The sequence below is a fragment of the Thalassophryne amazonica genome, chromosome 6 (assembly GCF_902500255.1).
Source record: "Thalassophryne amazonica chromosome 6, fThaAma1.1, whole genome shotgun sequence".
Taxonomy (NCBI): Eukaryota; Metazoa; Chordata; class Actinopteri; order Batrachoidiformes; family Batrachoididae; genus Thalassophryne; species Thalassophryne amazonica.
The window spans coordinates 125,483,883-125,609,951 of NC_047108.1; the positions used below are offsets into that span (position 1 = coordinate 125,483,883).

Consider the following 126,069-nt stretch of genomic DNA (forward strand, 5'->3'; position numbering starts at 1 on the left):
GGATGAGGTCATGTATTGTGAGATTTTGGCAAACAACCTCCTTCCCTCAGTAAGAGCATTGAAGATGGGTCATGGCTGGGTCTTCCAGCATGACAATGACCCCAAACACACAGCCAGGGCAACTAAGGAGGGGCTCCGTAAGAAGCATTTCAAGGTCCTGGAGTGGCGTGGCCAGTCTCCAGACCTGAACTCAATAGAAAATCTTTGGAAAGAGCTGAAACTCTAAATCTGAAAGATCTAGAGACAATCTGTATGGAGGACTGGACCAAAATCCCTGCTGCAGTGTGTGCAAACCTGGTGAAAAACTACAGGAAACACTTGACCTCTGTAATTGCAAACAAAGGCTACTCTACCAAATATTAACACTGATTTTCATAGGTGTTCAAATACTTATTTGCAGCAGTAACATACAAATAAATTATTAAAAAAAATCATACATTGTGATTTCCGGATTTTTTTTTTTTTTTTTAGATTATGTCTCTCACACTAACACACCCCCATACCATCACAGATGTGTAAGTTGTCCATGCCATGGGCACTAACACACCCCCATACCATCACAGATGCTGGCTTTTGAACTTTGCGCTGGTAACAATCTGGATGGTCTTTTTCCTCTTTTGTCCAGAGGACACGACATCCATGATTTCCAAAAAACAATTTGAAATGTGGACTCATCAGACCACAGCACACTTTTCCACTTTGCCTCTGTCCATTTCAAATGACCTCGGGCCCAGAGAAGGTGGCGGTGTTTCTGGATGTTGTTGATGTTTGGCTTTCACTTTGCATGGTAGAGTTTTAACTTGCACTTGTAGATGTAGTGACGAACTGTGTTAACTGACAATGGTTTTCTGAAGTGTTCCTGAGTCTTTTGGGATGCTCCTTTTATACCAATCATGAGTGTCCTAAGTTCCCAAACGCTTATTGAGTGTTGTTAGAAGGAAAGCTGATGCAACACAGTGGCAAACATAGACTGTCCCAGCTTTTTTGAAACGTGTTACAGGCATCTATTTCATATTTGTACAAAAACAATAAAGTTTATCAGTTTGAAAATGAAATATCTTGTCTTTGTGGTGTATTCAATTGAATATAGGTTGAAGAGGATTTGCAGATCATTGTATCCTGTTTTTATTTACATTTTACACAATGCCCCAACTTCATTGGAAGTGGGGTTGTACAGCTCACTTATTAATCTAACCTGCATGCCTTTGGAAGTGGGATGAAGCCAGAGCACCCAGAGGGAAACCGCAGGAATAATATGGAGAACATGGAATATATATATATATGTGTGTGTGTGTGTGTGTGTGTGTTTGTGTGTGTGTGTGTAACAACAGCATCATGATCAGCAATGGCATAATTCAATAATTCAATAATTTTGAGGACCACACTGGAAATAAGTGTTTATGTTTTTTTGTGTTATCCTTGGCAATTTTTTTTTATCTTGTATGTATGTATTTTATGTAGCTGTCTTGTATTTTATTGCCAAATAAATCACATTAAAAAAATGTGCAACCTCACCACTAGGTGACACTACATCCTACACACTATAGCGTTAAATACTACAAGTGTTTGCCCCTGTACTCTCCACTGGAGATAGTAATCACTGTAAGCAATCATACCTTCACTGATTTACATTAAACCTGACGTGTGGCGCAACAACAATCTCTTTCTGAGCGACCTTTGTGCTTGTTATGACAAACCCAGTGAGGACGGCTTCTCCCTCACCCTCAGGGTACGTTGTGAACTCTGGCCCTGGCAAACAGCAAATGACACGGCTGGTCTGCAGCTATCATATGTCCATGTGCCACTAAAAATCTGGGCTCAGAGGGGTGGGACTCGGGGTACTTTTAGAAGAGGGGTCTAGTTTCTTAAAAAAACAGCATCAGTTCTGCAGCTACCAGATACATGAGACTGATTGTTGATGGTCTGAAGCTGGATTCTTCATTGGATGTTGCACAGAATGGACCTCACCCAGGAACACTCGAGGTGTCACAGACGTGACAGTGCAGGTGAGTTCACTCTGCAGGGAGGAGCAAAAAAACAAAACAAAAAACATCGCATTCCTACTAGTATGTGACACATGCTGTACTCAGTTCTACTCAGTGCCACCCAGACGTGAAGGAGTTAATTTCGACTCCATGTGTTGCGTAATGCAGCGCTTCACGCAGCCAAACTAATGTCACGCTTCAGTTTCTGGATGTCTGCTTTTGCTTTTCTGTCCATTTCAGTTTCTCGGTTTATCGTTTATAAATGTGTGATGCATGTTAATGAATAAACCGACTCCAGTTCAGTCTTGCAACTTGCTTCACACAAAAAGTTTGCACATATTTTACTTAATCATCTGCAAAGTCAGAAGCCAACCTGTAAAAGCTGTGGCCTCTGCAAGAATCTCACTCCGTAATTAGTTCTTTCTTCTTGATGTTGTTTCGAAAACTGCAGGGAAATCTCAATCTCAATCTCAATTTATTTATAAAGCACTTAAAATGCACCAACAACCAAAGCGCTGTACACAACAAAAACAGGCAAGTTAAAATAATTTAATAAATAAAAAGTTACAGTTAAAAGCAAACACACACACACACACACACACACACACACACACACACACACACACACACACACACACACACACACACACACACACACACACAAAACAGTGTCAAGCTGCGTTAAAAGCCAAAGAGAAAAAATGTGCTTTAAGAGAAGATTTAAAAGCAGAGAGAGTATCAGCCTGCCTAATGTGCAAAGGAAGATCATTCCACAGTCTCGGGGCAACGACTGAAAAAGCTCGGTCACCTCTACGCTTCCTCTTTGACCTTGGGATAACCAACATATTTCATATTTGCATGTGAAAGACAGGAAATAATGCTACAAATAAAGAGAGAGAGCGAGAGCAGGGGAAGAGCCTTCTGTCCAAATGTCATGAACCATCTCTATGACCTTTTCCCAAATGGTCAGCGTAGTGTTTCCCCAGATGAGAAATTGCCACTGTGCAAACATTGCTTTAAATATCTTGGGCCTAATTTATCATGTGCATGCACTGGTATTCTGTGCAGAGGGTTGCCAGTCTGAGTGCCAGCTGGAACTGGCACCCAATGCCCACCCAGCAGCAGCAGAGCCCCCTGTCTAATAATGAATGAATGAATTCTTTAATGTCATTGTACAAAATACAATGAAATTGGATAGCAATCCTCTTGGTGCTCTAAAATAAATAATAATAATAATAATAATAATAATAATAATAATAATAATAATAATAATAATAAAGTACTAAAATAATATGACAATGCAAAGAAAAACCTACACATCTCCCCTCACTGCCCTCCTCTATCCCCAGAAACCCCACATAAATACAAGTACACATAACATTCTCCATACTCAATTAGAATAGCAGATTAGGTCGACTGGAAAAAGTGCATAAGTGCATAAAGTACATGCAGTCCAACCCTCAGAAGGGCTCAGTCTCTCAGATCTAGATGGACCATGTGTGAAAATGATTGGAAATGTTCAGTGTCCATATTGCAGTGGGGTAGAAACTGTTTTTGAATCTATTTGTGCATGATTTGATGGACCTAAAACATTTGCCAGAGGGCAGCAGTGCAAACAAATGACGACCAGGGTGTGAGGGGTCCTTCAGAGATGAAGATGTCCTGCAAGGAGGGCAGCGCATATGATTTTTTGGGTGATGTTAATAATGCGTTGTACAGCCTTCTTGTCTGTTGCTGAGCAGCAGGTATACCAGGTGGAAATGCAGTAGGCCAACACACTCTCAATGGAGCAGCGGTAGAAGGACACCAGCAGTTTCTCATCCAGGTCACTGCTGGGCCTTCTTGACCATGTGATTGGTGTTGACAGACCAAGAGAGGTCCTCTGTGATGTGTATGCCCAGGAACTTGAAAGCAGGAACTCTCTCCACACATTCCCCATTAATGTAAAGGGGCTCCATTTCTGACTATTTTCTGCAAAAATCCATGATTATTTCTTTTGTTTTGGAAGTATTAAGGATAAGATTGCAGTCCTTGCACCACCCCACCAGTCTGCGGACTTCCTCTCAGTAGGTGCCTCGTCTCCCCCTGAGATGAGACCGATGATAGTTGTATCGTCCGCATACTTGATAGAATAGAATAGACTTCTAGAATAGAATTTAAAATTCTTCTTCTTACTTATAAGGTTTTGAATAATCAGGTCCCATCTTATCTTAGGGACCTCATAGTACCATATCACCCCAACAGAGCGCTTCGCTCTCAGACTGCAGGCTTACTTGTAGTTCCTAGGGTTTGTAAGAGTAGAATGGGAGGCAGAGCCTTCAGCTTTCAGGCTCCTCTCCTGTGGAACCAGCTCCCAATTCAGATCAGGGAGACAGACGCCCCCTCTACTTTTAAGATTAGGCTTAAAACTTTCCTTTTTGCTAAAGCTTATAGTTAGGGCTGGATCAGGTGACCCTGAACCATCCCTTAGTTATGCTGCTATAGACTTAGACTGCTGGGGGGTTCCCATGATGCACTGAGTGTTTCTTTCTCTTTTTGCTCTGTATGCACCACTCTGCATTTAATCATTAGTGATTGATCTCTGCTCCCCTCCACAGCATGTCTTTTTTCCTGGTTCTCTCCCTCAGCCCCAACCAGTCCCAGCAGCAGACTGCCCCTCCCTGAGCCTGGTTCTGCTGGAGGTTTCTTCCTGTTAAAAGGGAGTTTTTCCTTCCCACTGTTGCCAAGTGCTTGCTCACAGGGGGTCGTTTTGACCGTTGGGGTTTTTCCGTAATTATTGTATGGCTTTGCCTTACAATATAAAGCGCCTTGGGGCAACTGTTTGTTGTGATTTGGCGCTATATAAATAACATTGATTGATTGATTGATGATGGTGTTTGTAGGGTGGGTGGGGGTACAATCATAAGTGTACAGAGAAAACAACAGAGGACTCAGTACACAGCCCTGGGAGGAGCTGGTACGGAGCATAAGTTGGGATGAGATGTGTTTGCCTATTTTCACAGATTGAGGTCCGTTGGTGAGGAAGTCCATAATCCATTGGCAGATGGATGGGGATAACCCCAGGTTAGTGAGTTTGGTGATAAGTCGCCCCAGTATGATGGTGTTAAAAGCCGAGATGAAGTCTACAAAGAGCATCCTCACATAGCTCTCCTGGTGTTCAAGGTGGGACAGTGCACTGCGGAGAGCAGTGATGATGGCATATTCTGTAGACCTTCTTGCTCTGTATGCAAACTGATGTGAATCAAAGATGGATGGGAGACTAGCTAGGATGTGCTGCTGAATCAACCGCTCAAAGCACTTGGTGATCACTGGTGTGAGTGCCACTGGGCGGTAGTCATTTAAGCTAGTGACGGAAGGTGTTTTTAGGCAGGGGAATTATTATAGCAGATTTGAGGCATGGTGGAACAGTGGCTTTGGACAATGACAGGTTAAAGAGTCTTGTGAAAATGGCTGAAAGCTGTGACGCATAGACTTGTAGCACACTTCCTGTGATGCCGTCTGGGCCAGCAGCTTTCCTAGGATTTACTCTACTGAGCATCCGCCTCAACTCATGCTGCTGTACAGTGAGCATATAGCTGTTGTTGCAAACAGGAGAGGGTGTGATAATGTCCTGGCAGTTGGTAGTGCTCACCTCAAAGCAGGTGAAGAAGCAGTTGAGTTGTTCCGCCAGTGAAGTGTCACCTTCTCCTACGGTGCACCTGCTGCCTCTATAGTTGGTAATCTGCTGGATGCCCTGCCACACCCTGCGTGGGTTGTTGTTGTTGAAGTGGTTCTTTATCCTCCTCTTATGAGCTGTTTTGGCAACTCTGATGCCTCTCTTCAGTCTGGCTCTTGCAGTGCTGTAACGTTCACTGTCACCGGACCTGAAGGCGGCGTTGCCTTCTTTAAGGAGAGTGTGGACCTCTCCTGTACACCTGGGCTTTTGATTGCATAATTTGTTACCACCCTTGAAAAAATGTCAGCTACCTATTTTAGAAACACTACCCAATCTAGAGCCCGTGGATCCCCACAGGCAACACGCTAGTTAATATTATTTCTTGATGTATTTGTTTGGTTGATTATCGGTGCTATATGTTGTCACACGTTGATAACCTCTGTTATTTTTCCTGTTTGTGACTTGTCTTTTGTTGTGATTAAAAAAAAACAACAAAAAAACACCACCAAAGTAAACATTTTCTTTTCTCTAACTCTCCAATCGATGTCTCACTTTCCTATTTGATGGAGTTGTGGCTCTTCTGTGTTTTGATTCTTCATTTTTGTGTTCTCTGTGAGGAAACAGACAGGTATTATATCCAAATGATATTTTGAGGGTGTCTACATCCATTAAGGGCCAAAGATGGGCGTCAACAGCAGGATGTATAACTCTGGCAAAAAGAATGCAAATGCACAATTCTGCCTTTGTTCATGCACAGTTTTAGTTGTGATTTGAAGCAGAGTTTTATAAACGAGGCCTCCTGACTACAGTGGTTGTAGTGCGGTGCAGTGATCGGTGGTGTGAGCTCGCAGAAAAAAAACGTTCTAACTTATAGAAGATGGATTAAGTGGGTGGCTGATTAATTAACATGATTAAATGCATTTTGGATCATCAGCCTTGGCTGAAGTTTGTGCTCATGAGGCCAGTTTTTAAAGCTGACTCCTGACACGTGATCTTGTCTGTGTTTATGTGGAAAGATGTTTGTGTCCTTTTTCATGCAACAGTAAAACTGGGTGTTTTGATATTTGGAGCGTTATCAGACGGAAAACAGTAAGACTTGATCAGTCTGGTGATCTGCAGACAGTAGCCACGGGACATAAATGTTCATTTACGTGTTGTGTTGAATTTATTACATCCGCCAAGGACGTAATAAAATTATCTGTGTTTATTGATTTGTCTGTTTGTCTGTCTGTTAGCAGGATTACTTCAAAACTACTTCAGAGATTCTCACCAAATTTGCACCACAGCTAGATATTAGGTCATGGAAGAGTTCATTCAATTTTGGAGGTGATCTGGATCCGGATCTGGATTCTGGATCAAGTTTCACTTTATACACGCTTTGAAGGATTACGTCAAAATTACTTCACAAATTCTCACCAAATTTGCACCACAGCTAGATATTAGGCCATGGAAGACTCCACTGAATTTTGGACATGATCTGGATCCAGATCCGGATTCTAGAGCAAGATTTCCTTTTATATAGGCTTTGAAGAATTTCTTCAAAACTACTGCAGGAATTCTCACCAAGTCTGCACCACAGATAGATATTAGGGGATGGAAGACCCCACTGAATTTTGGAGGTGATCCAGATCCGGATTGGTGGACATCAGAAATCTCTGATTGCTCTTGTTATCCAATTGTTATATTGTATCACCTGCAAATGGAAAAAAAAGCAGTAGTCACTGAAAAACCCACATTGGTCAACCACTCGTTCAAACCCATTTGTAGTCTTCATGTGTGGAGTTTGTGTGTTTTTCTGAGTATGCATGAGGGAGTTGTGATTGGGCGTGCCGGTGTCCTCCCACAGTCTACAACCATGCACACATTGGTGATGCTGAATTGACTTTCTCCAGGTCAAACGTTGAAGTAAACCTAAAGGCACACTGGCTGTTTGTGTACAGTATAATGTCTAACAGGACCTTCTCGGTACCTCTGAGACACCGCCATCCGTGTGGATTTTGGGCAGCTGTTCAGTCTAATATGCCTCTTTGCAGCCTGCCATTGTGTCATCATGTCCTCCACATCAGTGCGTCCTTGGTGTGACATTCATATGTTAATAGATCCAGAAAACATGGGATCAGGGACTTTGTGCTGAAGAACCAGCATGTTTTTCTTAACTGCTACTTCCTTCAATAATCCAGACATAAGAGTAAGGGTTCACTGCCATCTGGTGGCCATACATGGATGCACCAGTGGTCACAAGCTTGCTCCTGACAGTCATCTCCTCTGCCTGTTTCCCTGCTTACCAACTCTGCTCAGATATAATTAAGACACCAGGAATGTTCAACCAATCAAGAGCTGTCAGATGTCAGACGTAACTAATCAGGGGAGGTAGAGCAGGAACACGTAGGATGGTTGATCTGTAGGGGCAGGTTGGTGACCGCTACAGTGCACAACGCAGGACCCAGTTTGTTTGAACACCTGCTAACTGGAAACAGATGTACAGCAAGGATTTGGACCAGATCCCTGCTCTCTGACATCACCACAAAGATTTACGCAGCTCTCCTCAGACCTTTAAAACCACAAGATATATACAGAAGGATGTGGGTGGCGTGGTCCATACCCCTCCCTGCACTCCTTAAGCACTTCTCCTTGGCAACAGTCAGGTGACCTACAGCAGTTAGAGCTCAGGGAAGCACAGACAGGCTCCATGTCTCACTCCCCCGTCTACCACCCAGACATCATGACCCTTAGACTTAACGCCTCCACAGAGGAGATGCAACTCACCCAGACTCCTCTGCACAAGCTCTGGGTGCCATGGATGGACTGCAGTTTGAACCACAGGAGGGCATGTAAGTGGCAAAGTGGCAGCTGACTTTAGTACGTTACTACAGATTCTTGCTTCCTGTTTCAGAAAGTGAACTTATGGTTTGTATCAGATAATTAGCAGTGGGGAGAGCTTCAGCACAAATCTGTCTCCTCATCTCGATTCAGGGCTGAGCTGAGTCCTGCTGGGGGACGCAGGTATCAGGCCAACAACCAGGCCGGACCAGAGGGGACTGGGTCCAGGCTCAGAGGGTTTGCTGATGCAGCGTGCTCCATTCATAACCGAACAGCCCTCCAGGCTGACGCTCTCTCTCACTGTGTGGATGCAGAGATGGTTTTTGGGTTTGGGATTTCTTCCTGGCAGCACAGACAGATAAGCAGCCAAAAAACTGGGTCAGGGCTAAGTATAAAACATGCAGATGCTCTGAAATTCTGTCCAGAAGTGTCCATAGGTCGGGCCGTGGTTGTCTTCAAATTGCAGGTTTGCTGCACTTTCTGCTGATGTTTACTTTCTCCAATGTACAAGAGTTTTTGGATAAAAGTAACTATCAAGTGAATTGATGCAATTATATGTTATTGTTAATGTGCCACAGCCGTGGTCCTCTGAGCAGATCTGATCCAGTCACTTTTCAGACGTGAAGCAGACAAGGTCCTGATTAGTACTTGGCTGGGAGATTGACCAGGAGCTGTGTGCAGGTTTCTCCACTTAAAACAGTCCCTGTGCGCCCTATACACCATCATATATATGTACAAGTAAATATACATCTGTAATGAAGTATGTGTGGCTTCCTTTCATACCAATCAATCACAAATCCTTTGCTGATCAATATCTGCTTTGGACCATCCATCTTGGCTTCTTGGTTTTTGAGACATTCACAAAAAAAGGTGTTTTCAAGGTGTTTGTTATTCAAACCATGTTTTTCTTTACCTTTGAACAAACTACTCCAAAATCTAATCACTTCTAGTATCTATCCAAGAAATATTTCCACCAAGTTTGATCCATCTAGGCTTTCTGGTTCAGTTCAATTTCAATTTATTTTCATTTATATAGTGCCAAATCACAACAGAGTTGCCTCAAGGCACTTCACACAGGTAAGGTCTAACCTTTCCAACCCCCAGAGTAACAGTGGTAAGGAAAAACTCCCTCTGAGGAAGAAACCTCAAGCAGACCACACTCAAAGGGGTGACCCTCTGCTTGATCCATGCTACAGACATAAATTACAGAACAATTCACAAAACAAATATACAGGAAATGCTGTTGGTGCACAGGACAGGAAGGTCTCCAGCACAAATACCACACCCATCTCTGGATGGAGCTGCACCTTAAACAGAGAGAAAACAGAATCAGGCATCAGAAAGACAAGAAATACAGTATAATTTGTCAGCAATAATCAACAAGAAAAACAGAAGAAATACTAAGGTGATCGCCGGCCACTAGCCCTAAACTTCACTAAAAGACCCGGAACTTCAATTACTAATAACATGAATTAAAAGAGTAAAAAGCGTAAAACAAAACTGTACCAGTATGCTAGCCATACGAAAGGGAAAATAAGTGCATCTTAAGTCTGGACTTGAAAGTCTCCACAGAATCTGACTGTTTTATTGACACAGGGAGATCATTCCACAGAACATGGGCACGATAAGAAAAAGCTTTGTGACCCACAGACTTCTTATTCACCTTAGGGACACAAAGTAGTCCTGCATCCTGAGAACGCACAGCCCGGGCCGGTACGTAGGGTTTAATTAGGTCAGCTAGGTAGGGAGGTGCCAGTCTGTGAACAATTTTATAGACTAGTAGCAGAACCTTAAAATCTGATCTCACTGGGACAGGAAACCAGTGAAGAGACGCCAAAATGGGTGTAATGTGGCCGAACTTTCTGCTTCGTGTCAAAAGTCTGGCTGCAGCATTTTTGTTGTGTGGGCCGCCCGAAGAGGAGGTACTGCTGGCCAACACCAGAGGGCGTTCTGCCTGTAGACGGGCTTCAGGCACCAGAGGGCGCAGTTCGCCGCCAGGGACCCTGATAGCTGTCCTTCATCATCTCATCTAGCCATCCATAAAAGCCTGGAGAAGACACCACACCCCTGCCGAGAAATCTTCTGAGGTACTCAGGTAAACTCTCAGCCGTCTTTGTCTGTTTCAGCTAAGCTTATTGTTGCAACGTACTTTGCTGCTAAGCTCAAAAAGCTGTACTTTATATTCTAAGTTTGCAGACGTTTCAGTACACTTGCAGCTGGTCAGGAGGAGTTGACGTTTCCACTCCTCAGCTGTTAAGTGAAATCAGGATCTGCACGACTGTGATATTGTGAGAAGTGGGAGGTGGTGTTTTTCTCCCTTCATTATCAGAACTCTGCTGACTGTTTGCTGGGTGTGTGCACACACCCACCCTTGACTGTTTCTGCTTCCTGCCAGCAGTACCCGATCTGACAGCTGGAGACGGTGGCCACCTGGTGACTCGGGACTTGGCGGCTCCGGTGTGTTCCAGATCCGTTGCCGGTGGAAATCGTGTGGGTCCCGACTCTTATCTGGACAGGCGTCTCCTATCCTCGAGCCTGCCCACACGACACCAACTATACAAAATGACTGTAGTATTGAATTGTATCTGTATCCGTTGTGCACATTTCACAACATTAAAAGTGTTACTCTTTATTTCCATTGACCGTTCATTTACGCCCCCTGTTGTGGGCCCGTGTCACTACACTTTCACACAACAATTTTGAACCAATTGGAGAGCCCTAATGCTGGACTGCAGTAAACCAGAAAATAGAACATTGCAGTAGTCCAATCTAGAAGAGATAAATGCATGGATCAGGGTCTCAGCATCAGCCACAGACAGGATGGGACGAATCTTCACTATATTTTGCAGGTGGAAGAAAGCAGTCCTCGTAATATTTCTAATGTGGAGGTCAAAGGACAACGAAAGATCAAAAATTACCCCAAGGTTCCTCACTTTGTCAGTGTGATGTATGACACACAAGCCTAGGCTGAGTGTTAACTGGTCAAATTGATGCCAATGTCTCACTGGACCAAGAACCATCATTTCAATCTTATCAGAGTTTAAAAGTAGGAAGTTTCTAGACATCCAACTTCTCAATGATGCAAGGCAATCTTCTAAGGATTTTATGTGAATGGGATTACCAGCAGTTATCGGCATGTACAACTGAGTATCATCAGCATAGCAGCCATAGCAATGCTGCAGCCAGACATTTGACACAAAGCAAAACGTTCGGCCACATTACACCCATTTTGGCATCCCTTCACTGGGTTCCTGTCTCAGTGAGATCAGATTTTAAGGTTCTGTTACTAGTCTATAAAATTGTTCACGGACTGGCACCTCCCTACCTAGCTGACCTAATTAAACCTTGCATACCGGCCCGCAATTTTTTCATGTTCTCCACGGTTCTCTGATCCACTGTAACAAATGCAGCACTGAGATCTAACAGCACCAGAACCGTAGTGGTGTCCAAATCCATTGTAGGCAGAAGATCATTCACCACTTCAGTGAGAGCCGTCTCTATGGAATAATATTTTCTAAAAGCAGACTGCAGTGGCTCAAAGAGATTATTCTCAGTAAGATACTCCACGAGTTGCCGTGACACCACTTTTTCAAGAATTTTAGACCAAAATGATAGATTTGATATCGGCCAATAGTTTGTCAATACACTAGGGTCAAGATTAGGTTTCTTAAGTAATGGTTTAATCACTGCAGATTTGAAACATTTAGGAACAGATCCAGAAGTTAATGAAAGATTAATAATTTCCAGCACAGTCGGCCCAAGAGTGGACCACAGCTCCTTAAACAGTTTTGTTGGTATAGGATCAAATAAACAGGTTGTGGTTTTTGTAGATGTTACGAGTTTTGTCAGCATGCCTAGTGAGATACTGTCAAATTCTGTAAATCTAGGTAATACCTCAGTAGTGGCGCCCACATCAACAGCAGGGTGTAGTGGCTGGGTTAAGGCATGCTGGGATATGTTTAACCTGATGTCTTCTATTTTCTTCTCAAAGTAATCCAGGAAATCTTGTGCTGTAAAATGAGAGCGGACTAGTTTTATAAGTTTTATATAACTAGTGAAGTAAAAAAAAACAGCATAAACAAACAGCGAATGGCTTTTAAAAACAAGGACAGAATACCAGCAGCTGTAGCCCAAAAGGAACTAAATGTTGTGCTTAAAAATGCAAGAGAAAAGGAGTGTGAACGCTTGGAAAGGAGTCTAAGCTCAATGGACAACAAAAAACTTTGGGACTCAATGAAGAGGATTACACGCATGAACACAAACAGCGCTTGATAACTATGAATGATGAGGAATTTGGAATTTTTTCTGAGGTTTGATGTTGGAAATTACATGAACTTTGCTTTTAGTTTTGATTTAATGGTGGACACTGATATTAAAAGTTATGACATTGACTTACAGGAGACTCAAGCTATTTTTAGCAACGTCTCAGTAAAAAAGCTGCTGGTCCAGATGACCTGTCAGCCTTCCTTATTAAAAACTGTGCAGAGCAGCTAGCTAAAGCCTTTTGCCATATTTTTCAGTTGTCTGCCACAAGCTGTGTAGTTCCAAAGTTCTGGAAAAAGTTAATTATTATACCTATACCAAAGATTTCTTGTACAGCCACAAACAAAGATTATAGACCTGTGGCCTTGCAAGTATTGTCATGAAATGCTTCGAGAAAATTATAGTGAACAGGTTGAAATCAGAAGTGTCTCCTCATCTGGATCATCTGCAATTTGCATATAAAGAGGGCATTGGCACTACTGATGCCATTGTTAGCGTGTCTCATATGATCAATCAATCAATCAATTTTTTTATATAGCGCCAAATCACAACAAACAGTTGCCCCAAGGCGCTTTATATTGTAAGGCAAGGCCATACAATAATTATGTAAAACCCCAACGGTCAAAACGACCCCCTGTGAGCAAGCACTTGGCTACAGTGGGAAGGAAAAACTCCCTCTTAACAGGAAGAAACCTCCAGCAGAACCAGGCCCAGGGAGGGGCAGTCCTCTGCTGGGACTGGTTGGGGCTGAGGGAGAGAACCAGGAAAAAAACATGCTGTGGAGGGGAGCAGAGATCGATCACTAATGATTAAATGCAGAGTGGTGCATACAGAGCAAAAAGAGAAAGAAACAGTGCATCATGGGAACCCCCCAGCAGTCTACGTCTATAGCAGCATAACTAAGGGATGGTTCAGGGTCACCTGATCCAGCCCTAACTATAAGCTTTAGCAAAAAGGAAAGTTTTAAGCCTAATCTTAAAAGTAGAGAGGGTGTCTGTCTCCCTGATCTGAATTGGGAGCTGGTTCCACAGGAGAGGAGCCTGAAAGCTGAAGGCTCTGCCTCCCATTCTACTCTTACAAACCCTAGGAACTACAAGTAAGCCTGCAGTCTGAGAGCGAAGCGCTCTATTGGGGTGATATGGTACTACGAGGTCCCTAAGATAAGATGGGACCTGATTATTCAAAACCTTATAAGTAAGAAGAAGAATTTTAAATTCTATTCTAGAATTAACAGGAAGCCAATGAAGAGAGGCCAATATGGGTGAGATATGCTCTCTCCTTCTAGTCCCCGTCAGTACTCTAGCTGCAGCATTTTGAATTAACTGAAGGCTTTTTAGGGAACTTTTAGGACAACCTGATAATAATGAATTACAATAGTCCAGCCTAGAGGAAATAAATGCATGAATTAGTTTTTCAGCATCACTCTGAGACAAGACCTTTCTGATTTTAGAGATATTGCGTAAATGCAAAAAAGCAGTCCTACATATTTGTTTAATATGCGCTTTGAATGACATATCCTGATCAAAAATGACTCCAAGATTTCTCACAGTATTACTAGAGGTCAGGGTAATGCCATCCAGAGTAAGGATCTGGTTAGACACCATGTTTCTAAGATTTGTGGGGCCAAGTACAATAACTTCAGTTTTATCTGAGTTTAAAAGCAGGAAATTAGAGGTCATCCATGTCTTTATGTCTGTAAGACAATCCTGCAGTTTAGCTAATTGGTGTGTGTCCTCTGGCTTCATGGATAGATAAAGCTGGGTATCATCTGCGTAACAATGAAAATTTAAGCAATACCGTCTAATAATACTGCCTAAGGGAAGCATGTATAAAGTGAATAAAATTGGTCCTAGCACAGAACCTTGTGGAACTCCATAATTAACTTTAGACTGTGAAGAAGATTCCCCATTTACATGAACAAATTGTAATCTATTAGACAAATATGATTCAAACCACTGCAGCGCAGTGCCTTTAATACCTATGGCATGCTCTAATCTCTGTAATAAAATTTTATGGTCAACAGTATCAAAAGCAGCACTGAGGTCTAACAGAACAAGCACAGAGATGAGTCCACTGTCCGAGGCCATAAGAAGATCATTTGTAACCTTCACTAATGCTGTTTCTGTACTATGATGAATTCTAAAACCTGACTGAAACTCTTCAAATAGACCATTCCTCTGCAGATGATCAGTTAGCTGTTTTACAACTACCCTTTCAAGAATTTTTGAGAGAAAAGGAAGGTTGGAGATTGGCCTATAATTAGCTAAGATAGCTGGGTCAAGTGATGGCTTTTTAAGTAATGGTTTAATTACTGCCACCTTAAAAGCCTGTGGTACATAGCCAACTAACAAAGATAGATTGATCATATTTAAGATCGAAGCATTAAATAATGGTAGGGCTTCCTTGAGCAGCCTGGTAGGAATGGGGTCTAATAAACATGTTGATGGTTTGGATGAAGTAACTAATGAAAATAACTCAGACAGAACAATCTGAGAGAAAGAGTCTAACCAAATACCGGCATCACTGAAAGCAGCCAAAGATAACGATACGTCTTTGGGATGGTTATGAGTAATTTTTTCTCTAATAGTTAAAATTTTGTTAGCAAAGAAAGTCATGAAGTCATTACTAGTTAAAGTTAATGGAATACTCAGCTCAATAGAGCTCTGACTCTTTGTCAGCCTGGCTACAGTGCTGAAAAGAAACCTGGGGTTGTTCTTATTTTCTTTAATTAGTGATGAGTAGAAAGATGTCCTAGCTTTACGGAGGGCTTTTTTATAGAGCAACAGACTCTTTTTCCAGGCTAAGTGAAGATCTTCTAAATTAGTGAGACGCCATTTCCTCTCCAACTTACGGGTTATCTGCTTTAAGCTATGAGTTTGCGAGTTATACCACGGAGTCAGACACTTCTGATTTAAAGCTCTCTTTTTCAGAGGAGCTACAGCATCCATAGTTGTCTTCAATGAGGATGTAAAACTATTGACGAGATACTCTATGTCCCTTACAGAGTTTAGGTAGCTACTCTGCACTGTGTTGGTATATGGCATTCGAGAACATAAAGAAGGAATCATATCCTTAAACCTAGTTACAGCGCTTTCTGAAAGACTTCTAGTGTAATGAAACTTATTCCCTACTGCTGGGTAGTCCATCAGAGTAAATGTAAATGTTATTAAGAAATGATCAGACAGAAGGGAGTTTTCAGGGAATACTGTTAAGTCTTCTATTTCCATACCGTAAGTCAGAACAAGATCTAAGATATGATTAAAGTGGTGGGTGGACTCATTTACATTTTGAGCAAAGCCAATAGAGTCTAATAATAGATTAAATGCAGTGTTGAGGCTGTCATTCTCAGCATCTGTGTGGATGTTAAAATCGCCCACTATAATTATCTTATCTGAGCTAAGCACTAAGTCAGACAAAAGGTCTGAAAATTCACAGAGAAACTCACAGTAACGACCAGGTGGACGATAGATAATAACAAATAAAACTGGTTTTTGGGACTTCCAATTTGGATGGACAAGACTAAGAGACAAGCTTTCAAATGAATTAAAGCTCTGTCTGGGTTTTTGATTAATTAATAAGCTGGAATGGAAGATTGCTGCTAATCCTCCGCCCCTGTATCTGTAAACATAGTTGGATAGTACCTACAGATGCATTACTGGACATCGAGGGGCCTCACTGAAGATTATCTAATTTTAACTGACTGTTTCCTGTGTTCTTGTATATTATGTGGTTGTTGTATGATTGTATGTGTTTTTACTTTTCTAATCACAGCATTGCAAGCCCAAGACAAATTTCCCTTGGGACAATAAAGTAAACCTTGACCTTGACCTTCACTACAGATGGTTGTACATGAACAAGTGTTGCCACCGTGTTGAACAAGAACTTTGAGTTATGCTTGTTTTTATTGATCAAATCAGAGTAATAGGTCCACTTTGTAGCCAATAATGCATGCTTATAGTCTAAGATAGCATCACACCACACAAGGTGGAATACTTCTAATTTTAAACGCCATTTCCGTTCTAGACCTCTTGCCTTATGCTTGAGGTCACGCAGGTAATCATTGAACCAAGGTGACTGTGATTTGGGGGAGCGCGGTTTGAACACAGGTGGTGCAATCATGTCGAGTGTAGTTTTGAGCACTGAGTTTAAACTGTCCACAAGACTGTCTACTGATTGGATATTTGTCAAATGTGAAGCTAAGATATCGGGCAGTCGAGCTTCGAGTTCAGTCTTAGTTGAGGAGTTGATGCATCGCCGTAGTGATATATAAGGTTGTTGTTCCACTAAACACGGCAGAGAAACTGTAAACTTAATAAGCGAGTGATCAGAGACCACTGATGTAAGAGGCATGATGTCAATATTCGTCACAGCAATACTCCCTGGTTGTTGCAATATATGTGAAAAGATGTTTTCTGGGTGGAGTTTTCCTTGACCTTTGACCAAACTATTCCAAAAAACTAATGACCTCTAGATATCTATCCAAGTAAATTTTCCACCAAGTTTGAAGGAAATCCTTCTCGCTGTTTTTGAATTTTCTTGTCTACACACACTCCAGTGAAAACAATACCCTGCTATCTCTGCTTCGTGACACACACGGTAAATATATGTTATTGATCAAGGAGCAAAGCATCCAGTGTGCAGTGAAACTGTTAGTGCCAGAATAGCAGCTTTGATGTAGTCCGAGTTCAGAGTGAATGTTTAATTTGTTTATTTGTCAAAACTTGTATTTGCAACACATTTAAGACTTATTTCACTGATTTTAATTTATTTATGTAAGTATTTACTTTCAATCATGGTCATATCATTCTGTTTCCCAGTATGTGTTGGACAGAAAATTCACTTATCACACATAAAGACTCGTTTCTCTCACCAGTACCGTTCACAAGCTGCAGTTTCACGTGGTTGTGTGCTTGTTTTCGTTCTCAGCCGCCGTCCCTCAGTTCTGTAACTGTCCGACCATGATCGTGATGGTGGGACTACCTGCCAGAGGGAAGACCTATATCTCCAAGAAGCTGGCTCGATACCTGAACTGGATCGGGGTTCCTACGAAAGGTTAGCTTCCAAAGTGACTCCTTTGGATCTTAAAAGATAACAAATTGATGCAAATTGTAAAATGCAACATGTGATAAATGTTTATCACTGAACCTCTTCACTGTCTTAACATGATTACACAAAAACACTACCATATCCCACAGCATGTCATGATTCAGCAGCATGAAATACACATTTATCTATTGGTTTGTGATATTGCCACGAAAAGTTAAACATTTTCGTAAGGGGAGCACAAATTTATTCTAATACATTCCACAACGGCTGCACATTAAAAGTGATGCAGGGGAGTCTGGAGTGGTTATGGTTAGGGGTAATAGGAAGTTAAAAAAAAAATGCCCCCTCATAAAAATTTGATTGATTTCGTGACGGGAGCACGAAAAAATACTTGTGAGACTGGGTTGCAAAAACAACATTCTATACATCTACACAATCAAAGGATTTATAAGGAGGAGAAACAGACTCAAATTGGCTGAACTTTGACCCACCAAATCAGTCCTTGTTTATGCAATATCTCGTGAACCTGTCTGCCACCTGCTGGGTGGTTGGTGGATGCTGCAAGGATGATAGAAAAATTAGGAGCAGGTGTGATTGAAATTACATGTTTCTTGTCTGCCACCTGGTGGACCTGGTCAAACCTGCACACAACTCTGCAGAAAGGAACGTGTGCATTTAGTGTAAAAAGAAAAGAGAGCAAAGGAGGAGGAGGTCAGTTACAGTAAGCAGGTTTCTAGTACCCTCCAAATTCTGCAAGTTGAAGCAGCAAATATATGCTTCATGGAAACCCTTGTATTTTGAAAAACCAAACTCTCAAATCACAATGTTTGAAACTGTTAATTTAACAAATGATTTTTTATATCCTTTTTGTTCCTACTTCTAAAGCCCTCTATTTCCTACTAGTGTTTAATGTGGGCCAGTACCGAAGGGAGGCGGTCAAGTTCTATAAGAACTTTGAGTTTTTCAATCCTGAAAATGAGGAGGCCATGAGGATCCGCAAGTAAGAAGGACGGCACATCAGCTGCACCGTGAGCTGCACCGTTTCATATGTCATCTGCTGCGTTGGATCATTATTGATGGTGCACTTGTGTTTTGCAGTTTTGTCTATATGAGTGTAACTTCTCTCTCAGGGCCTGTGCAGCAGCTGCTCTCAAAGATGTAGCTGCTTACTTCACAAAGGACCAGGGCCAAGTAGCAGTGAGTAAGAGGACAACTGCAACTGTTCCTCTGTTCACAATAAAAACACACCGACATCTTACTGACACAACAAAAAAAAGGAAACTTGTCAGATCATACATAGATAATCTTTATGACTCACACAGGTGCATCGAGTATCTGCAATGGTTTATATGTGTTACATAACACTATGGTCCAGAGGTCATATTGTGCAACGTTTATTGCTTACAGTTAAGTAAAACACACTTCTAGGTGTGTACATGAAGAAACTCCCCTGTTATAAACAAAATTATGATATGAAGTAGCTTCACACCATGGAGTCATGTTCATATGTATTTGGACAGCGACAGAAAAAAATTAATTTTGCCTCTGTGCATCACCACTCAGAGATTTCTGATGCCCACCAATCCAGATCCAGATCAACTCCAGAATTCAGTGGTCTTCCATGCCCTAATATCTATCTGTGGTGACAATTTCATCAAAATCTGTGGAGAAGTTTTTGGCGTCTCTTCACTGACTTCCTGTCCCAGTGAGATCAGATTTTAAGGTTCTGCTACTAGTCTATAAAACTGTTCACAGACTGGCACATCCCTACCTAGCTGACCTAATTAAACCTTACGTACCGGCCCGGGCTTTATGTTCTCAGGGTGCAGGACTATTTTGTGTCCCTAAGATAAATAAGAAGTCTGTGGGTCACAGAGCTTTCTCTTATCGTGCCCCTGTTTTGTGGAATGATCTCCCCGCGTCAATAAAACAGTCAGATTCTGTGGAGACTTTCAAGTCCAGACTTAAGACGCACTTATTTTCCCTTTTGTATGACTAGCATACTGGTACAGTTTTGTTTTACGCTTTTTACTCTTTTAATTCATTTTATTAGTAATTGGAGCGGGCTGCGGCCTCAACTTTACCTAAATTCTGGGTGTTTTAGTGAAGCTCAGGGCTAGTGGCCGGCGATCACCTTAGTATTTCTTCTGTTTTTCTTGTTGTTTAATGCTGACAAATTACACTGTATTTTTTGTCTTTCTGATGCTTGATTCTGTCTTTTCTCTTTGTTTGACGTGCGGCTCCATCCAGAGATGGGTGTGGTATCTGTTCCAGAAACTGTCCTGTGGACCGGCAACATTTCCTGTATATTCATTTTGTGAATTGTTCTGTAATTTGTGTCTGTATCATGGCCCAAGCAGAGGGTCACCCCTTTGAGTCCGGTCTGCTTGAGGTTTCTTCCTCAGAGGGAGTTTTTCCTTACCACTGTTACTCTGGGGGTTAGTAAGGTTAGACCTTATTTGTGTGAAGCGCCTTGAGGCAACTCTGTTGTAATTTGGTGCTATATAAATGAAAATAAATTGAAATTGAAATAGTTTTGACATAATCCTGCTAACAGACAGACAAATAAATAAATAAACTGATGATTGTATTACGTACTTAGCAAACATAACAATGAAGATGTGCCTCAAGTGGAGACTTTTAACTTTCATTCAAGGGGCTTAACAAAAAGATTTTTGTTGTTGATGTTGTTGTTGTCTCTATTTTCAAAGGTCATTAGTCATTGGACAAGTTAGACATCTCATGGGCTTTCCAAGTCACAGTCTTGTACATCACTTACATGATTAAGTAATACAAACAATATAATAATAATAATAATAATAATAATAATAATAATAATAATAATAATAATAACAATACATATTTATATAGTACTTTAAGGAGAAAAATTAAAGTAAATGGTAAATGGACAGCATTTATATAGCGCTTTTCCATCTGCATCAGATGCTCAAAGCGCTTTACAATTATGCCTCACATTCACCCCGATGTCAGGGTGCTGCCATACATGGCGCTCACTACACACCGGGAGCAATAGGGGATTAAATACCTTGCCCAAGGGCCCTTAGTGATTTTCCAGTCAGGCGGGGATTTGAACCCAGGATCTTCTGGTCTCAAGCCCAACACCTTAACCACTAGACCATCACCTCCACCTGTGCTAATAGAAAAGTGCTAATAAAACACAATAAAAACTGTTCATATAAAATGTCAAGTACAAATAAAAATTGCGAACAGCAGATAGTAAGTCAGACTAAATAAAACTAATGATAAATGGAAGAAAATGAATAGGTTTTAAGATTTGCCTTAAAAAACACAACTGAACTGGATTTTCTAATGTCAACAGGTAAACTGTCTGGCAGAGACAGTCCTCAAAAACTGAGTGAGTGTGCAAGAAAGAGACCAGTGAGGGAAGCCACTAAGACACCCAGACAACTCTGATGGAGTTATAGTTCATTGCTAAAGCAATTTTTTAATCCCTTGAAAAGTCTACACTACCACCACATCTTGATTGATTCATTTCAACTCTCAGAGGCACAATTGCAAACAGCTCTAGGCTTCCATTTCAGCTCCACTATAACACAACTGTTTGTAAATCAGGCTGGGAACAGACCTACGGACTACCTCACACTATGCTATATTTTGTTGTACATTTCAGATGCTCCATTGTAAAAAGTCATGAGTGAATCTTTGCCGTTATTATGTGGCAGCGTTGTTGCTCAGCCCTTTGGTGTCGTCCCTTTAAGGTTTTTGATGCTACTAACACCACCAGGGAGAGGAGGGCGATCATTCTAAACTTTGCCAAGGAGAGAGGGTACAAGGCAAGTACACACCTGTGGATGTACTACTGTGATATCTGAGGATGAGATTAACAAAACATCACTTAACTCTGACAAATTTTAAATCAGGGGTTTTGCCTGAACACAGGTGTTCTTTGTGGAGTCAATTTGTGACGACCCTGAAATCATCACAGAGAATATTAAGGTAAGAAAATCCCTTTACGACATATTTTAATGCATGTTATAGGTTATGGACGCTTGAGTGCAGCTTAATGGTGGCTGAGGCTACATTTTTGAGCTTTTGCCTAATCGGGTTGTCAATTCATCAGTCTTAAAATGACAGAGTGATATAAATACTTTATATGCTGCTAGAATCAGAGTTTTGTCATTGTTTAGTTTTTTTCACTGAGACCATTTGAGGCCATTTTGAAACTTCCTTTTCAGCAAGTGAAATTCGGGAGCCCAGATTACGTGGATCGCGATATAGATGAAGCCATGCAGGACTTCACCAAGCGGATTGACTGTTACAGGTCAAGCTACGTGCCAATAGATGATGAAGCAGACAGGTAACGGATCCATCATGTTTTTCTTCATGTGAAATCAAAAAGGCAACAAGAAGAATACAAAACATTTTCACACATTTGCCATTAATGCTTTTCTTCAATGTTAAATTTAAATCAGGAATCTCTCCTATATCAAGATCTTCAATGTGGGCATGAGATATTTGGTGAATTTGATCCAAGACCATATTCAGAGCAGGATAGTCTACTACCTTATGAACATCCACGTAACTCCACGATCCATCTACCTGAGCCGCCACGGAGAGAGCAAACTCAATCTACTGGGCCGCATTGGTGGAGATTCTGGCCTGTCCCCCAGGGGTCATATGGTAAGAGGTCCATGTCAAAGAACCAGGGTGTCAGGAGGACAGAGAGCTGGACCAAAATGTTCAAACAAACATTGTGGAGAACAAGTACATAATTTTCAAAGTAGACAGAGTTAATAGTTTACAAAAGTGCAGGCTGTCTGTGGCGAGTCCTACACAGGTCCCAATGCCCACCGGGCTGGTGCTTAGCTCTGACCGCCACAGCATGAAGGGAATAAGAGTCTGTGACTCCACTTGGATGGGACAAACACAGGCCAGTACCCATTTACAGCACAGGTCATTCTCACAAAAAATTGTAGTAAAACATATGAAAAGTAATGCAGCAAAATTTGAACATATTCCACCTATTTGCCAGCTGACAAGCAGTGATGACATCACCCTAAGCAAAACTTATCTTATGCAAAATATTATTCTTATTCCAAAGCTAACCCTAAGATGGGAACTGTGTGTTGTGCATGCAGGTGGATATTTGTAGGAATGTGCTTGAAATATCACAATTTAGTTTCATGTGATATCATAAAAAGATGTCATGAGAGGTTGTTGTATAGCTGGGTGGACTGGGATAATGCAGATGATAAGTCAAACCCAGGTCTACATACTGGCAGTCCCACTCTGATCAGATTTTAAGGATTTGTTGTTGAGTTATAAGGCTTTGAATGGTTGTGCACCCACCTGTCTTGAAGAACTTGTTAAGCCTTATGTTCCTTCCTGTGCACTGTGTTCTCAGAATGCAGGCTTACTTTGGATGCTTTTAAAGTCATCTGAAAACATATTAATTTTCTGTTGCTTATAAATTAGTTATGTTTTTGTCTCAAATGAACTATATGTGTTTGTTGTATGGCTGGGGGGCCTGGCTGCCTTTTTGTTTCTGTCTTTTGTTTTTCCTTCCAGGTGGCTTGCATTTGGGACTGAGTGGCTGTGTAGCTGAGTTTATCAGGACCTCACCCTGATCACCTGAGGCTGATCACCTGCAGCTCATCAGGACTCACAGCTGTGGTGCATCTACATGGATTGGAACATGGTGGCATTTAAGACTGGAGTACACAGTGTGTATTTGCCAGAGACTCGACCTTGTGACCAGACGGGTGAGATTGTCGTCTCGGGAGCCATCTCATCATCAGTGGATGCAGAGAACGTCCAGGTTTGATGCATGGTCTGTGAAAGAGGAGGGGGTGAGGTCTCACGCTCGTCAGCACACTTCCTGAGGTACGTTAGATTTTGTGACTAACATTTATACAGTCAGTAAATGTGGTGTCCCTCACACCTTATTATATTGAGATGTATGTTGGTTGTTTAAATCAGCTTCCGCTGCAGTGAGTTTGTGAACTGGATGTTCCATGCCTGCAGGGTGGGAAGCTGATTAGTAATTAAGCCAGGAAGTGTTTGCTGTTTGTACACCTTTGAGCGTTCTCTCTGTGTGTAGAGTGTGGACTCACATAATGATTCCTTCTTTCACAGACTCGGTTTGTCGCGGCCACCTGGGGGGTGTCGGTGGGGTCCTTGAGTCCGAACCAGTTCTGGCTCCGGACCGTTAGCGCTGCTGGGAGCGCACCGCAATCCACCACGCCAGACCGCGCACTTCTATATTTTTCACAGCACTGTTATGTTCATTAAACTCTGTTATCCTTTGTACCGTGCTCTGCTTATTTTATACTGGGTCCTTCAAACGCTGGTCGGTTCTCCGGGCTGCGTCCGACACATAACAGTGTTGGTGTGTGTATATGTTTGAAATTGGTGGTGGATTTTGATTTGTTCTGGTTTATGTTTTAAAAGAGGTTCATAAAATATCGAAGTGTAGGATAGGTCAGAATAAAGCCAGGTCAGAATAATGATACGAGGAGTGGGTAGATAGTAAGTCCAGTGTGCATGTGTTCGTGCTACAAAGATAATCTAAAATTCAAAATTTGGTGCAAGGCAGCTTTGTCCTGCAGGTTTTTCTCCCTGACATCTTCTCACCTCTGATCTTTTGAGTCATTTCATGCAAAATGTCCAAAAAAAAAAAATCACAACCACATTTCTTTTCCTCCAGTATGCCGTAGCTTTGGCGGCTTTTCTCAACAGTCAGAAAATCAAGGACCTGAAGGTTTGGACGAGCCACATGAAGAGGACGATACAGACTGCAGAGCCTCTGGGAGTCATGTACGAACAGTGGAAGGCCCTCAATGAGATAGATGCTGTGAGTTCATTGTTTGAGGGTTTTATAAATAATTCTGTTCCAGCATCTTCAAGGGGAGATAATTGGAAATTTGTTGTTGTTTTTCCACCCTAGCACAGTAAGCATTGGGTTAATGGAGTCAGTCAGTCAGTCATTGATTGGGTATCATAGCTGGGTACAAACATTTTCAACCAGTAGCTGAAGATGAACTTACCGTTGTTTTGGGGGAGGGTTTTTTAGACAACAAGATGGGTTTTTTTTTTTTTTCAAAATAGAGTTCCAAACAAATTGATGTGTAGTGTGCATTTAACAGTTTTTAAATGCTGCTATCTAGTGGTCTCAGAAAAAACAGCATATCCTTTGTGAAGCCTCATTTGGCCATCACTGCTGGTCGCCACTAAGGCTAATGTTCCTTATACGTCATCATATCTGTCAGTGACATGTATAAACCGTCCTGTTTGTTTCTACACTTCACAGGTTAACTATTTGAAGAATTAAAGTATTGCACCCAAAAAAACTAAACATTTTTTATGGTGTTAACATTTCCTCATTCAGGGTGTTTGTGAGGAGCTAACATATGAGGAGATTCAAGAGAACCTCCCAGAAGAGTTTGCACTAAGAGACCAGGACAAGTATCGTTATCGTTACCCAAAGGGTGAAGTAAGTGCTCCATCATACTGTGGTATTTTAAGTACATATAAGTCTTTGGTTGAGCCGTTTTTGGTGAATTCTTTACTAATCTGTCGTTCAGTCCTACGAGGACCTTGTCCATCGTTTGGAGCCCGTCATCATGGAGCTGGAACGGCAGGAAAACGTTCTGGTAATCTGTCACCAGGCTGTGATGCGCTGCCTGCTGGCCTACTTTCTAGACAAATCTGCAGGTAGAGAACTTGCACAGGCCAGTTTCCTCTATTTTTGTCTTGCTATAATACACTGACAGACGTGTAATGTCCAAATATTACTGAATCATGTTTAGACGAGCTGCCTTACCTACGATGCCCCCTTCATACGGTGCTCAAGCTCACACCGATAGCCTACGGTAGGTATTTCGACCTTATAATGTGAAATGTTGGAATCCTGTGTGGAAACTTTTCCCTGATGCTGCGACTTTCTCTGCAACTGAAGGATGTAAAGTTGAGTCGTTTTTCCTCAATATTGACGCAGTCAACACCCACAGAGAACGACCTCTGGTGAGTCACCCAAATGTGCACATGTCAGGACTGATACTTCTGAGCACATTACAAACCCGATCTCATCTCAGCATCTTCAAATAATGGTGATTGATCAGGTTTATTTCTCTGATTCACGCCAGGGAGGCGTCACTGCCACACCCCTTGAATATCTCTCCTGTCACCTCTAAAACTGTTCCCCATCTTTGACATTCTGAGAAAGCAACATTTCTCAAAAATGTGTGAAGTTTTGACTCACTGGGTGCAACGCTGAGAAATTTGCATATGTGCATATTTTTGCATAGAACTGATTCTTACATACAGGATCAGCTGATGTTTTCTTGCACCACCAAAGGCACAACATTGTTAACCAAAGATTACAAAGACACATCAGACTTCAGCTACAGCATGGACAGTTGTCAACGCCAGAGTACAAACGCCTGGGTGTTCACCTTAACAACAAACTGGACTGGATGCACAACACCGATGTCCTGCATAAGAAGGGCCAAAGTCATCTCCACCTGCTGAGGAGACTGAGGTCCTTTGCTGTGTGCAGGACACTGCTGAAAACCTTTTATGACTCTGAGGTGGCATCAGCCATACTTTACACTGTGGTCTGCTGGGGCTGTGGAAGTTCTGAGAGGGACAGGAAGAGACTCAACAGATTAGTCAGAAGGACTCTGTCCTGCACTGTAATCTGGACCTCATAGAGGTGGTGGATGAGAGAACGATATTAGCTAAGCTGACATCAATTATAGACAACCTCTCTCACCCCCTACATGAGACAGTGGGAGCCTTAAATAGCTCCATCAGTAATAGATTGCTGCACCCTTGGTGCAAAACAATGCGCCTCCACAGGTCATTTATTCCAACTGCAGTCAGACTGTATAACGCCTCAAAATGTTTTTAGCACTAACCACATCTACCACCACTCTCTTTTGTGCTTTATCCCATGCACATCTGTGCAATAATGTCTGTGCAATAATTTTACTTTATCTATACATACTTATACTCACTTATACTCTATTTTCATGGATTCTGTTTCACACCAGCATTTTTGCATTCACCAGCAAACATGGCAATGTACTTTACCGTATAACATTTTCAGTGACTTGTAAATGAAAAAGTAATCATTTTCTTGTGTTGTACTTACAGGTATCCATATCTATCTTATGCACGCTATTGCTTTGACTTTTATATTTTTATTACCTCCACCAATGAAGTTGGAAGATGTTGTGTTTTTGCCCCATTTGTCTGTTTGTGAACAGCCTGGAGCCCACAATTTTGGAGCCCACAATTTTTCATATATCATTATGGAATTTTTACTGAAGATTCATATCGTGATAGGCAACGATTGATTACATTTTCAAGGTAATAGGGCAAAGTCAGGAAAAATCTTGGAAAATTGGAAAAATCCCTATCTTTAACATTGAATGAATTTTCAAAAATTCATAACTCTGTCAAACAAGATCAAAGTTCTTTCATATTTGAGAGCATTATGTAAGATGGTACCCTTTATGGACTGACATAGTTTGATCCAGATCTGATCCAAATTACAGATTTGTGGCCATTTAAATTTAACATTGAAAACCACATTTAATGTATATTTTACATCATTTCTTAATCAATTGTGCCACAATCACTCTGATATTTGAAAATGAAATGCAGACTGGATTGTGGATTCTATGGACATTTGAACTTAATATTGAAAAGCCCTTTTGATGTACATTTTGTATTATATCTCAATCAAAAGTGCCTCAATCGCTCTCATTTATGACAATGAGGTGCAAACTGGCACTCTGAATGAATAGACTATGGTTGATCCGCATCTGATCCGTATTGCAGATTTAGTGGATCTATATTTTGTATTATATTTTAGCTTATGAAAAGCCACTTCGAAGAGGACGTTGACCCTGAAATTTGTTACCAAAGTAAAAATTTGTGAATCTGGAAACTAGTGTTGGCAGAGGTTTGCGCTCTATGAGCGCGGTGCTCTGGTTTATTTTGTTAATTTGATGTCAAGGCAAAATTTACACATGTAAAAGGTCATGGGTTCACAGACTATTTGGCATCACTGTAACCACTTAATGTGTATTTAATGGATCTTCTTTGTTCATGTTGCTGTAATTGCAGAATGTTGACATCGCTAGAAAACCAGAAGAAGCCCTGCAAACAGTCCCGGATCACAAATAAATACTGTTCAGGGAGACCTGGATTATGTGAACTAAGCTCTTGGCTTCATTATGTAGCAGTGTTGGAAATCAAAACTTAGGATGTCCTGGAGGCAGAAGAGGAAGGAGAGAAAAAAATCACAAAGGAAACAAGCGTCTGCTTATAAAAGCATAGATGGACTCGTCCTGCAGTGACTGAAGCTTGACTGTTCTTGCTGTTTTCAGCATTTCTGTGCAGTGTTTTACAGTATCACTTGACTGTAATTTCTCAGCATTTTAAAGTGTAATGTTTTAAAATTATGGTGAAGTTGTCATTATATGAACTTGGTCTTTAAATGCTCTTGCAACTGCTGTATTGATACAATAACAAAGGCCGGTGGTCATGTGCACATTACCAATTGAAATGACCTAAATGTGATTTTTTTTTCTTTCATTCTTTTTTATCCCTCCAGTATGAAATATGGGGGGATACAGTAATCAGCATGTCCATCCGTTTTCACTTGGTAGTGCGATGTCTCAAGAGCCAGTTGACCAATTTCAATCATATTTACCATAATGCCGTACTTAGGTGAACTCAGTGCCAGTCGATTATGATGACCTTGGGGTCAATTTCAAGGTCACAGTGAGATAATTAAGATATCGTCATTGTCACTTTTTTTAGCATGATATCTCAAAAACCAGGCGAGTTCTTGAGATATCTGGTGGGACAAATTTAAAATGAAAGTATGTGCACACTGCTTATATAAAACACATTTATATCACAGGCATTAAAAAAATCTGATTCATGCCATTTCAGCTAGTAATGTGAACATTGCTTTTCTATATCTTTTATCTAATTACAGATCAGCACCATGGACAGCACCATGACAGTCAGCACAATATAAAAGTTAAATATGACCTGCCTTTGCTCAGTACACTAATGCACTTTTATTTCCAGCCAATAAGGGCTCTTTGTGGAAGTAATTTAAGTGGCGGGCTACACCTCTGACTGGACAAACCTTGTGGAACTCCTCAACTGCAGACTAAAAGGAAGCAGTGTTTTTTTGGTGGTGTTTTCCCCAAATATTTCTGTGTAGGCTCTCAGTTGTCCAGGTGGTTTCCATAGTAGAGAAGCTTGAATCTTCGACTGGACTGGGTTGCTTGACGCGAGGACGTTTCACTTCAATTTCGCTGCGATATGAAGCGAAACGTCCTCGCGTCAAGCAACCCAGTCCAGTCGAAGATTCAAGCTTCTTTACTATTTTCCCCAAATAATGACTCTGGGGTTAAAAATTTGTCTGGGGTGAAACTGGGGAACTGCTTACAGAGTGCAACTTTGTGCCTGAAACTTTTGTCAACTGATGAATGTTGTGAAGTCTTATCAGAATGCTATGTTTGTTTGTATTGCTGCAGTGGAAATATTTAAATGAAGAGAGAAGGACTGCCCCTTGTTCAGGAAAAAAAAAGTGTAAAATGTGAGGCGTGCACCCTGTCCTGCCAAAAAAGCTGTTTCAGTCCTGCAGAGCGTGAGAAACACAGAGCACTTCACTGGATTTTGGAGCCTAAAACTTTCCTCATTATGGACACGATGATCTTCAAAATCCAGTGCATTCTATTTCTTTTTACTTTTTCTGCACAACAGGGATTATCAGAGGATTATAAAACACAGCGTGGAGTAATTGTTTCACAGGTGAGGATGTTTTTCAGCATTCTGTCAAATCTCACTGGTGTATAGAAGTGCAAATATGACAGTTAAGAATAATAATTTAAAAAATATCTTATTCAGTAGATGTTTTTACAAGATAATAAGACAATTATAACAGACTTATAATTTAAGATAATGTATTTAGAACATAGATTCATATATTTATGATACTCCTGTAACTGACTTCCATTTCATTTATGTGTACTATTTTATAATAATGATGTAGTATCACATAGTATTACTTAGATTCTCATTAATTAGCCTCCTATCTATGAAGTATAACTTGGCATCTCATGATTATGAGTTACTATGATGTATTCATGACACAGTAATTCATTTATCACACTCACAATTATGACATAGCATCTCAGTTATGTATACTATTTTGTAATTATGATATAGTATCCCACAATGACTTACTATTATGTATTTATGACTTACTGATTCAGCTTAATGACACTTGCAATTATAACAGCATCTCACAATAATTACTGACTTTAAAGTATTTTTGACATAGTAACTCATTTATGGCTTTTGTCATAACATGGCATCTCATAATTGCTATTTGCTATTAAGTATTAATGATTTTTAACTTGTATTTATGACCCTTACAATAATAATTTAGCATCTCATGATTCAATCAATCAATCAATCAATTTTTTTTATATAGCGCCAAATCACAACAAACAGTTGCCCCAAGGCGCTTTATATTGTAAGGCAAGGCCATACAATAATTATGTAAAACCCCAACGGTCAAAACGACCCCCTGTGAGCAAGCACTTGGCTACAGTGGGAAGGAAAAACTCCCTTTTAACAGGAAGAAACCTCCAGCAGAACCAGGCTCAGGGAGGGGCAGTCTTCTGCTGGGACTGGTTGGGGCTGAGGGAGAGAACCAGGAAAAAGACATGCTGTGGAGGGGAGCAGAGATCAATCACTAATGATTAAATGCAGAGTGGTGCATACAGAGCAAAAAGAGAAAGAAACAGTGCATCATGGGAACCCCCCAGCAGTCTACGTCTATAGCAGCATAACTAAGGGATGGTTCAGGGTCACCTGATCCAGCCCTAACTATAAGCTTTAGCAAAAAGGAAAGTTTTAAGCCTAATCTTAAAAGTAGAGAGGGTGTCTGTCTCCCTGATCTGAATTGGGAGCTGGTTCCACAGGAGAGGAGCCTGAAAGCTGAAGGCTCTGCCTCCCATTCTACTCTTACAAACCCTAGGAACTACAAGTAAGCCTGCAGTCTGAGAGCGAAGCGCTCTATTGGGGTGATATGGTACTACGAGGTCCCTAAGATAAGATGGGACCTGATTATTCAAAACCTTATAAGTAAGAAGAAGAATTTTAAATTCTATTCTAGAATTAACAGGAAGCCAATGAAGAGAGGCCATTATGGGTGAGATATGCTCTCTCCTTCTAGTCCCTGTCAGTACTCTAGCTGCAGCATTTTGAATTAACTGAAGGCTTTTTAGGGAACTTTTAGGACAACCTGATAATAATGAATTACAATAGTCCAGCCTAGAGGAAATAAATGCATGAATTAGTTTTTCAGCATCACTCTGAGACAAGACCTTTCTGATTTTAGAGATATTGCGTAAATGCAAAAAAGCAGTCCTACATATTTGTTTAATATGCGCTTTGAATGACATATCCTGATCAAAAATGACTCCAAGATTTCTCACAGTATTACTAGAGGTCAGGGTAATGCCATCAAGAGTAAGGATCTGGTTAGACACCATGTTTCTAAGATTTGTGGGGCCAAGTACAATAACTTCAGTTTTATCTGAGTTTAAAAGCAGGAAATTAGAGGTCATCCATGTCTTTATGTCTGTAAGACAATCCTGCAGTTTAGCTAATTGGTGTGTGTCCTCTGGCTTCATGGATAGATAAAGCTGGGTATCATCTGCGTAACAATGAAAATTTAAGCAATACCGTCTAATAATACTGCCTAAGGGAAGCATGTATAAAGTGAATAAAATTGGTCCTAGCACAGAACCTTGTGGAACTCCATAATTAACTTTAGTCTGTGAAGAAGATTCCCCATTTACATGAACAAATTGTAATCTATTAGACAAATATGATTCAAACCACCGCAGCGCAGTGCCTTTAATACCTATGGCATGCTCTAATCTCTGTAATAAAATTTTATGGTCAACAGTATCAAAAGCAGCACTGAGGTCTAACAGAACAAGCACAGAGATGAGTCCACTGTCTGAGGCCATAAGAAGATCATTTGTAACCTTCACTAATGCTGTTTCTGTACTATGATGAATTCTAAAACCTGACTGAAACTCTTCAAATAGACCATTCCTCTGCAGATGATCAGTTAGCTGTTTTACAACTACCCTTTCAAGAATTTTTGAGAGAAAAGGAAGGTTGGAGATTGGCCTATAATTAGCTAAGATAGCTGGGTCAAGTGATGGCTTTTTAAGTAATGGTTTAATTACTGCCACCTTAAAAGCCTGTGGTACATAGCCAACTAACAAAGATAGATTGATCATATTTAAGATCGAAGCATTAAATAATGGTAGGGCTTCCTTGAGCAGCCTGGTAGGAATGGGGTCTACTAAACATGTTGATGGTTTGGATGAAGTAACTAATGAAAATAACTCAGACAGAACAATCGGAGAGAAAGAGTCTAACCAAATACCGGCATCACTGAAAGCAGCCAAAGATAACGATACGTCTTTGGGATGGTTATGAGTAATTTTTTCTCTAATAGTTAAAATTTTGCTAGCAAAGAAAGTCATGAAGTCATTACTAGTTAAAGTTAATGGAATACTCAGCTCAATAGAGCTCTGACTCTTTGTCAGCCTGGCTACAGTGCTGAAAAGAAACCTGGGGTTGTTCTTATTTTCTTCAATTAGTGATGAGTAGAAAGATGTCCTAGCTTTACGGAGGGCTTTTTTATAGAGCAACAGACTCTTTTTCCAGGCTAAGTGAAGATCTTCTAAATTAGTGAGACGCCATTTCCTCTCCAACTTACGGGTTATCTGCTTTAAGCTACGAGTTTGTGAGTTATACCACGGAGTCAGGCACTTCTGATTTAAAGCTCTCTTTTTTAGAGGAGCTACAGCATCCAAAGTTGTCTTCAATGAGGATGTAAAACTATTGACGAGATACTCTATCTCACTTACAGAGTTTAGGTAGCTACTCTGCACTGTGTTGGTATATGGCATTAGAGAACATAAAGAAGGAATCATATCCTTAAACCTAGTTACAGCGCTTTCTGAAAGACTTCTAGTGTAATGAAACTTATTCCCCACTGCTGGGTAGTCCATCAGAGTAAATGTAAATGTTATTAAGAAATGATCAGACAGAAGGGAGTTTTCAGGGAATACTGTTAAGTCTTCTATTTCCATACCATAAGTCAGAACAAGATCTAAGATATGATTAAAGTGGTGGGTGGACTCATTTACTTTTTGAGCAAAGCCAATAGAGTCTAATAATAGATTAAATGCAGTGTTGAGGCTGTCATTCTCAGCATCTGTGTGGATGTTAAAATCGCCCACTATAATTATCTGAGCTAAGCACTAAGTCAGACAAAAGGTCTGAAAATTCACAGAGAAACTCACAGTAACGACCAGGTGGACGATAGATAATAACAAATAAAACTGGTTTTTGGGACTTCCAATTTGGATGGACAAGACTAAGAGTCAAGCTTTCAAATGAATTAAAGCTCTGTCTGGGTTTTTGATTAATTAATAAGCTGGAATGGAAGATTGCTGCTAATCCTCCGCCCCGGCCCGTGCTACGAGCATTCTGACAGTTAGTGTGACTCGGGGGTGTTGACTCATTTAAACTAACATATTCATCCTGCTGTAACCAGGTTTCTGTAAGGCAGAATAAATCAATATGTTGATCAATTATTATATCATTTACCAACAGGGACTTAGAAGAGAGAGACCTAATGTTTAATAGACCACATTTAACTGTTTTAGTCTGTGGTGCAGTTGAAGGTGCTATATTATTTTTTCTTTTTGAATTTTTATGCTTAAATAGATTTTTGCTGGTTATTGGTAGTCTGGGAGCAGGCACCGTCTCTACGGGGATGGGGTAATGAGGGGATGGCAGGGGGAGACAAGCTGCAGAGAGGTGTGTAAGACTACAACTCTGCTTCCTGGTCCCAACCCTGGATAGTCACGGTTTGGAGGATTTAAGAAAATTGGCCAGATTTCTAGAAATGAGAGCTGCTCCATCCAAAGTGGGATGGATGCCGTCTCTCCTAACAAGACCAGGTTTTCCCCAGAAGCTTTGCCAATTATCTATGAAGCCCACCTCATTTTTTGGACACCACTCAGACAGCCAGCAATTCAAGGAGAACATGCGGCTAAACATGTCACTCCCGGTCCGATTGGGGAGGGGCCTAGAGAAAACTACAGAGTCTGACATTGTTTTTGCAAAGTTACACACCGATTTAATGTTAATTTTAGTGACCTCCTATTGGCGTAACCGGGTGTCATTACTGCCGACGTGAATTACAATCTTACCAAATTTACGCTTAGCCTTAGCCAGCAGTTTCAAATTTCCTTCAATGTCGCCTGCTCTGGCCCCCGGAAGACAATTGACTATGGTTGCTGGTGTCGCTAACTTCACATTTCGCAAAACAGAGTCGCCAATAACCAGAGTTTGATCCTCGGCGGGTGTGTCGCCGAGTGGGGAAAAACGGTTAGAAATGTGAACGGGTTGGTGGTGTACACGGGGCTTCTGTTTAGGGCTACGCTTCCTCCTCACAGTCACCCAGTCGGCCTGCTTTCCCGGCTGCTCGGGATCTGCCAGGGGGGAACTAACGGCGGCTAAGCTACCTTGGTCCGCACCGACTACAGGGGCCTGGCTAGCTGTAGAATTTTCCACGGTGCGGAGCTGAGTCTCCAATTCGCCCAGCCTGGCCTCCAAAGCTACGAATAAGCTACACTTATTACAAGTACCATTACTGCTAAAGGAGGCCGAGGAATAACTAAACATTTCATACCCAGAGCAGAAAAGTGCGGGAGAGACAGGAGAAGCCGCCATGCTAAATCGGCTAAGAGCTAGTAGCTACGCTAAGCTAGCGGATTCCTAAAAACACGCAAAGTGAATAATGTGTAAATAATTTAGAGGTGATTCAGCAGAAGGAGTGCTTTAGTTAAGGCACGTAAAGATTACACTGGGAAACAAATCGTAATCTAGATAACTAGATCAATCTAACTGCGCAGATTAAACAGCTAACAGATACAGAAAAACACCGCAGTGCTCCGGAACAGGAAGTGATACAATACCGCAGTGAGAGCCAACCACCAGTAGAGGTAGAGTATGAGTTACAAGCCGGTAGTACTTTTACTTGGTCTTGCATCTCTTATCATGAATAATACCTCATTTATGGCACTTGTAATTACAACATCATTCATAATTATGGAATTGTAACTCATTTATAACCATTGTAATTATAACTTTGCATCTCATAATTATGACTTATGTACTTATGACATTAAGTGTTTAAGGAAAAGTGTTTAAGTGCGCTTGTTTCCGGTGCAGAAGGTTCCCAGTACAAGGCCTGGGTCTGTTGTGATGAGCCCAAGGGAAACAAGGGAGAAGTCAAAGGAACTTACTTTTATATTTATGGAATTAACCAATTTATGGCACAGCATCTAATAATTATGACATTGTAACGCCTTTACAATTGTTTTAATTATAACTTTGCATCTCATAATTATGACATGTATTTATGACATTAACCCATTTATGACATTTGTAATGAACCCATTTATGACATTTGTAATTATAACTTAGATTCTCATAATTATGACATTTTAACTCATTTATAGGTAAGTCCCTTCGGCTGCTCCCTTGTTTGCACTCGGGGTTACCACAGCAGATTCAAGATCTGCATGTTGAACTGGCGCAATTTTTACGCCGGATGCCCTTCCTGACACAACTTCACATTGCCTGGAGAAATGTGGCAGGGGTGGGATTTGAACCAGGAACCTTCCGCACTGAAACCAAGTGCACTAACCACTTGGCCACCACCCCTGCCATATTTTAACTCATTTATAAAAAATGTAATTATAATGTAGCATCTCATAATTATGACTTACGTATTTATGACATTAACCCATTTATGACACCTGCAATTACAACTTAGCATCTCATAATTATGACATTGCAACTCTTATCATGGTTGCAATTAGAACTAAACATCTCATAATTATGACTTATGTATTTATAACATTAACCCATTATGACACTTGAAATTACAACTTAGCATCTATTCAATATGACATTGCAACTCTTATCACAGTTGCAATCATAATTTCGCATCTCAAAATTGGGACTCAGAATCTCACAGTTACAACTAGCATTTTAATAAATACGAGTCAATTCTGATTCAGCATTGCATAATTATAAGAAAGCACAATTAGGGTCAAAGAGGAAGGTGTAGCATCAATTTATTTTAAACTTTGTGTTGCGAACCATGCACATATTATCAAGAACAGCTAATACATTGTGTATCATAAAAATGTTTTAAGTGACTATACATATACTGAACAGTTTAAATGGCCACAGACTTCTGCAGTACTGACTGAGTCATAGAGGTGCATATAGCATTCTTTGTTACAGAAATGATGTGACTTTATGTCAACCTGTAGTGTTTCCATTCTTGAAGTTATTTATGTTAAATTCCCAGCAATGCCCAGGATATGTGGTAATGTATTGACACAGCAATGACTTGTGTGCAAAATTAACATGTGAAACCAAACCGTGCACCCTCACTAGCCCGGTGTACAGTGAAGGCATTTATTTCCCGTTCCACTTCCCCTCCTTTCATGAATGACTTTGATTCAGACTATTTTGACACAAAATCTTGACCCAACCCCAACTTGCAGATTGTGGAGATTACTTCCACAAGGGGGAACGTTCAACAAACTATGGTGTTGGAAAATAGCACTGTTTCTCTTTTCTTTATTTCAATGCACCAGTGGGCTTCTTTTGCAAAAGTATTAAAATAGAAAGCATTAATTAACTTGCCGCATGTTTCCTTTCCAGAGAGCAAAACATCAAAGCAAACCATCAAAAGCAGTGGTAAGTTTAATGTAGACATGCTGTAAAATGAAAATGTTAACTGTTTGGTTACAGATGAGGGGCAAATTAAAGGAAAAACCTGAAGAAATTAATAGAGAACTAATTAATGACCCCATCCTTAGCCACAGCAGAGAAAGTAGCTCAGTGGCACTGGAGTTGGGCTACCAATATATAGACCTGGGTTTGATTCCTGGTCACGCAACCAGTCTGGCTTTCATTTAAATTGTCTCAGCCCACCCACCTATAAATGGGTTCTGGTGGGTTTGCTGGGGAAGTAACCTGCAATGGACCTGTGTCCCATCTACAGAGAGCTGTAAACTCTGTGGAGTCATGGCATAAACTCTGTGGAGTCATGGCATAAGCACAGGAACCAATAGACCAATATAGGACTTTTTCCTCCATCCATAGGGAATTAGGGGTCACTGAATGGTTTTGACTACTAAAATTACGTGGAAAAATTTGCTATAGACTTTGCAGTCAACAGATTTCAACCAAACTGAACCAGCGCTCACTCTCACCATCATATCTTTTAGAAAAATGCAGTTCCATCGCTGCAGTAGAGTTCCATAGATGTGTAGAATTGATGTCTTGTGGCACACTAGTGATGACAGTGCGTGGTGTCCCATTGCCTTACTGAAACTCCATACTTTGGTTTTTTGTTTAGTTTGCCACCTGTTTCATGGCACAAAAGCATAAGCTTATGCTGATTTTTGAGATTTTAACCATAGAGTGCCATGTCAAGTAACAAGATGTTTATGAAGATTCTTAGTCATCCAGGTTGTAGTATTGAAGTAGGTTGAGTCAGGTCACTTGGACTTGCTTAGTTCCTTGAAGACCTTTTTGCCTGAAGATGTCCTTGAAGATGCAGTTGAAGACATTTCATCAAGGTCATAGTATCGAAGTAGGTTAAGTTAGGTCGCCTGGACTTGCTTAGTTCCTTGAAGATGTTTTTGCTTAAAGACATCCTTGAAGGAACTAAGTAAGTCCATGCAACTATGACTCCACCTACTTCAATACTGTGACCTTGATGAAACATCTTCAAGGACATTTTCAAGCATCTTAAAGCAAAAACATCTTTGAGAAACTAAGAAAATCCATGCGACCTGACTCAACCTACTTGGATACTCGTCAAGCAACCATAATATGTAACACGCACAGGATGCAGAGATGCTGAAGATCGACAAACCACAGCTTTGAAACACCACTGAGCTGGGGGCTTGAAATGGTTCTTTCGCTCCTGTTGGCTGTCTGATGTTGCAGCTATGTGGCCAGTTCAAACCAGCTTGGTCTCAGCAGGCACCGGCATTAGCAGAGTAAACAGGAGGGGGGCCGAGACGTTCTGCCAGCAAAAGCTTTGCCTTGTTTTGTTAACCTTTAAAGGGTGATGCCGCACAAACCATGAAGAAAAAAAAACACCTACAAGTGACATCTGTATCGTGATTGTTGCATTTTTGCCAAATGAGACATGGAATCACTAGCTGCCATGTTTTTCAGTCATGTGACTTTCTTCGCCTATCTCAGGTTGTAAAGCCAGTGTTTGGCAATAAGGTGGTGCAGCACATATTCAGAAACATAATTCGGCCGATCATGTGCTGTAGAAAATTTGCTTCCTATTATTTTGAAATGCCTAAAACTGGACCCGACATACCTTAGATGTGTTGCTTTATAAATTTGAATGATTGCAAAATGGTTATTGGGTCAAAAGAGAGCAAAATATTATTTGGCATAAATTTAAACAAAAATGTTGCAGGCTTTCCGCTCACCTACATACATGTGAATTTGACTCAGGTGGAATTTCTCATAATTCTTGAACGTATTCAACCTTTGAGGTACTGAAATGTAAAGAGTCATAAGTTACCATGCAGATTTGTTCATTTTAGTGTTATATTTTATATATTTGAAAAGTTTTTTTTTTTTATGTTTACTTTCATATGACTGGTTGCACAGGAGGTGGATGACTTGCTTATGTTGTGATTTGGTTCCCATTTTTCTTATAATATGATAAATTATGCCAACAATAAGGTGATTAAAAAATGAAGTATTTACTTATTTATTTACAATTATGGTTGTAAATCGTTTATACATTTATACAAGATTTATACACCTAGCTGACCTGAAATGAACCATTGTACATTAAATTGAATTTATTGACAAGTCTGCCCCCTTTGAAAAGTGACCAAATTACATGCATTTGTGATGAGTCTTTCAGAAAGCGCTGTAACTAGGTTTAAGGATATGATTCCTTCTTTATGTTCTCTAATGCCATATACCAACACAGTGCAGAGTAGCTACCTATGCTCTGTGAGTGAGATAGAGTATCTAGTCAGTAGTTTTACATCCTCATTGAAGACAACTTTGGATGCTGTAGCTCCTCTGAAAAAGAGAGCCTTAAATCAGAAGTGCCTGACTCCGTGGTATAACTCACAAACTCGCAGCTTAAAGCAGATAACCCGTAAATTGGAGAGGAAATGGCATCTCACTAATTTAGAAGATCTTCACTTAGCCTGGAAAAAGAGTCTGTTGCTCTATATAAAAGCCCTCCGTAAAGCTAGGACATCTTACTACTCATCACTAATTGAAGAAAATAAGAACAACCCCAGGTTTCTTTTCAACACTGTAGCCAGGCTGACAAAGAGTCAGAGCTCTATTGAGCCGAGTATTTCTTTAACTTTAACTAGTAATGACTTCATGACTTTCTTTGCTAATAAAATTTTAACTATTAGAGACAAAATTACTCATAACCATCCCAAAGACGTATCGTTATCTTTGGCTGCTTTCAGTGATGCCGGTATTTGGTTAGACTCTTTCTCTCCGATTGTTCTGTCTGAGTTATTTTCATTAGTTACTTCCTCCAAACCATCAACATCTCTATTAGACCCCATTCCTACCAGGCTGCTTAAGGAAGCCCTACCATTAATTAATGCTTCGATCTTAAATATGATCAATCTATCTTTATTAGTTTTCTGTGTACCACAGGCTTTTAAGGTGGCAGTAATTAAACCATTACTTAAAAAGCCATCACTTGACCCAGCTATCTTAGCTAATTATAGGCCAATCTCCAACCTTCCTTTTCTCTCAAAAATTCTTGAAAGATACCCAGCTTTATCTATCCATGAAGCCAGAGGACACACACCAATTAGCTAAATTGCAGGATTGTCTTACAGACATAAAGACATGGATGACCTCTAATTTCCTGCTTTTAAACTCAGATAAAACCGAAGTTATTGTACTTGGCCCCACAAATCTTGGTGTCTAACCAGATCCTTACTCTGGATGGCATTACCCTGACCTCTAGTAATACTGTGAGAAATCTTGGAGTCATTTTTGATCAGGATATGTCATTCAATGTGCATATTAAACAAATATGTAGGACTGCTTTTTTGCATTTGCGCAATATCTCTAAAATTAGAAAGGTCTTGTCTCAGAGTGATGCTGAAAAACTAATTCATGCATTTATTTCCTCTAGGCTGGACTATTGTAATTCATTATTATCAGGTTGTCGTAAAAGTTCCCTGAAAAGCCTTCAGTTAATTCAAAATGCTGCAGCTAGAGTACTGACGGGGACTAGAAGGAGAGAGCATATCTCACCCATATTGGCCTCTCTTCATTGGCTTCCTGTTAATTCTAGAATAGAATTTAAAATTCTTCTTCTTACTTATAAGGTTTTGAATAATCAGGTCCCATCTTATCTTAGGGACCTCATAGTACCATATCACCCCAATAGAGCGCTTCGCTCTCAGACTGCAGGCTTACTTGTAGTTCCTAGGGTTTGTAAGAGTAGAATGGGAGGCAGAGCCTTCAGCTTTCAGGCTCCTCTCCTCTGGAACCAGCTCCCAATTCAGATCAGGGAGACAGACACCCTCTCTACTTTTAAGATTAGACTTAAAACTTTCCTTTTTGCTAAAGCTTATAGTTAGGGCTGGATCAGGTGACCCTGAACCATCCCTTAGTTATGCTGCTATAGACTTAGACTGCTGGGGGGATCCCATGATGCACTGAGTGTTTCTTTCTCTTTTTGCTCTGTATGCACCACTCTGCATTTAATCATTAGTGATTGATCTCTACTCCCCTCCACAGCATGTCTTTTTCCTGGTTCTCTCCCTCAGCCCCAACCAGTCCCAGCAGAAGACTGCCCCTCCCTGAGCCTGGTTCTGCTGGAGGTTTCTTCCTGTTAAAAGGGAGTTTTTCCTTCCCATTGTTGCCAAGTGCTTGCTCACAGGGGGTCGTTTTGACCGTTGGGGTTTTTTCGTAATTATTGTATGGCCTTGCCTTACAATATAAAGCGCCTTGGGGCAACTGTTTGTTGTGATTTGGCGCTATATAAATAAAATTGATTGATGAGTTTGGCGATGTTTTCACCGAGAAAACCCGCCCCTAGAGGTTAAATGCCCACATGGTCGACCTTGAGAATTATTGGTATATAGTCTCAACAACAGTTGTACTCAGAGTAACTCACGTTGGCTAGATATCAATACCTGCTAGTTACTGCTAACATACTAAAAATGTTCAATTTACTCACCAACAATACTGGAGCACAGAAATTAACAACATGGTAGTGCCCAGGTCAAATTCAAGGATTCTGATTGCAGACAGCTAGCAGCTGGTCACTTAGACAGTACACACCCACAATGAGCTGGTTCTCAAATCAATCACATTGCTAAATATGCACAACTTAATGGCTTGACATAACATAAACAGAACAGTTACATAACTGAAACTGATTTTTGTGGCAGGCTGTAAACATGTTTATTTTGGCTATAATGTTAGACATTTTAATATGGGTGCCCATGGGGACTGACTCATTTTTAGAGCCAGCCTCAAGTGGTCATTTGAGGAAATGCAAGATTTAGCACTTCCACATTGGCTTCATTTTATAGAAATGGACGATGTTGCTCAGCAAAAACTGAAGTTTTCAGTTCTCAAAGTCAGACCATCTCACCTGCAGTGGATTTGTATCATCTGTCTTGTTCTTCACTTTGTAACGATGCTATTCCCAAATAATAACATCAGTAATAACTTTGGAAGTCACGTTTATTGTCACACATTTGTTGTGTTTGAAGCTAAAGGTGACAGAATACCACGTGACGTGTTCTGTGGTGTCCCGCTATGCTGTCACCACAGTCCAGAGCTCAGTCTGGAACCAGCTCTCCATCACCAAAGAGGCTGCATTTGAAGTCGACCTGCCGTCCTCAGCATTCATCTCCAACTTTACCATGTGAGTGAGTCTGTCATCATCAGCTCTGCTCCCACCAGGAGCCGCTGAAGCCGTGTTGAACGCTGCTGATTACCAACTCTGACATCATTTAACCACAGGTGGCCTCACTCCTCGCTCCATTAAGCTGCACAGGACTGAGGTCGCAATGAGAGCCTGTTGTGTTTTGTGTGATTTTTAGAAAAAGAAACCACAAGTTCTTAACTTTCTGGAGTGCAGTTGCAGCAATATTGCAGACAATTGTTGGCCATGTTTTTCTGTCTAAGTGTGAAAAATAAACCATGTTTAATTGCCAGTCTTCCTGTGAAAACCCAGTAATACATCCCTTCTCTACAAGGAATAACGCATCTTAGAAGAAATGTTTATTGGCCCTTGAAGGATCCTGGGGCAGGCAGGGGTTTGCGATTTATCTGTTCTTGCATGTACAATTGCTTCATTAAATTCAGTAATAGCCTGTGGTCACACATGCGACGGTACAGGAAGACTGGAAGCACCAGGCCTCTAAAGAATTAGATCTTTGTTCTCCTGCAAAGGTATCAGCATTCCTAATCCCTCTCTGTCCAGCAACATCATGACTCCGTGGGGTCATCTTAGGCATCTCTTGAGCTCAAAAGCCAAGGTCCAAAGACATGAAGTGAGTCATTCAAGTTTGATACTTCTGTCAGAAATGGATACACCTGTAATGGCTGAGTCTAGAAGCTAACGAATGCCCAGATCTGTCTTGGTCCAGGACAACTGCAATCCAAAACACCCACAAATATCACAGCTTCATCTGTGAAGTTCACGTCACCAACTGTTTCTCACCAACAAAGTCAACCAAGATGCTGGACTCCATGACTCTCTCCAACATCCAGTGGGAGCAATGAACAGAGTAGGAGCCAGAACAGATCCCTGACAAACACCAGAAATTATTGGGAAGACGTGGGTGGCACTGTGTGGATACCACAATTTCTTGTGATTGCTATCAGTGTATCTTATCTCATATTAGTCAAGGGAACAATGTTGGGAAGGTGTCGTAGCACGGACCCACAACAGGGGGCGCAAATGAACGGACAATGAGTAAGCCAAAAGGTAACAATTTAATGTTGTGATAATACACAACGAAACGTGTCGTAATTTTCACAGTCAATAAACACCAGGTGACGTGTGGGCAGGCTCGAAGATAGAAGACGCCCGACGAGAGAGAAGCCGCGTCCCACACGGCTTCCACCACCAACGGTCTGAAGAACACCGGAGCCGCCAAGTCCCGAGTCCCCAGGTGGCCTCTGTCTTCGGCTGTCGACCCTGGTACTGCTGGCAGAAAGCAGAAATATGATGTGTGAGTGTGAGTCCGCACACTCAGTAATTTACAGTCCAGACACCGTTAGGAGGGAGCACCTCCACCTCCAAATCACACACACTCGTGCAGCTCCTGTTTGTCCCTCTTCTGGGTCTTCACAGGAATGCGACTGCACACAGAACAATGTTAGACAACGTATTAGTCAGCAGAGAAATTACCTTGGTACTGGTAGTCGATTTCTCGGCGGGGAGGTGGAGTTGCAATCCGGCTTTTATGGTGGTGATGATAAACGAGTGACAGCTGGTGCAGAGGATGAGTGACAGCTGTCACTTCCTCTGGGTCTGGCGCCCTCTCGTGCTTGGAGCCCGCACTCCAAGCAGGGCGCCCTCTGGTGGTGGTGGGCCAGCAGTACCTCCTCTTCAGCGGCCCACACAACAAACAAACCGCTTTGTGAAGATGAGCTCAGACTGCAGAGAAGCACAGGCGAGTCACACCTGCTGAATAAGTACAGGAAGAGCCAGAATGCTGTGGTTCACTTCTTCAGCATGACACCAGACTGCTCTATTTGTGAAAGCTAAAGTAGGTGGGACTGAATCCTGTTAAAGGGTCCCTGCCACACCATGATGTTTTTACATATTCTTGAAGAATAAAAAAATCATTTTCCACATGTTGTTTTTGGTTTTTTTTTTTTACCATAAAATTACACTGAACAAGGATTTAGATGTTTCGTTACCCATCTGAGAATTTGAATTTACCGCCTCCGAGTTGACCTACTTTATCGCTGCGATGGATGTGACGTCATGCAAGTAAATGTGTCGAAGTGCAGCTCTGTTTACCAATATGGCAGACAAGGACAGTGAAGGCATTGTGAGTGATTATAGCGAAGATTTAAGTGACATATTGATTGTTTTTGAAGAAGATGAGGAAGTTTCTGATGAATGAAGCCACAGTGAAAATAATGAGGGGCTCCAACTGTATATTTTCGAGCTGAACGTGACAGAAGACGAGGATGAAGCGCAGCTGTCAGGGGATGACAACAACAATGCTGTGGATGAGGATATAAGCTGCTTACAAAACACAGAATGGTTTGTTCACTCACCACCTTTTCTTATAAATGATCATTTATTCCTGGCACGGTGTGTTTGTGTATGAAAAAAATATTTCAGCAGCACAGCGTGCTTAATTCAGGAGTTTGCTCTAAAATCACTGAAAATAAAGTTTCAGTACATTCTGTGTATATGTAATCATTTATAAGTCAGTTTTGTGTAATTGGTAATTCTTCACATTTTATTCAAAGCAAATGATTGCTAATCTTTATCTGAAAAGCTGTAGACCCACATGGGATGGGAAAAAAGATTTCTAAATAAAAGAAAATTTTACTTCTATATTTGTTGTCAAATTTTATCAGGCATAATATTGTAGAAAAATGTTTATGCTAAATGGAGACTTTCCTGTCTAAAATACATATACAGAACAACTGTAATCATAAATTGTATCACATCTAATCTACTTTGAATGAACAGATATCTGAACAAAAACAGGCTGTTCAGTTTACATGCATATGTATATTTGGAAAACACAAAAATGTCAATGTTCTGGGGTTTTTTTTCAGGTGCTCATGTGAACACAGTCAGCTGATGCCACTCGTGATCGAGTCTCACTGTTGCATGGAAATTTCTGCAGTCTTGGCAGAGATGCAACGTGGTGGTGAAAGTACTCAATGTGTCACACAGCTGGCTAGTTTCTCGAGTGTGTGTTTGGATGCAGATGTCCTCAGAGTGGCACACTATGCCTACATGATGCTCCACAGTACGAGTCAGCACATGAAATAGAAAGTTTCATTTACATGGTTTATAGAAAAAAGTAAAAAATATTCAAATACAAAAAGAATAAACTGTTGTTTTGAACATAAATTTATGCAATTGCTGTTGCAGAAAGTATCATCATATCGCATATCGACAATTTGTGCGGTTGTGCAGGGGACACTTGGGAAGGCACAGAAGGCTGCCACTACCAGCTTGTGTTGTATCCAAAATAAGGAGGACTTTTCCATCACCATCATCCGACTACACTGGCTTCCAGTTTCCTCCTCTGGAGTGAGGGGTCGGGCTCATCGGTGGTACCTGGTCCGCTTGGCAGCATCAGCCTCAGCTTTGTCCGTTCACGCTGGCTGCTCAGTGGAGGAGGATCATTGGTGGAGATTTCTGGTCGGTTTGGTGTTTTGCAGATCTGAAGAACCTCTTTTGCTGTCTATGTGAGCATAGACTGAATAAAATGTTTTTTAACAAATTGTAAAACACTTATTTGAATGAAACAATGTGAAACTTATGTGAAATTGTATTTTTATTCATTTTATCATGCTATATAAAATATACAAATAACAATCTGCTTTTTGTTTTTTCATTTTCATGTTGGATATGTGGCTAACTTTCTCACTGTGAATCCTCCTCTTTTCCACTAAGGAAAGTATATTATGAACCTTGGTCTCTCTTGGTTTGTCTGCTTTTGTTGCCTCCCTGCATTTTCATTCAAATGAAGGGTTGCCACCAAAGTCCTAAAACAGAAGTTAAAACAAAATTAATAAAAAAAATAGCTTATATACATAACAAAATGCTGTTTGAAAGTTAGGCTGTTATTGAGATAACATAGACAACTTGCCTGCCAAGCTGATCCTGATATGAGAAGGAGACTCGATCACGAGTGGCATCGGCTGACTGTGTTCACATGAGCACCTGAAAAAAACAGAACATTGACATTTTTGTGTTTTCCAAATATACATATGCATGTAAACTGAACAGCCTGTTTTTTGTTCAGATGCCTGTTCATTCAAAGTAGATTAGATGTGATAACAGTTTATGATTACAGATGTTCTGTATATGTATTTTAGACAGAAAAGGCTCCATTTAGCATAAACATTTTTCTACAATATTATGCCTGATAAAATTTGACAACAGATATAGAAGTAAAATGTTCTTTTATTTAGAAATCTTTTTCCCCATCCCATTTGGGTCTCAATCAATCAATCAAGTTTTATTTCTATAGCACTTTACAACAGTTTTCACTGAACCAAAGTGCTTTCCAATAGCACCAGCTAGAGATAAAATAAAAAGAAAAGTACGAAAAACACAATAAGAGCATCCAAAATAGAATAAAAATAGACAAAAAAGTGTCAAAGCAATTATGTGCAAAAAGCTGCCCTGAACAAGTATGTTTTTAACTTAGCTTTAAACAGAAGCAAGCTATTAATGAACCTCAGTTCAGGAGGTAATGCATTCCACAACTTAGGACCTGCTACTGCAAAAGAACGGTCACCCCATTGTTTGGACCTGGACCTGGGAATCTCAAGAAAGGTCTACAGCTTTTCAGATAAAGATTTGCAATCATTTGCTTTGAATAAAATGTGAAGAATTAGCAATGACAAGAAACTGACTTATAAATGATTAAATATATACAGAATGTACAGAAACTTTATTTTCCGTGATTTTAGAACAAACTCCTGAATTTAAGCATGCTGTGCTGCTGAAATGATTTTTTTCATACACAAACACACCGCAGTTCAGGTCCAAAGTGATCAAAATGCAGGTGTCTATTACCCAGGAATAAATGATTATTTATAAGAAAAGGTGGTGAGTGAACAAACCATTCTGTGTTTTGTAAGCAGCTTATATCCTCCTTGACAGCATTGTTGTTGTCATCCCGACAGCTGCGCTTCATCCTCATCTTCTGTCGCGTTCGGCTGGAACATACACAGTTGGAGCCCCTCATTATTTTTACTGTCGCTTCGTTCATCAGAAACTTCCTCATCTTCTTCAAAAACAATCGATATGTCACTTAAATCTTCGCTATAATCGTCCACTATGCCTTCGTTGTCCGTGTCTGCCGTGTTGGTAAACAGAACACATGACATCACATAGCCAAGTGCTTGCTCACAGGGGGTCGTTTTGACCGTTGGGGTTTTACATAATTATTGTATGGCCTTGCCTTACAATATAAAGCGCCTTGGGGCAACTGTTTGTTGTGATTTGGCGCTATATAAAAAAATTGATTGATTGATTGATGTGTACATCCAGACATGTCTGTGAACAAGACAACTGAAAACCGGCTACAAACCTGGTGGTAATATTACTTGGATAGATATCTAGAGGTTGTTAGATTTTGGAGTAGTTTGGTCAATAGTCAAGATCAACATTGTTTAAAAAATACCCTTTTTGTACATCTCAACAAGAAAGAAGCGTGAATGGATCATCTAACGCATATATCCAACAAAATATTTGTGATTGGTATGAATCAATAATGAAGTCACACAGAAGTTATGATGACGTCATACATAATCACAAACACCAGTACAGTACATGTGTATTCACTTGTACATTTATACAGTTGTATGTAAAAGTTTGTTCACCCCTGATGATTTCCATCTTTTTCCTTTATAAATCATTGGTTGTTTGGATCAGCAATTTCAGTTAAATATATCATATAGCAGACAAACACAGTGATATTTGAGAAGTGAAATGAAGTTTATAGGATTTACAGAAAGTGTGCAATAATTCTTTAAACAAAATTAGGCAGGTGCATAAATCTGGGCTCCCCAGCAGAAAAAAATACATCAATATTTAGTAGATCAGATGCAGAAATAACAGCCTCTAAACGCTTCCAATTAGAGTCTGGATTCTGGTTGAAGGTATTTTGGACCATTCTTCTTTACAAAGCATCTCAGGTTTGTTGGTTTCCGAGCATGGACAGCCCGCTTAAAATCACATCACAGATTTTCAATAATATTCAGGTCTGTGGATTGAGATGGCCATTCCAGAACATTGTACTTGTTCATGAATGCCTTAGTAGATTTTGAGCAGTGTTTAGTGTCGTTGTCTTGTTGAAAGATCCAGCCCCGGAGCAACCTACCTTTGTCACTGATTCATGAACATTGTTCTCAAGAATCTGCTGATATTGACTGGAATCCATGTGACCCTCAACTTTAACAAGATTCCCAGTACCTGCACTGGCCACACAGCCCCACAGCATGATGGAAACACCTCCAAATTTTACTGTAGGTAGCAAATGTTTTTCTTAGAATGCTGTGTTCTTTTTCAGCCATGCATACCACCCCTTGTTATGTCAAAATAACTCAATTTTAGTTTCATCAGTCCACAGCACCTTATTCCAAAATGAAACTGGCTTGTCCAAATGTGCTTTAGCATACCTCAAGCAGCTCTGTTTGTGGCATGTACACAGAAAAGGCTTCCTCTGCATTACAGCATCTCTTTGTGCTGTAATGTCCTTGTCTCTTAGTTGAACGATGCACAGAGACACTATCTGCAGCAAGATCATGTTGTAGGTCTTTGGAGCAGGTCTGTGGGTTGACTGTGACTGTTCTCACCATCCTCCACTTCAGCTTATCTGAGATTTTTCTTGGCCTGCCCCTTCGGGCCTTAACTAGTACTGTGCCTGCGGTCTTCCATTTCCTGACTATGTTCCTCACAGTGGAAACTGACAGCTGAAATCTCTGATAGCTTTTTGTATCCTTCCCCTAAACCATGATGTTAAACAATCTTTGTTTTCAGGTCATTTGAGAGTTGTTTAGAGGCTTCCATGTTGCCACTCATTAGACAAGATGCAAAGAGGGGAAACATTTGCAAATGGCCACCTTAAAAACCCTTTCTCATGATTGGATTCACCTGTGCAAGGAGGTCAAGGGTCAATGAGCTTACAAACCAATTTTGTGTTCCCATAATTAGTGCTAAATGTATTCAAATCAATAAAATGACAAGGGTGCCCAAATTTTGCACCTGCCTAATTTTGTTTAATTATTGCACACTTTGTGTAAATACTATAAACTTCATTTCACTTCTCAAATATCAGTGTGTTCATCTGCTATATATTTAACTGGCATTTCTGATCCAGACAACCAATGATTTATAAAGGAAAATCCTGAAAATTGTCAAGGGTGACCAAACTTTTGCATACAGCTGTATTGTGATGTGTAGTATGCAGGGTGTGCATAAGCCCCGCCTTTCATTAATAATACTATATTGTTGTGTCTCTATATATCTGTGCTACAATAGAATTTGTTTTTTTGTTTGTTTGTTTTTTTTGACAAATAAAGGCAATGTCCTCTGTTATGGACAAAATCCAGGAATAAAACTTCAGAGGAACTACAACCCCAATTCCAATAAAGTTGGGACATTGTGTAAAATGTAAATAAAAACAGAATACAATGATTTTCAAATCCTCTTCAACCTATATTCAATTGAATACACCACAAAGACAAGATATTTAATGTTCAAACTGATAAACTTTATTGTTTTTGTGCAAATATTTGCTCATTTTGAAATGGACGTGTTGTGTGGGCCGCTGAAGAGGAGGTACTGCTGGCCCACCATTACCAGATGGCACCCTGCTTGGAGTGCGGGCTTCAAGCACGAGAGGGCGCCGGAGCCACTGGGAGTGACAGCTGTCACTCTTCATCAGCACCAGCTGTCACTCAGCCAACTCATCACCATCTCCATAAAGGCCGGACTGCGACTCCACCTCCTCGCCGAGAAATCAACTACCAATCAGGTAATTTTCTCTGCTGACTCAAAACATTGAGTATTAATCTGAACTGCTTTGCAGCCGTTTTCCTGTGGTGTGTCCTTATCTGTGGGATTGGCGTTTGGTGTGATCAGCGACGGCTTCGCTTCACACCCCATCCAGATAAGTGGTTAGACAGGAGCTGCACGAGTGTGTGATTGGAGGTGGAGGTGCTCCCTCCTTACTGAATACAGACTGTGGGATTACTGAGTGTGCGACCTCACACTCATCAGGACTGTCTCTGTTCTCTGCCAGCAGTACCGGGTCTGACTGCTGAAGACAGCGGCCACCTGGGGCGCAGGGCTTGGTGGCTCCGGTGTTCTTCAGCTCCGTTGGCGGTGGAAGCTGTGTGGATCTGGCTCTTCTCTCGCCAGGCATCTTCTATCGTCGAGCCTGCCCACACGTCACCTGGTGTATGATTGACAGTCACTATATTGTTGTTGTCTGTACGTTGTTGTGTGATTCACAACATTAAATTGTTACTTTTGGCTTATCCATTGTCCGTTCATTAACGCCCCCTGTTGTGGGTCCGTGTCACGACACTTTCACAACAGGACGCCTCCAACACGTTTCAAAAAAGCTGGGACAGTGGTATGTTTCCCACTGTGTTACATTACCTTTCCTTCTAACAACACTCAATAAGCATTTGGGAACTGAGGACACTAATTGTTGAAGCTTTGTAGGTGGAATTCTTTCCCATTCTTGCTTGATGTATGACTTCAGTTGTTCAACAGTCCGGGGTCTCCATTGTCGTATTTTGTGCTTCATAATGCGCCACACATTTTCAATGGGTGACAGGTCTGGACTGCAGGCAGGCCAGTCTAGTACCCGCACTCTTTTACTACGAAGCCACACTGTTGTTACACGTGCAGAATGTGGCTTGGCATTGTCTTGCAGGGACGTCCCTGAAAAAGACGTTGCTTGGATGGCAGCATGTGTTGCTCCAAAACCTGGATGTACCTTTCAGCATTGATGGTGCCATCACAGATGTGTAAGTTGTCCATGCCATGGGCACTAGCACACCCCCATACCATCACAGATGCTGGCTTTTGAACTTTGTGCTGGTAACAATCTGGATGGTCTTTTTCCTCTTTTGTCCAGAGGACACGACGTCCATGATTTCCAAAAACAATTTGAAATGTGCACTCATCAGACCACAGCACACTTTTCCACTTTGCGTCTGTCCATTTCAAATGAGCTCGGGCCCAGAGAAGGCGGCGGCGTTTCTGGATGTTGTTGATGTTTGGTTTTCACTTTGCATGGTAGAGTTTTAACTTGCACTTGTAGATGTAGCGACAAACTGTGTTAACTGACAATGGTTTTCTGAAGTGTTCCTGAGCCCACGCGGTAAGATCCTTTACACAATGATGTCAGTTTTTAATGCAGTGCCACCTGAGGGATCGAAGGTCACGGGCATTCAATGTTGCTTTTCGGCCTTGCCACTTACATGTAGAAAGTTCTCCAGATTCTCTGAATCTTCTGATTATATTATGGACTGTAGATGATGGAATCCCTAAATTCCTTGCAATTGAACGTTGAGAAACATTGTTCTTAAACTGTTGGACTTTGTTTTTCATGCAGTTGTTCATAAAGTGGTGATCCTTGCCCCATCTTTGCTTGTGAACGGCTGAGCCTTTTGGGGATGCTCCTTTTATACCCAATCATGACACTCACAGTTAGTGTCCTCAGTTCCCAAACACTTACTGAGTGTTGTTAGAAGGAAAGGTGATGTAACACAGTGGTAAACATACAGTAGTGTTCAGATTAATAGTAGTGCTTTGTGACTAAAAAGATTAATCCAGGTTTTGAGTATATTTCTTATTGTTACATGGGAAACAAGGTACCAGTAGATTCTCACAAATCCAACAAGACCAAGCATTCATGATATGCACACTCTTAAGGCTATGAAATTGGGCTATTAGTAAAAAAAAAAAGTAGAAAAGGGGGTGTTCACAATAATAGTAGTGTGGCATTCAGTCAGTGAGTTCGTCAATTTTGTGGAACAAACAGGTGTGAATCAGGTGTCCCCTATTTAAGGATGAAGCCAGCACCTGTTGAACATGCTTTTCTCTTTGAAAGCCTGAGGAAAATGGGACATTCAAGACACTGTTCAGAAGAACAATGTAGTTTGATTAAAAAGTTGATTGGAGAGGGGAAAACTTATACACAGGTGCAAAGAATTATAGGCTGTTCATCTACTATGATCTCCAATGCTTTAAAATGGACAAAAAAAAAAAAAAAAACAGAGACGTGTGGAAGAAAACAGAAAACAACCATCAAAATGGATAGAAGAATAACCAGAATGGCAAAGGCTCACCCATTGATCAGCTCCAGGATGATCAAAGACAGTCTGGAGTTACCTTTAAGTGCTGTGACAGTTAGAAGACGCCTGTATGAATCTAATTTGTTTGCAAGAATCCCCCACAAAGTCCCTCTGTTAAATAAAAGACATGTGCAGAAGAGGTTACAATTTGCCAAAGAACACATCAACTGGCCTAAAGAGAAATGGAGGAATATTTTGTGGAGTGAGGAGAGTAAAACTGTTCTTTTTGGGTCCAAGGGCCACAGACAGTTTGTGAGACGACCCCCAAACTCTGAATTCAAGCCACAGTTCACAGTGAAGACAGTGAAGCATGGTGGTGCAAGCATCATGACAGGGCATGTTTCTCCTACTATGGTGTTGGGCCTATATATCACATACCAGGTATCATGGATCAGTTTGGATATGTCAAAATACTTGAAGAGGTCATGTTGCCTTATGCTGAAGAGGACATGCCCTTGAAATGGGTGTTTCATCAAGACAGTGACCCCAAGCACACTAGTAAACGAGAAAAATCCTGGTTCCAAACCAACAAAATTAATGCCTCGCAGATGTGAAGAAATTATGAAAACTGTGGTTATACAACTAAATACTAGTTTAGTGATTCACAGGATTGCTAAAAAAGCAGTTTGAACATAATAGTTTTGAGTTTGTAGCATCAACAGCAGATGCTATTATTGTGAACACCCCCTTTTCTACTTTTGTTTTTTTACTAATAGCCCAATGTCATAGCCTTAAGAGTGTGCATATCATGAATGCTTGGTCTTGTTGGATTTGTGAGAATCTACTGAATCTACTGGTACCTTGTTTCCCATGTAACAATAAGAAATATACTCAAAACTTGGATTAATCTTTTTAGTCACATAGCACTACTATTATTCTGAACACTACTGTACCACTGTCCCAAGTTTTTTGAAATGTGTTGCAGGCATCCATTTCCAAATGAGCAGATATTTGCACAAAAACAATAAAGTTTATCAGTTTGAACATTAAATATCTTGTCTTTGTGGTGTATTCAATTGAATATATAGGTTGAGAGGATTTTCAAATCATTGTATTCTGTTTGTATTTACATTTTATACAATGTCCCAACTTCATTGGAATTGGGGTTGTATGTAAGGAAGTAGAATTCTGTTGGAGAGGAGGTCCATAATTTGACTGCAGAAAGAGTTACAGACTCTTCACCTTTAAAAATGCTAAACAGAAGTAAATATGTTGAGATTGTAGGTCAAACTGCAAGCCTGAAGATGGTTTTTGGGAACGGAAGCGGGTTAGGTGGGGGGACCCGAGGCCAGATGAATACCGGGCTTTGTAAACAGCACTCAAAGTACACAGAGAAAATGACAGGAGTTTGCCTAGTTCCCCTTTTTTCCTCTCCTGCAGTTTGCCGAGGCGCCATGTTTGGCTACGCCACATACACACACACGACTGCGCGCATATAGGCACTCTCTGTGCAGAATTACTTTTAGAAGTGCGTGTTAGTCCGGCTCTCGTGCAGGGTTTTATACAAACAATGTCTTTCAGACTTACACACAGATATTTTCACATGCACACTCAGATCCTGCATGTCTGCGTGCACATCCCCAAATTCCCAGCAGTGAAAAACAGTGGGAAAAGTATTGCGTTAATTTCAGTGACTGGAACTAAGAACTCTGTGTTCAAGGTGTTGGTTTAACCATTCCTTGAACCTCTCAGTCAACCACACTAAAAATATAAACGGCTCCATTTTCCACTCTGTTCTGTGTCTCAAACAAGAGCCGCTTCAAGTGTGTCGGTTTATTTTCGTTAAGGCTCCGTATTTTTCTCTGTGAACATATTTGTTCACAGGACTTGACCTCAGTTTAACACTGTCATGTGACATCACCACCAACTGAAATCCAGGAAGGCCACTGTGTGTACTCTGGGTTGTGGTCAGGATTTTGCGAGATGTTGCACATAGCAGCGCTCCCTTGTCATCATTGAGATCTTTTTGAAAAGAAAATGACTCCTTTAACCACTATAACTCACCTATTCATCCTGGCTCTTCTTCCTGTATGAGCTCCACCTGATAATAATCATGATGTTTGTGCTCAAGCCTGGATCCCCATTCTGTAGAAATACAGTAGTCATATTTAACAGATCAATGCCAGCCAGGTGTGTTTATGACTAATAAACAACCCCAAAATCAGAGAAAGTTCAGGCTATATTAAAAATTGGGACCAAAAAAAAAAAATTTAAAAAAAAAATACAGTGATCCTCACATTTACACTGAGTGGGGAAAAAAAGGAATTGGGCAACGTTTGTCTGTTGCGTTCCCATTCAGTTTCATGGTGGAATAGAGTAGAGAGGGACTGTAAAACAAGAAAACAGATCAGACCTAGGCTTACATTTCCCATGTGCCTTCTGGAAAACTGCAAGTGGAACTTAGAAAATCCTCCTCTATACGAATTCCTGATGAAGCTGTAGAATTGGTGATGCAGTAGACAAAAGTTGTTCTATGCAGTTTCTCCAACCACAGAAGCCTAGAACTTTGTCAGAGTTGTCTGGGTGTCTTTGGTGGCTTCCCTCACCACTCTCATTCCAGCATGGTCACTCAGTTTTTGAGAACTGCCTACTTGTCAGATTTGCCGTACAGTACCATACAGTTTATTTCTTAACGATTGATGTAAATGAGGTCCAAGGTATTCAGTAGCTTGGAAATGTTCATGTATCCATCACCTGACTTGTCACAAGAAAACTGGCTATAAAAGTGGTGATTTAATTTTTATATATAGAAAAAAAAGCCCTGTCTCACCTTTTTTTGGAATGCCTTGAAGACCTTAATTACAGAAATGGATGTATATTAACAAATTAAATGAAGATGACCACAAAAAACATGAAATATTTTGGGTTGATACTTTCTGCAGTGAGACAGAAGACAAAGAAAATGTAAAGATCACTGTTATACCAACTTTTCCTGATTTAGGATTGTAATTTTCTTCCTTTTGTTCCACCAGCACCACTGATAGCAAGGTGTATGTGGCCCAGGTGAAGGGAAGAGCTGCCGCCAGGAAAATTTATGACGCTGCTAAAAAGCAAGGAAAAACAGCCGGACTCGTCGCTACCAAGTACATCCTGGGCGAAATTAGATTTTGTCAACTTTTAGCTTCCAACGTATTTGAATTTCAATTTCCTAAAGAACCTGTGTAAGTTTTCTCCTTTTCCTCTGCAATGTTCCAGAGAGAGGGAGATCGAGAAATTCCGCGTGGCAGTGAGCGTGCCGTCCGGAACTCGGGTGTCCTTCTGTCTCTCCTACGAGGAGCTCTTACCTCGTCGTCTTGGTCGCTATGAGCTCACTTTGGGTCTGAGGCCAGGTCAGCCTGTCCAGAACCTCACACTAGATGTGAGTATAGCAGAGAAGACAGGCATCAGCTTCCTCAAGATCCTTCCGCTGAAGACAAACCGACTGCTCACCAATACAGCCCAAGGCAAGAAATGCGATGTGCTGTGAGGATGTTCTGGAGATGTGTAAATCACAAAAAAAAGAAGCTACATGGGAAGGTCATACACCACAAATAAAGTGATTGTCATGTACTGCTTCCCTGCAGGTGATTCCAGTGGTGTGCCCCCGTCCACGCACATGGACCAAAGCCCCGGCTGTGCTCGGGTTAGCTATACTCCCACTCTGCAGCAGCAGAATAGCATCTCCACCAAGGGCCTCAATGCTGATTTCATCATTCAGTATGACGTGGACCTCACAGACCTCATCGGCGATGTTCAGGTCTCTAACAGTTTTCCCAGTTATGGCTCAATCACTTTGTGCTCTTTGTAACAGTACGTACCATCTTCTACCCTTACTCTTTTTTTGGTTTAACCCCCCCCAGGTGTATGATGGGTATTTTGTGCATTACTTTGCACCTAGAGGGCTTCCTGTGGTTCCTAAGGATGTTATATTTGTCATTGATGTCAGCGGCTCGATGATTGGCACTAAGATAAAACAGGTAAAGCGGGCAGACGGTAATCAACCGTACATATTTGATAACTGCAGCTTGACAACATGTAGCTATTTGTGTAATAGACCAAACAAGCTATGAACACCATCCTTGGGGACCTCAGAGAGGGAGACCACTTCAATATCATTACTTTCTCAGACCAAGTTCACACATGGAAGAAGGGACGAACAGTGCGGGCAACTCGACAGAATGTACGAGACGCCAAAGACTTTGTGAAGAGGATCGTTGCAGAGGGATGTGAGTCTAAGTGTGTCTGATCAGTGATGGTGTCACTGTAATGTTTCTTATTTTTGTTTTCCTGTCTCTTTTGCTCCCTTCTAAGGGACCAATATCAATGCAGCTCTCCTGTCGGCCGGGCAGCTCGTCAACCCTCCATTCTCTAGTTCGTACCCCCACGTCTCTTCTCACCGTGTCCCTCTGGTCATCTTCCTCACTGATGGCGAAGCAACCATCGGCGTAACAGCTGGTGACACCATCCTCAATAATGCCAAGAAGGCTTTGGGCTCGGCCTCTCTTTTTGGCCTTGCCTTCGGGGACGATGCGGACTTCCTTCTTCTGAAGCGCCTGGCTCTGGAGAACCGAGGAGTAGCTAGGATGGTGTACGAGGAGGCGGATGCAGCCTTGCAGCTGAAAGGTTTTTATGACGAGGTAGCCAGCCCTTTGCTCTCAGACATCCAGCTGTCCTACCTGGATGACCAGGCATTTGATGTCACCCGATCACTCTTCCCCAACTACTTCCAAGGCTCTGAGCTGGTGGTGACTGGTCGAGTTAAACCCAGAGTTAACAATTTTAAAGTGTCAGTGAGTGCCAGTGATGCCAAGCAGCAGCTGAAGGTGGAGAACGATGTGTCGATTTCCCATTCAGAGACAAATGGGGATTTACTAGGCTGTTTAGCGGGGACGGATGGAATCTCCAGTTTTGTGCGGCGTCTCTGGGCGTATTTCACCATCAAAGAGTTGTTACTGGCCAAACTGAACACGACTGATAGTGCAGCTCAGAGATTACTGACAGAGAAGGCCACAAACCTCTCCCTCAAATACAACTTTGTAACACCTGTTACTTCTTTAGTGGTGGTTAAACCAGATGCAGAAAAAGCACCTCAAACTCCAACTACTACACAAGCCTCAGTCACGGCACAACGTACCACAGCGGCCGCTAGAGCCACAACAGCGACCACGACTGCTACGACCAAAGCATCAGCTGCAGTTTCCACAAAGAAGCCGATCTTACCATCAAGCGCCAGGCCAAGCAAGGCAAAACCTGATCCCCCTCAACCAAACACCCTACAGCCCAGAAAACCTTTCTCACTACCTTCCACACCAAAAAATGCGGTTATGTCTTCCAAGAAACCAACTACAACATCAAGTCCCAGTCCCATTAAAACTGTCCCAGCACCTTTCTCTGGGAAAAAGCTAACTCCTTCCCAAAATGACTCTAAAACATCCTCTGCTCCACCTGCTGGAAAGATATCCACCTCTCTTCTCAATTCCCTAAAGCCTGCTTCTCCCCTGGGACCGGGACAGGTCTTGACCCCACAGCCCAGTGCCGCCAGAACAATCTTTCCCTCCACAACACCATTTTCAGCAACATTATTATCATTAAGCACCACACCTCCACTCATTGCAGTCAGAACTGATTTTGAACCCCATCCTGGAAGACCCCAAACCCCAAAGCCAAGTATAGTGAGGGCAGCGACCTTACCCGAGTCAAAGAACAATACCATATCTGCTACAGGTATCCATGAACTCGGAATCCCCACCATGCCACCCAATCCGTTACCACCACTCACCTCTCCACCTCAAGCTTCGGACAACAAAAACTTGAGCAATATCATGGACCCAAGCGCCGCCACTCTGGTGTCGGCTACGTTCGCGCCAATGCCCGGTGAAATTGAGGAATCAAAACTGTGGGAGGCAACGGGGCTTCTGGGTAAGTATGCACTCTTCACTTCAGTTTAGTGACTGAATTCAATCCCTAACTGGATATACCTTTTCTGCCCACTAGATGTCTCTACATCCATTCAGGTTCAGAGAAAAGGTGCCACTCAATTCTGTATTTCACAACTTTCAGTATCATTTAAGACCATAAATGTGAGAAACGTGTACAAATTCATGTAAACCTGGATGAATATTAAAATATTTCTTTTCTATGAAATACGAGATATTGACCTTGTGAAAGGTGAGTATGCTTCCTTGCCTTTGGTTTATTATAAATGACTGATTTCATAAAAAGCATGATGTATCCCGATCTCAATTTGTCATGTTCATTTCTTAGACTATGACGCCACCTATGACTATGACATTGACTATGATGGCTGTAAGTTTTAAATGCTCAACAAATCTGCAGTGTAATTGCTTATTAAGGCTTGCGTTTAAAAAAAAAAAACTGCCATCTGTTAAGATTTGTTTCTTGCACTTTCAGGGGATGATGTGGACATGGATTCATTTGGTAAGTTTTTAAATCAAGGTAATTGTCTTTGATAAATCAATGATGTTGGATGTTGTGTGCAAATGCTTGTCTTGGTAGTCCAGTTATTGGTTTCAGCACATAGCAGTGTGGACCTTCCTTTAATTGAATGTCTTGTACTCTCAGATCCTCCACCACGATTGAGAACCGTCCGGGTCTTCTCTTCTTCAGGTTAAGTGTTTCATTTGGTTTTTAATGATGCCCTTGTGGTCCTTAGAAGACTGCTTGAATATATTTCTACCCAATATTGTGCTGTAGTTGATGGCGATCCTCATTTTGTGGTCCAGTTGCCAAAGCTGCATCAGAACCTTTGCTTCACAGTAGACGGCAGAACCAGCGATGTTCTCAGACTCTTGGAGGACCCCAAGAGAGGTCAGAAATAAGGTTGAGTCTCAGACGCAGGCCGTTATGAACCTAGGTTTACATTCTGGGTTAAACCTAACTCAATTTTTTCCTACTGTAGATATTCCATTTTACTAAATAAACTGTGTTAAGAATGTATACTTTAGTTCCACAGTTTACAAAATAATTTACAAGATACTTGTTTTTATTCACTTGGTCAGATCTTGGGCTTTACATAGACCAAGATGAATGGCTCTGAAAAACCATATAGATTAGAAAATTTGAATCGTTAATTGGGGGGAAAAAGAGCCATCAGACCCTCAGGATCCTAACTGAGGAAGTGACAAATGAGTTGCAGCCGTCAGATAGAAATGTGAAACCATAAGATGAACTGGCTCTAGTACTGGGGAAATCGGCGGTGCCAAACAAGCCCCAAGACAAACTGCATTTCTGTAATGGAACATACACTCAACAAAAATATAAACGCAACACTTTTGGTTTTGCTCCCATTTTGTATGAGATGAACTCAAAGATCTAAAACTTTTTCCACATACACAATATCACCATTTCCCTCAAATATTGTTCACAAACCAGTCTAAATCTGTGATAGTGAGCACTTCTCCTTTGCTGAGATAATCCATCCCACCTCACAGGTGTGCCATACCAAGATGCTGATTAGACACCATGATTAGTGCACAGGTGTGCCTTAGACTGCCCACAATAAAAGGCCACTCTGAAAGGTGCAGTTTTGTTTTATTGGGGGGGGGGGATACCAGTCAGTATCTGGTGTGACCACCATTTGCCTCATGCAGTGCAACAATCTCCTTCGCATAGAGTTGATCAGGTTGTCAATTGTGGCCTGTGGAATGTTGGTCCACTCCTCTTCAATGGCTGTGCGAAGTTGCTGGATATTGGCAGGAACTGGTACACGTTGTCGTATACGCTGGTCCAGAGCATCCCAAACATGCTCAATGGGTGACATGTCCGGTGAGTATGCCGGCCATGCAAGAACTGGGACATTTTCAGCTTCCAAGAATTGTGTACAGATCCTTGCAACATGGGGCAGTGCATTATCCTGCTGCAACATGGGGTGATGTTCTTGGATGTATGGCACAACAATGGGCCTCAGGATCTCGTCACGGTATCTCTGTGCATTCAAAATGACATCAATAAAATGCACCTGTGTTCTTCGTCCATAACAGACGCCTGCCCATACCATAACCCCACCGCCACCATGGGCCACTCGATCCACATTGACATCAGAAAACCGCTCACCCACACGACGCCACACACGCTGTCTGCCATCTGCCCTGAACAGTGTGAACCGGGATTCATCCGTGAAGAGAACACCTCTCCAACGTGCCAAACGGCAGTGAATGTGAGCAGTTGCCCACTCAAGTCGGTTACGACGACGAACTGGAGTCAGGTCGAGACCCCGATGAGGACGACGAGCATGCAGATGAGCTTCCCTGAGACGGTTTCTGACAGTTTGTGCAGAAATTCTTTGGTTATGCAAACCGATTGTTTCAGCAGCTGTCCGAGTGGCTGGTCTCAGACGATCTTGGAGGTGAACATGCTGGATGTGGAGGTCCTGGGCTGGTGTGGTTACACGTGGTCTGCAGTTGTGAGGCTGGTTGGATGTACTGCCAAATTCTCTGAAACGCCTTTGGAGACGGCTTATGGTAGAGAAATGAACATTCAATACACGAGCAACAGCTCTGGTTGACATTCCTGCTGTCAGCATGCCAATTGCACGCTCCCTCAAATCTTGCGACATCTGTGTCATTGTGCTGTGTGATAAAACTGCACCTTTCAGAGTGGCCTTTTATTGTGGGCAGTCTAAGGCACACCTGTGCACTAATCATGGTGTCTAATCAGCATCTTGATATGGCACACCTGTGAGGTGGGATGGATTATCTCAGCAAAGGAGAAGTGCTCACTATCACAGATTTAGACTGGTTTGTGAACAATATTTGAGGGAAATGGTGATATTGTGTATGTGGAAAAAGTTTTAGATCTTTGAGTTCATCTCATACAAAATGGGAGCAAAATCAAAAGTGTTGCGTTTATTTTTTTGTTGAGTGTAATACTTTAAACAGTGTACAGCCTTTGTGTCAGAGAAATTTAGTATCTCATCTTAACATTTTTCCTTCATCTTAGAGTAAATAAATTACATACAGCACCTTTGAATAGGAAAAGCTATTTTTTTGAGTTGGTACATCAATGTCAACCATATTTAAATTGATCTATCTATATTTCTTTGAGTCTGAAGCTATATTTGTACCCCTCAAGGTATCATCGTTGATGGACACCTAGTAGGGGCGCCTTCTAAGCACAACATGGAACTCCGTTCCAGAACCTACTTCGACCAACTCACCATTTCCTCAACCACCAGCAGCTCCGATATTATGATCACGATCTCACTGGATGCTGTAGTGGTGGAAGGCGAAGGCTTGGACACCCTTCCTGTCAATCAACAAGGATCACTGATGAGGCAGGGTGTAAAAGTCACCATGGACAAACTTCGGAACTGCTGGATTAATCTGAGTGAGAATATGCGTTTCCTGATTCTGTTCCACCAATATAGACACCCCAACTATCAGCAGATGGCTCATCTGGGTTTCTACATCGTAGATGGTCAGGGGCTTTCTGCTTCCACCCAAGGCCTTCTGGGTAAGTACAGAGGAAAAACCCTCTGTAACTGAAAGAATACACCACACTTACTGTTGTCCGTCTGCCTACAGGTCAGTTTCAGCATGCTGACATGAGTGTGACACTTGTGAAGGATCACCCTGGTGGACAAGCGCACCAGGCCAAGCAAGGAGTTCTAGCCAGTGGGGTCTTAAGGTGGGGGCCAAAGCACATGGCAGTCACCTTACAAGAGAAAACACTGAAAGACACTGCGAATGAAAGGCATTTGGACAGATGCTGGGTGGTGCCAAAGGCAGAGGTGGAGCGACTACTGGGTCACCCATACGAGAGCTATGTGGTGGATCACGTGTAATTCTAGCAGTCAGCTTGGGTCACAATTTGGCACAGTTACTGAACAAGTTTGCACAAGAACTGGGACTTCACTGTGCTAAAGAGACACTGGGGAGGAAGGGGGGGGGATCCACAGGGGCTGACTTTCTAGTGTGGTCAATGAAAGTCAATAGTAAAAGAATAAAACTGTAAAAAAAAAAATTAATCATGAGGACATACGGTGCATTAGTGGATGATGACAGTGTGCAGTCAGAATTGCTGATTTTGAAATGGTTTCAACTCATCTGTATCTCACAACAGCCACACAACGTTCTGTTCAAATGTCTCTTATGAGCACAAAAGATTGTGTACATTAATTACAGTCAGTTAAAGACATTCTACTGATTTTATTCATATATCCCACAAATGTTAATTATACTGAGGCACGTAAAGTTGTAATTTTAGTACAAATGTATATAAAACATGCATGTTATGGACTTCTTGTATTTGTGATTCTTGGAGGCAGAGGGAGTAAAAAGTCATTTTTAACAGTATCAGGTTTGCCATGTGCTTTTTTAATTTTTTTCTAGCATTTCATTCATAGTTTAATTCATTGTATTGTTACACAAGACATTAGGCATTGTTCACATACTAGTGATCAAACAGAGACAGTAAATTTTCTAACACTCAGCTCGATCTATTTCTTTAATCAATTTGAAGGGATACCGTCAATAGCTTTATTTTGTTTTTTTAAAGGCCGAACTGGACAGAAATAGAAATGATACAACCACATGAGGCTTTTTTTAAAACAAAGAAAACCATAACCTGATGCAGAGGAAGCTTCAAATATTTTCAGAGTAAACAGCTTTCCAGTTTTTCCTTCTTTAAACCAGATCACATGATTAGGATGAAGAATGAACACACACGAAGGATGTGCAGTGAGAAGCTTGTGAATAGACATCTGTATACAGACTTGAATTCCAGCTCTGTATCTGACTGTTGCTGTCATCCTTGTGTCAGTACACGTCTCATAAGAGCGCAGACAATCATCTTTAACCATAAGCAAATGCTGGAATGATTTACTTAACAGCAAAAAAAAAAAAAAAACCCACACACAAACAAAAAACCTGTGTGCATCAATCAGAGTATTTTCAGCCTTGAAATTAGTATAACAATAACATCCACACGCCAAATGCGTACCAACGTTGTGAGCAGATACAGATTCTCCGACAACGTTGAGTATTAATTCACGTCATGAGTCAGTGTGGCTGTAAACGGTGCTGCAGAGATGCAGCAGTGAACTGACGGGGTTACAGATTACAGAAAGCAGGATTCCTTCCTGCACTCTTCAGTCAGAAAAACATCAGCATGAAGAGGATCTCATGGAGCAAATCACTGCAACATTACTGCCATCAAACCAACACCGTTTGTGGGAAAGGCTGCAACCAAACAAAAGCAAAAGTTTCTGTTCCTTCAATTTGAGGCTTGTTTGTTTGCTACAAAATTCAAGTTGTACAGTAGAGCCTCTATCCTTAAACTATAACTTCTCATAGGGTTCTTTCCCCCCACAAAGGAATGACACAGATGAGTTGAAACAACCAAGACACCAGCTGGTACGTTCACAGTGAGCTGAAATTTCAGTCTTTGCCCTCTTCACTCAAAAGTGAAACTTTCCAAATGCAAAATCCAAAACATTGCTTTCTTCGCCGTGCACTTCCTCACATCTGAACGCGAGTAACTCAATAGCTTGCTTTCATCTCTTTCCAAATCTTCCACAATGTCTCAATCAAGCCTATCGTTTGCTGGCATCCTTCCCTTTTTTTTTTTTTAACGTTTAAGCTGACCTTAAGACCAGTTTCAACCTGCTACTCTCAATGTCATAACTTCAGTGAGTGAACTCTGCACCAAATACATAGAAATAAAACTCTTCAATAATTTATAAATGGCTGAACGTAAACTATTCCAATTGAAAGCAACAAAAGAAAAATGTTTTGGGCTTGACAATTAATAGCCACTGCTTAGCGTACCTGCTAGCACAGGGAACACAATGGCATTGCAAAGAAAGCACGATCAGTTGACAGAACAGCCCATTTATGTCACGTTTCATCACTTTTTTTTTTTTTGCCAAAAGGAGCAGCGTCTACTGAACACAGGTAAAAGACCAAGTAAGAGAAGACGTTAAAGCAGGGTTGATAGGACAGATGCGTGGAATGTTACAGCCTTCATACTGCAGTATCGTTTGAGTCTATGTACATTACTAATGTGTAAAAGATGCATGCATGCCAACTGGAGGCGGTGAAGCTTCCAGAAGATTCTACGCTAAACCACAACGAATCCATCACATCCGCGCTCGCTAATCGCAATTCTGTACGCTGACGGTCACACTCCGGCCACCAAACACTGATATGAGGAGCGTAGAGATGTTACACAGAGAATAAAGAGCGTTTAGAATCGCTGACGAGAAGTAAGAAATTCACTTCTAATGATAATAGTTAAGACATGGTTATAGCATCTATAATGAAATGACCGTGTCAACCCTGCTTTACAGTGACTGAGTTAATGTGGGTGTTTGAACAGTGTGTTTGTGAACATTTTGTGTTCAAATGAGTGTCGAGAAAGAGAGAGAGGACATAAGATCGAGGAGGCAAACTGTTTCAGGCAGACAAAACCAACAAGAACACCATCGAGTATGCTCACTTAGCCATGACATTCACACCTACGTGTGTTTAAAGCCCCCCCCACCCCCCAACCACACACACCTGCTGTCTGTTTGCCTTTTCCACCCCCGCCTTCTCTCCCAGCCCCGCCCTCTCTCCGAAGCCCATCTACTCCTGTTGCTGCTGATCCTCCCCAAACACGTCATTCTGTTTGCGTTTCATGTTCTCAAAGTCAAAGTCGCTCCCAGTCATACGTTTGTAGATGTCCTTGATGTCGTGGCAGGTGGTCTCGAAGTGAGTGGTGGCATCATAGGATCTTGAGGCAAAGATCTGTTGAGAGTTAACAACAACAGATGCAGATTAACTTAGGTTCTCGTTCTGGATGAAGATGTGCAAATCGGCCAACGAGGCCTAAACTGTCCGTTTCACAATGTTTAAAACAGACTAAAATTTCTGGCTGTGCTCTTTTATTCAGATCAGTTACAAGATTTTATGGCTTCAATTTCACATCAGAGTCAACTTTATCCACTACACTTGGTGAACAAACAACTCTCTGCCCAACAGTCTTTGCTTGTTCAGCCAGAAGAAACTTAAATGACAATCACGTACATAAATTGTTGGCCAATGACAAAAAAAAAAAGTTTTTTGTTGTAATTTTTCCGCACTGTACCCTAGAGTCAATGTGCTTATAGTATAGACACACTTTAATTCAAAAAGCTTAACAAAATTTATCAAATTAAGCATTTAGGAATTACAGCTATTTCTTTTTATATACAGTCGTTTAGAGGTTTTAAGTAATAAAACTAAGGAGGTGGTTACTGCCACAGTACTGTGCCGATAGGAGCTCCATTTATCTACTGACACAGAGTCAATCATATTCCACATTACATTGAGTGTCCACTGTAACTAATACCAAACTGGTTACTCCGCTACCTCAGTACTGTGTCAATAAGGAGCGGGTACCACAGTTCGTCCAATCCGAAAATGGATTTATGAATGAATGTAAAAAAAAAAAAAAAAAAAGACCTCCTGTTCTCCGTTCTCAACCTTTACATGGGTAAGAAGGCACTAACAGACAGATCAGGCAGAACTATTTTTGTAACACAGCCACTCACTGGCACAGAAGCAATGGCGACATCTGTTTGGTGCTGTGTCATTAGACAGATTATGTTTGTGATAAAGTACTGCAGCAGTAGCCACTTCCTAAAACTAAATATAAGTAATAATTTACAGTTTTCTTAACTGATATATGAACATTTCCAAATGACTGAATTAGTTTTTTCGTTCCACGTATCTTTAAGCAATAAAGATTGTATGGTCCTGTATGGTAAATCGGTCAGGAGAAGAAGACAGTGTTCAAAATGTGAGTGACTGTGCAAGGATGCCAGAGAGGGAAGCCAACAGAACACCAACAGAGTAATGGGTTCCTGTGGGTGTGATTACAGAAGCTGCATACTACAACTTGTCTGTTGCATTGCCAATTGCACCGTTTCATGGTGGAGTTACAAGAAAATGACTCAAATCCAGGCTTGAGTCTCCTGTGCGCAAACTGACAAAATGTTACAATTTTTTTTGTTTCTTCCAAGAAAGTCATCGTGGAGTTCAGTCATCGTGGATGTCTTGGTGGTTTCCTCAGTCGTCTCCTTGCTGTTTTTGAGAACCGGCTCCACCAGATAAACAAAACTGTCTATAAAAGTGATGGTTTATAGAAACAATACATACAGTTAGTGCAATTACATATGGCCAATGAAAATTGAAGAACTGTGTATTAAAACCGCTGTAATACCTAGACGGTTAATGCGTTATTTTTGTGAAACCGCATTGATTAAAGTCTACACTATAAGAGCAGATCACTTGATTTCAACTGTGGTGCTGCACATAGGCAAAAATACAACCGATGTACAAGGTGTCCAAATACAAATGGATCAGACTGTACACATCATTTCAGAATGATAATACGTTCATATTTTTACTTGATATATTGTTTCCAAATTTAACTGCATCCACCCAGGATGAAATGGAACTTTGTTTAAAAAAAAAAAAAAGTTTGAAAACCTTCTTCTGTTGAACTCCAGACTTAAAATAAATCTGTAAGCTTTGCCCCTTTAAAATCAAACCAAATGTTATGTAGTAATTTCTGTTCAACAGACACTGCATTTTCATCAACAGTTCATATAACGGTGACAACAAATGTTACCTCTGGGGCTGAGGTAAAGCACAAAATAAAATGAAAATCATATTGATTTAAGATAAATAAAATCCCTCACCTGGCTCTCAGTGCCGTCATCTGTTGCCTCATAAAGGTCACTAATAGCCACAAACCTGTCCAACAACAATAAGACATATTTGTCCACGTACAGCTCCGAAGTGTTCTAGTTTGTAATTCCAACACCAATAAGTCATGCATTTTAGCCATGGTAGAGACTGGTAGAGAAGCTTGAATCTTCGACTGGACTGGGTTGCTTGATGCGAGGATGTTTCGCTTCAAATTGCAGAAGCTTCCTCAGTTAAAATTCTTGCTCTGGTAGTCTGACTTCTGTCTTGACTCTTGTAGAGAAGAATAAACGATATGATACAGTACTATCAGATGTCAGGAAAACTGTAATGAACACTACATAGGTGAGACTAAGCAACCTTTACACAAAAGGCTATACCAGCACCGCAGAGAGGGTGCCAGTGGACCTCAGTCTGCAGTTCATCTCCACCTGAAAGACACTAACCACACGTTTGAGGACAAGGAAATTAAAATCTTAGCCAGAGAGAAGAAATGGTTTGAGAGAGGGGTCAAGGAGGCATTCTATGTGAAACAGCGGAAACCCAGCCTTAACCTGTGGAGGTCTGAGACACGCTTTGTCCCCTGTTTACAATGGGGTACTCAGGTCAAAGCAGTTTCAGTCTTTTGTTTATGGTAATGAGTCATTCACATCATCAGGAGAGTCGTCAAGGGAGCCATCAGGAGAGGGTCCGTCCCATCATTAGGAGAGACAGCCGCCCTGTCATTAGGAGGGTGCTAACTAGAGCACAATAGGTGCTAATTAGAGCTATTGTTTAGTCACTAGCCCACAGCAGTCTGCCTCTCCTTAGGAGGGGTCTGGTTAGGTTTAAAACTCCAGCTTTTGTGGCTTTTGTTTATTCTTCTCTACAAGAGTCAAGACAGAAGTCAGACTACCAGAGCAAGAATTTTAGCTGAGGAAGCTTCTGCAATTTGAAGCCAAACGTCCTTGCGTCAAGCAACCCAGTCCAGTCGAAGATTCAAGCTTCTCTACTATGGAAACCACCTGGACAACTGAGAGCCTACACAGAAACATGGCAGAGACTGACTTTTGCTCGATGGGCTCCAGCAGCTCGAGGGCCGGCTCGATCTCGGCCTCTGGGTTAGCCGTTTCCACTGTGGTGCTGACTATGGCAATGTATTTCCCCTGGGCTGCCACATTGTGAGCGAATGAGATCATGCACACGTAGATGTCTGAAGAATTGTAAAAACAGGACAGAGGAAAGCTAGAATGTTACACCAGTAATTTTGAGCCAAAAAAAAAAGAAAAAAAAAAAAGTTCAGCCTGGTTTGTACCACTGTGTAAGACAAGGTGGGGTCCCACAAATGACATGCTGACCTACAGGGGGCGATATATGTACACGGAACAAAAATATAAATGCAACACTTTTGTTTTTGATCCCATTTTTCATGAGCTGAACTCAAAGATCTAAAGCATTTTCTATATACACAAAATACCTATTTCTCTGAAATACTGTTCACAAATCTGTCTAAATCTGTGTTAAGCTGGGCAGACACGACGATATTTTCAATCGTTGTACTCGGCTCCAGCTCAAACTGTATGACAAAACCGCAGGGTGTAAAAGTTCAGAGTGCACGATTTATGTTCTCACACTGTACGGCCCGATGCTCTGATGCGATCTGACTGCTCACATTGTACGTTCAAAAACCACACAGACTCGTGTTTCTGAAGCAAAATGTAAACAGAAGCTTTTTTTTTTTTCAAACTTTATTTACATTTCTTATTTTTAGAAAAAGTTGTGGGGAGACATAAAAAAAAAAAACAAAAAAAAACACAACAACAATACAAAACGTTGCATGAGTTGAAGAATAAGGGGGGCAAAAAAACAAACAAACAAACTGTTCTCCCAAAGAGATGATCACTGTTTATGCTTTCTCTCCAATTCTGCATCGGTGTTTGCACATGCGCAGTCTGAGAGGTTGGGGTAAATCGGCTCCAAGACGCTTGTAGTGCTGCTTCAACAGCGCGATACCCTCACGAGGGCCAACCAGAAAATTGAACAGGTTTGATTTTCATCCGACCGTATGATTGCCGATAGGGAGGTGGTTGTGAGAGGTTAAGCGCAGCTTGTTACTCCATGTATACTACATGAGTGTGAGTGACGTGTTTAGCCGCATGTTCTCCTTGAATTGCTGGCTGTCTGAGCGGTGTCCAAAAAATGAGGTGGGCTTCATAGATAATTGGCAGAGCTTCTGGGGAAAACCTGGTCTTGTTAGGAGAGACGGCATCCATCCCACTTTGGATGGAGCAGCTCTCATTTCTAGAAATCTGGCCAATTTTCTTAAATCCTCCAAACCGTGACTATCCAGGGTTGGGACCAGGAAGCAGAGTTGTAGTCTTACACACCTCTCTGCAGCTTCTCTCCCCCTGCCATCCCCTCATTACCCCATCCACGTAGAGACGGTGCCTGCTCCCAGACCACCAATAACCAGTAAAAATCTATTTAAGCATAAAAATTCAAAAAGAAAAAATAATATAGCACCTTCAACTGCACCACAGACTAAAACAGTTAAATGTGGTCTATTAAACATTAGGTCTCTCTCTTCTACGTCCCTGTTAGTAAATGATATAATAATTGATCAACATATTGATTTATTCTGCCTTACAGAAACCTGGTTACAGCAGGATGAATATGTTAGTTTAAATGAGTCAACACCCCCGAGTCACACTAACTGCCAGAACGCTCGTAGCACGGGCCGAGGCGGAGGATTAGCAGCAATCTTCCATTCCAGCTTATTAATTAATCAAAAAACCCAGACAGAGCTTTAATTCATTTGAAAGCTTGACTCTTAGTCTTGTCCATCCAAATTGGAAGTCCCAAAAACCAGTTTTATTTGTTGTTATCCATCGTCCTCCTGGTCGTTACTGTGAGTTTCTCTGTGAATTTTCAGAACTTTTGTCTGACTTAGTGCTTAGCTCAGATAAGATAATTATAGTGGGCGATTTTAACATCCATACAGATGCTGAAAATGACAGCCTCAACACTGCATTTAATCTATTATTAGACTCAATTGGCTTTGCTCAAAATGTAAATGAGTCCACCCACCACTTTAATCATATCTTAGATCTTGTTCTGACTTATGGTATGGAAATTGAAGACTTAACAGTATTCCCTGAAAACTCCCTTCTGTCTGATCATTTCTTAATAACATTTACATTTACTCTGATAGACTACCCAGCAGTGGGGAATAAGTTTCATTACACTAGAAGTCTTTCAGAAAGCGCTGTAACTAGGTTTAAGGATATGATTCCTTCTTTATGTTCTCTAATGCCATATAGCAACACAGTGCAGAGTAGCTACCTAAACTCTGTAAGTGAGATAGAGTATCTCGTCAATAGTTTTACATCCTCATTGAAGACAACTTTAGATGCTGTAGCTCCTCTGAAAAAGAGAGCTTTAAATCAGAAGTGCCTGACTCCGTGGTATAACTCACAAACTCGCAGCTTAAAGCAGATAACCCGTAAGTTGGAGAGGAAATGGCGTCTCACTAATTTAGAAGATCTTCACTTAGCCTGGAAAAAGAGTCTGTTGCTCTATAAAAAAGCCCTCCGTAAAGCTAGGACATCTTACTACTCATCACTAATTGAAGAAAATAAGGACAACCCCAGGTTTCTTTTCAGCACTGTAGCCAGGCTGACAAAGAGTCAGAGCTCTACTGAGCCGAGTATTCCTTTAACTTTAACTAGTAATGACTTCATGACTTTCTTTGCTAATAAAATTTTAACTATTAGAGAAAAAATTATTCATAACCATCCCAAAGACGTATCGTTATCTTTGGCTGCTTTCAGTGATGCCGGTATTTGGTTAGACTCTCTCTCTCAGATTGTTCTGTCTGAGTTATTTTCATTAGTTACTTCATCCAAACCATCAACATGTCTATTAGACCCCATTCCTACCAGGCTGCTCAAGGAAGCCCTACCATTATTTAATGCTTCGATCTTAAATGTGATCAATCTATCTTTATTAGTTGGCTATGTACCACAGGCTTTTAAGGTGGCAGTAATTAAACCATTACTTAAAAAGCCATCACTTGACCCAGCTATCTTAGCTAATTATAGGCTAACCTCCAACCTTCCTTTTCTCTCAAAAATTCTTGAAAGGGTAGTTGTAAAACAGCTAACTGATCATCTGCAGAGGAATGGTCTATTTGAAGAGTTTCAGTCAGGTTTTAGAATTCATCACAGTACAGAAACAGCATTAGTGAAGGTTACAAATGATCTTCTTATGGCCTCGGACAGTGGACTCATCTCTGTGCTTGTTATGTTAGACCTCAGTGCTGCTTTTGATACTGTTGACCATAAAATTTTATTACAGAGATTAGAGCATGCCATAGGTATTAAAGGCACTGCGCTGCTGTGGTTTGAATCATATTTATCTAATAGATTACAATTTGTTCATGTAAATGGGGAATCTTCTTCACAGACTAAGGTTAATTATGGAGTTCCACAAGGTTCTGTGCTAGGACCAATTTTATTCACTTTATACATGCTTCCCTTAGGCAGTATTATTAGACGGCATTGCTTAAATTTTCATTGTTACGCAGATGATACCCAGCTTTATCTATCCATGAAGGCAGAGGACACACACCAATTAGCTAAACTGCAGGATTGTCTTACAGACATAAAGACATGGATGACCTCTAATTTCCTGCTTTTAAACTCAGATAAAACTGAAGTTATTGTACTTGGCCCCACAAATCTTAGAAACATGGTGTCTAACCAGATCCTTACCCTGACCTCTAGTAATACTGTGAGAAATCTTGGAGTCATTTTTGATCAGGATATGTCATTCAAAGCGCATATTAAACAAATATGTAGGACTGCTTTTTTGCATTTACGCAATATCTCTAAAATTAGAAAGGTCTTGTCTCAGAGTGATGCTGAAAAACTAATTCATGCATTTATTTCCTCTAGGTTGGACTATTGTAATTCATTATTATCAGGTTGTCCTAAAAGTTCCCTGAAAAGCCTTCAGTTAATTCAAAATGCTGCAGCTAGAGTACTAACGGGGACTAGAAGGAGAGAGCATATCTCACCCATATTGGCCTCTCTTCATTGGCTTCCTGTTAATTCTAGAATAGAATTTAAAATTCTTCTTCTTATAAGGTTTTGAATAATCAGGTCCCATCTTATTTTAGGGACCTCACAGTACCATATCACCCCAATAGAGCGCTTCGCTCTCAGACTGCAGGCTTACTTGTAGTTCCTAGGGTTTGTAAGAGTAGAATGGGAGGCAGAGCCTTCAGCTTTCAGGCTCCTCTCCTGTGGAACCAGCTCCCAATTCGGATCAGGGAGACAGACACCCTCTCTACTTTTAAGATTAGGCTTAAAACTTTCCTTTTTGCTAAAGCTTATAGTTAGGGCTGGATCAGGTGACCCTGAACCATCCCTTAGTTATGCTGCTATAGACTTAGACTGCTGGGGGGTTCCCATGATGCACTGAGTGTTTCTTTCTCTTTTTGCTCTGTATGCACCACTCTGCATTTAATCATTAGTGATTGATCTCTGCTCCCCTCCACAGCATGTCTTTTTCCTGGTTCTCTCCCTCAGCCCCAACCAGTCCCAGCAGAAGACTGCCCCTCCCTGAGCCTGGTTCTGCTGGAGGTTTCTTCCTGTTAAAAGGGAGTTTTTCCTTCCCACTGTCGCCAAGTGCTTGCTCACAGGGGCTCGTTTTGACCGTTGGGGTTTTTACGTAATTATTGTATTGCCTTGCCTTACAATATAAAGTGCCTTGGGGCAACTGTTTGTTGTGATTTGGCGCTATATAAATAAAATTGATTGACTACATGATGCAGGACACGTGATTAAGGTGAAACTCGGCGCAATCCAATAAATTCTCACACAAGTGAAAAATCGGCCCAAAAAGGGCCAAAACCTGCAGTGTGTAAGCCCAGCTTTAGTGAGCACTCCTACTTTGCTGAGATAATCCATCCCACCTCACAGGTGTGGCATATGAAGATGCTGATTAGACAGCATGATTATTGCACAGGTGTGTCTTAGGCTGGCCACAATAAAATGCTAACGAGTATGTGCAAAAATGTTCTACAGCAGCAGAAACTGATGGTCAAGGAGAAGAAAAATAATGCCTGGTTCACACAGCAGGATTTTAAAATTATCTGTAGCTTTTCAAAACTGGAGAAACCACACAGGTGGAGATAAAAAAATCATAATTTTAACAGGTTTGGTGGTACAGTGTGTGGTGTTCAGCCACACGGTGCAGTCAACACACCACACACACGAACATTCCCAGGTCAGACAGGACATCTCGCAAAATCTCCCAAGATTAAACGTGACTTCAGAGTAAACAGACAGAGATAGTTTGTGGACTATTTACAAAAATGATACAAAAAGAAAAGGCGTTCTTTAAAGGAGTGAAGACAGCACGACCACCGGACTTTCTGGTAAGTCAGAACAGCTGTTTTGATTTTATTTTCCGCTCTGTGTGTCCGTCACCTCATTTTCTGATTGGCTGCACGTCATGTTCAGCAGGCTGCGTGTTCGTTTGTGGTCGGACGACACAACACACACTGCGATATCGGACCAAGACAATCCAACATGTTGAATGTCCCCAACGTGCAATTGGAGCGCTCCTGACGTCCTTCTGAGCAGATCAGAGCGCTCTGAACACACCACAGGAATATCTGATCAGATTATCTTTAGCATCATCACGATTGTCGGTCCGTCCTTAAGATTGTTGGATGGGGAAGATCAGGTCCAATATCGGCCTAATTATCTTGCCGTGTGAACCAGGCTTAAGTGAATTCATGATTAATGACAGGCTTCACTGCACAAAAAGCAATGAAATGTCTGAAAACTTAAAACACACACACTGCCACCATATACGATTTTGTGTTCAGCACAACACGGTCATTTCAGTCATGGTCTGACAACAGTCAGGCACAGACAAGTGAACATTTCCTTTGCGTTTTGCTCACGGAAGCACACTGAGCGTAGCTTTTGTTTTTTTTTTATACACACAATTCAGGCAAAACAGCAGAAATTACATCTGGAAACAGCAGTTTGTTCACCAAACTGCTGGACTCATCTGCACACAGGTGGGACAGAGCAGCAGAAATTGCATGGAATAAAATAAAACAGCACAATATTTTATAGCATGCGAGGCATAGCACATGCTTGTTTATTTATATTATATACACACACACACACACGTTCGCCCCTAAATGCCAATTAGGGTTATTTTTGGGACCTGGTTGTCTGATAGATGACAATCACTGACACTGAAGAACATGAGCGTGGCTGCACAATAGTATAGGACCTAGCTGAGACATGCATGCACATAATTTAGGATAACGCTACTGTTCTTTACTAATATTTATCCCAATTAACAACTTGGGGTATGTGCCAAAATCTCTATCCGGGACGAACGGCCCGAAAATGACTTTAAAATACAGCTGTGTTTTCTAAACTGCAATGATACAGATTCAGAATGACCAGTACTTGTTTGGGAGGGTCATAGAAGACTGTTAAATTTCTATTTTGGTACTTTAACAGAAAACGGCTAAAGTAAGTGGGTCAACTTATTACCATACATTGAAAGAAAATGAACATTTGCCAAATACAACAAAATTTTATTTTCCGTCATACTGTTATCAATGGAATATTGATTTAAAGTGAAAAATACAAAACAAAACCTGTTTCTTTAGAAGACAGTAGTATCTAGAAATCTTAAATGTTTTAAAGATTATCAGGGAAATTTCCAATAGCCTTTAGCCCAGAAAGGCTAAGTTACTAATTATGTGGTGATTCTGGACTGTATGTAGGTCATTTGACCTCACGTTTTCTATTGGTTTTCACTTAACTTATCAAAATAGAAGTTTAACACTCTTCTATGACCCTCCCAAACATGTACTGGTCATTTTGAACATATTGAGTACCTTGGAAAATCTGTAGCTGCTGCACTTTAGAAAATACAGCTGTATTTGAAGTAACATTCAGCCCGAAAATGACCACACCTTCATCCCGTTGGTCCCGGATAGAGATTTTGCACATCACAACGACATTCCAAGTTGTTCATTGGGGTTATATACCAGGGATGAGCATGGGCAAAAAAAACTACTCTGAAAATCGGCGGGGAACCAGTTGCCACTGTAGGCCCCCTGCAGGGTCCAGGGGCAGTACGCCCAGTGGGGGCCCACAGGTTTTAAGCAATTTAGAGGCCACAGAGACCTAATTTCATGAATTTCCTTTTTATTTTTTGTATGTTGGGGTATGTGGAAACCTGACTGTAATAAAATAATCTGTCTCTGTAGACCTTCTTTCAGTGATGCCTGCCTCATGCTATAGCACATGTACTTACTATAAATGCCGTAGCATTGGACAGATATCACTGAACGTGTCAAAACTGTTCTTTAAATGTCATTCCTTAACCTGCACTGAAATATACTGGAACATCATGCAAGTATGTGTAAATCATTTAAAGAGATTAAAACATTTGTGGTATAAAACAGTGACTTTATTAATATTTACATGTAAAAATGTATGCTTACGAATTACTGTCCCATAATAAATTTCTAAATCACACCATGCGAGTTTGTACCCTGACTACTTATGTCAGTCAGCAGGAAAACCCCACAGGCACATACAGCATAGTATTATTAAAAACCACCGCAGTCATTGAATTCACCACAATAAAAAAAAATTAAATTGATGCAGGATGATTTCAGCATGCAGGCAAAATATATCTTATTTTTGAATGGTTTATCAAAGAGTAAAAACTGAAGGAAATCAATTGTAAGTCCTGAAAGAAGTTTGGTTGCAAGTATTTTAGCCATAAGGTCAAGTGAGAGGGGGAGTGTTGGCTTTTTAAATACTGATGGAGCAGGTGGCAGCAATGCAACAATAAGGAGGCCAGTTGCCATTACACACCACAAAAGAAGAAGGGTTCATTTGTTTTGTTTTTCTCCACAGTCACGTTTTCAGAAAAAGCACTTTTTTCCAAGATAAAGCCATAACACACACACACACACACACACACACATCACTTCAGTAGATGCACAGTTTAAATAACTGAACCACTTAAAAATTTTGGTGACTGTAAACACATTTCAATTGCATGAACAGAATTTTTGGCCATGCATCTGAGCACCAGATGTCGCTGACCGTACAAGTGCTGTGGGCTTTGGGGCTCACTGTAGTATCTCTTCTGCGCTCTGGGCCCGGGCAGATTAGTCCATTTAATATTAATTTGATGACGTTTCTTCATCTTGCAGTGTTCGTTCAAGGTTTTGTTGATGAAATCTGAACATAGCATGCAGAGGGCTTTACCCGGGAGCTCAACCCTGAAGAAAAATTGAGTCTTGCTTTTGTCCCGTTAACGTCCACCTCCCGCTCCAAACATGTCCACTTAAACCTTTTTTTTCCCCCACTACTTGTCTTTACCGCGGTCTTCATCCTCTCTCTGTAATTTTGCCCATGTTACAGACGCAGCTCAACAGACCAAACTTGCACAAACTCAAAATGTCCACATCCGGGTACTTTCAATGACTTAGATATTACAGAAATTCTGATTTGATAAAAGTTCGCTGTTGTAGGAAAAGCAACCAATGACATCACGCATTGTAGCTTGCAGTTTCAGCAATGCAGTTCCCGTGCATGAGGAAAGGTTTAACAAGCACTGCTGGCCCTGCTGCACCCCCTCTCAATTTTTCTCAATAGATTCATGCTGATCTCAGAAATGGCCCCAAAATCCAGAAAAAAGTCAGAAATCTGCAGATAATTCTTATTCCTGGAATACAGATTCAAATTTATGACCAGCAAATTTTGGCTGCATTTCTTTTGCAACACATCAGAAGTGTTGACAAGCCTTCTGATTTGGATTGATGTCTAAATGCAGAACAAGAAACATCTGAGGACATACTGTAGTCCACAAGCCCAAAACTCTAACAACTGTAACTGTAGCTGCATTTTCTGTCCATCTGACTTTTCTGCAGCTGTCCCCCCCCCCAAGAAGTTAAAATAAAGTAATTCCTCACCAGACTGGCGGTTAACTTGCTTCTGAGGGATAATGATCTGGCATGAGTTTGCATCAGACGTGCTTTTGATGGGGTGGTTTAGGATGCAGATCACACGGATCACCTGACCCACCTTACGCACGCGGTCCTGGATATAACTGGGGTCACAGATGAGCTGCTTACAACGAGCCACCTGCAGCAGGAAAACAACAGTAATGCAGGTGAGCAACATTCTTATATTCTATGAATGTGGAAACTGACTTTGAGCTTATCCTCATCACATTTGTGGACTTGATACTGAAATAAAGAGCCCTGGCTGCGCTGAAATGTTTTAGAATTATGTAAATATCAGCTGGGCCATACCTCGCCCTCAGACTTGACTCCAACCACACGCCCACCTTCCACCACAATTTCATCAACTGGTTTGTTTAGCATGTAGGTCCCGCCGTAGATGGCACTCAACCTAAGAGATGTTAGACCAAGATGGAACGTGTTCAGTTTTTACTGATAAATACAAGCTGTAATCAATTCTGAAAGGAAAACACCAGAGATGTGTTTATGTTTAAAATCAATAAATGAATGAATACAACACCTGGCAAATCCCTGTGGTAGCTCTCCCAGCCCGTACAACGGGTAGAGGTATGGACTCTTTCCATACCGTGCCAAAGATTCACTATACAATTTGATACGATTGATCGTCTCCAAACACGGAACATCAAGGTAGCTAAATGAGAAAACAAAAACTTAACATTTATAGTTACTTAATTTACAGAAAAGATGTAGGCTGTATCATGCTTTAAAATAAATAAACTCACTAAGTGAAACCACACTGTACATACACTGGGGTTGGGGGGTGCAGCTTGACCACAAAACCAAATGATCTCAAACTATCAAACCACTTGACAGTGTGACTGAACCACTATTTCTATTTCTTACTCATCTGTCCTGTAAAGGGCCAGAGCATGGCCAGTGAAGTCAATGATATCTTGGCCGAGGTCGAATTTCTTATAAACGTCTCTCATTGTTGTGACTTTGGGGTCCACACCTTCCCAGGTCTTGGGGTCATTTTCATCAAAGTTGGTAACAAAGACTAAAAACTTCCGAAACCGTCGCTTTTCAAACATTCCCATCAAATCTGAAAACAAAAGGCTCATGGTTATACAATTTTAATATTCTGTTCCTGTACTTTTATACTGTGAGAAGTTCAAGGGTCTTACTTGAGGCTAATGCCTCCGTCTCAGTTGATGGCACTTTGAAGATCTTTCCTCCTTTGTAGACATAACTTCCCTCCACTACTTTAAAGTCCAGATATCGTGTCACTTCTGTGTAGAGCAGCATCTTCACAAGCTGACCTGAAATCAGTCACAAGTACCACTGGTTAGTTAAGTCCTTATTGGCCAGGGTTTTGACCAAGTACGCGACTTGTACTTAAGTACACTTTTCTGCACACTTGACTTTAAAGATTAAGTACTGATACTTGCACTTCAGCAAAGAGTACTTAGAAAATCAAGTGCTTTTCAGTGGTACCTCAGGTACAGTCTCTCTGTAATAAACCCCTGTAGTTGACCACTTAGATGTGCATGTGGTCAAATATGTTGGATCAAATCATCACGATAGGGAATTCATTGACTGAATTTAGCATGTGATCATCCCACAGGGGACACGCCCACTACAACACATACACAAAAAAGGTCCTCCCTTGATTTACTGTATGAAGTTTCCAGAATGAATCACAGATGGTGTGAATCCAGTAGAACGGTGTGAATTCACACAATAACACTTCTGGGTAGTTGGTCTGAGCATTGGTGCTTTTGGACAGTATGACTGGATTGGTCGCCAAGAGTATGGACAGTACTTGCTGTTTTACACACAGTTTAACCATGCAGGATGCAGTTGGGGAAAGCAACGGCAGGGGGAGTGATGTTGAGAGGACTCACAGTCACAGTGGGAGCTGATGGACAGTGGAATTTGGTTAAGAAGAGATAAAGTGGTTGACCAGGATGTGACCTGAAGAACATAAATCTAAGAATGAGACGAGGCTGATGAGAAAGGAATTAAAAGGTGTTAGAACGCAAGACGCACCTTACACCTGCACAATCAGCCTGACCAGGAATTTCAAAAAGTAAAAGGCTTGGACTTTGATATTCAGAAGGAGAGAATGAAACACCACCAGCCTTCCTGCAAATGCTGCCTCTAGTTTTAGACTGCAGTGAAGTTGGAAAACACAGACTTTGTATCTATGGAGATCAACAGCTCAGTGGAGGTTAGGAGTAGGACTGAAAACAGTTTAAAAAAATAAAATAAATATTTTCTACAAATTTCATGAATGGTGAGTTTAACTGTGTCGTTATGTAAATTTGTGGCATTCTGAAATCAAATTCTGGCTACAAATGCAAATTTAGAAGTGTGGTTTTCAGAGTCAAACATGTCAAAGACGTGAAGGAAGCCCTTTATTTTATTTTAGTCTGGTTGAGTTTTGAAGCCCAAGAATTAACCACTAGAGCATCACCTCCCTGAATGGGCTTGCCATTTCCTAGTGTCAATGTTATGTATTTATAGAAGAATCGATCACCGAGGGGAAGGCTGTATACTAGGATTAACAGTAAAATAAATAAAATCTGCATTTTCGCAAGGGGGCAGGACTCCCTACTTCCAGGTGTAGAAAAACCCCTGGCTTCCATAATAAGTCCTTTTTGGCTTCTCCCTTGTTTTACTTTGAGTCGACACAGCAGATCTGAGATGAAACCGCATGTTGATTTGGCATATGCTTTAAGCAGGATGCCCTTCCTGACCAAAGACTGCATATGAAGCCTGCATGATGTTACAGATGGGTTTTCTATAGAGACCTGGAACAGTCTATATGAAGCCCATGTCTGGGTGTCTCCATGTTAACTGATTCACGATGAACTCACTAACACGGGTGGAGCACGTGTGGCTCGGTGTGTGAAGAAAGAAGCCTGAACACACTCCCCTCTTTGAGTCTGAACCAGCTAAGCTAACAGGCTAACCAGGGTTCCAGCGTTTATTAAAATCATACTTTTGGGGACTGCACCATGGTTCTAATGATTTGCTTTGGTGTGGACATTAAAAGCTATGAGCCGCTTATTTTCTCATTAATCGGGACCTAACAGATGAAACTACCAACAAGTGCCAAAAGTGCTAACGCTGTTAGCATACAACATTAAATCTGACAAGTTTCATTCAGTGTGAATATTGTAGCAGAGAAGTCTTAGATGAGCAGTTGAGACGCTATACCACACAAGCCATACTATTCTAGGTGAGGTACGGTCACACGGTCAACTTTATGGCTTAAAATGTATTAAATTAAGAAGTCAGGGAAAAAATGTAATTATTTAATTCAACCCTTGTAAAGTTGTCATGGAGGAGGAAACCATCTATACAGACCAAAACCTTTTTTTGGTACCAGGCTGTAAAAATGTTTATTTCTGCTCTGAAGTTGGACAACATGGAGACCTGTGGGAATGTGCTCTGTTTTGGAGCCAGCCTCAAGCGACCAGTCAAAGAACTACAATTATTTGTACTTTTGGAAGGGCTTCATCCGACACCGTCGAAATTTACCACTTATTCCTGACCCAACTCCACATTACATGGAGAATGGGCAGCTTTGGCCTTGAACCAGGAACCTTCTGCACTGGAAACAAGCACACTAACCACTTGGCCACCAACGCTGCAATGATTTGCTTCCATGCCCAACTGGAATTATCACCCCAAACCACAACACTACCCTCAATTAGTCCACCTTCAAAGTCTGAATGATTATTTCGACCCTTCTGATTAAAAATTTCCACATTCAACGTTCATGTTGACTGTTCAGTGAGATCCTCAGTGCAAGATACAAGAAGTGATTTCTTCAAGATCATTAACATCTTAACATACATAATGTGAGACTGACCATTGGCCATGAGAAACTTGGGGATGAGGTCAACGTTCCAGTCTCTTCCTCTGCCCATTGATTGTGGTGGCTCACCTGGGAGTTCAAAGCGCTTGTACAGCTGAGAAAGAGGAGAAATTTCAACAACATTCTGTGTTGTAGGGATGTATGTAAAATAGCTGAGGCATAATGTAACTGTACATACCATAATATGAAATGTACAATAAATGATTTATAGCTTCCAGAAGTCTTTTACCTCTTCCAGAGGTGTAATGGAAGCACTTTCTCCACCATAGTAGGAATTCCTGTCCATGTGAAGAACCTTTTTTCCATTCACAGACATGATCCCTGACAGAATGCATTCCTGCAACAAGTACAAGCATCAAGAAAAGCACATGTAAAAACAGACTTACCATCTGTCAAATTTTCATTGATTAGTTTTTCCACAACTTTATTGCACAAAACTACACATACTTAATTGTTTTACCATCTTTAAGTAGCAAGTGTTTCCTTGCTCTTAGCATAAAAATGTTCCAAATGAATATTCTCCACACGATGCTAAAAAGGTAAAAGGTGCATCTCATACTGAGTGATGTGCTAGATTTGAGTAGCACATCACTGGGCCATGTCATGGTAAGGAAGGGTAGCCAATTTATTTCCTCACCGCTGTATACCTTCCCCAACTATTAGTTAGTCTTTTACTGCTGTGTGGGTACAGAAGGCCAATGCACTAACCACTAAGCCACCCGCCCCATATGGTACTACAGTCACAAGCATCTTATACTTTTGTACAACGGATGAGTGGCAATCTTTTGCTTAATTCTTTAACATTTCTTCACTTAAGTACTTAATTACAGGTGAAGATGCGACAATTAACCCCTAATTTGGGAAAAAAAAAAATCATCCAGCAGCGTTTAAGACTAATTCCATCATTTTCTACAGTCTTTCATGCTGTTTAAAGAGGCATTCATTCACCCTGAAGTGAGCAAGAAGTCTCTGAAGTGTTGTTCACGTTTCAGACTTTTCTGAAACTTCATTAAAGTCTTTTTGTACATTTCTACAAAATTAAGCCTAACATTAAATACATGAAGAATGTAATTTTCAAGATTGCAAAGCTACTGCCTGACATCATCTTTGATATTTGTTCTGATCCCAGAAGTGACAACTACTGGAGTTTCAGAAGCACAAAAACCTTCTGATATTGTGCTTCTTAAATAAAGTGGGATGTGTAAAGACAAGTTTGTCATGTGTTCTGTCTACAAATCGCATGGTTAGACTGAACCACTTCAGGCATGAGAATTAATCGCAGCTACACAAGTATGCGCAAACTGGGTGCTCAACTGCAACTATGGTGATTGATAACAGGAGACATGTAGCATATTCTGTTGCTGGATATAGCACATTTATAAATGGTGCAATCTTATTGGCTGCCAGAGTCAAGCCAACTATCTACCATCGTATCATCTCAAATGACCAAGTTGAGATGTCACTGCAGCAGACAACTGCCTTAAACTTAACTACAGTTGACAAAAACTAAATAGAAGTGCCATATCCAGCACCAGAATATGTTACATGGGGTCTTTGTATGAACTGCCATAAAACAATAGGACCCATATCTAAGACAAACATTTGTGGATCAGCACGGAATTCCAATAATTGTAACATTCCCACCCCTTACAAAATTACTAATTCTACGGTAACAGAATGACAAGCCCAGTAAATTTTTAGTGGGAAGCTAAAATATGGCTTGATTTTTGCTGTCACTGTCATTCAGTTACCACAGAACTGCCCAAATATATATGGCTATTGCTACTGATATGTTAGCATACACAAATCGCAAATTGATATTAATCATTATAGATGGATGGATGAGATTTATTGTCATTACAAGTGCAACAACAACAAGATTACGTCCACACTCACATTTCCACAGACGAACAGCAATTAATCCACTTTATTACTTGTTTACCATAATAATGGCACACATCAGAATTAAGACAACACATATACATTTGACATTGTTTATGTACACTAAACTTGAAACAGTCCGTTATCCAAATTGAGGCGATGTGAGTGTGTGGTAGCCACTGCAACTGGAGTCGTGCCACTGCCAGCCTGGGGGGAACAGGGACCTGTCGCAGCTAAAACCATGCAGCCCCCAGAGGGGAAAGGGGTGGTGTGAACGGTGGCCGGGATGGGGTGTATGATGGGGGACAGGAGGTGAGGTAAAAGGGAAAAATGGAGCATGCTTCAGTCTTGTGCAGTTTATTGTCTTTGTGGGTTGAGATAAGAAAGGAGCCGAATAATCTCACCAAGGCCTGAAGACATTCCTCTGGAGGAAAACAGTCGGACAATTTGTCCTTCAGGCTTGATAAGCCTGGCATGTTGTGATTTGAGCAGTGAAAAACACTTTTAACAGCTTCACTAGAACATCTATTGTTAATTAAACTACTACTACCCAACATCTATTGTTAATTAAACTACCCACATGCACAAATCTATCTTTGAGCTAGATGCCACAATGTCCCACTTTATCTCGTGATAACCTTGGCAGTTTCTCATTGGATGCCATATGAATAGTGTGAAAAAGGAATACTGTATGAATAATCACTTCAAATCTATACAAAACAATCCTTGTAAAATCTTGAAATTTTGGACTAACAATAAGCATGGTTTGTTTGTGAAATTAAATAAAGTGGGTAGCAGTAGGTAGCCATATACAATGTATCTGGAAAGTATTCAAGTATTCTGCCCAAGACAAGTTTCTCCCTAGGGAGACTAATAAAGACACTTTGACCCAGATGGCGCTTGAGAGGTGCTGCAAAGAAGAATGGGCAAAACTGCCCAAAAATAGGTGCGCCAAGCTTGTGGCATCATATTCAAGAAGACTTGAGGCTGTAATTGCTGCCAAAGGTGCATCAACAAAGTATTTAGCAAAGGCTGTGAATATTTATGTACATGTGATTTCTTAGTTTTTTAATAAATTTGCAAAAATTAAAAATAATGATGTCTTCATTATTGGGTGTTGTGAGTAGAAGTTTGAGAGAAAAAAAAATTAACTGTTCATAACAAAATGTGGAAAAAGTGAAGCGATGTGAATACTTTCTGGATGCACTGTAAATAATACAATATTCTGGGTGTCAAAATCCAACCCCTCGTCCACATTGTGACACCTGAATAACAGATCAAGTAGTGGATTGCCTGTTGGGGTGAAATACAGTGGGGACCATGTGTGTCTTGAGGATGCTATGGTAACCATGAAGGCCCAACAGGAACCTAAATGCAAGATGGCTAACGGGGCTCTGGTGAAACATAAGTCCTCAACTGCAGATCAGGCAGAGGAGGCGATGGCTTGTAACCCAACGGCTGTGAAGGCAGATGGAGGATGCAGCAGGTTCTCAGACCCCAATCGTCTGGTATTTTCCAGGCATCATCAAGCTAAGGATCTGGCAAGGACTGTGTGATTGTTGGAGTGCAACGACCTTCCCACGTGCACAGGCGTTTGTGGATCGACCATGGATACAACCAAGTCTGGGAATTGCTCAGGAGACAATCTTCCTTGCCACGATGACAACGAACACAAAATTCTATCCGTACGTAGCAGGGTTATGAGTTATGTGTAGGGTTGGGGTTACGTTTGCAGGGGTGCCCAAGTTCAGTCCTCGAGAGCTACCTTCCTGACAGTCTTAGTTGTCTCCTTGTTCCAACACACCTGAATCCAATGAAAGACTCAATAAAAGCCTGCTAACGAGTATTTCATTGGATTCAGGTGTGTTGGAACAGGGAGACAACTAAGTGTCAGGAAGGTAGCTCTTGAGGACTGAACGTGGGCACTGCTCCATTTAAGAGTGTAGCTTCTTAAGCATGGTTTACACATAGACGGTTTTGTCGGCGGGTAGTACGTAGACCGAAGTTCGCGGTAGTTCTGGTTGTTTTCGTGGTGGAAAGGGGCGGAGCATTTGGCCAGCGTTTTGACCACCGTACTAGCCGCAAACACACGGATAAAACATCGCTAAATCCGCCGAATAAAGCGGCGTTTTGACGCCGTAGCATCCGGCACACGTCAGGCAACGGGGGTTAATACCCAGTTCTATCCTTTACAATCGCAAGTTAAGACGCACGTGAGAACGGCAGTGTTCTGCTGCCGCCGATAATACTCTGTGTGTCGCTGGATTTATCCAGGCAAATCCTGCGTTACTCCAGGAACTTTTGCATATAGGCACCGCCCCCAGAGTATAATAGGCTGAAGCAGCAGGAATACATGCCTGTCACTCCAGAGGGAGGGAGATCATACTCAGCCTTTTCTTCTCCTTATCCTTTTCCTCTCCTCAACGTGTTGCTCCATCTCCACCACAGGGCTACCCTCTGCTTCTGAACCAGACCTCTTGGTAAGTCCTTGCCGCTGCCAATTTTCTTTTAGGAGGCATACTGGAGCTTCTCTGCAAAAATTTCTGGAGCTGGCCGCGAGTGAGAGGCCTGCATGCAGCGCGCTTGCGTTTTTATACTGACTGCCGCCTATCGGCCGTTTGGAACACCATTACCGGGAGGTGGCGTTTCGAACGGCGTACTGTCCGCTAGCGCCGCCGTTTTGTCTGCCTCTGCCGCCGGTTAAAACGCCCTTGAGGACGCCGATGTGGGCTCTATCTCCATTTTACACGCCGTTGGTTAGGGATACAATGCCGGCCGCCAATTACAGTGGTGTAAACTGCGGCACTACAGGAAGGGGCAGGATGAAACGGCGATTAAAAAGTATCAAACGCCGTTGTTCGCGTTGTCTCCGTCGTCATGCGAATTCTCCGGGAGCGCTCCCGGAATTATTCGACATGTTGAATAATTTTTTCGACGATTCTCGGTAAAGCCGGAACTAAGCCACGCCCCCTAGTGCTGGCGTTAACAACGGCGTGTGATCCTTAAGACGGCCAAAAACTCTTCCGGGACGCTTCCTGGAGCTCTTACCGTCTATGTGCCGAGTATTGCTTTAACTAGTAATGACTTCATGACTTTCTTTGCTAATAAAATTTTAACTATTAGAGAAAAAATTACTCATAACCATCCCAAAGACGTATCGTTATCTTTGGCTGCTTTCAGTGATGCCGGTATTTGGTTAGACTCTTTCTCTCCGATTGTTCTGTCTGAGTTATTTTCATTAGTTACTTCATCCAAACCATCAACATGTCTATTAGACCCCATTCCTACCAGGCTGCTCAAGGAAGCCCTACCATTATTTAATGCTTCGATCTTAAATATGATCAATCTATCTTTATTAGTTGGCTATGTACCACAGGCTTTTAAGGTGGCAGTAATTAAACCATTACTTAAAAAGCCATCACTTGACCCAGCTATCTTAGCTAATTATAGGCCAATCTCCAACCTTCCTTTTCTCTCAAAAATTCTTGAAAGGGTAGTTGTAAAACAGCTAACTGATCATCTGCAGAGGAATGGTCTATTTGAAGAGTTTCAGTCAGATTTTAGAATTCATCATAGTACAGAAACAGCATTAGTGAAGGTTACAAATGATCTTCTTATGGCCTCAGACAGTGGACTCATCTCTGTGCTTGTTCTGTTAGACCTCAGTGCTGCTTTTGATACTGTTGACCATAAAATTTTATTAGAGATTAGAGCATGCCATAGGTATTAAAGGCACTGTGCTGCGGTGGGTTGAATCATATTTATCTAATAGATTACAATTTGTTCATGTAAATGGGGAATCTTCTTCACAGACTAAGGTTAATTATGGAGTTCCACAAGGTTCTGTGCTAGGACCAATTTTATTCACTTTATACATGCTTCCCTTAGGCAGTATTATTAGACGGCATTGCTTAAATTTTCATTGTTACGCAGATGATACCCAGCTTTATCTATCCATGAAGCCAGAGGACACACACCAATTAGCTAAACTGCAGGATTGTCTTACAGACATAAAGACATGGATGACCTCTAATTTCCTGCTTTTAAACTCAGATAAAACTGAAGTTATTGTACTTGGCCCCACAAATCTTAGAAACATGGTGTCTAACCAGATCCTTACTCTGGATGGCATTACCCTGACCTCTAGTAATACTGTGAGAAATCTTGGAGTCATTTTTGATCAGGATATGTCATTCAAAGCGAATATTAAACAAATATGTAGGACTGCTTTTTTGCATTTATGCAATATCTCTAAAATTAGAAAGGTCTTGTCTCAGAGTGATGCTGAAAAACTAATTCATGCATTTATTTCCTCTAGGCTAGACTATTGTAATTCATTATTATCAGGTTGTCCTAAAAGTTCCCTGAAAAGCCTTCAGTTAATTCAAAATGCTGCAGCTAGAGTACTAACGGGGACTAGAAGGAGAGAGCATATCTCACCCATATTGGCCTCTCTTCATTGGCTTCCTGTTAATTCTAGAATAGAATTTAAAATTCTTCTTCTTACTTATAAGGTTTTGAATAATCAGGTCCCATCTTATCTTAGGGACCTCATAGTACCATATCACCCCAATAGAGCGCTTTGCTCTCAGACTGCAGGCTTACTTGTAGTTCCTAGGGTTTGTAAGAGTAGAATGGGAGGCAGAGCCTTCAGCTTTCAGGCTCCTCTCCTGTGGAACCAGCTCCCAATTCGGATCAGGGAGACAGACACCCTCTCTACTTTTAAGATTAGGCTTAAAACTTTCCTTTTTGCTAAAGCTTGTAGTTAGGGCTGGATCAGGTGACCCTGAACCATCCCTTAGTTATGCTGCTATAGACTTAGACTGCTGGGGGGTTCCCATGATACACTGAGTGTTTCTTTCTCTTTTTGCTCTGTATGCACCACTCTGCATTTAATCATTAGTGATTGATCTCTACTCCCCTCCACAGCATGTCTTTTTCCTGGTTCTCTCCCTCAGCCCCAACCAGTCCCAGCAGAAGACTGCCCCTCCCTGAGCCTGGTTCTGCTGGAGGTTTCTTCCTGTTAAAAGGGAGTTTTTCCTTCCCACTGTAGCCAAGTGCTTGCTCACAGGGGGTCGTTTCGACCGTTGGTTTTTTTTTGATGTGTAAACGGGGCTTTAGTCAGAGACTTTGGGTTCAAATCTCAATCATGTTAAAGACTTTCTTTTGTCTACTTCAGCTACAAAATGCATATACTACAATCATCAAGATCATAGATAAATACTTTGAAACCAGTTAAAGTGTGTAAGATCGACACTTCAAATAACTGTGCTCCCCCACCCCACATTTTGCCGTGTTAAAGCTTTAACAACGAGTTAGAAACAAATCTATTGATGATAAGGATGTGTACGGTAGGTCTGGAGTAGGGTCGGTGCAAGGACAGTGTCAACAAAATGCGCATGCGCGAATCAAGGTTTCACCTGCCGTCATGATTGAATAACAACGGTGTTAGATGACGTTGAAAAAAATATATGACGGCGCATTCACGAAAAGATTTGCGCTAAAGGTTTTTTTTAAATTTGATGATGGGTTATTTCGAGGTCTGTAGCAATGAGGAAGAAGCCGCGATCAGGCCTGCAGGATGGAGGCCTGTGTGCGTGAAGGGAGCCGCGGGGGTCACGCCTAAAAAGATGCTCCTGCGTGAAATCACCTCGTGAGAAACACAAGTAACTGGAGTAGCGGCTTTAGTATTTTGACGTACGTGCAGGCCGTGCGGTGTGTTTTAGGTCGGCGACACGAGCTCCTTTGGTGAACGGTGAGTCGACATTATTCTAGAATCAACCGCTTTGAAGACCAGCTCACGCATTTCTGTGTCCGAATGAAACACTTACCGTGAGTCCGGTGCCCAAAACGATCACATCATATTCCTCGTCCATGTTGGATCAGAGCCTCTCCCGTCTCGCCCTCTTTTTTTTCCTGCCTGGATAAATGAAGGCTGTCGAAGGAAAATAAAGCCAGTGAGTCCACAAGAAAAAAAAATGCGTGGCTCCTTTTATAGACCGCCGGCGTTTCAAAGGCTATGTTTAAAGTCAAGTCTTATTTATTAGTCTTTAAGCATACAAACGACCAGCAGAATATTTCTGCCACACCGGCGATGACGACCAAAGATGGCCCTGAATGTGAAGTACTCTACAACACTTATTCCGCGTCGGAAAATAGTGCGCATCCGCTCCCTCTCTTTCCCTTTACCGCACAATGGACTCCGTCTGAGGGGGACTTAAAGTACGAAATCCCCCTCTCACCTGGCTTTATGAAGCGATCGTACACGTCCTCACTTTAATTTTGCACTTTATGGAGTGTATATTTGTATATTTAGATCTCGTTGTCCAAATCTGTGGGTTGTAGATTTTTTCTCTTCCCCTTCCTTTCCAGTTGTAGGCGCAGCATCGCGTGGATTCGGGCAGTGGTATCCCTCCGCCTGCCACCACAGCTGTGTGTCGGTGCTTGAAGGGAGTTGGTTTCACTGACCGCAGACCTTTTCGGCACCACAAGACTATTTGCTTTTACTTTGTACTTGCTACAGTTTCACGGTGTTTATTTTGGCATCACGGAGCAGTGATGTGTCATAATGACATAAGTGGTGAGTGCCAAAAAAATGAGAACTGTAATGGATCATCAGCACCTTGAACAGTTCCCAGGTGTAGCTGCATTCATAGGCAGTGGAAGCAGGTGGGCTCGGTGGCTTCAGCCCCCCTCCCTAAGGTTTGGCCAGAATCCTCTGCGCACTGGGGAGGGAGGCTTGATAATGGCTCAGCTTAATGCTAAGTTGGTTCCACTCCTCCAACCAATGCAAAGGAGTCCGTATCGGGTTATTTGGTCACGTGACTTTTAGTCAGGATTCTGATATTTTGCTGATTGGCTGAGACACACTGCTCTCTGATTGGCTGCAGCCTTTGTTTACAACGTTTCAAACCTCCACATGTTTTTGGTTTCCGTGCGAATTCCAGACACACAAAGCAAATATCTGGTTTCCATTTTGGTTTGACAGGGGTAAGATAAACTCCCACCCCCGACATTTGCGACATTTTGCAACTAGTTTGTCTCACTTTTCATGTCTTTCGGTTTGTTTTTCACATTTTCGGTGGTTACGCCACAGCCAATCACAGCGTGGTGTGATAGCCAATAGCGGCTGACATATCAGATGGACCAATCACAGCCATGTTTTCAAAAACACACTACCAGTCTCTTTGTATAAGAGACTGTGGTACCAGTGCTAAGCTTAATGCTAACTTTAACATGGAAAATGCCATAGACATGCTAATGCTTTAGCATTGGTCCCATTTTAAGTTATAAAATATATCTATCAACTGTTTCAGAAGACCATAACAGGTTGGTTTAACATAAAAAAAAGGTAAATATTACTCAGACATATGCTCTTTAGGGTTTTAGGGGGGAAAAATTAAGATAAAGTGAAATAAAACAAAGAACCAATGAAGCGGCAGATTGAAGATCGAAGCACTGCTTCATTGGTTCATGGTTCAAAGCAAAGCTGCGCTGCAGAAATGGTTGATTATACAGACCCGCTGCAGCGTCTGTAATCAATGTAGAGAAATGATCATTTTCTTGACAAACACCCCCCAAAACAACGGCCACTCTGAAGAACCGATAAGGGAATCGTTAAGCAAAAAGGCTACTGATGTTGATGGATTGAATCATTTCTTAAGGATACCTGAAAAGAACCGGTTCAAGACACACAACCCTAACAAAAGCTTTTTTTTTCCACACTAAAGACTCACGATTATTTTAGTTAAACACCTAAATACATATTTTGGTTGAAATCACCTCCATAACGACTCAATGTTGCAAACAAGTTGCCACAAATGCTTATTTACACTGACAATGAAATCTCTGCCTCCCCAGTGAGAACGTGATTACGCGTGAGAATTGACACCGTAAAGGTGTCTATGGGGAGCTGCACTAGTTTTAAAGTACTCACAAGACACCCACAAAAAGACAACCAAGATACGGGAATATATTACACACAGTAATTCTTTTGCGTTGTAAAAGTTTTTTTCATTGTACAGGACAATCACTACTCTACTGCATTTTTCTGACAGAGCAATAAGCCAGTTTTGAGTTTATCAGTGCGCATGCGGGCAGAGCTAGCTAACACTTCCAGTTCACAGGTCAATGCATACAAACGAACTGCTGACGCTGGTAAGAATATGCCGTTTTTGAAGCAACACAGCGGCGTAAAATCAGTTACACTCTGGACAAAAACTGTATGTAAACAGTTCAAAAGTCAGTATTTTTATTTATTTATTTTTTGTGCATTTGTTTTGTGTTTGGGAACACAATACCGGTAATCTGTTAGTTGTATTCATTTTTTATAAATATAATACAGCGATAAACTGTGATTATTCATTCTGTTGTTCAAGATGATGACCGTGTTTGGGATTTTATTTCTTATTTAGTTTCTGGACGTTCGTTTTGGTTTGTGTATTGACAACGCGGCTGAGCCGTTCCTGTGAGTTTCTAAATAAAACACAGAGATAAACCGTGACTATTAATATTTACTGCTTTTGATAAAGATGATGACCGTGATTGGGATTTTATTTTATGTGGGGTTTTTTTTGTGCATTTGCTTTGTTTTTGTGATCCTGGGAATGCGTGGTTTGTATGACTTGACCTTTGAACTTACCCAGCAGCCCCCTGTGGCGCTTTCATACCTTTAGTGAGGTTAAATAACAGATTATCGTCGATGAATGTAAATCATTGCCCGTTTTTTGGTCTCTTATTTTTTAAAAGGCGCACAATGGTACAAAGTTCAGAAAAATTCTGATGGGCATATTTCAAATTTTATCAACAAAATGGTATTTTACACATACAGCTTTCCAAAATTTATTTGAATTATTTCATTTTGAACTCGAAAGTACCTGCAAAAAATGTATTTCACTGAGACATCTCTGAGAGAAGAGCATTTTGTGAAATACAAAGGGATAAAATGAAGAAAGATTTAAAATACTTTGATTCAGATCTGCCTTGACGTGGATCCAAAGACCATCTCTCCACAAAATTTCCCTGAATCCTTTCGATTGCATTGTTTTTGTTGTGTTGTTTTTTTGTTGTTTTTTTTCACGCTTTTTGCCTTCAGACATGTGTAAAATTGCTCAACCTCCACCTTCCTCTGTTGTTGGTGGAAGCAATTAGAGATAATGAGACTTCTGCAGTTCATTAAACAGAATATGCCTTATTCTTCCTGTGTAATTACTTCAGGATACTTTGGGACAATTTCAAGCTCCCTCAGCACAACTTTTGGAAATCATCTACAATATATTCTTTAATGCTTTTCTTTGTTTTGAGACAGAATATCATTGTGAAAAATTCTAAATTTATTTTAGTTAGGAAATATAATATTAATTTTAATAATGATCGGAAACCTTTAAGTATTTTTTTTCCCAGCCTCTTCCTGTCACCACAACAGAACCCATATGGGGCTAACTGAATGCGCTTTGCCACATTACCACCATTAACCAGTCTTTTTGTGTACTCCTTGGTGGAGTTGGTCATTATCCTGTGATAGTAAGTCCCTTCGGCTGCTCCTTTGTTTTCACTCAGGAGATCCGCAGGTGGATCTGCATATTGAATTGGCACAAGTTTTATGCCGAATGTCTTTCCTGATGCAACTCCACATTACATGGAGGAATGTGGCAGGGGTGGTGTTTGAACTGGGAACCTTCTGCACTGAAACCAAGCACACCAACTTGGCCACCACCTCACTGCAAAAAAACCTCTATAGCAGACTTATAGCAGCAGTATATTGGTAAAATATCACATTTTAAATATGTATATTCTAACTGAAAAGTGTTTCCCAAAATGCTTAAAAACAACTCCAAAGTCTAATGAATAGAAGAATATATGTATTATTATTAATGTGACATATAATAATAATATAATATATATACATATATATTACCTCCATGACCAGTGAAAGATCAAGGACCGAGACGTCGCCCGGTATGGCGGAGCCGGGGTCCCACCCTGGAGCCAGGCCTGGGGTTGGGGCTCGCACGCGAGCGCCTGGTGGTCGGGCCAAGCCCATGGGGCCCGGCCGGGCTCAGCCCGAAGGAGCGACGTGGGCCCGCCCTCCTGTGGCTTCACCACCTGCAGAGGGGGCCATGGGGGTTGGGTGCAGAGAGGATTGGGTGGCACTTGAGGGCGGGTGGCCCGGTCCATGCTCACAGCCCCTGGCTGTTGGGACGTGGAATGTCACCTCGCTGGGGGGCAAGGAGCCTGAGCTTGTGCGGGAGGTTGAGAGATACCGACTAGAGATAGTCGGGCTCACCTCCACGCACAGCATGGGCTCTAGTACCCAACTCCTGGAGAGGGGCTGGACGCTTCATTTTTCTGGCGTTGCCCACGGGGAGAGGCGGAGAGCTGGGGTTGCATTGCTTATTGCTCCCCAGCTCAGTCGCCATGTGTTGGAGTTCACTCCGGTGAACGAGAGGGTCGTGTCCCTACGCCTTCGGGTCGGGGACAGGTCTCTCACTGTTGTCTCGGCCTATTGGCCGAGCGGCTGTGCAGAGTACCCGACCTTCCTGGAGTCCCTGGGAGGGGTACTAGATAGCGCTCTGACTGGGGACTCCATTGTTCTCCTGGGGGATTTCAACGCCCACGTGGGCGGCAACAGTGAGACCTGGAGGGGGGTGATCGGGAAGCACGGCCTCCCCGATCTGAACCCGAGTGGTGTTCAGTTGTTGGACTTCTGTGCTAGTCACAGTTTGTCCATCACGAACACCATGTTCGAGCACAAGGGTGTCCATAAGTGCACGTGGCACCAGGACACCCTGAGCCGGAGGTCGATGATCGACTTTGTAGTCGTATCATCTGACCTTCGGCCACGTGTCTCGGACACTCGAGTAAAGAGAGGGGCAGAGCTGTCGACCGATCACCACCTGGTGGTGAGTTGGATACGCCGGGAGGGAAGGAAGCCGGTCAGACCTGGCAGGCCCAAACGTATTGTGAGGGTCTGCTGGGAACAACTGACGGAACCCTCTCTCAGGGAGGTCTTCAACTCCCACCCCCGGGAGAGCTTCTCCCAGATCCCGGGAGAGGTTGGAGACATGGAGTCCGAGTGGACCATGTTCTCCACCTCCATTGTTGATGCGGCCGCTCGTAGCTGTGGTCGCAAGGTCTCTGGTGCCTGTCGTGGCGGCAATCCCCGAACCTGGTAGTGGACACCGGAAGTAAGGGATGCCGTCAAGCTGAAGAAGGAGTCCTACTTATCTTTGTTGGTAGGTGGGACCCCAGAGGCAGCTGACAGGTACCGGCAGGCCAAGCGAGCTGCAGCCCGTGCGGTTGCAGAGGCAAAAACTCGGGTCTGGGAGGAGTTCGGGGAGGCTATGGAGGAGGACTATCGGTCGGCCTCGAAGAGATTCTGATGAACAATCCGACGCCTCAGGAGGCGGAAGCAGCTCTCCACCGGCACTGTTTACGGTGCGGGTGGGGAGCTGTTGACCCTGACTGGGGATGTTGTTGGGCGGTGGAAGGAGTACTTCGAGGATCTCCTCAATCCCATCGTCACGTCTTCCGAAGAGGAGACTGGGGACCCAGAGGCGGACTCATCCATTACCCAGGCAGAAGTCACCGAGGTGGTTAGAAAGCTCCTCTGTGGCAAGGCTCCTGGGGTGGATGAAGTCCGTCTTGAGTACCTTAAGTCTCTGAATGTTGTGGGACTGTCTTGGCTGACACGCCTCTGCAACATCGCGTGGCGATCGGGGACAGTGCCTCTGGATTGGCAGACCGGGGTGGTGGTCCCTCTGTTTAAGAAGGGGGACCGGAGGGTGTGTTCCAACTATAGGGGGATCACACTCCTCAGCCTCCCCGGTAAGGTCTATTCCAGAGTACTGGAGAGGAGAATTCGACCGATGGTCAAACCTCAGATTCAGGAGGAGCAGTATGGTTTTCGTCCTGGTCGCAGCACACTGGACCAGCTCTACACGCTCCATCGGGTGCTCGAGGGTTCATGGGAGTTCGCCCAACCAGTCCACATGTGTTTTGTGGATCTGGAGAAGGCGTTTGACCGTGTCCCTCGGGGCACCCTGTGGGGAGTGCTCCGGCAGTACGGGGTCCGGGGTCCTTTGCTAAGGGCTATCCGGTCCCTGTACGACCGCAGCAGGAGCTTGGTTCACATTGCCGGTAGTAAGTCAAACCTGTTTCCAGTGCACGTTGGCCTCCACCACGGCTGCCCTTTGTCACCAGTTCTGTTCATTATTTGTATGGACAGAATTTCTAGGCGCAGCCAGGGTGTAGAGGGGGTCTGGTTTGGGAACCACAGAATCTCGTCTCTGCTGTTTGCGGACGATGTGGTTCTGTTGGCTTCGTCAAATCAGGACCTTCAGCGTGCACTGGGGCGTTTTGCAGCCGAGTGTGAGGCGTCCGGGATGAAAATCAGCACCTCCAAATCCGAGGCCATGGTTCTCAACCGGAAAAAGGTGCTTTGCCCTTTTCAGGTAGGTGAAGTGTCCTTGCCTCAAGTGGAGGAGTTTAAGTATCTCGGGGTCTTGTTCACGAGTGAGGGAAGGATGGAGCGTAAGATCGATAGACGGATCAGTGCAGCGTCTGCAGTGATGCGGTCGCTGTGTCGGGCCGTCGTGGTGAAGAGAGAGCTGAGTAGGGGGGCAAAGCTCTCGATTTACCGATCGATCTACGTTCCGATCCTCACCTACGGTCATGAGATTTGGCTCATGACCGAAAGAACGAGATCGCGGGTACAAGCGGCCGAGATGAGTTTCCTCCGCAGGGTGGCTGGGCGCTCTCTTAGAGATAGGGTGAGGAGCTCGGTCACTCGGGAGGAGCTTGGAGTCGAGCCGCTGCTCCTCCACGTTGAAAGGAGTCAGTTGAGGTGGCTCGGGCATCTTTTCCGGATGCCCCCTGGACGCCTCGCTGGAGAGGTGTTCCGGGCACGTCCCATTGGGAGGAGGCCCCAGGGAAGACCCAAGACACGCTGGAAGGATTATTTCTCTCGGCTGGCTTGGGAACGCCTTGGGGTTCCCCTGGACGAGCTGGGGGAGGTGTGTGTGGATCGGGAAGTCTGGGCGGCTTTGCTTGAGCTGCTGCCCCCGCGACCCGACTCCGGATAAAGCGGAAGAAAATGGATGGATGGATGTATTATTATCATTATTAACTCAATTCATATAGTAAAAGTAAGTCCCTTCAGCAGCTCCCTTGTTTTGCCCTCGTGGGGTCACCACAGCAAATCCAAGGTGGATCTGCATGTTGAATTGGCACGAGTTTTACGCCGGATGCCCTTCCTGACGCAACTCCACATTACATGGAGAAATGTGGCAGGGGTGGGATTTGAACCTGGAACCTTCTGAACTGAAACCAAGCGCATTAACAACTTGGTCACTCTGGGAGTTAGGTGGTCAGGATTTTTATTTATTTATTTATTTTATAATGGTTAAGTAATCCTTAGAAAAAGTTTGAGAAACATTGCATTATATTCATAGATCCATGTCAGAGAGGTGTGCACCTTCTAATTCTTATCATCAGTTTAAACAGTTGGAAATTCATTTTAATGTTAATGTCTGCAAATATACACATTTTCCACAATATATACATATATATAAAAAAGCTGCATTAATAATTGCACGTTGTACAGCACTGTAACCTAACAGATGCATATTATAAGAGCATCACGTGTCTTTTTACTACAGTATTTTGCAGTAACACCTCAACACACCAGCAGCTGTCATTTTTAACCAGACTGGCAGAAGAAGACAAACCTTTCTCCAGTTCTGTCGCGTTGAGCACAGATCGACGGTGCGTCGAGTCAGAAACAGGAAGTGCAGAAAGAAGAGCACATGACTGTCAGCTGGTTCGCGTCACGTGACTGCGCTGTACAAGATGGCAGGATCCGGATATTCAAGTCAACAGCTATTTATGGCTTTTATTGCGGTTTTATTTGTTTTTTTCGCTACGGGGAGCGCCACTTCTCAAGTGCCATTTCTAATATGGTCTACCGGCAGGTAATATGGCGTTTTTATTGTTTATTTCTAAGCGCATAAATTACTGCATCGATCGACATTAGCCAGCTGCTAAAACTTTAGCTAAGTAGCTTTTATAAGCTGCTGTTATTCAAAAAATAATGTCACGGATATTGTGCTCATGACTTGAACCTCACGATTGTGCTTGTAAATAATTATTGTTCTTACTCGTTTGTTAATGTGACTAGTTTTCCTTTGAATAATCTTTGGGTTGTAAAATGAGGAAGAAAGTCCATCAGAGTTTCCCTGAACTCAGTCAGACGTTGCCAGATGTTGTGTTTGTCTTCAAAACTGTCCAAAAGACAAACATTTAATTTGCAGTGACATAAATACAGTAAATGGACTCCAGCTCTTATTTGTGGGCAGCATGATGGCAGCTCGGGATGAGAAGTGAGATTTTATTGATATTGATGCATCAGTATGACTTGTTATTGATGAGTTTTCTGTAGATATAAAATCTATACAAATCTTCAGCATCAAATGTGCCATTTTCATTGTTGCGAGATGCAGAGTTGGCATCGTGAGTTTTTGCAACTACGAGTTGTCTGAAAAAATGGCAGCATTGATAAGAGGAATTAAAAAATGTGTGGGACCTACAGCTTTAATGAATTGAAAACTGTGGAACCAGTTCTCGATTTGCATCCATCCATAAGGATGGCTAATAGTCTGATGTAAATGTGAGAGAAGCACATTATGTTGTTAGTGTGCAGTAATCTTAGATATATCACTCACTCACTCATGTTCAACCGCTTAGCCCAGTTAAAGGTCGGGGGTGAAGGGGGGGCTGGAGCCTATCCCAGCAGTCATAGAGCACAAGGTGCGGTAAACCCTGGACAAGCCGCCAGTCTGTATCTGTGGGTTTATTTTCTATTTTGCTTAGGTATCAAGTATTTACTCTACTTAAATGATCGTACTTGTTATGAGTTATCGTTGTCTGCTTAAACGTGCATGTAAACTGGTTGTAGCTAGTTTAAAGCCAAGCACACACAGAGAGAGACAGGTTTCACTAATTGCTGTCTACGCACAGGCTTTAGGCATGGGGCAGTACTTCCCCCTCTGCCAACAGAAAGCCAATAAGTTAGGAGCTGCCTTTGTACCACCTACTGGTGCCTTTTATAAAAAAAAAAAAAAAAGCTGTTTACTTCCTTTGTTCATGGTCCTCACTGGGCGAAACTCCTGCATGAGCTTTGTGAGAAATCAGGCCTGTAACCTCACCGTAACGAATAATTTAATCTGAGAAATAGTTTGTTTCCAGACCTTGATTGGGACTAATATAAAGGACAGAATGAAGCTAACATAAGGCAGTGGATATTCTTCCGTAACCGGAAGAGGACTTACTTTGGCTATTTGTCTGAAACACGCTGTGATTGGTCGAGCACCATGACATCATCACGTGACCCAACTTTAGCGGGTCACTGGGTTGTTAATATTTTAGTGACACTTGGTGTCACACACATCACACTTGGTGACAAGTTGACCTCCTACCTCACTTCTGCCTTTGGCTCAGGCTCCTACACTGTGCTGCTGTTTCTGCAGGATAAGGTCAGTCCCTGACACCTCTGAAAAATGACTCTGCTGTAACAAACATGCAAATGGTTGTTTGAACAGAGGGAAGTAAATTACACAGAATATGATAGGTGGGGGTGTTTTTTGTTTGTTTTTTTGTTTGTTTGTTTTTGTTTTTTAAAAAGACCCTGACATACTTTGTTCAGCTGATGCAACCAAGGTTTCAGCTGAATCTTCCAGAGACTTTTACATGAAAGATAACACTTGGATACTGGATACACTTGGAGTTTTTCCATACCACTGTTGCTCTGGGGGTTGGTAAGGTTCAACCTTACCTGTGTGAAGTGCCTTGAGGCAACTCCATTGTGATTTGGCGCTATATAAATGAAAATAAATTGAAAATTGAAACTATTTTTTTATTTTGGCGTTTCTAGCTCTAACCCCTCAGACTGCCCTGCATCACTCTCTCATGCTCCCGTCACAGCATGTTCCGGACAAATGGTAAATGGACTGCATTTATATAGCGTTTTTCCATCTCCATCAGACACTCAAAGCGCTTTACAGTAATGCCTCACATTCACCCCGATGTCAGGGCTGCCATACAAGGCGCTCACTACACACCGGGAGCAAGAGGGGATTAAAGGCCTTGCCCAAGGGCCCTTAGTGATTTTCCAGTCAGGCGGGGATTTGAACCCGTGACCCCGGACAAATAGCCAAAGTAAGTAATCTTCCAATCATGGAAGAATATCCACTTTTATATTATAACAACTCACATGCATGTGAGCAAGGTTCTTAAAGCTGTACAGCCTTTCAAAAAAAAAAAAAAACTATTAAAATTTAGTTTCTACTAATATCCAAACATTGTCTGTTTATTTTTGTAACATGTTGCAAAATTACAGCTAATTTTTTGAAGAGCTCATATTTACCTGGGGGGAATTCTATAACATATATTTTAATTTTTAATGCCTTCTACAGGCGGAAGTACATGTAAGCATGTTTTGAAATTGGCTGAAATAACCTTTGACCTTACACAATTCACGTACAAGGGATTGCATGCTAACATCCGTAAGATGTCTTGTAAATCACTTCAGAGGTGACATCTGGTTTCAAAAGCAGCGTTTTTAGATTTAGAAGTCTTTATTTCTCGCTAACATTAGCAAAATATATGAGAAACATATTAGAGTTATAGTGAAATAAGCTGTTTCGGCATGTTTTCCACCATCTTGGTTTGTTTTGTTATAGGGAGGAGCCAGTTCACATCATCATGCCTCTCTGCTCTGATTGGCTGCCACCTTGTGTGTCCCAGCATTCCTTGCGCAAATCAGGGGAAGCCTCCACGTGATCTATGACTTTGCTATGGTCGCTCAATATCACAGACTGTACATGTCACGAACAAATGTAGTTCAAGACTGTCTGTTCGTTTGAATTTTCTCACTTCAGGGAACTATTTATTCATTTTTTCAGGACAACGTTAATTTTGCTCTGATTGGCAATGTCAATATGAATCCCCTATTTAAAGGCTAATAAATTATATTAGTACCAAAGAAAATTCTTTTTATGACCTAAATCTTGAAAAACTCAGAGGCTGTACACCTTTAATGGGTCTGTCATATCGTCCCCACTACCCAACTCACCCGCCTGTAAAACAGTCACCACTCTCAACTACCAGGGTGCTCCATGTAATGACCAAGTTGCCCCAATGAATAGCTCAAGATTGATAATGATGTAAAAATATTTTTTTAAGGGGGGGAGGGGTCACATAATAACTCATGGGGTTGTTTGGGCCATGAACCATACAACTGTTGTAGCCTTTGTTTTTGGAGGAAAGAAGGCTGCATTAGTCAGCTGGATTCCAACTGAGACAGCTGAGGATGCTTAAAGGATGGAGCCCCTGAATTGGGACACACAGCCTCTGTCTCCCACTGAGCATGTGGGCATGTTGCACAGAACATCGGGTGGCTCAGTAGGTGTGTCTCAAACAAAGAGTAGCTGTATGGAAATTTGCTAATATATAGAATGAAATACTTTTATTATCATTACACAAACTACAATAAAATTTAGCAGTTGTCCTGTTCAGGCCATTCACAAATATTTACAATGAAGTAAAAAACAGCCAAGAAAGGTATCCTTTAAATACTGAAAAACGTTTGAGCTTAATGTGCTGCAAGAAAAGTGAGGTAGTTATTTCACTTATTTTGCGTGAGCGTTATAAACATGATAAATTAAATATACAGGTGCAGTGTCAGCATTTGTGAGTTCCATTCACGTATGGTTGTGAGCTTGAGCCATTTCCAGCTGAAATTTTGCTACTTGCAGGGGAGTATCTGTGTAGAGATGCAGAATATAATAGATAAATCATATTCTGCACAGTGTGACATGCTTATTAATGTGAACTATGAACATCTCCAGATGTGGAGTCTGTGAGTATGAACATTAGTTTTGCCCTAAAGCTTCAGTAGATGTGCTTTTTGACAGTTTTTTTTAAATCTCAGACCAGCTCCATTCAAAGATATGCTGTTTTATTTATGGATTTATTTATTCCATTCATAGCTTACCACCGCTGGCCTCACCTGCAGCTGGTCACATCACATCTGGTGACAAGTTGACCTCCTACCTCACTTCTGCCTTCGGCTCAGGCTCCCACACTGTGCTGCTGTTTCTGCAGGATAAGGTCAGTCCCTGAGACCTCTGAAAAGTGACTGTGCTGTAACAAACATGCAAATGGTTGTTTGAACAGAGGGAAGTAAATTGCACAGAAATATGAAAGGTGGATTTTTTTTTTTTTAAGAAGACCTTGACATACTTTTTGCAGCTGATGCACTTGTGCTTTTTGCATTTAAAAATAAAATAAAATTCAGTTAGTACTAGTTTAATGTGAACCTGGTGTGGTTGAGTAAATGGATAAGTAGTAATGAGTTGCAGGGTGGTCTCGTGATGCTGTGATACTCTCGTTCTGGTGTGGCTCCGCAGTTCCTTCCCGTTTTTGTAGTTCTGTAATCCATCCACTGTTCCCTGTTGAAACTTTATGGCCCTGGCTGTGACATCATATGTAACTATTTGTTAAACTGATAACTGAGTGATTTTTTATTTTTTTTTGCATTGCACTTTGCATGGATTCAGTCATCTCTGTGATTTCTGTGGGTTTAATGATTTGGCTGGATTTTTTTTTATGAAGTACTTATTTTTTGTGTTGTGGTTTCAGCTCAGCAAAGATGACTTCACAGTCTTTGGTGGAGTGTTCGGAGATAAGACAGATAGTGCCTTTCAAAACGTTGAGGTATGGATGACTGTAATGTGAGGCTGTAACATCTACGTTCTTAAACGATGAGTTTTTCAGAACAGTAAGACTGATGTGCATTCCAGGCTGCACTGGAAGCTTCTTCCTCGTCGGTGATTCTTCCTGCGGTGGAGTGGTCAAGCCCCGCTGCTGTCTCCACGTGGCTGCAGGAAAAGCTCGCTGTCTCTCCTCTGCTTGTAGATACAGATGCTCCATCACATCTCAGCATCAGTTCATCTGGCAACAACCTCCTGCTCGTAAAACTTCCATACTGCACAAAGTGAGACTTTTTTCTTCTCTTATGCAGATATATACATGTTAATTATGTTAATTAACATGTATGTGTTAATTAACATATACATGTTAATATAATTAAGCCTGTTTTCACCTGCAAAATAGCTGGTAAGAAAGGATGAAAAATAAACACAGTAAGTTGAGTAATATTTATTTATTAAATCCATTTTAAAATCACAAATGTTCACAAAGTGCTGTGCAAGTTTTGAATAAAAACAAATGAAATTTCCATTATATGAAATCTAAAACAGAAAGAGGGCCAAAACACTAAAAGCTACTAAAAAATAAATTTGTAACAAACTTAATAACAAGAATGCCAATTATGGTCAAAAATGCACTTGTCATCCACAAAAGGTCAGTCTGTGAGTTTCAGCAGTATGTTACAGTCGCGACAATGGCAGGTACACAAATACACTGGCTACTAAGTATTGGGTTCTATCAAATCATAGAGGAAAAGCTCAGTGGGATAAGGGGTTGGGCTATCAAAATGTAGACGTGAGTTCAATTCCCACACTATCTGTCTGTGTCCTTGAATAAACACTTCATCTGCATCACCGTGAAAACCCAGAATATCTGATAACTGACTCAGAAAAATCAAAGAAAATGCCATCAGAAGTTGCATTTCCTACTGTGTTATTTGGGATCCATATTTGATGCCACGATTTGATTAAATTATTATTTTTTATAAGATTATTCAAAGAAAATGTGCTGTTCCTATAACATGTTGTTTTATTCAGTGCATTGCTTCTAAAACAAGAAAATCTTTTGCTTTTCTTAATCACTGTTCTATTTTTTTTCCAGGTAAGTGAGCTACATGAAAATTCAGTAAGGTATATCTTCTATTATACATTCCAACTCTAAGGTGGAACTCTACTAGTGTATACTAAGGTACTCCTAAATATTTAGAGAGAGAGAGAGAGAGAGAACACCACTTGAGAACCAGGCGTGGTAGGTTTAAAAGCTTTTTTTTTTAATCCCATGGGAACTCTCCCTACTACATGTCTGTTGACAATTATTTGTTGTTTCTGGAAAAGCAACAAAGCAAACCTGGAGATGGCTACATAGCTGAGCTGAGTATTAGAAATCCAAAAATCTTAGCATTTCATAATTCCCAGTAATGCCACTTATTGTAGGATCTTTCTTTTAAACATAATCAGCTATTTTGTTTTGGGTTTGAAAATGAAAAATCAGTCATTGATGAATGTACTCAGTTTTTGTTTTAGAAATGATGAAAACTTTGCTTTTTAAATTTCTCTAAAGCTTGCACAAGTCATGCAAAGCAACCCTGCAAAACAATGGTAAGTTTACACTTTCAACAGATTTATCCTATGAAATTCACAATTTGAATGTACAAATATAAACTGCAAATTTTTCACATTTGCACATATTAATAGAAATGTATTTGCTTTTCAACAGATAAGATTATTGGTGAAGTTCTGAGTGCTGTGAAAGCCAAAAATGCCCCCTACACGGCCATATACACTGGACGCCAGCCATCACGAGTAAGATATACTGACTGGCAAACATAAAAACAGACCCGTAAATGGACTGCATTTATATTGTGCTTTTCCATCTGCATCAGATGCTCAAAGCGTTTTACAATTATGCCTCACATTCACCCCGATGTCAGGGTGCTGCCATACAAGGTGCTCACTACACACCAGGAGCAATAGGGGATTAAAGGCCTTGCCCAAGGGCCCTTTGTGATTTTCCAGTCAGGCGGGGATTTGAACCCATGATCTTCTGGACTCAAGCCCAACATCTTAACCACTAGACCATCACCTCCCCTATCCCATCTTGCTTTATTTTTATAAATTGTTTTGAACTGTAATTTTACATCATCCAAAGTTTAAACATATAATCAAGAGGGAAGAAAGAACTTAACACCCACTGTGATTCCTTGTTTTTGCAGATGATCTCAGAGGCATTGGTTTCTAATCACGGCGTGGGTCGGTCCTTGCTCCAGACAGTTGGAGCAAATGTTAAATCACCCATCATGTATAACAGTACAGGAAGTCCTTGCATAATGCTTTGGGCTGAGAATCTCTATGTCAGCCTTCATCAGACTACAAACTGGACTGACGTTGCCACACAAGTACCTTCTTTGTCAGGATCCCAGTGTAACGGCAGTCATTCTCAGTGAGTTGGTTTATTTTCCTTTAAAATGCCCAGCACATGTTCATGATGTTATACTTGTTGCCAAGCGAGCGCTATTATTAAAACTTTAAAGATCATTTTAAATGTATTCTTTTCTTTTGTAGTCTTGTCCTCGCTTATCCATCAGGGATTACTCTAAGGTAAGTCCCTAAATACAGGATATGTTTGTGGTTTGAAATGTTATCTTAGTTCCAATAGAACTACAATCTTTATTCTCTAGCAGTATTCCCCTGGAGAACAACTTTCCACAGAGCATTAGTTGGTTCTGTTCAGTACAATTTGAAATATAAAAGGACTAGATTTAATTTGTAAAGAAGATAGGATAGAGTTGACAATTCATTTTAGACTTTCCTATTGATTAGTCCTGTTATAGTTGGAACTCTAAGAATTGTCAGTAAATGAAGTCGAAATAAATCTAAGAATCACTGCTCCCTCGACCCCATACAGCCCAACATTTTATGATTTTGGGTTGTACTATTGTTCATACAATACAGTACAGTAGTTTAAATTACCCTGTGCCATTGTGCCAGCCCAAGGTAATAGGATGAGTTCAGGTAAACTCAGTACAGACCCACTTTCAGACCATGATTGCGAAATCTGGCACAAATAACAGCCTAAACAATATTCCAGATTATATCTCAGTATACACCCATGGTTAAAATGGGCTAGCCTGTTTTATACCCTGGGTATACTCGGTAGTACTATTAAGGCTGGTCTAGTTCCATTTCCTTCCCCAGAATATACACAAACATATAAACCAGTTTCAGCTATTTTTATACCCCAGGATATATTTTGTGGCATGGCTTAACCTGATAATGTTTGATTTGTATTTTTATTGTTTGTCCAGACTTTATCCTAACACTTTGTAGCTTTGGGACTAGTTAAAAACACACTAGTGCTTTCTGAGTTTACCTTGTTCTGAGTAAGCCAATATTCATTGGTGGGCATAGCTAACCAAAAAGTTATCTTCGAAATCCGCTAACTGAAAAGTTAACTTTTTTAATGATAAACTAATCGAAAATCTAGCAGAAGCTACAGCTAACCAATAACCACTATCTTTTAGTATTGATTTCGGTACACTGTCAGCTACTGACAAGCCAGTTTTGACATCAAGCACCGCCAATGCTTCTGAGTAGAATCAAAGGTGATCACAAACAATGAGTCAGACTTCTGTCTTTGTGCGTCCTGCCTACTGCTGTAAGGAAGAGTCATTTACATTCACAGCATACAGTCCACCAGATGTGGGCAAAAGGCAAAAACAGAAAAGCAGGTTTGACTTGTGCTTTGATTTAAAAACCAAACTAATTACGGACGGTTTATTGATATTAATGTTAACTCTGTCTTTTAGTTTTAAAGTAATGCACTAATTCTGAAAGTTAAGTTTGAACATTAAAACTTGATGCCAAAAGGCATTATGGGAAATTGAGCCTCCTCATCACTGGTTGATTGGTTGTTAAAAAAACAACACACAAGTTACTCTAACTTCCTGTACATTGTGTTGTGACTCTTCCATCGGTGGTTATTTGTGCATTTTCATTGATCCATTGAAATACACATTACCATTGTTACAAGATTAAATAAGAGTATCAAGAACAGAAATAGTCAGTTATGGCTTTTATTATTAAACACTAGAACTCTTAGCGAAACTCTGTTGTATTGCATTACTGGTAAATGTCAACCAGATGGAGATATTGCTCCATTTCAAGAACTTGAGTTTCATCTGTTATAGGACACCGCCAGTGATGACCATCCCGTTGCTTATATTAGTAGAGAGATGTGCAGTTCTTTTAAAAACTTCAGTTAATGTTGTTTTCTTGACTCCAGTTTCAGCATGAGTGTGCAGTTCTATCCAGTGTCTGCACGAAACTGGTTCACTCTGGACTCTGTGGAGTTGGAGTTTAATGGGGAAGTTGCATCATTCATTGGGTCACGGGGCATCTACGCACCTTCAGAGTATTCTTTCCACTGCCAGTCTGTCACCAGCTTTGAGGATGCTCTTCTAGTGCCAAACACCACCACTGGAAACTCATCCATGTGGAAGCTCAATTTTGTCGACTTCCAGGTACTGTCACGTACAGTGCATTCAGTTACTGCCTCAGCGGGTGGAGTAGAGTATTTACTAAGGGGATGGTGTCCATTTGACTTATTTTCCATTTAATTAGTTATGTTTTCTTGTCATTTTCTATTCTCCTGATCCAGATTCAGGGCTTCGGTTTGGCAAATGGAACTGATTTCTCGTATGCCAGTGACTGTGCAGGGTTCTTCACACCAGCCATTTGGATGGGCCTGGTGACCGTACTGCTCATGCTGTTAATTTTTGCATATGGGATGCATATGCTCATGCACCTGAACACAATGGACCGATTTGATGACCCCAAAGGGCCGTCAATTTCAGTGCCTCAGTCAGAGTGAAACACACACACACACACACACACACACACTCTTCAGTCCTTTAGTGCCTCCTGGGAGAACTTCCTTGTCAGCAATGTTTTGAGTGTTTGTCTTGAGGATATTTATGAGCAAGATTGACCTTTCATTTGTTTTTGTCTGTTCTTTTCTTTTCTGAATCATCCTGCTTGTGCCTTTTTTTTTATATTGTTGAACTGCAATATGGATTCCATTTAGTCTCACCTCACTTGCCAATGCCAGAATTCATGAAACTTTGTATATTTGAATACATTGAGTGAATGTGCTAAAATGTTGTTGCCAACTAAAGTAGTTTTTTATTAAATTGCACTCACCAGAGATTGCCTTCTTTGTAAACATGGATGTATTTCACATCTCATTTCTTCCGTGGTAATGCTGTAATTTAAAGACCAATGATTTTGTTTTTGCACATCATGTTTGTTTTGAAGGAATGCTATTTTGGAATTTGGTAAGGCAATGTCACCTGAAGCAGACTCCCCCCCACCACCACCCTGGATGGGTCATCATTGTGACTCCTCAAAGCAATCACATTAGTTGCAAATCAGAACTAAATTACATCTCTTATCACATGTGGAAGTTCTCCCAAATCAAATGCAAAACATATGGCATTTTCACGTAATTTTGGAAAAATCTGAGGATCTGGCGGTTGGAACGTCTGGGCAGACAGGAAAATCACGAAGCTGCCCTTGAGCAAGGTTCATGTTGCTCCCAGTGTGCAGTTGAGTGCTTTGCACGTTAATATGAAACATCATGTAATGCACTTTGAGCACTTGGATCAGATGGGAAACGTGCAACAGAAATGCGGTCCATTTACCACTGATCTGTCTTTAATGCCCGTTCTCACTGCAGTCACAATACGTAGAACCATATCAACAGCTGGCACAAATCTGACATGGGAAAGGCAAAAAAAAAAAAAGTTACACTACTAAAAACAACCCGTTCAGTGTGGTATGCATGCAAAAACAAAAGTGTGTCATTCAGGTCACTTCAGGTGGCAATGTGAACATAACCTTACTAGAAGGTTGTTTTTGTTGTTTGTCTGTTCATTCTTCAGTCTGTGCCAATCCACTAATTTTGTCTCTTCATTTTCTTTTTTGCATAAATTTGAGAAATCGTTTCACTCTAACAGTTTTTCCTTCAGGTTCACCAACAGATCTCATTTGATTTTTTTATTTTTTTTTTTTTCCACCAGACACTGCACCTATTGAAGATATGTAATTTGTAAATAAAAATAATAAAAATGACGACGTGTCCTGTTTAATTGTGAAAGCAGCAGTAGTTTGCATAATTTACGCAGTTATTTGATTGCCATGGTTCCAGCGAAACTACGCTTGTCAGGAATGTAACTGAACGATGCTTTCTGACGCGTTTCCACGGAGGAAACTGTAAAAGAGCGAACAGAAGTGACTTCAGACAGTTTTCTTTTTCGCGGCTCACAAGTTTGTTACAAAATGTCGGCGGTTCCTCCTCGCAGAGGAGCTTTTGGCAGCTGTCAGAGGAAACTCGCTCCCGATCACTTTGCAGCTGATTGGTTCGGAAACCAAACGTCACGACAGCGAGAGTCGATCGACGGCCCTGGCTGCTATGACAACCACGAGGTTTGTAACGCGTTAAACTACATTCTCCCTACATTAGTCGAAGTTTAGGGGGGAACTGGAGTCCATCCCAGCATTGGGCAAGAGGCAGGCAGAGTAAACCCTGTACAGGATTCTGTTGTACAACCCCTGGCAAAAATTATGGAATCACCGGCCTCGGAGGATGTTCATTCAGTTGCTTAATTTTGTAGAAAAAAAGCAGATCAGACATGACACAAAACTAAAGTCATTTCAAATGGCAACTTTCTGGCTTTAAGAAACACTATAAGAAATCAAAAAAGATTGTGGCAGTCAGTAATGGTTACTTTTTTAGACCAAGCAGAGGAAAAAAATATGGAATCACTCACCAAGTGGACTGACATGAATCATGGCTCCAACACGAGATATGTCAATTGAAACAAAGGAGAGGATTATCAAACTCTTAAAAGAGAGTAAATCATGCAATGCTGCAAAAGATGTTGGTTGTTCACAGTCAGCTGTGTCTAAACTCTGGACCAAATACAAACATGAGAAAGTTGTTAAAGGCAAACATACTGGTAGACCAAGGAAGACATCAAAGCGTCAAGACAGAAAACTTAAAGCAATATGTCTCAAAAATCGAAAAATGCACAACAAAACAAATGAGGAATGAATGGGAGGAAGCTGGAGTCAACGTCTGTGACCGAACTGTAAGAAACCGCCTAATGGAAATGGGATTTACATACAGAAAAGCTAAACGAAAGGCATCATTAACACCTAAACAGAAAAAAAACAAGGTTACAATGGGCTAAGGAAAAGCAATCGTGGACTGTGGATGACTGGATGAAAGTCATATTCAGTGATGAATCTCAAATCTGCATTGGGCAAGGTGATAATGCTGGAACTTTTGTTTGGTGCCTTTCCAATGAGATTTATAAAGATGACTGCCTGAAGAGAACATGTAAATTTCCACAGTCATTGATGATATGGGGCTGCATGTCAGGTAAAGGCACTGGGGAGATGGCTGTCATTACATCATCAATAAATGCACAAGTTTACGTTGGTATTTTGGACAAGTGAAAGGATGTTTGGGCATGATGAAATCATTTTTCAAGATGATAATGCATCTTGCCATAGAGCAAAAACTGCGAAAACATTCCTTGCAAGAAGACACGTAGGGTCAATGTCAACGAGCAGATCTGATTTGATGCAGGTGTTAGTTTTGAGGATGAAAATTTACAGGGTGATTCCATAATTTTTTCCTCAGAATTGAGTGATTCCATATTTTTTTCCAGTAACCGTTACTGACTGCCATAATATTTTTTTCTTGATTTCTTATAGTGTTTCTTAAAGCCAGAAAGTTGCCATTTGAAATGACTTTAGTTTTGTGTCATGTCTGTGATCTGCTTTTTTTCTACAAAATTAAACAACTGAATGAACATCCTCCGAGGCCGCTCATTCCATAATTTTTGCCAGGGGTTGTAGGTCCGACACGTTTCCACTGCTTCCTTCCAGATGTCACAGGTGTTTAGAGGAACGGGCCTTCGTTGACTTGTTGAGCTGCTGTTTCTCATTGCAGTGAAGATCCACCAGGCTCATGCAGCTTGATTTCATTTTACAGTTTTGGCTGCAGCAAAGACTGGCATTCCTCCTCAAGTACTCATATCCTTGCCCTCATCAGTTGTGAAGAAAGCCAATACCTGTATCTCCTCACCAGTCCATCTGGTGCCTCTGTAACCTATATTCTCTTTCAGTTCTTGTGCTGTTGCTCTCGATTCACTAGGCTGGCTTGGCAGTTGTTGCTTGTTGTCATCTTCTCCGGCTTGAGTAAACGACTAATCAGCCTCAACCTTTTCCCAACAGTTTTTCAGGGTCACTTAGTACCTACCCCCAGGGCAAGGGACCTATAACCCAAAAAGGCCCTGAAGGTCTTAGACCCACTAAAATGCCCTGTGGGTTCCTGCAGTAGAAACAGGCATATAAACAGTCAAACCCATTCACACCTATGATCAGCTTATAGGGACCAGTTCCTCTGACCTGCATGTCTTTGTGTGTGCTTTGGTATGTTCATGTTCACTTGGTTGTGTTTGCCGTCTATTATTACATTCTGCTGTGAAGACCCCAGTGTGCTGGTTGGTGCCCACTGCATTATTTCATTGCTTCAGTGTCATTATTCTGCCTTACAGAAACCTGGTTACAGCAGGATGAATATGTTAGTTTAAATGAGTCAACACCCCCGAGTCACACTAACTGCCAGAATGCTCGTAGCACGGGCCGAGGAGGAGGATTGGCAGCAATCTTCCACTCCAGCTTATTAATTCATCAAAAACCCAGACAGAGCTTTAATTCATTTGAAAGCTTGACTCTTAGTCTTGTCCATCCAAATTGGAAGTCTCAAAAACCAGTTTTATTTGTTGTTATCTATCGTCCACCTGGTTGTTACTGTGACTTTCTCTGTGAATTTTCAGACCTTTTGTCTGACTTAGTGCTTAGCTCAGATAAGATAATTATAGTGGGCGATTTTAACATCCACACAGATGCTGAGAATGACAGCCTCAACACTGCATTTAATCTATTATTAGACTCAATTGGCTTTGCTCAAAATGTAAATGAGTCCACCCACCACTTTAATCATATCTTAGATCTTGTTCTGACTTATGGTATGGAAATTGAAGACTTAACAATATTCCCTGAAAACTCCCTTCTATCTGATCATTTCTTAATAACATTTACATTTACTCTGATGGACTACCCAGCAGTGGGGAATAAGTTTCATTACACTAGAAGTCTTTCAGAAAGCGCTGTAACTAGGTTTAAGGATATGATTCCTTCTTTATGTTCTCTAATGCCATATACCAACACAGTGCAGAGTAGCTACCTAAACTCTGTAAGTGAGATAGAGTATCTTGTCAATAGTTTTACATCCTCATTGAAGACAACTTTGGATGCTGTAGCTCCTCTGAAAAAGAGAGCTTTAAGTCAGAAGTGCCTGACTCCGTGGTATAACTCACAAACGCGCAGCTTAAAGCAGATAACCCGTAAGTTGGAGAGGAAATGGCGTCTCACTAATTTAGAAGATCTTCACTTAACCTGGAAAAAGAGTCTGTTGCTCTATAAAAAAAGCCCTCTGTAAAGCTAGGACATCTTACTACTCATTACTAATTGAAGAAAATAAGAACAACCCCAGGTTTCTTTTCAGCACTGTAGCAAGGCTGACAAAGAGTCAGAGCTCTATTGAGCCGAGTATTCCTTTAACTTTAACTAGTAATGACTTCATGACTTTCTTTGCTAATAAAATTTTAACTATTAGAGAAAAAATTACTCATAACCATCCCAAAGACGTATCGTTATCTTTGGCTGCTTTCAGTGATGCCAGTATTTGGTTAGACTCTTTCTCTCTGATTGTTCTGTCTGAGTTATTTTCATTAGTTACTTCATCCAAACCATCAACATGTCTATTAGACCCCATTCTTACCAGGCTGCTCAAGGAAGCCCTACCATTATTTAATGCTTCAATCTTAAATATGATCAATCTACCTTTATTAGTTGGCTATGTACCACAGGCTTTTAAGGTGGCAGTAATTAAACCATTACTTAAAAAGCCATCACTTGACCCAGCTATCTTAGCTAATTATAGGCCAATCTCCAACCTTCCTTTTCTCTCAAAAATTCTTGAAAGGGTAGTTGTAAAACAGCTAACTGATCATCTGCAGAGGAATGGTCTATTTGAAGAGTTTCAGTCAGGTTTTAGAATTCATCATAGTACAGAAACAGCATTAGTGAAGGTTACAAATGATCTTCTTATGGCCTCAGACAGCGGACTCATCTCTGTGCTTGTTCTGTTAGACCTCAGTGCTGCTTTTGATACTGTTGACCATAAAATTTTATCACAGCGATTAGAGCATGCCATAGGTATTAAAGGCACTGCGCTGCGGTGGTTTGAATCATATTTATCTAATAGATTACAATTTGTTCATGTAAATGGGGAATCTTCTTCACAGACTAAGGTTAATTATGGAGTTCCACAAGGTTCTGTGCTAGGACCAATTTTATTCACTTTATACTTGCACATGCTTCCCTTAGGCAGTATTATTAGACAGCATTGCTTAAATTTTCATTGTTACGCAGATGATACCCAGCTTTATCTATCCATGAAGCCAGAGGACACACACCAATTAGCTAAACTGCAGGATTGTCTTACAGACATAAAGACATGGATGACCTGTTGGGAAAGTGTAAGTACACGGACCCACAACAGGGGGCGCAAATGAACGGACAATGGAATAGGTCAAATAACACACTTTACTGTTGTGAATATGCACAACAAGTACAACAGATTACAATAATGGACAAAGTCAAATTCACACAGGTGTCGTGTGGGCAGGCTCGAAGATAGGAGACGCCTCTCCAAAGTAGAACCGGAACCACACGGTTTCCTCCGCCACCAGACCCCGGGAATACTGGAGCCGCCAAGTCCCGAACTCCCAGGTGGCCACTGCCTCCGCGTGTCGGACCTGGTACTGCTGGCGAGGAATAAAGAACAATTAAAGGAGGGCGCGTTCGCACCCAGGAATCCGAACGGCAGGTAAGCTACCTCCACCTCTCGTTGGGAAGTTCTCTCAGAGCAATGCACAAAGTCACAAAGATCACTGTCAAACAGTTAGCTGAGTACGTTACCTTCTCGGTAGAAACGATATCTCGGCAAAGAGGTGGAGACATCGTCCTGCTGATATACTCCTGCCGATCAGATGATTGGTAACAGCTGTTGCAGGTGATGCGTGACAGCTGTCACCCTGGCTGCTCCTGTGAGGCGGCTGCGCCCTCTGGTGCCTGGAGCCCGCACTCCAGACAGGGCGCCCTCTAGGTGGTGGGCCAGCAGTACCTCCTCTTCTGGCGGCCCACACAACAGGACCCCCCCCTCAACGGGCGCCTCCTGGCGCCCGACCAGGCTTGTCCGGGTGGCGGCGGTAGAAATCGGCCAGGAGGGCCGGGTCCAGGATGAAGCTCCTCTTCACCCAGGAGCGTTCTTCAGGTCCGTACCCCTCCCAGTCCACCAAATACTGGAAGCCCCGGCCCATCCTACGGACATCCAAGAGCCGGCGCACAGTCCAAGCCGGCTCGCCATCGATGATCCGGGCAGGAGGTGGTGCCGGACCGGGAGTACAGAGTGGTGAGGTGTGATGGGGCTTAATCCGGGACACGTGGAAAACGGGATGGATCCGCAGTGAGGCCGGAAGCTGGACTGAGTACCTTGATGATCTTGAACGGACCGGACAACTGCCATGGTTCTTCGCACCCCTGGATGACAGGAGAGCTTAGAGCCGTGACAGAAGTCCAAGACTGCAGCCCTAGCTTCTGGTGGGACGTAGAGTCTGTTCTTCGGCCCAGTCCCGGGGTCCGGGCTTCGTGCCAGGGCCTCCCGGACGGTTCTCTCTACGTCCCAGGTGAGGGTGGCCACGATAGTGGACTCCGGGATGATGGGTTCCGGTGGATCCGACAACTCCGTTTTGACTTCATCTTCATGTACCCGGGACAAGGCATCCGATTTCTGGTTCTTGGTCCCGGGACGGTAGGTGATCCGGAAGTCAAAACGGCCGAAGAACAGTGACCAGCGGGCTTGCCTGGGGTTCAGCCGCTTGGTGGTCCTGATATACTCCAGGTTCCGGTGGTCAGTGAAAACCGTGAATGGCACGGACGTTCCCTCCAACAGATGTCTCCACTCTTCAAGAGCCTCTTTCACCGCAAGGAGTTCTCGATTGCCGACGTCATAGTTCCGTTCGGCCGGGGTCAACCTGCGGGAAAAATAGGCACACGGGTGAAGGACCTTATCGGTCTTCCCGCTCTGGGAAAGCACAGCTCCTATCCCTGAGTCCAAGGCGTCCACTTCAACCACTAACTGGCGACTAGGATCGGGCTGCACCAGAATGGGTGCAGACGAGAAGCGCCGTTTCAACTCCTTGAACGCGGCATCGCAACGATCCGACCAGGTGAAGGGGACTTTTGGTGAGGTCAGGGCTGTCAGGGGGCTAACTACCTGACTGTAGCCCTTAATGAACCTCCTGTAGAAATTTGCAAAGCCGAGGAACTGTTGCAGCTTCCTACGGCTAGTGGGTTGGGGCCAGTCTCTCACCGCCGCAACCTTGGCCGGATCAGGAGCGACGGAGTTGGGGGAGATGATGAACCCCAGGAAGGACAAAGAAGTGCGGTGAAACTCGCACTTCTCGCCCTTCACAAACAGCCGGTTCTCCAACAACCGCTGCAGGACCTGACGTACATGCCGGACATGAGTCTCAGGATCCGGAGAAAAGATGAGGATATCGTCTAGATATACGAAGACGAATTGGTGCAGGAAATCCCGCAAGACATCATTAACCAATGCTTGGAACGTCGCGGGGGCGTTTGTGAGGCCGAACGGCATGACCAGGTACTCAAAGTGACCTAACGGGGTGTTAAATGCCGTCTTCCACTCGTCTCCCTTCCGGATCCGAACCAGGTGATACGCATTCCTAAGGTCTAGCTTCGTGAATATTTGGGCTCCATGCAGGGGTGTGAACACTGAATCCAACAAGGGCAATGGGTATCGGTTACGAACCGTGATTTCGTTCAGCCCCCGGTAATCAATGCATGGACGTAGTCCGCCATCCTTTTTTCCCAGAAAAAAGAAACCTGCACCCATCGGGGAAGTGGAATTCCGGATCAACCCGGCAGCTAAAGAGTCCCGGATGTAGGTCTCCATTGATTCGCGCTCAGGTCGTGAGAGGTTGTACAGCCTGCTGGACGGGAACTCAACGCCTGGAACCAAATCAATGGCACAATCGTACGGACTGTGGGGGGGAAGGGTGAGCGCCAGATCCTTACTGAACACATCTACAAGGTCATGGTACTCCACCGGCACCGTTCCCTAGATTGGGCGGGACTCTGACCTCCTCCTTAGCCTGGGAACCGGGAGGAACCGAGGAACCTAAACATACCCGATGGCAGGTCTCGCTCCACTGAACCACTACCCCGGACGGCCAATCGATCCGGGGATTGTGTTTTAACATCCAGGGGAACCCTAAAATCACACGGGAGGTAGCAGGAGTCACAAAAAACTCGATCTCCTCCCGGTGATTTCCTGACACCACCAGAGTTACAGGTGGTGTCTTATGTGTGATTGGAGGGAGTAGGGAGCCATCTAGTGCCCGCACCTGCACAGGCGAGGTAAGCGCCACCAGAGGGAGCCCTATCTCCCGGGCCCATCTGCTGTCTACCAGTGCTGGGGCCTTCAGGGTTAAATCCTCATAAAGGATTGTAACTGGGAGTCGTGTGGCAATGTGGGTGTGTCCCACGTGAATGTCTCGGCCCACCCCTAGCCCAGTCTCTAGGGGCAGGCGTTGGTGTTTAACCGCTCGGGGCAGTCTCTTACCTGATGCTCGATCGAGCCACAAACAAAACACGCTCCGCGGGCCAGCCTCCTCTGTCTATCTGGCGCCCTAAATGTGGCCCTGCTCGTGTCCATAGCTTCGTCAGCAGGGGGAGCTGTAACCACACGGAGCGTAGGGGCCGTGGAGCGTGGGGAGGGCGGGACGCGGTCGGAACCGGAAGGGAGAGGGACGGCGCGAGCCCGGCCACGCCCTTCGTCTCGTTCCCGACGGCGTTCTTCTAACCGATTGTCTAATCGTATAACCAGATCAATAAGCCCATCTAAATCTCGCGGTTCGTCCTTAGCCACCAGGTGCTCCTTTAGGACCAACGATAGTCCGTTTACAAATGCGGCGCGGAGGGCAGTGTTATTCCAGCCGGACCTCGCAGCCGCGATGCGGAAGTCGACTGAATAAGCAGCTGCGCTCCGGCGCCCCTGTCTCATTGACAGCAGCACGGCTGAAGCGGTCTCTCCTCTATTTGGGTGATCGAACACTGTTCTGAACTCCCTCACAAACCCATCATATATCAGAAGGAGCCGTGAATTTTGCTCCCAAAGCGCTGTAGCCCAAGCGCGTGCCTCACCGCGAAGCAGGTTTATTACATAAGCTATCTTGCTAGCATCAGTCGCGTACATGACAGGACGCTGTGCGAAGACGAGCGAACACTGCATAAGAAAGTCCGCGCACGTCTCCACACAACCCCCGTACGGCTCTGGAGGGCTTATGTATGCTTCAGGGGAAGGTGGGAGGGGTCGTTGAACGACCTGTGGAACGTCACTGTTACGCACAGGATCGACAGGAGGGAGAGCCGCAGCAGCGCCCTGAGGGCGCGCTTCCACCTGTGCGGCGAGAGCCTCCACCCTGCGGTTAAGGAGGATGTTCTGCTCGGTTATTAAATCCAACCGAGCCGTGAAAGCGGTGAGGATCCGCTGCAACTCACCGACCATTCCTCCTGCGGACGCCTGTGCGCCCTGTTCTTCCATTGGCCGTTCAACAGCCGGTTGACGCCCCTCGGGATCCATGACGTTGGCCGAGATATCCTGTTGGGAAAGTGTAAGTACACGGACCCACAACAGGGGGCGCAAATGAACGGACAATGGAATAGGTCAAATAACACACTTTACTGTTGTGAATATGCACAACAAGTACAACAGATTACAATAATGGACAAAGTCAAATTCACACAGGTGTCGTGTGGGCAGGCTCGAAGATAGGAGACGCCTCTCCAAAGTAGAACCGGAACCACACGGTTTCCTCCGCCAGGTTCAAAAGCACGTCCCGGAACTCTGTCGTCACTCCAGGGTGAGACGGTGCGACATGTACAGATGGAACAGACTGCACGTTAGCAGGGCTGCACTCATGAATGTTGCTGTCATGCAGACCTGGAACCTACACTCATAACACGGAGACCAACAAGAAGGTGAGCTGGCCCATGTGCTTTGGGCGTCCAGACTGGTCCAAGGTGTCTCAGCTGAAGAATACTCACTTCAAGTGAAGGTGAGTGAAGCAAAACTTTTGATGAACGTTGTTGACATTTTGTCTTTGAGATTAGGAGGCACTGAAAACGACTTTGATCGTGTGTGATGGATTATCTGACAGTGAGAGGCAGCTTTTAACTCCTCATGATCCTTACATTACACACATTTTAAACCTTTTATTGATGTAATTTTTAGCCAAAATATTATTTGCAGTGTTTGAATGTTAAATGTGATTTATATATACATATATATGTATATATATATATATATGTGTGTGTGTGTGTATATGTTTATATCTCTCTTCTTTTGAAGACTAAATAAATGAAATTTTACACAGAATACTGAAAATATCTGGATTTCCTAGAAATCAAAACACAAGCAAAAACTGCACTTTGCTCTTTTGCACTTGTGAATCTTGCGGTCCGTGACACACGTGACAGGTCAGCTTTAGCAGAGATCTGGTGTCGCAGCCCGAACAGTCCGCCCTGCCTCCACTGCACATACGTTATTTTGGACCTCAACAGTTCATCTGAGTTGGTCTCTTCACCCAAAGGGATCAAATGGATTAATGTGATTATTAACCATTAGATGATAACAGTAAAACCTTGATAACAGTAATAACCTGATAACAGTAAAATCATTCTAAAGTCAGTTTTAAGCAGAAACAAGGTGATACTTTGTGACATTTTGAAGTGACGACACGCAGTGAACACATCAGCTAGCAGCTCGTGTAGCTGCGGCGCTCTGATCGCTTCCTCCCTCTTTTATGATGAAATAATGCTGAAGTCACGTGTAGATGATTGTTGTACAAAAGCTTCAGATATCTGTCGCTGAGATAGATGGTAACTGGAGTGCAGTTTGAAGCAGAAACGGGGTGTTAATCTGTGAACTGCGGCTAATGATGTATGCGCAGTGAAGGCAGGGCGGACCAGTTTTTAGTGGGGACCGTTCGGTCGGCGACACCGGTTTAAGGCACAATGTAAACATACTTCACAAAGTATGGACAACAACACAACATTGGGGCACAGCAGAAGTTCATCACAGGTGCTCCACCTCTTCTAGATGACACTCTCAACTTGGGAGAACATGTCATCATCATAATCACTCGTGAACTCGCTGAATCAGAACTATCCACATCCTTGCTAGCCATTGTTTACATGGCTTTGAAATGCCGGAACTCTACTGGTGCCACAGTGCATTCTGGGAAGCGCAGGGGGATTATGGGAAACATTAAATTACAGAATAACAATAATAATAGTACACAACATCCATTGATTTTCACACCCACTTATTCCAGTTATAAGTCATGGGCGGGCTGGAGCCTATCGCAGCAGTCACAGGGTGTGAGGCAGGTTACACCCTGGACAGGACACTGGTCTGTCGCAGGGCCACATACAGTCAGACAGACACACACACCTATGGACAATTTAAAGTTTCCAATCCACCTAATTTGCATGTCTTGCATGCTGGAGGTTTCTTCCTGTTAAAAGGGAGTTTTTCCTTCCCACTGTAGCCAAGTGCTTGCTCACAGGGGGTCGTTTTGACCGTTGGGGTTTTACATAATTATTGTATGGCCTTGCCTTACAATATAAAGCGCCTTGGGGCAACTGTTTGTTGTGATTTGGCACTATATAAAAAAATTGATTGATTGATTGATTGATGTCTTTGGATGTGGGAGGAAGCCGGAGCGCAGAGGGAATCCACACGAACACTGGGAGAACATGTAAACTCCACACAGAAAGGCCACAAGGTGGGAATCGATCCCATGACCTTCTTGCTGTGAGGCAATAGTGCTAACCACTAAACCACCATGCTGCTACGTACACAACATCCACAAAAATCCCAAATTAAAGAGCTGGTAATACAGAAAAAAAAACTTGTGGCTCTTTTTTTTCCCTCCCCTATGTTGGCTTTGTACATTATTTTGTTAAGTTATAAATTATACAAAAAAATGACTACAAAACTTTAAAAATGAAATCTGATCGTATTTTTTAAACTATGGGTTATTTTCATTTCAATCACATACCATTTGTTTTGTTTTTTCCTTCAGTTAAACTGTGATAAAGAGTTCGTGAACTACAAGAACAGACTGGCTTAACTGAGTTTGTACTACGAACCGATGACAGAAAACCAACCAGGTCAGTGACACAGGACCGAGGAAACAAAACAATGTTCAACACAAGTTCATCTGCTTGCAGTTTACTCTATCATCTAACTGCTATTTAAGATCATTTTTGAAGTTCTTTTAAAAATGTGTTTTGATCTCATAAATCTAAATACTTTCTTCAGCAGCTTTCAGGTTCTGATCTTGTGCCCATGCATATTGATATGGACTTGTGATACATCAAATATGTGAGGGGAAAATCAAAACGTTGGTAAAATATTAATTTCAGCTCACGGTTCAACATACAGTAGTGTTCAGAATAATAGTAGTACTATGTGACTAAAAAGATTAATCCAGGTTTTGAGTATATTTCTTATTGTTACATGGGAAACAAGGTACCAGTAGATTCAGTAGATTCTCACAAATCCAACAAGACCAAGCATTCATGATATGCACACTCTTAAGGCTATGAAATTGGGCTATTAGTAAAAAAAAAAAAAAAAAGTAGAAAAGGGGGGGTTCACAATAATAGTAGTTTGCCATTCAGTCAGTGAGTTCATCAGTTTTGTGGAACAAACAGGTGTGAATCAGGTGTCCCCTATTTAAGGATGAAGCCAGCACCTGCTGAACATGCTTTTCTCTTTGAAAGCCTGAGGAAAATGGGATGTTCAACACATTGCTCAGAAGAACAGCGTAGTTTGATTAAAAAGTTGATTGGAGAGGAGAAAACTTATACGCAGGTGCAAAAAATTATAGGCTGTTCATCTACAATGATCTCCAATGCTTTAAAATGGACAAAAAAAAACAGAAGAAAACAGAAAACAGCCATCAAAATGGATAGAAGAATAACCAGAAGGGCAAAGGCTCACCCATTGATCAGCTCCAGGATGATCAAAGACAGTCTGGAGTTACCTGTAAGTGCTGTGACAGAAGACGCCTGTGTGAAGCTAATTTATGTGCAAGAATCCCCCGCAAAATCCCTCTGTTAAATAAAAGACGTGCAGAAGAGGTTAAAGAGAAATGGAGGAATATTTTGTGGACTGATGAGAGTAAAATTGTTCTTTTTGGGTCCAAGGGCCGCAGACAGTTTATGAGACGACCCCCAAACTCTGAATTCAAGCCACAGTTCACAGTGAAGCATGGTGGTGCAAGCATCATGATATGGGCATGTTTCTCCTACTATGGTGTTGGCCCTATATATCGCATACCAGGTATCATGGATCAGTTTGGATATGTCAAAATACTTGAAGAGGTCATGTTGCCTTATGCTGAAGAGGACATGCCCTTGAAATGGGTGTTTCAACAAGACAATGACCCCAAGCACACTAGTAAACCAGAAAAATCTTGGTTCCAAACCAACAAAATTAATGCCTCGCAGATGTGAAGAAATCATGAAAAACTGTGGTTATACAACTAAATACTAGTTTAGTGATTCACAGGATTGCTAAAAAAGCAGTTTGAACATAATAGTTTTGAGTTTGTAGCGTCAACAGCAGATGCTACTATTATTGTGAACACCCCCTTTTCTACTTTTTTTTTTTTACTAATAGCCCAATTTCATAGCCTTACGAGTGTGCATATCATGAATGCTTGGTCTTGTTGGATTTGTGAGAATCTACTGAATCTACTGGTACCTTGTTTCCATGTAACAATAAGAAATATACTCAAAACCTGGATTAATCTTTTTAGTCACATAGCACTACTATTATTCTGAACACTACTGTATAAAACGATATGTCAGTTATTTCATCGGTTGAGACTCATTCAACAGAGGTGTCTGTTTGGATGTTGGTTGATTGAAAATAATTTCAATTTGGAGGCTGTTTAACTGCTGGAGGAGCAGTCAGTGATACTTTATGTAAGTGCGTGTGTGTGTGCGCGCGCGCGCAACAGGGTTAACTCCATAGAGCCGTATATATATGGCATACTGCTCTATGGTACTATTCAAAAGACTCGGGTAAATTCAGTTCAATAATTAGTTGCTTTTAGACAGTACAGGAACTTCACCAATCCTGTGTAACTGCAGTATTACAACCCGTGCTTGTTTTGCAGTAAACACTATGAAAACATCTGTCTGTAGCATTTAACAGCTTGACTTCCTGGGGTGTATTTTTGATCCAGCCAATTGTTAAATGGTTACTCTTGTCCTGGAAAACACTATTCCTGATGTCCTAGGTTAGTGATATGGACATGTTAGTGTTTTGAGAACATGGTAGTGCAGCAAATAACTGTAACAATACTTCACATGGTGATGCAAGCACCAAATCCAGCACACATTCTCCTTAAACATTACTCTTTTAAAAAACCGACGGGCCACTTGAATTTTCAATAGGCGGCCACGTAGGGGTCAATTGAAGAATTACACATGGGTTAAAATATAAAAGTGCTCCAATCATATTGAAAACTGTACCACATTATTTGTCTGATCATAAAGGTTCCAAAAAGGTATAGTTTGGCCTATCTATTACTGAATGTTATGGAGTTATGGGGTAAAAACCTTAAGAAACCCAAACCTAAACCCAAACAGTTCAACTGTCAACCCCACTGAGGTCCTTAGACTGGGTCTCAGTAACATAAGATCACTGTCCTCAAAATCATTGTTGATTAATGATTTAATTATTGATCATCACTTAGATATGATTCGGTTATGTGAAACCTGCCTTAAACCTACAGCTGTCCTCTCTTAAATGAAGCCTGCCCACCAGCATATACATTTAGTCACGTCCCTCGTGATGCGAAGCAAGGCGGGGGTGTTGCTCTTATTTATAAATCTAGGTTTAGCTTATTAGCTGTTGGGGGTCACAAATATAACTCATTTGAGCATCTGATTCTCCGCTCTGCTCAGGATATTACGCATTGCCAAGGTCAGAAGAATAAAAATCAGCCATATTTGTCACTGTATATAGGCCTCCTGGCCCATATTCTGAATTCTTAGATGAATTTGGTGCGTTCTTCTCTAACTTGTCAACTAGTGCTGATAACATTCTGATCATTGGTGACTTTAACGTTCATATAAATAAGCCTTCTGATCCCCTCTGCAAATCATTTATGGAAATTGTGGATGCATTAGGATTTCTGCAATGCATTTGGGATTCGACGCACATTAGTGGAAATACCCTGGATGTGGTTCTCGCACGTGGTATTGCTGTCACGAATATTGACATCATGCCTCTTACATCAGTGGTCTCTGATCACTCACTTATTAAGTTTACAGTTTCGCTGCCGTGTTTAGTGGAACAATCTTATTTATCACTACAGCAATGCATCAACTCAACTAAGACTGAACTAGAAGCTAGACTGCCTGATGTCTTAGCCTCACTTTCGACAAATACCCAGTCAGTAGACAGACTTGTGGATAGTTTAAACTCAGTGCTCAAAACGACACTCGACATGATTGCACCACCTGTGTTAAAACCGCGTTCCCCCAAATCGCAGTTACCTTAGTTCAGTGATTACCTGTGTGACCTCAAGCATAAAACAAGAGGTCTAGAACAGAAATGGCATCATTCAAAAATTAGAAGTATTCCACCTTGCGTGGCGTGATGCTATCTTAGACTATAAGCATGCATTACTGGCTACAAAGCGGACTTACTACTCTAATTTGATCAACAAAAACAAGCATAACTCAAAGTTCTTGTTCAACACGGTGGCAACACTTATTCATGGACAACCACCTGTAGCTCGCTTTCCTTTTACAGCACAAGATTTCCTGGATTACTTTGAAAAGAAAATAGAAGATATTAAGTTAAACATATCCCAGCATGCCTTAACCCAGCCACTACACCCTGCTATTGATGTGGGCGCCACTACTGAGGTATTACCTAGATTTACAGAATTTGATAGTATCTCTCTAGGCGTGCTGACGAAACCTGTCCTATACCAACAAAACTGTTTAAGGACCTGTGGTCCACTCTTGGGCCGACTGTGCTGGAAATGATTAATCTTTCTTTAACTTCTGGATCTGTTCCTAAATGTTTCAAATCTGCAGTGATTAAACCATTACTTAAGAAACCGAATCTTGACCCTAGTGTATTGACAAACTATCGGCCGATATCAAATCTATCATTTTTCTCTAAAATTCTGGAAAAAGTGGTGTCATGGCAGCTCGTAGACTATCTTACTGAGAATAATCTCTTTGAGCCACTGCAGTCTGCTTTTAGAAAATATCATTCCACAGAGACAGCTCTCACTAAAGTGGTGAATGGTCTTCTGCTTACAATGGATTCGGACACCACTACGGTTCTGCTGCTTAGATCTCAGTGCTGCATTTGATACAGTGGATCATCATATTCTACTTGATAGGCTGGAAAATCATTTTGGGATTACTGGGAGTGCCCTTGAATGGCTGACGTCATACTTGACCAGTCGTTCTGTGTTTTGTACAGTAACACTACCTCTAACCTTAGTGACATGAAATTTGGGGTTCCTTAGGGGTCTGTCTTAGGCCCCCTGCTTTTCTCCCTTTATATAGTACCCCTTGGGCACATATTGCGGCATTTTGGGATTACCTTTCACTGCTATGCAGATGATACTCAGTTATATAAGCCGATAACTGCTGGTAATCTCGTTCACATAAAATCCTTAGAAAACTGCCTTGCAGCAGTGAGAAGCTGGATGTCTAGAAACCTCCTGCTTTTAAACTCTGAAAAGACTGAAATGATGGTTCTTGGTCCAGTGAGACATCGGCATCAATTTGACCAGTTAACACTCAGCCTAGGCTCGTGTGTCATACATCACACTGACAAAGTGAGGAACCTTGGAGTAATTTTTGATCCTTCATTGTCCTTTGACCGCCACATTAGAAATATTACTAGGACTGCTTTCTTCCACCTGCGAAATATAGTGAAGATTCGTCCCATCCTGTCTATGGCTGATGCTGAGACCCTGATCCGTGCATTTATCTCTTCTAGACTGGACTTCTGCAATGTTCTATTTTCTGGTTTACTGCAGTCTAGCATTAGGGGTTCCAATTGGTTCAAAATGCTGCAGCCAGACTTTTGACACGAAGCAGAAAGTTTGACCACATTACACCCATTTTGGCGTCTCTTCACTGGCTTCCTGTCCCAGTGAGATCAGATTTTAAGGTGCTGCTACTAACCTATAAAACTATTCATGGACTGGCACCTTTCTACCTAGCTGACCTAATTAAACCTTACGTACCGGCCCGGGCTTTACGTTCTCAGGGTGCAGGACCCTAAGGTGAATAAGAAGTCTGTGGGTCATAGAGCTTTCTCTTATCATGCTCCCGTTCTGTGGAATGATCTCCCTGCGTCAATAAAACAATCAGATTCTGTGGAGACTTTCAAGTCCAGACTTAAGACACACTTATTTTCCTTTTCATATGGCTAGCATACTGGTAGAGTTTTGTTTTACGTTTTTTACTGTTTTATTTATTAGTAATTGGAGCGTGCCTCAGCCTCAACTTCACCTAAATTCTGGGTCTTTTAGTAAAGCTTAGGGCTAGTGGCCAGCGATCACCTTAATATTTCTTGTTGATTAATGCTGGCAAATTATACAGTATTTTTGTCTTTCTGATGCCTGATTCTGCTTTTTCTCTGTTTAAGGTGCAGCTCCATCCAGAGATGGGAGTTGTTTGTGTTGGCGACCCTCCTGTCCTGTGCACCAACAGCAATTCTTGTATATTCGTCCGTGAATTGTTCTGTGAATTATTTCTGTAATTTGTGTTTGTATCATGGCCCAAGTAGAGGGTCACCCCTTTGAGTCTGGTCTGCTTGAGGTTTCTTCCTCAAAGGGAGTTTTTCCTTACCACTGTTGCTCTGGGGGTTGGTAAGGTTAGACCTTACCTGTGTGAAGTGCATTGAGGCAACTCTGTTGTGATTTGGCACTATATAAATGAAAATAAGTTGAAATTGAAGAATGGTGACAAAGTTTTGACCCCTGTACAAACTGAAATTTGTACAGGGGTCAAAAGTTAAAGTTGCTCTAATTTTAGCAAAAAATGGTGCAAATTGTTGATTGAGCTACTTGGATTAATAAATGGAATAGTTTTGACTGTGTTGAATGCTTGGTCTCTAAAGTAAAGATCAAATAATGTTGACATCCATTGAATTCTGACATGTGACATATGTTACCCTGTAATGTGATAACTAAGCATGATACACAGTGCAAACTATTCCTTTTTGAAACTCTAACTCAACCAATAATTTGCATTACCTTTGAACAAAACTGGAGCAACTCCAACTTTTGACCCCTGTACAAACTGAAACTGAACTTTGTTGCCATTCTTGTTTTTTTACCCCATAACTCCAGAAAATTCAGTCATAGATAGTACAAATTATACCTTTTTGGAATCTTTACAATCAGACAAATAATGTAGTATAAATTTCAATATGGCTGGAACATTTTTTATATTTTGACCCCTACGTGGCCGCTTATTGAAAATTCAAGTGGCCTAATCAGTTTTTTCAAAAGAGTAATATCTAAGGTGTACTTTGGTGCTTGTATCACCATTTGAAGGATTCCTCTGTAAATATTCTGTTATCTGCTGCACTATGGGGGTGCTTGTGTTTTTTGATGCCTCAGATTTAGCTCCATCTTGATGTTTTTACTGTCTAATTTGTCAGCCTAATGTTGGCTTGCTTCACTGGGCTTTACATTAAAATTAACTTTTAAACTAACACACAGCTCTGACAGTGAATACCAACTTAAAAAAAACCTCCACAACATAACTTTTTGTTTTTGTATTTACAATGAGTTTTTTTTTAAAAAGTCACATACAGTGCATCCAGAAAATATTCAGTGCTACACTTTATCCACACTCTATATTACAGCCTTATTCCTACGTAACTCGGGAAGGAGGTACACAGTTCCTCTTTGTAAATATAACTGATAAACACTCATTTATCCCACTGTCAGTGAAGCTCATAAATGAGCAGATGGCTCAGGGTGGACAGAAAAGATGGTATCAGGTCAAGTGATGCTGAATTTGCACTGAGATGCAAATTCAGGTCACCGAGGTGGTTAGAAAGCTCTTCGGTGGCAAGGCTCCTGGGGTGGATGAAATCCGTCCTGAGTACCTTAAGTCTCTGGATGTTGTGGGGCTGTCTTGGCTGACACGCCTCTGCAACACTGCGTGGCGATCGGGGACAGTGCCTCTGGATTGGCAGACCGGGGTGGTGGTCCCTCTGTTTAAGAAGGGGGACCGGAGGGTGTGTTCCAATTATAGGGGGATCACACACCTCAGCCTCCCCGGTAAGGTCTATTCCAGAGTACTGCAGAGGAGAATTCGACCGATGGTTGAACCTCGGATTCAGGAGGAGCAGTGTGGTTTTCGTCCTGGTCGCGGCACACTGGACCAGTTCTACACGCTCCATCGGGTGCTCGAGGGTTCATGGGAGTTTGCCCAACCAGTCCA

General features: G+C 41.9%; 5 protein-coding genes across 11 annotated transcripts; 4 read left to right on the top strand and 1 right to left on the bottom strand.

Moving 5' to 3' along the window:
- Positions 1-1,813: 1,813 nt before the first annotated feature.
- pfkfb1 (6-phosphofructo-2-kinase/fructose-2,6-biphosphatase 1) lies at positions 1,814-28,341 on the top strand. 2 transcript variants are annotated; one of them, XM_034173370.1, is made up of 14 exons: positions 1,814-2,006; positions 17,650-17,775; positions 18,673-18,769; positions 18,900-18,966; positions 21,510-21,584; positions 21,691-21,747; positions 21,987-22,108; positions 22,224-22,431; positions 24,458-24,604; positions 25,139-25,243; positions 25,335-25,464; positions 25,560-25,622; positions 25,709-25,773; positions 27,886-28,341. In XM_034173370.1, exons 1-14 carry the CDS (start codon positions 1,946-1,948, stop codon positions 27,943-27,945), a joined length of 1,383 nt encoding a protein of 460 aa, XP_034029261.1. In that variant the 5' UTR covers positions 1,814-1,945; the 3' UTR covers positions 27,946-28,341. The 2 variants fall into 2 exon arrangements, with proteins under 2 accessions (XP_034029261.1, XP_034029260.1); XM_034173369.1 differs by lacking the exon at positions 1,814-2,006 and adding an exon at positions 8,314-8,471.
- Positions 28,342-29,214: 873 nt separating this feature from the next.
- Positions 29,215-62,552, top strand: itih6 (inter-alpha-trypsin inhibitor heavy chain family member 6). Of its 4 annotated transcripts, none has more exons than XM_034173371.1 (16): positions 29,215-29,592; positions 41,724-41,878; positions 55,020-55,130; positions 55,243-55,490; positions 55,611-55,783; positions 55,887-56,003; positions 56,081-56,252; positions 56,338-57,945; positions 58,021-58,053; positions 58,177-58,194; positions 58,291-58,332; positions 58,438-58,464; positions 58,609-58,653; positions 58,741-58,854; positions 61,117-61,497; positions 61,569-62,552. In XM_034173371.1, exons 1-16 carry the CDS (start codon positions 29,329-29,331, stop codon positions 61,826-61,828), a joined length of 3,768 nt encoding a protein of 1,255 aa, XP_034029262.1. In that variant the 5' UTR covers positions 29,215-29,328; the 3' UTR covers positions 61,829-62,552. The 4 variants fall into 4 exon arrangements, with proteins under 4 accessions (XP_034029262.1, XP_034029264.1, XP_034029265.1 ...); XM_034173372.1 differs by lacking the exon at positions 29,215-29,592 and adding an exon at positions 36,604-36,663; XM_034173373.1 differs by lacking the exon at positions 61,569-62,552 and having other exon boundaries at positions 58,770-58,854; positions 61,117-61,259.
- Positions 62,553-64,587: 2,035 nt separating this feature from the next.
- Positions 64,588-88,636, bottom strand: gdi1 (GDP dissociation inhibitor 1). 2 transcript variants are annotated; one of them, XM_034173375.1, is made up of 11 exons: positions 88,339-88,636; positions 80,856-80,963; positions 80,621-80,720; positions 77,925-78,059; positions 77,644-77,842; positions 77,300-77,431; positions 77,071-77,170; positions 76,729-76,900; positions 67,764-67,908; positions 66,710-66,764; positions 64,588-64,772 (listed from the first exon to the last, which is right to left on the bottom strand). In XM_034173375.1, the coding sequence occupies exons 1-11, from the start codon at positions 88,381-88,383 to the stop codon at positions 64,611-64,613; spliced, it is 1,353 nt and encodes a 450-aa protein (XP_034029266.1). In that variant the 5' UTR covers positions 88,384-88,636; the 3' UTR covers positions 64,588-64,610. The 2 variants fall into 2 exon arrangements, with proteins under 2 accessions (XP_034029266.1, XP_034029267.1); XM_034173376.1 differs by lacking the exon at positions 88,339-88,636 and having other exon boundaries at positions 80,805-80,961.
- A 7,668-nt stretch (positions 88,637-96,304) lies between these two features.
- Positions 96,305-106,786, top strand: atp6ap1b (ATPase H+ transporting accessory protein 1b). 2 transcript variants are annotated; one of them, XM_034173377.1, is made up of 10 exons: positions 96,305-96,477; positions 100,552-100,672; positions 101,204-101,278; positions 101,365-101,558; positions 102,833-102,870; positions 102,989-103,074; positions 103,485-103,711; positions 103,834-103,869; positions 105,554-105,791; positions 105,929-106,786. In XM_034173377.1, the coding sequence occupies exons 1-10, from the start codon at positions 96,356-96,358 to the stop codon at positions 106,139-106,141; spliced, it is 1,350 nt and encodes a 449-aa protein (XP_034029268.1). In that variant the 5' UTR covers positions 96,305-96,355; the 3' UTR covers positions 106,142-106,786. The 2 variants fall into 2 exon arrangements, with proteins under 2 accessions (XP_034029268.1, XP_034029269.1); XM_034173378.1 differs by lacking the exons at positions 96,305-96,477; positions 100,552-100,672 and adding an exon at positions 97,798-98,037.
- A 743-nt stretch (positions 106,787-107,529) lies between these two features.
- On the top strand, positions 107,530-118,736 carry LOC117511547 (protein pitchfork-like). Its single transcript, XM_034171552.1, is given in 5 exon segments — positions 107,530-107,765; positions 116,376-116,414; positions 116,493-116,581; positions 116,584-116,609; positions 118,641-118,736. Coding segments are annotated over 5 exon segments (408 nt in total). The 5' UTR covers positions 107,530-107,607.
- The last annotated feature ends 7,333 nt before the right edge of the window (positions 118,737-126,069 follow it).

Excerpts from the sequence above, each read along its gene's own strand:
- atp6ap1b (XM_034173377.1), top strand. The coding sequence starts at position 96,356 with ATGGCAGGATCCGGATATTCAAGTCAACAGCTATTTATGGCTTTTATT. Across the intron at positions 96,478-100,551 it reads CTAATATGGTCTACCGGCAG|CTTACCACCGCTGGCCTCAC; the intron begins GTAATATGGCGT and ends TTCCATTCATAG. Across the intron at positions 101,559-102,832 it reads AAACTTCCATACTGCACAAA|CTTGCACAAGTCATGCAAAG; the intron begins GTGAGACTTTTT and ends ATTTCTCTAAAG.
- itih6 (XM_034173371.1), top strand. The coding sequence starts at position 29,329 with ATGAAGAGAGAAGGACTGCCCCTTGTTCAGGAAAAAAAAAGTGTAAAA. Across the intron at positions 57,946-58,020 it reads GGAGGCAACGGGGCTTCTGG|ATGTCTCTACATCCATTCAG; the intron begins GTAAGTATGCAC and ends TCTGCCCACTAG. Across the intron at positions 58,465-58,608 it reads TGTGGACATGGATTCATTTG|ATCCTCCACCACGATTGAGA; the intron begins GTAAGTTTTTAA and ends TTGTACTCTCAG.
- gdi1 (XM_034173375.1), bottom strand. The coding sequence starts at position 88,383 with ATGGACGAGGAATATGATGTGATCGTTTTGGGCACCGGACTCACG. Across the intron at positions 77,432-77,643 it reads GCCCTTTACAGGACAGATGA|CTACCTTGATGTTCCGTGTT; the intron begins GTAAGAAATAGA and ends TTTCTCATTTAG. Across the intron at positions 64,773-66,709 it reads ATGACGGCACTGAGAGCCAG|ATCTTTGCCTCAAGATCCTA; the intron begins GTGAGGGATTTT and ends AACTCTCAACAG.
- pfkfb1 (XM_034173369.1), top strand. The coding sequence starts at position 8,330 with ATGTCTCACTCCCCCGTCTACCACCCAGACATCATGACCCTTAGACTT. Across the intron at positions 21,748-21,986 it reads TCATCACAGAGAATATTAAG|CAAGTGAAATTCGGGAGCCC; the intron begins GTAAGAAAATCC and ends CTTCCTTTTCAG. Across the intron at positions 24,605-25,138 it reads CCCTCAATGAGATAGATGCT|GGTGTTTGTGAGGAGCTAAC; the intron begins GTGAGTTCATTG and ends TTCCTCATTCAG.